General features: G+C 41.2%; 3 protein-coding genes across 12 annotated transcripts; 1 reads left to right on the forward strand and 2 right to left on the reverse strand.

Moving 5' to 3' along the window:
* Positions 1–1,028: 1,028 nt before the first annotated feature.
* Positions 1,029–9,484, reverse strand: DEXI (Dexi homolog). Its single transcript, XM_040079629.1, has 2 exons — positions 8,544–9,484; positions 1,029–1,677 (listed from the first exon to the last, which is right to left on the reverse strand). The coding sequence occupies exon 1, from the start codon at positions 9,064–9,066 to the stop codon at positions 8,785–8,787; it is 282 nt and encodes a 93-aa protein (XP_039935563.1). The 5' UTR covers positions 9,067–9,484; the 3' UTR covers positions 1,029–1,677; positions 8,544–8,784.
* A 1,072-nt stretch (positions 9,485–10,556) lies between these two features.
* Positions 10,557–81,915, forward strand: CLEC16A (C-type lectin domain containing 16A). Of its 10 annotated transcripts, XR_009208336.1 has the most exons (25): positions 10,557–10,691; positions 16,858–16,986; positions 17,646–17,779; positions 18,515–18,663; positions 19,307–19,412; positions 21,270–21,393; positions 22,278–22,452; positions 23,411–23,464; positions 25,786–25,899; positions 30,848–31,076; positions 32,448–32,577; positions 36,675–36,775; positions 37,523–37,645; positions 38,999–39,108; positions 39,581–39,625; positions 40,858–40,908; positions 41,588–41,716; positions 45,255–45,375; positions 49,651–49,802; positions 50,514–50,718; positions 51,412–51,579; positions 56,745–56,891; positions 66,438–67,780; positions 79,714–80,091; positions 81,760–81,915. XR_009208336.1 is itself a non-coding variant. In XM_058422569.1 (24 exons), exons 1-24 carry the CDS (start codon positions 10,612–10,614, stop codon positions 66,776–66,778), a joined length of 3,237 nt encoding a protein of 1,078 aa, XP_058278552.1. In that variant the 5' UTR covers positions 10,557–10,611; the 3' UTR covers positions 66,779–71,526. The 10 variants fall into 10 exon arrangements, 7 of the variants coding, with proteins under 7 accessions (XP_058278552.1, XP_058278548.1, XP_039934824.1 ...); XR_009208338.1 differs by lacking the exon at positions 81,760–81,915 and having other exon boundaries at positions 66,438–67,216; positions 79,714–79,734; XR_009208337.1 differs by lacking the exons at positions 79,714–80,091; positions 81,760–81,915 and having other exon boundaries at positions 66,438–67,216; positions 67,610–71,526.
* A 41,475-nt stretch (positions 81,916–123,390) lies between these two features.
* SOCS1 (suppressor of cytokine signaling 1) lies at positions 123,391–126,530 on the reverse strand. The gene is made up of 2 exons (XM_040079518.2): positions 126,398–126,530; positions 123,391–124,584 (listed from the first exon to the last, which is right to left on the reverse strand). Exon 2 carries the CDS (start codon positions 124,507–124,509, stop codon positions 123,886–123,888), a length of 624 nt encoding a protein of 207 aa, XP_039935452.1. The 5' UTR covers positions 124,510–124,584; positions 126,398–126,530; the 3' UTR covers positions 123,391–123,885.
* Between the last annotated feature and the right edge of the window lie 17,124 nt (positions 126,531–143,654).

A 143,654-nucleotide genomic window follows, 5' to 3' on the forward strand; every position in this document is an offset into this window, starting at 1 on the left:
TGAGAAGCTGAACCATGTTCTTTAAAAGGCATATGTGGGACCCTGAGAAACTAGTGAAGCCATCTCTGTGAAGACTATGAATTAATAATTACAGAGGCAGCAGGAATGCCCCCTGCAGTAGCAAAATTCAGCCTTAACTGTGACAGTAGCAAATGGGCACATGGACACAAGCTTGACAAGTTTTTAAACTTGGTTATTCTTTCTACAGGTACCTGAATGGGGACTTGTCTTCCCTAAATGTATCTTTATGTGTTAGAATATTGTGCCCTAAGTGACTTCACTCCTGAATTGCTGTCCGGGGATTGTGTGGAACAAAACACTTGTCAGTGTTTAAAGGTCCTCAACTACACCTGATGAAACGTATCTTGGAGAAACACTACTTGGTTTGGTGTCAGTGCTTCCCCTCTTGCAGAAGCAGCTGAAAATTGCATTTGGAGCACAGAATTTTGGGAACTGGGAGCTAATTTCTACTGCCTAGGAGCTAAAATGTGCTACTTGAATGCAACACACTGGGAGTATAAGGATACACAAGTTTGTCATTGTTTCATGGGGGGTCTGAACCATCAGCGTCTTGTTCCCTCACACTGGCTGAAAAGAGACTCCTGACACCATCTGTCTGCAGCACGGAGCCCACGCTGGGAGCAGATGGCAGACAGACTGCAGAGGACAGACATCATGCAGAGAGTGTCAGCAGAATTGTTTTCAATTCTGCTTTATCCAAAATGTACTTGATAAATCAGCTCGCTTTAAAAATTGCACAGTTACAAAAATCAGACTTTTCTAAAAAGCATAATGACAATAAAACAAAACCAGTCCCAGGCCTGCCCTAATAACAGGTGGGTTACCCCCCTCCCTGTGCCTGATGTTTCAGTTCAGGTCTGATTTTTTAAGCAGCTGTTCATGAGAAGGATTTCCTTCCTCAGCAATCTGGAACTACTTGAAGGTACCTGTAGGAAAACTGGAATTTCCTTGAAAGCTTATTTCAGATATTTTCTTTTCGAAGTGAAGAACAACTCCAACACAACTGCTTAATTTTTCATGGAAAAGGTCAGTCTTTATTGTATTGCTTTCGCATCTGTACATAGGAACGTGAGCTTAAACAATCTGCAAAGTATCCTGTGTTAAATAATGAATCCACCTTATATAAAATTCACTCTCTGATCTATTTCAAAACTCTCATTTTAAATAAAATATCTTGCTAGCACAGTTCTTGCCATAATACTCCCTGAACAGAACCTCCTTCAGTCACTCCTGCATATTTTCCCCTGAGAAAGCACTGCCTTTGAACTACTGGCTGGTAGAATCTTCCACGTGTGATTGTAAAACTGGCTTAAGCTATATGTAGTGTGTCCATTTGGGTGACATGGTATTCATTCAAAAGTTTATCAAATCTGGGTAACATCTTGATTTTTTGTTATATGGAACATAGTTTATCTTACTTTTTCATATAGTTCATCCCCGAATTACCTATGGAAGCCCGGTATTGTGCATGAATCACTGCAGTAAGTGCACACGCAAGAGGCAAAGACCATGAAGAGAAGTCACAACTGACAAGGTCCAACGACAACTCTTCTTGTTCTCTTGTCCTTATTTTCATCTCTGCATTTCAGAGTAGAGTTTCTTTCCAGGACTTGATCCATTAGCCTGGTCATAATCCATTTCAGGTGTTTAATCAATCTGTTTAAAAAAAAACCACATAAATACAGAATAACCCGTATCTAAAATGAACAGAAAAGTCACTGAGTACGTGACATACAGCACCATGTTGTTGACTTATTAGAAAAAAAAAATTAAAAATCAAACCCTTTTGTGACTATGGGTAATAATTCTTTGAGAAGTAAAGACCTGCACAACCTTTCAGAGAAATCAAAGTCACAGTTTCTGTTAATGTCAGAGCATACCAGTCCCTGGGAATTTTAACAGAGCTGTGAAGGTATCAGTGTGAGGGCTGTTAGAGCGAGCTGTGAACCACAGTGCATCACATCAGTTACTAGGGGATGTTCTTGGGACTAAAAGCAGCGGTGACACACAGTAGGATAACCTATTTGTTCAGATTTGATATCATTAGACCTACTAATTAAAATTGATGTTTGAACTGGCTACATTATCTTGACCAGACATCATTCATTACAGTGTTTTTATTTTTTGGATCGTCATGTTAATTAAGTATTGCCTACATTTGGTGTAGTGTCTGATTTTGGTGACTTTCTCTTCTACTTTAGTAGAAGTTCCAACTATTTTGGATCCCCTGGTAAGTAGTTACAGAGCTAAATAACATTTTGGGGTAACTTCTTGGTCTTACTGCCAATAATAAATTACTGTTATATTGCTTTATCCCAGTTTCATCTAATTTGCCTTGACTGAGTCAAAGTATCCCACAGCTATTAGGAGGTGACTTTTTACAATCATCAGGGGTTAATAAAAGGCTGAGAAGATTCCTTTCAGTAGAACCAGAGCTGTGGATTATGAAAGTGCTGGGCACTAGTGACAGTATTCATCTGGTCTTGTGATTTTACAGATGACTAATTAGTAAAGTGTAGAATGGTGCAGCTCTGAGAGGAGATGACTGTGGATGAGTCTGTGTTGAGGAGGAGCTGAGGTACAGAAGACCACAAGCAGGTCCCCTAGCTGCCTGCAGCTCAGGACATTTCTGTGTGGTGTGCAGTAAGTCTCTGAATGGACAGCTCCTCCCTCCTTCCCCTTTATGGGTCTGAAGGAAGAATGAAATCTGATGGTCAAATATTCTGTATGAGCTTGCACAGACATTAGTGTCATTAACAAAGGTGTTACAGGAAGCCAAAAGCAAACAGGTTGACACAGGACTCGGGGAAAGGCTCTTTTATGGACTGAAAGCAGATTAAAAGATTGAAAGCAAAGAATAAAGCTTGGTAGGAAAGAACTCAGTAGCAGAGTATACCAGGGACCAATTTTTATTCATCACCATTACTGACTGAAAGAAGAGGATGAATAGAGAAATCTGCAAGACTGCAGAAAACAAGCTTTCAAGTATTCAGATCATGTACTGATAGGAAGGAAATCCAGCAGGATTTCATAACACAGAGTGGGCAAAGGGTGGTAGGTTTGGAAAACGTTTGCTAAAGAGCTGGGCAGCAACGTGCCTTCCAACATGCTGCATTCTGCCTTGTGGATCTGGGAAAGCACAGAGAGCAGATTTTGGTCAGGGACATGAGCTCTCCCAGAGGTGAACACAGGGCTGTGAGATCTTGGTCTGACTCATCACAACACTTCCCATGTTCCTGTGTGCCACTTACTGCAGATACCAGGTCAGAAACAAGCAGCACTTTTGTGTCCAGTGAGGCATTTCTGTCGAGTATCTGTCAGCTACACTAACAGGACACATCTGCTCAAAATCCTTTCTCTTAAAATGAGGACAGAAAAAGGGGGGACAGCAGCTCTACCAGGTTACTCATTTCATGTTTATCTGATTGCTTTCCAAGTGGAACTAAAAACTGGTCTACAGCAGACAGTTCAGTGTGGTTGTTAGTATTCTGCACCGTAGATCAGATTCTAGGCTGACTTAAAAATAGCACAGCAAAATGTATTGGGCCTCCAAAGCAAAGTGTAAAGCTGTCTAATGGTAGTTCTAAACTGCCAGGGCTGCTGGTCCAAGACTGTAATTTGTTGTGGCAGATATTAAATGGGGTGTAAATTATACAATTGGCCAGGATATTCAATCCTGCCTTTCTGATTTTCAGATTAGATATATGTCCCTCAAATTTCATGAGAACCTATTTTTTAATAGAAAACTTCAAAAATTTCAGAGAACTGGAAAATGAAGATGTAGAAAATATTTTAAGATATGTTTTAAATCTCAGAACTAGAACTTTCAATAGCCTAGAAGATACCTGCAGGCACTGAACAGTATGGCTGTAGTATGACTCTAGCATTAACAGCTCAGTCACGACATCTTTGTTAATTCTGCCTGTGAAGTTACTGTTCCTCACAATGCAGGCTGGAGCAAAGGACACATGGTGTGACTGTGGTTCACGTCCTGACACTGCTTTCTGTTTCCTCACTTTCTGCAGCAGTGTTTCAGCTCTTGTGGCCTATTTGGGCTTCACTGCCTGAGCAACCCTTGGGTCTTTCTGATCCTACAAAGAATATTCAGCTTTAACTCTGTGAACTGACCTGGAGTTTCCCCAGCAATCCATCACTCAGTGCACATCATCATTTTCCATTATACCCTTATTTCCCGTATATGGCTCCTATTTGTCTTTGCCCTTTTTATCACATATATTAGACACATGCTTGTGTCTTCAGAGAGCATCATTCAAATTATTCAGCTATTTTTTCTTTCCAAATCTGCAGCCAAAGTAATAAAATTCAGCTGCAAAAAGAAAGACAATCTGACAGTTCCCCTGAACGACTGGCAAGATTTAGCAACTTGTGCATATTTAATCCTTTGGGATAGTTGTACTCTTTATAAACTAGGATCATTATGAGGAGACATATGCTAAGAGTTAGAGACTAAATGTCTCTAAACAAATTATTCTTTTCTTCTATTTTAGGATTGATAGTTATTAGCTGAACTATAGTGTCACTTTGTCCCTCCTCAAGAGGAAACAAACATGAAGAATTAAATTGGATTCATTTCTTAATTCCTTTGACAGCTTAAAAGTGGTAACTGGCTATTGCCATCTATTGAATCAAGTTTATTACAGAAAGCTTGATTTTTATAGGAAAGAACCACAAACTTTTTAAAAATACATTCTTTAGAGTTACTTGTGACTAAGGCTTTAAACACTTGCAAAACTAAAGTGTGTCTATTAAAAACTGAATCTCTCTCTAATTTCTGTGCCTCATTTTAATTCACATTATTAACAGCACCATTTGGAAAGCTTTTTGAAAAATCTGCTTACTCTCTTGACTTTATATAAATAAATGCATTTGGTAGAATATCACTTAGAACTGTCCATGGCTGTGGTTAATGAGTCTGTACGGACAGCTGAACATGATTTTGTCTTCCTTCCATCTAGAATGGAATTCCTGTTAAGTACGCGTTTCTTTAAAGCAGAGCTGTCAGGTGAGTTTGAACACTGGACTTCTATTAATTTTAATAACATCTAAAAATGCAAAATACTGTTCTAAAAATATAGCAGTTGCTCTTAGTCCTGTTGCTAGTGTTAACTCATAAACCAGCCAACTGATCTCCATCACGGAGTCAACAAACCACCTTGGCATCTCGACAAAAAGGGAAAAATAATGAAAAATGGCAACATAAACTAAGTTACAAACTACTCTGCTCATTATTTTTAATATTTAAAGTCTGAAAAGAAAGAATGTATGCTGATACATTTAAATGTACCCTGACGGTGCTAGTGACATCATTCTGATCTGTCCTTTGCAGGACATCTCTGCTTCAGAACAGAGGCACAGGGGGTGGCTGTCTCAGACACTGAGCCTGCAGTTCTAATTGGCGCTGTATTGATGAGCTGAGGAGTTAAGCTATTTTTTTTTCTGATTCAGAATTTAGATGCTGGCATTCATTGGAAGTGCTGAGTCACAGGTTTTTGGGTGCTGGATTCTGCTCACTGAAGCTATTCATCATAATTCATCTTATGGAAAAAATACAGGTAAAGCACGTACTGCAAAATTACATCAATTCAGTCTTTCTTATTCAGTTTTCATTATTGATTACTTTTGCCCATTTTCTCTTGATAGGAGTACTTTCTGATGAGTCACATCGGATTTTATTAAAGTATGAGAACAGTGGTATTACCTTGTTTCAGGGGGCTTCAAATACAGTAAATAACCTGGCACCCTCACACAAAAGCAGTAGATGACACTAATGAGCTCAATTCTGTTCAGTTTATACAGATTAATTTCTTCATTTGAATAGGCCAGGAAGCATTTTTCAGCTGCTTACTTATCTGTCTGCCTTTAATCTGTGTCACCAATTATGCTCAGAAACTTGGACATCATTCTGCTCCTGTTGAGTTTATTCAAGCGAGGGGTTTGCTGCCAGAGAGCACAGAGCTGTTCTGATCCACGTGTTCTTTTATTTTTACACCTAAATTAGCCTTTCCACATGCTGCAGAGCAGCCTCCTGGGATTTGCCCCCTCTGTTTTCCTGCCACACGTCACTCACACAGGGTGCGAGGCACCGCTCTCCCAGGCACGGAGGACGCTGCAAGGTTTCAGCTCAGGCTAATCATAGCTCTTTGGTTGTTCTCAGAAATCACTGGTGAGTCACATGAAGAACCCTGCTCTTTAATGCAAAGAGTAGGCCTATCTACTTTTCATCATGCTGGCAAAACAGACCCATTCTTCCTGCAGTGTCTTGTGAATCCTCAACACTTCTGCGTGCAAGGGAACAGGACAGGTGGGAAACCTTCACAGGCCAGGAGAGCAGGGGTTAACACACCAACTCGGGTCACTGCAGGCAAGACACCACAAGAATTTAAATCTTCCCTTTCAGGGCCTTACTGCTGCTCCCAAAGCAGAAAACACAGCTCCAAATTAGGGCTCTCTTCTGCCTGCTTTGCTACTAGAGAACTGGTGAGGAGGAATGGCACAGAACAGTGAAGAAACCTGTAACCAGGACATTAACGCAAATCCCTCGTCACGGTGACAACACTGTGGCTTTGCCTGGTAGCTAAATAATTATGCAGTTTGTGGCCTGGTTGCTACGTCTGTAAGTATAATTAAATATATAAATAGATTAAACACAGTAAATCTTTTGCTGCCTAAGAAGTGATGTAACTTTTAGGATTTATGATTTGATTCTCAGTGGAAACCATCATCTACCATGACAGCTTCCAAATGAAACATCAAGGCCGGAGCTGGTACCTGTGCAGAACTCCATCAGCTCTTGGTGGATACAGACTGAGCCTTACTTCTCAGCTTTGAGGAAACCTCTGCATTTTGATTTCTGCATATGGAGGGTTTCACAGTTAGAATATCAAGAAGTTTCCAGAGCTGCTTATCTTATTAATATGAAGGAAAATCTTAAGAAGCCCATTAATCTACACTGAACAGAACTGTGCTCATATTACATTATATATTTGCATAATAGGAAAAACCCATAGAGGAAAATTGTGCCTGGTGCTCTCCTTAGGTCTTCCTGAAAACTAGACACAACTCATCAAGACAAATTCTAGACAGAAAAAAAGTGATTTTTTGCTCCCTCTACTAAATGGCACTGAAGCACTAAGATTTGGAGTTTGGGGAAAGGTATTTTGGGGAAGAAAATGTACACGGTTTTTAGCACCAAAGATTTTGCTTAAATTACCATTACTTTTTAGGAATTTCTTTCCTGGAATACACAACATGTGTATTATTTGTCCAGCTGAAAAAGAAGGAGACAACCACAAAAGTAGTCAATGGTGTTTTGTGGGGAGGATTGCTATGCTCCACACTTTCTATTCTAGCAGAAGTGATTCTAGTCCAGTTTCTTGGGATGGACCACCCAATGTTGGCATAGACACTTCCATTTGCAGTGCCTATATGCAGTGAGATTTCTTCAGTAGCAACAAAATCTGTTCACTCCCTCGTTAGGCTCCCACGTGCCTTTGGCCAAGCTTTGTTCAGCTGTGTTTCTACAATGCTACTCCAATACCAAAATGTCAAGTTTTTCCTTCTAACTATTGACCAAAACGAGCAAATACTGCTTCACACAGCATCTGACCAGAAATATTCAGGAGATCATTTTAACCTATATGAAGGACAGAACTACAGGAAAGGTTTGTTTGGGTTTGTTGAATTAGAAGACTGTATAAAATAGTTTGATATTAACTGGTATTTGTATAGTGTGGCCACTGAGTTTATACTTGTTACCTTTTAACAGAATTTCCTATTCCCATCATTTCAAACAGAAAAATAAAGATATCCTGAACTGGTTTTCAGATTTGCAGACAATATTTTGCTAAAAAAAAAATCTGCTGGCAGATTTGCTAACACATTTTAATTTAAACTGTGAATGTTTTCATTAACATTCATTTGGCACAGAAAGTCCTAGCTAGAAATAGTGATTTTTCTTCCCAAATGCATTTCAGTGTTTTAAAATGCTAAATCCTTACATTTCCAGTTTTAGAATCACTCAAAACTACAAGAAAAACTGATCAAGCAAAGCCTCGTGCTACAATTAAAATGAGAAGAATGGTGAGCTGGCTAGTTTGTCATTATCCAAGAGAGTGGTTTGAAAGGACAGCAAATTAAGATGTATTTCTGGCTCGAGGAGGGTCTCTGAATTGTAATAAATATTAACCGGGATGCTCGTTTCGATTCAGGGCTGCCTTCAGCAAAGTTGCTGCCCGGCCGTACAGGCAGCCCCCAGTAGCACAGCTGCAGTGGCTCGGAGGACGGGTCCCGAAGGAGAGGGACGCTGTCCCCGCCGCGCAGGGGACAGGGAGCGGGGCCCCGCCAGCCCCGGGGCGCTGCCGGGCGGGGGAAGCGCCGGGGGCGGCCCCGGCCCTTGCCCGCAGCTCTCGCCCGTGTCGGGAGCTGCGGCGGAGCGTGTCCGCGGCGCTGTACCCGCTGCCCCGGGAGCGCTGTGCCCGGCCGGACAGTGAGAAATTACTTACTTCCCTTGCGAGCCCTCTGCGTCTCCGCGGGCCTGCCCGGCGGCAGCGGGTCCCGGCTGCCCCTGTGGCGGCTGGACCGGCGGGGCGGGTGTCATTCGGAAGGGAAGGGAGGAAGGAGCCGCGAGGGAGCGGGGGCACCGCGGGGCCGCGGCGGACCCCGAGCTGCGGCCATGCGGGCACGCCGGGCCCCTGCCCCGAGCCGGGCGGAGGCAGCTCAGGCGCTTCGGGGCGCCCTGGGCCGTCACTCCAAGTACCCGTCAAAGACATCCAGCTCGCTGTCCGTCTCGTAGAGCACGGAGCCAGGGTCGGAGAGCATCCCCAGATCCACCAGAGCCTGGTCCATATCCTCGGGCAGGAAAACGATGCCCACATTGAGGACGATGTACTCCATCAGGAAGGCATAGTACAGGATCAGCACGTTCACAAAGAACAAGCCCACGTAAAACATATAGGGCAGCACCAGCAGTGCATGGAAGGCCCAGGACTCCACCGAATCCAGACGTGCGGAGACCGCGGCGGTCATGCAGCCGTGGGGGCTGCGGGGGCAGCGGGCACCGACCCGCCCGGCCGGCGCGGGGGGCGGACGGCAGCGGCGGAGCTGGGAGCGGGGCAGGACTGCACGCCGCAGCCCCGGTGGCAGCAAAGGGCAGAATTCCTGAGGAGCCGGATCCGGACCCCGGGAAGAGGCGAGCCCCGCAGGAGCGCGGAGCGGCCGGCTCGGTCCCTTCAGTCCCCGGAGGAAGAGGCGCCCCGGCGGGCGGGCGGGCGGCCAGCGCGGGTTCAGCGGCGCTGCCGCAGCCCCGCCGCTGGCAGGAGGCTGATCAGCGACATCTCCAGCCGGGCTACTGCAGTCCCGCCGCGGCTCCCTCCTTCTCCTCCTCCCGCCCGCAAACTTTGCGGAAGGAACCCGCAGGCGCGCTGGGAGGTCGACGCGGAGCACCTGCCAGCGAGGCCGGCCTGCGCGGCGGGACCGTGCTGCCCGCCCGCCCCTCGCTCCCCGCCCCGCGCTTGACCCGCCGCACGCCGCCGTTGTTTGCCAGCGCCGCGCTGCTGCTGGCGCGGGGCGGCCGTGACGGGCGCCGGCGCCTCCGCCGCGTTGCCGGCTTCGGGTCCCGCTGCGGCTGCACGGGGGCTGCAGGGGACACGGGGCGGCTTGCGGTGCGCGACCCTCGGCTGCGCGCTGCTGCCTGCCCGAGCTCTGCCGCTGCCGCAGCCTGCGGAGCGGGGCAGCGCGGGCAGGTCTGGGCTGCGCCTTCGCCCCTGGAAGTTGTTGCACGACCTCTGCTGTGACCGAGGCGCCCCTGGAGCAGCACTGCGGGCCCGGGCCCCTCTCGGCTGCGGTGCTGGTGTTTCTTTGCTGACCAAGGCTTTACGTATAGGAAAATACAACCGAAGGCGGGATGTTAAACTCCTTCCATTTTTGATACTGGCTCTTCAGCTTTTACATAGATTTATTTCTGTGGCTAAAGAAAAAAAAAAAAAAAAAAAAAAAGTCCCAAACTAGGTCAAAGCACTCAAGGATCCCCTTCTCATTGTTCTTCCTTAATTTTTAAGCCGATTCAAAATCCTTATCGGAAAAACCTCAGGAAGGGGAATGTCAGCAGCTGAATTTCTGACGCTGCCGTCTTGCAGCACAGGTCCTGACCCCATACAACAGCTTCGTTTGGGTTATGGAAGACGAACAAGGAATATCAGGGGCCAAATTTTACCTCAACTTACAACGCATTTAGGAGGTACACTCCCACACTTAATCTCTTTTTTGTTTTTCTGATTGGGTTTCCGTTTACTGTTATGCTGTCGTAAGCGAGCCGCCTCCAGAGCGCAGCCGGCGCAAGCCCCGCCCCGCCCGTGTGAGGGCTTGGCCCCGCCCCCTCCGTGCTCCCTGGGACTCGCAGTCCTCGGGCCGGGGGCGGGGCCGGGCCGGCGCTTTCCGGCGTGCCCTGGCTGCGCATGCGCTGTGAGTGCCGGTGCCGCCGCCGAGGCTCCGCGCCCGTCTCCGCCCGCCGCTCGCCCCGCGGGGCTATGAGGCCGTAGGGCCCGCGGGCCGGAGCAGCCTTCCGCCGCCAGCATGTTCGGCCGCTCCCGCAGCTGGGTGGGCGGCGGGCACGGAAAGGGCGCCCGCAGCATCCACTCCTTGGACCACCTCAAGTGAGCGGGGGGCAGCCGCGGGCTCGGGGCGGTGGTGAGGGCGGAGGGTGGTGGGCTGTGAGGGGGCTCGGAGGGGGGCGGTTGCTGTCGGGCTCCGTCCGCGGAGCTGCTCGGGGCAGGTTCCCTCGAAGACGGCGGCGGGGTCGGGAGGGTAGGGGGCGGCTCGGCGGGCGACGCTCCCCAGGGGCTCGCTGCCCTCGGCGGGGCGTTTTGCCGCAGCTCTCCCCAGAGGAAAGCGCCCGGAGCGATCCCCGTTGGCGGAGCCTCTGTGGTCTGGTGTCCGCCTCACGGAAACCGGCCTCTCCGGCCCTGAAGGTCTTCAGGGCAGACGCAGTTCGTCATGTAATGTCACACTCTGGGCTGGGAAACGTGTTTGTTTTGTTTTTAGTAATGCCGCGGAGTCTTCGGTGGAGTAGAGTGTGGGGCGTGATAAATACAAAAAAATACCACATTCCTCGTGAGGGAGAACTTTGTTTGTTTCCGGGTAGTGGCTGAGGCGGGAGGCGAGGGGCTGGTCCTGTGAGCAGTGCAGCTCCAGGGTGTGTGGGGATGTCGATAGGCAGCAGTGAGTCACGGCACTCGGGCCGGGATGTGCCCTGGGCTGCAGGACGCAGCAGCTGCTGCAGGAGGAAAGCTTGGAGCTTGAGAGCTGTAACGAGTGTCTCCGGAGCTCCGCAGCCCTGTGTTACTGCTGGCTGCAGAAGGTGGAATAGTTTTTTTCCTAGCTCTGCCACTGGAGATTTGGAAGGGTGGCAAGGGATAAAAAAATTAATTTCCCTGTTCCATTTTAAATGTTCCGCTGTTGCAAGAAAAATGAGAGCCACCTTGATAGCTTCTTTTTGTACTGAACGAGAAAAGAAGGCCATTAAGAAATGAAGCACTTTCTAAATGAAATCACTGTGAATATGTAGCTCATTGAGAAAAAGTGCCCGGTAGTTTTCAGTCATCTTACAAGGAGGACATGAATGTTCTGACAGTAACGAGCAGGATGCCCTGCACAAGATTTGGATCTTGCAGTTGCTTTATCAAGATGACTTATGGATTCTGGTCCTTGTCTCTAAACATGCAAAAAATGTTCAAAATGAGCAAGACTAACTGAAACGCAATGCTTTTTACCAAAGACACAGAAATCAAGTCTGTGAATACAAAACTAATGAGGCAGTAGCATTGTCGAAGTATTTTTGAAAGCATTTTAGGTCAGACTAGCAAGTCGATGTAGTCTGGTTCTACTGGAAAAAGGGGAAAAGTCACGCTCAGATGTGAACGTAGGAATGTTCTATTGAACATACTAAGAGTAGTTACTGTTTACTACTCAGCATTAGTGGAGCTTTAGCTCTATCTGGCTTTGTTATTTGACTTGAAGATAGAGCAAGAATGCTGATGCATGATGAAATTTGAAGAAACTGAATTTAAGTTTAGGAAAAAAAAAGGCTGGTGAGAGGGAGACTTGAGACTTAATTTCAGGCCGGAAAAATGTGTCCATATGTTCTGTTGAGGCCACAGAGAATAGAAAAATGACACCCTACCTCATTTGTAGCAAAAGGGAATTGGGCTCTAAGTGTTGTGGCTTGTGCTTGACTTGTTATCTGAGTTGAAGTATATAATTATCTACTGAAGTATGAGCTTTGGTCTGTTTGCTTTTTTGCGTGTGATTTCTGTTATTATGAATCTGAAATGGTCATATGTAAAGGACAGATGAGGCCTTTGATCTCTTTAGACTATGTATATTTTAAGGGTTTGTTTATCCAGGCTGTGTGAATTTAAGCTTCTAGCTAGATGCCAAGAGGAAAGATGAAATTTAGGTGTTTTTCAAGTAATGAAGTGGGTAAAGTAACAGAAGGAAAGAGGGACGAGAACCTTTGTTTTGGGGTCATGAAAGAAAGTCTCAGTAAGCTCACTTGATAAGCTGTTTACCTTCTCATCTTCTCAACTCATCAAAGCCCCATTTTGTGTTCCATGGGAAGGAGCTGACTACAACACATCTGCCTTGCTATTACAGGTTAGCTCAGCCTGTAAAAGATATATTGTGCTATGTTACAGGGGTGAAATCAGTCTGGGCTAGCCTTGTGGGTACGTTTTTATTTTTAAACTTGCATAAGGTAGAGTTAGTCTAAATTGTAAACAATACACGTGCTTAGTGATGCCAGCAGCGTTACTGCTTTTTGTCAGTAAATGCTGGATCTTTCCTATCAGCTTTAATGCAGTTTGTTTGGGGCTTGCTTTTGAAATTTTACTATTCAGTCTTCCTGCAAACATGTCAGAGAATGGATTGGCTGAAGGAAAATTGCGAGGCTGTTTGTATGAAGTGTTTTTATACAGCCTCTTGATCTAGTGAAAACAGTTAAAATTTTATCCAACTTCTGAAATATAATCTATAGACATAGTGCTACTCACTGCCTGGGTGGTTCTTAGAGAACTTGATATTTTTGTGTGTCTTTGTTTCTAAGTCTTATTTTTCCCCCTACTTTTCTATGGCATTTTACATAGCTCTGTTGTTACTGTCAAGCACATTTCCCACATTGTTGCTTCTTGGTATTTTAATTGCATTGTGATTGCACAAAAGGTTCCATGCCATTAAGGTTGGGTGCTGAACGTTTCCCATGCCTTGGTCAGATGCAGTGTCCATAAAGGTGTGCTTGAAGTCTTTTCTCATGGGTGATTCATTTCCTGAGGCACTGTCCCTGCTATGCATCAGGTTTCCTCTGTGAGAACAATATGCAATTACCTGATTACAGGCAGCGTGAAGGAGCAAGCCTGTTATGGTCAAGTCTGGGCTTTTAAAATTTGAGTGCTTGACTTCTTAAACTCTTAATGTTAGTGTATTTTTGTAAGTAATAAGTAGGAAAGTCATTAATGTGCACTTAACAGTATTCATGAGTTACTGTGTTACTCCTTTGAGCATGGGTTCTAACCAGAATAATGTTCAGAATTTTGTTTGGTTCGTTAAGTTGCTGGTAATATCTCTGTAATCAGCATTTAGAGACAGACTTTAAGGTTTTATCTAAATACAAAAATACTGGATTTGTGTGATACTTTATGTTCTCATATATGGTATTTCACGTGTCTGTTAAGAGAAACAGGTATGTGTACGCTTTCTTGTTCATTTTCAAACAAATATGATAAATAAAAGATGAAATAAAAAGGAAAAGGTTGAAGGTGAAGTCCAGGTTTCCTCTAAGTGCATCAGTGCCTTAGCAGATTAAGGAATTTTGCAGTAATGCTGCTACTAAGTAAATAATTTTGAAGATAATGTATTCCTAACTATTAAATGCTTCTTGCTTTTTGTGTTTGTAATGTTCTATGCTACACAGGCTCCCAAAATGAGGTAATAGCTTGTTATTCTTCCTACTGCATCCCATACCCAAAATTCTACTGTTGGAGTAAACTTTAATCCCAAGTTTGTATAATGTAACTTATTAAAGAGAAATACATGTTCACAGATGCAGTAACTTCCATTTGACTTCAAATAAATAGGCTAAAATCTGTGAAGTAATATAGTATTAATTACCAACTGTCTCAGGAAGTTGTTCAGATGATTGTGGAATGAACTGATCTAATTGCCATCTCTTCAGATGTTCTCTGCTCCATTAACTGCTGCATCCTCAGAGCAGGGACTGAGTTTGTGCTGTCTTTTGAGTCACAGTCCTGATAATGCACACAGTGCCCTACGGGGAGTTTTTCCAGGGCTGTTTTTGTGTGCTGTTTTAGAAACCCTGGGAATTCTCACAGATGGTCAGCCTTAAGCTCTCACATCTTCCCTGTGAACCATCCTACTGTCAGTCTCCACGGAAGGAATCCTCAACTGTGATCCTCAGATTAGTGGAAGAGGATTTCCAGGAGCTCTCTGACTTGCTATTTAATGACTGTTAGGGGGTACAGCACGTGACCAGGCAGGTATGACTGTAGGGTATAGCTGACAGTCAACTTTTCCTAGAGTGGCTTCAGTGTGATCAGTGACTGCTTTGGATTTGAAAATGAGTGTGGGGGGAGGGGAGAACCATGAAGGAGGAGAGAATTTTTTTTTTTTTTTACTGAAGAGAAGCATTGCAAAAAGCCAATTCCCCCACCACCTATTCCCCTTTTCCTCCTCTTTGCTGTCTGGTGATATATATAATATGATAATGGCTTTGGTAATATGGTGCAGGCTTTGTCACGTTGCTGATTAGGGCCATGAGGGAAGGGAGCATGTGATGTATCTAGTTTGTTAAAGTTGTGAACTTCTGAGGGCTGCTTACCGCTTGTGTCCTTGTACAGTACTCTACACAGCAGAATAGTTGTTTGATGGTTAAGTAATACCAAGCCCAGCAAGCACACAGTGTTTTACCATGACAGCACAGAGCAGTTTGTCAGCTGCTCTGAAATAGCACCTGTTCCCTTGGCTTGTGAGGACAGACTGTGTCCTGCAGCAAGTCCTGTGAGACTCTGCCCAGCTCAGTGGCAGCTCAGTGGTTTAAGAAGACTCCCAAAACCAAATTTGACACATTTTAAGTAAACTGTAAATTGATTGAAGTTCCTGTTTGTTTGGGGGAGGTTCTTTGAGTTCAAGCAAAAGGTTCTGAACTAGGTAATATCATGTCTTTTTAAGTCTGATAAATATTTGGAACAGCCTCACAGGAGTGTTCAGTTAAATGGCATTTTAGTCTCTGGCTGCATGCTTGCCCAGTGCAGTGATTTAGTTTTTCACTGTTGATAAAATTGATGGGAATCCTGTTTCCTGAAATGTGATTTTCAAGTCGGTTTTTTGATTTAAACATCTTCCTTTAAGCCATAAACCAGACACCCCGAAACTTTGTTTTAGAAATGCACTGTGTTTTTTGGAACCTTACAGAAGCTTCGCAAAATTTTACTAAGGAGATTCCTAAAATTTCAATCTGAATCACTGAACAAATTTCATGGAATCCAAAACAATAATAAAGGCTGCCAGGACACAGGCTGTTTTCACAGAATTAGATCCTCAGAGTTTTGATTAACTCCACTATTTATGGCAAGATTGGTAATACGGGAAATCTGTCTTCCTTTCCAAACACTTGTGCATATATTGCACAGAAATCGTGAGTGCTGAGGTGTTACTCCTGGTTTTCAGTACAATCACAGCATAACAATATAGGAGCTGTGTTTAAGAATCTAAACTTGTGCAGTTTTAAAATTACATGAAATTTCCCTCATGTTTTTTATTTATTTTCAAAATTGTACACCTTTCTTGTATTTATCCTTTCTTTTTATTACTTCATAAAAGGAAAAAAAACAAAAACCACACACACACCAAAAAAAAAAAAAAAAAAAAAAAAAAAAAAAAAAAAGCAGAGAAACAGGGATTTTTGTGGTTTTATTAGAATTTGTCTCCACCCTCTTTTTTGGGGGTGGCGGGGGGAGGATAGAAGAAAGTAACAAGACAGAAGTTGGTACTTTGATGTGACAGCTTATTTGGAAAAATAAAGTGCTTCATTGAAGAGTAAAATTCTGAGACTTAAAATCTGAAAGGCTTGTATCCTCTGTAGCTTCCTGTCACCTGTGATACAGACATAGCCTTTGTTAAGCTCCACTGAACAGTCTTAAACTCCTGCCCTTTGTAATGATAAAGCTGGACTTTACCTCCTTTCCAGTCAGTATTTCTGTGCTCAAGAGATCAGAGACCTGATGGTGAAGCTTTGCCAAGGTGAATGAATAGTCCATGAGAGTCCTGTGTTTGATATTAAGCATCAGAATGGATGTGAGTCTGTAAGGGGGCTCTGCAGGCAAGGGAAGGGGTTAAACATCCCTGGTTAGACCTCATGTGCCTCTTTCCCATATCAGCTACTACATGCTTACCTCCTGCTTCTATTTCTATTTTTCTTGCTCATCACTCCTTTGACTTCAACATATTCCAAAGAAATTCATGGAAGAAGCACCTTGGGTGCAGTTGCACAGTTTCTACTTCTATGTTAACGTATGCATAAGCACTCATAACTCACCTGGCTGGAGGGGATTTGTTTCCTTTGTCACTTGGTTTAACAATTACTTTTCTCTCTATCAGTATTAGAAGGAAATTTTAGAGTTTTAAAACTGTACGATGATAGACTTGTGTGTGCAAGTATGTGTGTCTGCATTGGTAAAGTGATGAAAGACAAACATGGTGCATGTGAAAGTGGCAGGTTAGCACATTACTTGTACTTCTTTTGTCTTTTAGGTACATGTATCACATTTTGACTAAAAATACAACAGTAACAGATCACAACCGCAACCTGCTGGTGGAGACCATTCGTTCCATAACAGAGATCCTCATCTGGGGGGATCAGAATGACAGCTCAGTGTTTGAGTGAGTACTCCTGAGCAGTTCTCTCTGAGACTCTGCTTTTGTGTTTGAAGAGTGCTTGGAGTTGTACAGAGTTCTGTACACTATTGCTGTTAACCCCTCCAAGACTGTATTTCATGACTATATGTAAAAAGCTATGTCCTGTAGTAGATGTGTAAGCAGGTCCATGCCATACAGGAATTTGCTGCTTCTAAAAAGTGTTTGGACTCCAGAGCCTCTTTCAAGTATTGCTTTTGTTTGACTCTCCATTCTTTTGGTATAAATACAAAGTCTAACCTATTTTAGGGTCCAGATTTACTCAGTACATCTATTAATATCACATTGCTTCAATTTACCTAAGGTACCACAAATAAATATCTTGTGCTAGCTGTGGTATTTAGAGCTGCTTGATAAATTGAATATATTAAAAATACGGTATGAAAGGCCTTGATTTCTTGATACCTTTTTTCCTGAATAATTTGCATTTTTAAACCCTCCTGTTTAGCATTTGAGGTTTTTGAAAGATAGTGTTTTGTTACACAGGCACAACTTAGCAAAGTAGTTTTTTGTAAAAGCAGAACATGCTCTTTGTCAAAGTTGCCCTGAATCATCCCTGCTCCTAGCCAGATTATGTTACGGTTACTTACAGCATGTGACTTAATGACATCTTTATTTTATTTCAGCTTTTTCTTGGAGAAGAATATGTTTGTGTTCTTCCTGAACATCCTGCGTCAGAAGTCTGGTCGTTATGTGTGTGTGCAGCTGCTGCAGACTCTGAACATCCTTTTTGAAAACATCAGCCACGAAACATCCCTGTGTAAGGACACGCTTCCAAACTGCTTAGGATGCAGTGACTGAGATTTGGTTGGATTCCCTTCCATTCGATGAAATTTAGTCCTAGTACCCCTGCACAGAACTATATGAATTACTAGCAATCTTTTAAATTGAACACTACCGAAAATATGGTGTAAACTGACTCCACAATACCTTTTAATGTAAAATTTCAGTGGTTCAAAAGTAGGTTTTTGGTAGAACAAGCATTTAGCACATTTCAAGGGGTTTTTTAAGTCAAATAAATTGTGATCTGAAATGTTCACTTGATGCCACAGGTCATGTGGTGGAACTCTGGTGTGTAATTTGTACTGTAACTGTTCTGACGTCATTGGGTAGATGATGGGCAGTCAGCCACAGGAGTTTGCTTCAAGGTTTTTTGGCAAAATACATAGAGGATGGAGAATTCATAATTTGAAGTATTCCACAACTGTTATGAAAGTCATCATTAAGCCTTGGAGAGTTGGGAATTTGGGAGGAAAAGAATTGTGTTACTACTGCAGAGCTTACCTGAATTGAGGAAGGGGAAATACGTTCTCAGTTATCTTGGTGTAGGGAGCAAATCCTTTATATTAATGCTCAAAGGCATCACTTGAGCTGTTTGGCTCAAAGTTGTGATCTTCAAGCATCAGGTTGTTGCTTTCTAGCTGGTGCTTTAAATACAGCTTGTTACCACTGTGATTTTTTTGGCTAACCTGTGTAAATACTACTTTTTTTTCAGATTACCTGCTCTCTAATAACTACGTGAATTCTATCATTGTCCACAAATTTGACTTTTCTGATGAGGAGATCATGGCCTATTACATATCATTTTTGAAAACTCTTTCTCTGAAACTCAATAATCATACTGTACATTTCTTTTATAACGAGGTAAGTAAAAGTTGCAGTATAAGGATAAGAGGACATGAATTAGAAATTGATGAGTGTGGCACATATTCTGTTTAGTCTCTTGTCTCATAATGTCTTGCTTTTATTTTTGTAATGGCCATACCAGTCAGTGGTTGTGAATTTGTTTGTGAGGATCTCTGCACAAGCGTGGCTTTGTCCTCTTGCAGCTATAATAAACTAAAAATCTGGAAGTTAGTGTTATATTGGATCATTTCAGTAGTCCTTCAGTTTACTTCCGTGAGAATTCATCTTGTTTGTGCCTTGTTTTCTTACGTTTTCATAAACAGGATCTTTTCTGTTGCATCACTTGGTTCTAAGAGGTTTAGTCAAAGTCCAAAAAGCTGATTCGAAGGGCGAAGTTGAAATGGGTTTTTCCTGTCCACTTTCTGCCAGAAGAGGGCATGAAAGCACTGAGTATGTGCACAGTTATCCTGGGATGCTTAAAGCAATTTATTTTAGTGCAGAGCTACAAATGCAGCTGAATGTGCATTGAAAAATCATTTTGATTACTTAAGTAGAAGGTAAAGATACAGTGTTAATGCACAGAAAACATAATTCCTATGGAATCCCAACTCACATTCTGTACGTGTTTAATGAATAAATATTTTCTTTCCTCTTGTTGCAGCACACTAACGACTTTGCTTTGTACACTGAAGCTATTAAATTTTTTAACCACCCCGAAAGCATGGTCAGGATTGCTGTTAGGACTATAACTTTAAATGTCTACAAAGGTACGCTTTTTATATATTAAAAAAGGCATGTGTGCAAATCTTGTTTCATTGTAGTTTAATTTTAATTAATTTTTTTTTGTGAGGGTTTTCTGTCTGTTTTATGAGATTGAAAAGCTTAGCATGTTGACAAATTTCAGATACACATTTTGACTTTTGTGGCCACTATTCCAAACCTGCACCATGTTCTTATAAATTGTATTATTTTCTCACCAATGAAACTGGTTAAAAAAAAATCCCAGAAGTGTCAGGCATGCACAAAGAATTTTAGCTTCCCTTCCAAGAGAGGTCAGAGTGTGACTGTATTTAAAAAGTAAAGAAAAACCCCCAAACCAGAGTGTTTTAAGAATATAAATTACCATTTACTGATGAAATTGAGCTTTCTAGTGTATGAAACAGTAACCAGCATCACTCCCTTTTGGACTGGAAGTGCATTAAAATGACTGTAGAACTGTTCAGTTCTGCAGTCACTGCAGTCTCAAGAGGAGCTGGACCATTCCCAGAGGTGCTCAGTGAGGACTGGGCGGGCTGCAGTCTCAAACTCCTGTGCTGGGCATTCCAGTAAGGAAAAAACCTAAAGCTTCACTGTGACAGTAGTTCAGCACTGCAGGGGGTTTTCCAGAGAAATGGAGGCATCTGTCTTGTTTGAGGTCTTCAGAAGTCAGCAGGGACCTCAGCAACCTGGTTGAACTTTGAAGTTAGCACTACTTTGAGAATGTCTGCTCTAAACCCAATGTCCCAAAGTCACTTCCCCCTAAATTTTTCTTGGGGTATATAACATTTTTAATAAACTGAAAATAGCAGAGTGTTCTCTGTAAAAAAAATTGCTGTTTATTCTGAGCTTCTACCTCTGAAATCAGCATGCTGTAAGATAATATGTATTATGCAGTATGTTCATACAGGGCTTCTTAAGTCCATTTTAAGTTAAATTACGTGATGTACGTAATTTAAGTGATTACACAACTTTCTGTCAATTAAGAGAAGTGGTTTGACAGTCTTCTTAGAAGAATATGAGGTCTTTTTTAAAACAATGAGTACTTTGCAAATGACTGGATAGCCTGCATAGCAAATAGGGTCTTTACAGTGTTGGATGCAATACTTTTTCTTCTTGTATGTTGAGAAATGGGCACTTGATATTTGCCTTCTACTTCAAGGAACTGTAAGTGCAAATATGAGCTCACAAAAAAGAGCACATTATAGGCTTCATATCCTTTTTGTGATACATTTATGCAACTAGGTATTTTGATGAAAAAAACTTACTTGTCTAGCATTTTCATTGAATGTTGTAGTGATATAATGGTTAGAGTTGAAAAGGCAGAGCCCAGATGTTCAGGTTTGATAATTTTCTGACTACCTGTTTGCATATATTCTGCTGTAATGCCTGCCCTGAATGTTTTAGTTTAGATGCTTTGTGCTTTAGCATTTTAAACCCTTTTAGAGGATGTCACTATCCCAATTCCTAATCCTGTTAACTGTTGTCTGTTTCTTTTGCCCTCCCTTCACTGATGATTCCTGTGTTCCTTAATGCAGTGTCATGTAAGTCTAACTAGCTTGACTCTCAGCATTACTGCTTTATTCTTGCGCTTCTCTCTTCTTTTTAATAAATAATGTGCTAAAAGAACCTTTCTGAATTCCACTAGATTTGTTTATTTTCAGACATCTGTAAATACATCAACATTAGGCTCATTCAAGCCAGCTAAGAACTGATGTGACGTTTTAATAGATTTCCATTTCATGCCTAAGATTGTGTCAGGTGTATACTCGTATGGAAAGCTAGCATGTAAGACATTTTGTTGTATTTCTTAAAAAGCAATAAAAAATACTGGCAACTGATTGTTCTTTTTACTGATTTCTCTTCAGTGGACAACCAGCCCATGCTGCATTACATTCGAGATAAAACTGCAGTTCCTTATTTCTCCAACCTCGTCTGGTTTATTGGCAGCCACGTGATAGAACTGGATAACTGCGTGCAGACTGATGAAGAGTAAGCTTTTATAAATGCTGCCTTTTGAATGGAAATGCTTTGCCCAGATGTCAGTGGTGTCCTTATTTTGTCTGTAGTAGTCCAGTGAAGTTAGTTCCTAGATGTATTCCCTTGTAGACAGTTTAGACTTATCACTCTAAAGTTTTTTAGTGATTCTTCAAGGTAGCAGTGCTGTGTGCCTGATCTGTGCTGATGGCCCTACAAGTAAATTAGTGTTTGAAGCAAGCCTGTTGTTTATCTTTGTTTTGTTCTGCTAAAAATAGATATCCAGAAGATACAACAGGTATTTTGTGCTTCTCAGTCTTATAAACTCTGTCTTTTAACATTATTTTTCTATGTGTCATCTCATAAGAAGGACTTTCTGAGAAGATTCTGGGAAATGGATTTAAACTAGAAAAATGAACTTTAATATGTGAACTGTCAGTCTTGACGTGGCAGTATAATGTTCCATGATCAGCTACAGAAATGCTTTGTTGGTTCAGGTTATTCTTGGTTTGTCTTGCCAGCCCCACCTTAGAGTGGATATGTGTTTCTTGCTTTTGGAAAGTGAAGAGGTAGGTGTTAAATACACCAAATCCTTCTTTCAATTTTGGAAAAAAGATCTCATTTTTGTAGCTGGCTTGTGAAAAGTCTGGCAATGAAAAGCAAAGCTTTGTAAAACCAGGTCACGTGAAAACTTGCGGAAAAACGTGATAGGTGCATCCTAAAGAGAATTCAAGCAACTGTTTAACAGTTGCATTAGTTGACTTCACAGAAATACCTGCTTTGGGCAGTCTATCTGAGCCAGGTGATCTGTGGCAGGGATGAACATTTATTTTTTCCCTAAGTTTTTACGACTTTCACAATTGATCACATATGATTTTTTATTTCTGCTCTCTTTCCAGGCACAGAAATAGGGGCAAACTGAGTGACCTGGTAGCAGAACATCTTGATCATTTGCATTACCTTAATGATATCCTTATCATTAACTGTGAATTTTTAAACGATGTGCTGACAGACCACCTACTTAATAGGCTCTTTCTTCCCCTCTACGTGTATTCATTAGTAAATCAAGACGAGGTAAGCTAATACCTGCAAACAGTTAATTCTCCAAGGTGCTGCTTGTTTTGTGCAAAGTGATTTGGGCAGTAGGTGTACGATACTCTTGGTATCTATGTGTGGTTTACATGACACAGCTTAAGTAAGGTGGGCATAGAGGAGATACCCTGAGATGGAACTCAAGAGCACAGCAAATCAAATTTTATTCACCAGAGAAATGCTGGTTTGAGTGACATGGTGGTTAAAAGCTCACAGTAGGTAAGACCAAGAAGAACTGCAAAATTGGAACAGGGTTTAAATTTCTGCAACATTGGGAGATGTGTGATTTCCTTTTGTGTTAAGGTGACTTGTCTTCTGGCAAAAGCAGAACAGGCAGATTTGCCATGATCTAAAAAAATCTGTCCAGGTAGAAAACACACACTTTTGGGTTTGATCCTTATTTCTTCTATTTGTCGAGCAGCTGGGGTTTAATGCGATGCAGCTGAATTGATTTTTAAAGTGTAGCCTTTATATTAAGTGGAAAACTGTTTGTTTAGTGAAATAGAAACTATTTTTTTAAACCTGCACAGGTTCCTGCATTCCGTTGTCTTGTGGGTAATATTTTATGCTATCTGAATAGCTAATTTTCAGAGCAGTCTTTAATGAATGTTAACTGTGAAGAATTTTTTGAATGAATAGTAGCATAGTGAAAACCAATGTACTTGTCAGATGCTCACCTGGTTAAGTTACTGAAGTCAGTAATTGCAATTACTCATGAGAGTCAGTAATTGCAATTTTTTAACCAAGGAAGAGTGAGGGATATGCTTATTCACAGAGTCTCTATTTCAAATAGTTTACAAGTAGTGAATGTTAAAAGAGCATGATGCTTTCTGAATATTTTGTAGCAAAATGTGGAACAACACAAGTTTTGTTTTAATTAAAATATTAAGCCATATAAATTCTTTGTTTAAATAAGCATTTTTCATAACTTTTTCTGTAGGGTGGAGACCGTCCAAAAATAAGTCTGCAGGTTTCTCTCTATCTTCTTTCTCAAGTAAGTATTTTAAATATTTGTGCTGTTTCAGAAAAATTTTGCAGTGAAATAGTATATTTTCATCATTTTGGCAAAGCCGTAAAAGAAAATCTGTCAAAACAAATTTTTAACCTTTCAGTTTCCATTAAGAAAAAGAAAGTAAAACATTTTTGGCAGACAAAGTAGCTTTTTATTTGAGTGAATGTCATTTTTCTGAGGATCCCATTGCACAGGGTAACCTTTAGAGCATTTCATGTTCATAAAAACACCCTGACAAATAAATTAAAATAGTCATGCAACGTGCTGGGACAGAACTTGGTACAATGGCAGATGAAATTTACCTAGATGCTGTATTGCATTTTGAATCTGCTTAAGCTATGGAAAATTTCAAGTTTGGGTTTTCAGTGAGGAAAATTCTAACCCTCAAAACCACCACCACCAAAATCTCACTTTCTCACAATATGAATTTCATTATGCCTATAGCTTAAATATGTAATTCAGTACTTATTCCTTACTCATTTTATTTCTGGAACTTATTTTCAAATTGAGGATTTTACGGTAGATTTTTTTGTATTGTAGAGAAAATTCTTCTGTTCTCTCTGTAGTCTTCACTATATTGCTATGACACTGGTTTTCTTTAATTACATTATCTGAAAATAGTTTTTACTTCTGTTCATAGAATTTATAATTCTTTTCTTTGAACTTAGAATTTTTGAATACTTATTTTATTATGATCTGGCCCATAATTTCATCTTTCTACCAGAAGTATGGAGTTGGGTTTTTTTTTACTAGAGAAATATGATTTGCTCCTTAATTTAAACCTAAAAAAATTGTGGTTGTGTAAGGATTATTTACCATAGATAAAACTGTGGGAGCAGCAGCTTCTTGTAACCAAAGGGATCTGCATCATACAGTTGTATAAGGTGACCTCTTTTAAAGCCTTTGCTTTCAGTGGAAGTATCAACGAGGTATCACTTCAGAATTTGTATCTGTGTTCTTCATTCTCTTTAAAGAAGAAAATGGAAGTAGTCATAAAGAACTGAGAACATATTTTGTGTATCAGAATGGGATGTGATAGAGAAAATGAAGTGACTGTTTCTGTGACTGGCAGAAAAATATCTTTTCCCACCTCTTTTACCCCGGAGTTTGTCTGTGGTGGGGTGGGATCTGCCAAACGTTGCTGTTTCTGTTCTTGGCACCAGGCACATGCTCTAGGCACTCCTCTTACATTAGAGACAAGTGCTTGAGAGACTTGTGCTGGCACCTGAAAATGCACTGCTGGGACTTCTCAGCCGCTGTTCCAAAGGGAACACGTGCTGCTCTCACACCAGAGCAGGCCTGTGGACAGTCAAGCAACGCTTGCTGAATTGCAGAAGCTCAAGTGACTTGGAGATTGTTCAAAGCACTTTTGAAATGTGTTGTGACTGAAGTTTTATATAGACTGCCACTACATGCTAATAATCACTTCCCTTTTGGAGGTCTGGAATGCTTCTGACTTTAATCAGAAAACCTGTGGAGAGCATTTAGCTAAATATTGTCAAAGCAGTGATTAGATTTAATGACATAGAAATTATTCGGGAATTTTACAGCTAGAACCACTGATAAGGGATTCAGCCTTGGCATTGCTGAGAAGAGAATGGATATAATCTGATAGAAGGCTATTGCAGCTGGACCTGAGCTGATTCAGTCCAGGAGCCAGTTGTTTGCTGACCCAGACTTGTAAGTTGGCTCAAAACAGAGTAGTCAGTGTAACTGAGAACTCTGGTAATGCACCAAAGCACTTGTGCTCAAATGCTTCAATGCTGCAGGCATTATGGTCCTTACTCCTGTGTTCTGTAGCCACTGTGTAGCTGACACTGGTTTGCTGCAATTTCAGAGCCAGAAAAGTGCTTCTGATCCAGCTCAGCCCAGTGCATAGCCTTTAGTCATGAATCACTGCACAGAACTTTCTGGAGTCTGGCCAGTTGTTGGCACACAGGAAGGTCTGGGGATGCTGTGCACCATAATCAGTTTGTTGTTTCTAAAAAAAAAAAAAACCCCACCAAATTTCTGGAATAGTATTAATGAGTTCCCTGCTAGAATATCACATAACTTTCCTTTCAAAGGTGTTGAAGAGAGAGGAAGGAGGAAAGAATATGAAGAATTAGTAAAACTAGGTAGCTTCAAAGGTAAAGAAAGGTCAGATAACCATAGATTTAATGAGCCCTCAGTGTTGCCAGTTGTATTTATATGTAAACTAAAGATAGCACTTAACAAGGTCAAAAGTATGTTCAGCTAGTGAAACTGTGAAACTATGTTTTCTGTAAATATGTCTGATATTTTTTCTGCTCTTTTTTCAATAGGTTTTTCTGATTATACATTATGCTCCTTTGGTGAACTCCTTGGCTGAGGTTATACTCAATGGGGACCTCTCAGTGTTTTCTTCTAAGGTTGAGCAAGATATACAGAAAAACTCAGTAAGTGGCTAACTGTCTCTGAGGGGGTTTTTTTAAGACAAAGAAAATACTTGAAAAATAAAAGCAGGTATCTGGAAACTGGTAAGCCAAGGTGTTTATGTTAGGAGAGGAGAGGAGCAGCAGACTTCATCGTTTGTTGTTGGATCATCATTTTGATGGGACACTTCTGTAATCCAGTCTTGTATTCACGTTTTATCTGCCCTTTGGTAGTGAAATAAAAATTATTTAGTACAGCTTTCCTGTGGAATTTCCCTGTGCAACTTGTACTAGAAATGAGAATCTTAAAAAAAAAAAAAAACAAAAACCTGGCTTGAGATTTTCATCTGGATATTCCCAGTGTTTTAGCAGTAAAACTGATCATCTCTGAAAGTTGTGCATTGGTGAGCACGTGAGATGAGAGACCAGCCACAGAGACAGGGGAACGTGTCACTCTGTCATTGCTTTTTTACCTTTAACCCTGGGCAGATGTTGCTAGATGCTGATGCTGTTGTTACTGGTTTTCTAGGTGTCTTGTTTATAATATTTTCCCTTTTGTTGTGGCTTTCACCATTTGTGTAATACTTACTTGTTGCCTTTTTAAAGGCCTGTTTTGGGGATGGTAACAAGTAGGGGGGCATGACCTTACTGTATCAGGCCTCTGACTGGAGCTCTGTCTAAAAACTGAACATGGCCCCTAATGACTGACTGGCCAGCAGTTGCTGACTGAATGTTTCATTTATAACAAGCAATAGATTTGTGTTCATTCACCTGCTTTCCTAGAAGTGGCTATAGCTTTGGGAGTTTCAAGGGGGGAGTTAGATTTCAATTCCTCCAAGATACATCAGCTTTTCCAGATTTCTTCCTACTGGGCATTGGAAGCTGTGTGGACTGATCATAGCCAGTAAGTTCTGGTGTTTTGTTCTGTTGTCCTTATATTTAGAATCTAACCTTTTTTAGAAAAAACTATGGTAGAATGGTAGAGTTGACTGAATGCTTTAAGATAAAGCAATTTCTTACTTATGTTAGGAAATATCTGATGTTCTGCTAGCTGCATACAGAATGTTGTGTGTTACTGGTGCAGAAGAAGCTTTGTTACTAGGAAATTTGTGGCGAGAGGGTGGAGTACCAGTTGTTACAGAAGTGAGATTTTCTTTTCCTGTCATGGTTACTGTACAGGGTTACAAAATACCTATAGCGTGTGTTTGTGTGTGTGCTTGCACTTGTGGTAGGAATATTAGGGGTTTCCTATAAACTATTCATCTCAAGTTTGTAATACTATTTAGGCTGCTGCTCCTTATTGGCCTTAAAGATGGGTCCTCTTAACATGTAAACCGGGGGTTCTGTTGTACCTGAACAGGTACTAAATAGGAGAAGTATTGGTCTTCTGCATTAGACCCTTGGAGAAGCTGCCAGAGATGGAGCTGTGTTCCAGGGAGTGCAGAGCAGTGGGTAGAGGGAAAAACTTCCATGGGAGAAACCTTAATTTTTAATAACTCCAGCCATATTGTTCAATGAAACCATGGAGGGGAAGGCCTGGGCTGTCAGAGGCGCTCTGGTGGAGGTTGGTTGTGTGAGGAGGAGGGGGCTGCAATCTCCAGCAGAAGAGCTCCGTGCCTGGTTTCCAGGGAGGGGAGCCGTGGAGGGAGCTGCTCTGCAGGGTTGTTGGGAGCAGCTGCTGCAGGCTTGGCTTGGGCTTCCCTGCTGAGACTGCTCAGTGCAGGGAGGCACAAGTCAGCTGTGCAGATGGAGGCAGAGTCAAGTAAAGTGAGGCAGTTTCTTGTTGCTCTGTGGTGGGAATTCATAGAGCATCGTTAGCCAGTCCAGGGGCTGTTCCCTGGACAGTGAAGTGAATCAGAATCATTGCAGAGTTACTGCTGTGGTGATTTGTGTTTCGAAGAAATTGCAAACTTCTGTTGAATACTAAAAGCTACTTCAGAAGTTAGTTCAGAATTGTTAAAGAGAAGTGATGAGCAAATTTTTAAATTTACTTTTAGTCTGAATGTAGAATTGTTTTTTATCTTAAATCAGACACAAATTTATCATTTATTACTCCCTTTCTGTTCTAATTTGTCATAACCATTCTGATACCATCCTAAGCTGCTTGTTTTGGGGATATCTGTGTATTGTGGTGAACTGCAGCTATTTCTAAACCCTCGCTCTGAACCTAACACTGCTTATTTGTTGTAACTGAGATGTCTTGATATGTTTAAGTTGAAATGTAACTGGCAGTTTCTAATTAGCACATAGTTTCTGAACCCAAAAGCAAGTAGAACCTCATCTCTATATTCATCTTTCTATAAGAGAAATTAAAGTGTAATGAGGTACAGGGTAGGGACTGAGATTACTCGTTGCAGAGTCTCATGTTTTCTTGCAGGGACACTGAGCAAAGAACACTTAACAAAAACAAAAGCTGAGAAGGGTCACAGTTGCTGTTTATAAATGCAAAACGCCCTGAGTTATTTAGGGCAAAGAGCAGAGGTAGTTGTCACGATAGGAACAAATTATACTGTTTACTGGAAATCAATTGATGGAAAAAATGACCAGCAGTTGTAACTGCTGATACTTATGAATTGGCAATAACTTACCCATGGAGATCTGAACATCACTGGGCAGCAGTGATTGCCTGAGCTCCAGTGAACAAGTTCTCCACATCATTCCATATTTTTTCCCTGTATTTCTGGGTTTAGGCATCATCAGAATAAATACAAACCTTTATCTCACAATGAGACTTGAACATGTGTAGGCAGCAGAATGTATTTAGACTTGTCAGATACCACACTAAGGTTTACCTTGCTTCCTGTGAGATCTGTTTTCCTGCATCATTCAGATGTGGGCCAATTCTACCTAGTTCATGTTTCTTCTTTAACCTACTTTCTCCTTCCCGTAAAAGGTGTTACTGACATTGCCTTATTTTACCATCACACATTGCACAAGATAAACCATTATTGAAAATGTGGTTGAAAGACATTTTAAAGTAGCTAGTATAAACATTTTATATTAGTTAGTGTAAACTAGCAATACCTCAAGTTGTATACTCGTATAATAAACCAAATGCTATCTAAATTAATTTTAAGTCTGATTTGAGAATGTTTTAATTATATAGTTTTGTTGTCTTTAGCAGAACAGAATATCGGTGTAGGGTTTTTTCCTGCAGTATTCCTTCTTGGAGCAGACCATGGCTCAGTGTTTCTGAGCAGCACATCACTGTCTACTGGTCTCTTGTGTTCCTTTGCTCCTGTGGCTTACAGCATATGAGAAATGCAACAATGTTTAGTACATGCTTTCTCCATAAAGAAGTAGCTACAAGATTCTAGGAAGCAATGCAGAAGTAAGAAGTGAATGCAGAAAGGGGAAAATGCATTATGAAACTTGCATGCTACTTTTCTGTTATTTCCTTAAATAATAGGACTTAAGGTGCTCTTCCCTTTTCTTGTGACTTTTCTAGTCAGAAGCCATCAATAAAGTTAAACTGGTCATTTTATTACCTTCCTGTGTTGCAGTTGGATCACACAAAAAAATGCATCAGAGAGGTTATCGGGGGACATAAGTGTAATAAATTCCATATTGTGGGGATTTTTTGGTATTGTAAAATAGTCTTCCCTCTATGTGGTTTGTTTGAGTGCCAAGTGTAAAGTCACTTAAGCAATATTTCTATAAAATACTTGCAAAATGTCAGAAGATTCAAAGAATCATTTTAGCCCTTTAACTTGTAGACAGCTGCTTCCCTGATCTTTTCCTGATTTCTTGTTTTTATGTATAGATGTTGCTAACTAGGTCAAGGGAAGGATTTTTTCAAACTTTTCCCCCCAAGTGTCTTTGATGCAATCATCTTGAGTGCTAATTGTGCTGAGTCACCTAAGGCAGAGGATGTAGTCAGTTTGGTATTTACTCTAGTCTTAATTCTTTTCTCTTGCTTGCCCTTAAATCTTCTACGCTTTAGGCAGTGTCAGCTAAGTGTGATTGGAGTATTGAGCTCTGAAGGTGATGGGGTTTCTCTAGGTGTCCTGTTTAGTGTAAGCCTGGCAGAAAGCTCCGAACCATGTGTGCCACTTCTCAGTAACAGAGGTTTGGTTGATCAGTGTTTATATTGTACTCTGGTGATCAGCTGGCAGGTCTAGCCAGGGAGAGGGGAGCTCAGGAACAAGCTGCAGAATTGTAAAGTCCAAGTTTGTTGCTACTTCTGTTTACAGAGCTTCTTGTAGCATCTTGGTCACTTTCTGTAAGAATCCATTGCTCTGTGTTAGGATGACATGCTCTTGGAAATACTTCATTTCTTCTGGGAGAAATTTGTCATCTAAATTTATTTTCTTGCTCCATAAATTAGTACTCAGGAAAATGAGGTGTTGGTTTGCAGTCTTACCCTGTGATAACTTGGGATAAAACACAAATAAGTCTAACAAATGAAGTTGTGTTTTCCAGGCTTGGTAAGTCCATGTCTGGAGGCCCAAAAAGGGTTAATGACAGTGCCATTTGTTCCTAGTTGATGCATGAATTAGTTTGATGTTGAGGGAAGCATAAGACTCCAAAAAAAAGCAAACCAACCCAAAATCTCACAGCACAGAGCTTTGGATTTTGTCCTTGCAACTTTTGAAAGGGTGTGTTTCATATTAATGCACAGCTGTCAACACACATGTAGGATTTTGCTGCCTTTATCCTTTTTACAAAAGGTGTCTGAATTTTATGTCTACTGCCTGTTTCACCCCTTCAGTTTAAAACTTAGAGTGATTAAATAGGTCTGCATCATCTTGTCTCAAGAACATCTTCTTAATAATAGGTCTTTGGGGTACGTTACTTTGGAGATAATTGGTTTGTGCTACTGGTGTTTTGGTACTAATTTTTTGTACTTTAAGATGGATTTGAGATTTTTGAATAGTGGACTAATTTACATTTTATATGAACTGAAGTTTCTTTATCAATTACAGTTAAAAATGCCTTGGCTGTAACTCAGTAAAATGCTTCAAATTTACAGGCAAAGTCAAGTATCAGATGTTTCATAAAACCCACAGAAACACTTGAGAGGTCTCTTGAAATTAACAAACAGAAAGGGAAGAAGAGGATGCAGAAAAGACCCAACTATAAAAATGTTGGTGAAGAAGATGAAGATGAGAGAGGATCTGAAGATAACCAAGATGACCTTGATAAAAGTAAAGGCACAGAAACAACTTCAAAGGGCATAAGAACAAACACTGAAAATGAAGGTGAGTATTCCAGCAAGAAGATGCTGCTTGCAATTTAAGCACTTTTATTTACTAATGGATCTAGTTGTGATTTGTGTGACTCATTCTCTTGCTGCACTAGGTAGACATGAGACTGTGACATTTGTTTAAGGCTTTGGCTGGATTTTTTTCTCCTGTTAAATCACGCTGTGAGAACATGTACTTCTAATCTGATTAAAAGCTATGAAAGTGTGTTCATATCTGCCTGTAGGCCTTGGCCCTTATCACAATGCATGCCTTGCACATCAGTGTTAGTGGTCGCGGGCACTTGATAAGCAAGACTGACAACTTCATAGCTTGGCCTTTTGTGGTAAGGCAGAGCTGTAGCTACTTCACCTTTGCAAGATGTCAGCAGTATTTTATGCATTTGTCAATGATAAAATTTAACAGGTGTGGTAGAAGTGACAGTGCATGATAGTTTTGAACTATTTAATATCATCTTTGGAAAATATTTTCGACTCTTAGATTTGTTTTAATTGGACTTTTTAGGATTTTTGATAATAGCACAATGGAAGAATTGCTTTTATAGGATGAGTGGTCTTACAGCAAATTTTAGCTATTTTATAGTTACTTCTTTTTAGAAGGATGTACTTAAGTCCTAGTACTTACATTAAATGTAAATTGAGAAAAATGTGGCAGGATTGCCTGCAAGCAGTTGAAAACAAGAGTGTTATGCTTTGACAGGCCTGTCCAAACATGACTGAGTTTAAATTTAGGTAGACAGTCTGTTTGAGAAGGCTTTCCTGAAGTGATGTCAAATAATTGATGGTGTATTTTCCACCAGGATTTGAAGAAAATCTGAAATAATCTACTGTTTAAGCTGTTGCATTTAGTTGTAATCTTTGTCCAAATTCCTAAGCAAAAGCAAGATTTGTTTGTTCCACTGTTCTCAGTGGATGTGAAGCACTGGGGACCAGGTGTCCTGTTTGCTGCAGTTGTAGAGGCCTGTTTGCACCCTCAGTGCAACTTGATGTCCACTCATGTCCCAGTCTCACCAGCTTTTTCACAAATCTTTTGTTCAGAAAGGGGTTCTATGGCTTTTCTTCCTGTGGTTTGCGTGGGTAGGGAGCTTACTGTGGCTTGTTTATCTGCCAAAATGATATGCGTGTTTTCTTGACATATTTTATTTATATGTTTACATTTCTTAGAGCGTTACATTCCTTAAAGAAATATAAGCCAAGTTCTTTACTGGGGAAAAAATTGCCTACATGTGTTCATTAACCTGTGATAATGGTTATACGTCTTATATATAGATGCACAAGATGCTTTTAATACCAAAGAGAAAATACAGAAGAGCTTATGATAACTTCGTTAAAAATTTCAAATTTTGGTGGTATGTTTTGGTTTTTTTAGAAATAGAAATGGTAATCATGGAGAGATGTAAGCTGTCAGAGCTGTCTATCTCTGCTGTGACTGAGCAGAATACAACAGATGAAGAAAAGAGTGCAGCTGCTTCTGGGAGTGAGATAACAAACTGGAACAGGTATACAGGAACTGTAGAAGATTTTGCTGAATTGCTTCCTTACCTACCCTTCCCTTAAATCTTTTGCTTTTCTTTAATGGATATTTCAAAACCGCTTCAGGTTAAAATTACAGGGGTTTTTTCTGGATCACAATTGAGTGAATCAATACAAAAGTGAGGTGTAGCCTCTTTACTGCTTCGTTTTGGAAATGATCCCCTTTGTTTCTAGTTTGTGCTTTTCTTTATGGCAGTTGCGATGCATTAAGTTGGTAAAGTTAAATTACAGAATATTAACATGACAAAAATAGAATATAAATGTTTCCATCCCATGATTTCCTAAACCTCTACATTAAGATAGAAGTTATATTAATTATATTTATGGTTGCATTTGTCCATTTTGTATGCACCTATAAGGAAAAAACATGGAAAATTCCTCAGTTCAGGGCCGAGTTTGGCAGAATTTAAGTAGCAGTAGTTATGGGCAAACCGTTGTAACCTTTGTACTGTTTCCAGGGTCCATTAGTATGTTTTAGAGTTATTGGAAACTTCTACTGGAAATGGAGTTTATAAGTGTTTCTGGGAGCAGAAATTGCCCTGACTTCAAAATTTAAGCTTGGATATATTGTGAGAAGGTGTCTTAGGGGTACTCTAGGGATTTTGCATTCCTGTTAATAGAATGTTAAGAAACCAAATGTGCCTGACACAAAAGTAATTGCAAATGTGTCCATTGGGGAAACGCACATTTTTGATAGGATTTTAAATTTATTTTTAAACTTGGGAAATGCTGCCTGGTATTCCCAGAATTTCATTCTGTCTCCATTATAGCTTTGTAGTTTAGATTGCGTTCATTAATAAAGATAACATTTAATTTCATTGTAAAACTGAAATTGAACCTTGACTTGAACTGGCTTTAAAACACATTGTCCTAGATTATTGATAATTTGACTAAAATATGTGCCAAATGGCTTTTAGAAAGAAATTGGCAGTGAGTGCATGGAATACTAAAGTGACTGGGATGCTTGGGTCTGAAAAGTGCAGAATGCTTACAAGTGAGCTGCCAGTGCATTTGGCAGATGTCTGCAGGTCAGGCCTCTTTTGATCTGCTGGTGTGGTCTCATTTTTTCTAAAAATAAGGAACATCAAAGCATGTGCAGACCTATGCATGTTAAAATAAGGATATGCCTTGTACAGGGCAATTCTGGCCTTTTATATGTGATTTTTTTTTTTTTTTTAATATCAGAGGATTAGCTGCTATAGCTTGAGATATTGTGTTATGTTATATGCCAAGTATAGTATTTGAAACAGCAGCTAAATTTCTCAAGAGACTCACTCCAGTATGTGTAGCTTCTGTCCTACACTGGTTGGAATCACTGAGCCTTGTGGATAAGGCACCATGTGGGAGTGGAAAATGCAGTGATCTCTGCCGTGCTGGAACTGCTTCCAGACCTGGAATAATCATTAATGGCTGTGGTGACAGTGGTTCCTAGTGCAGTCTTCAATTGTGGGCATACTCCACAAGAATAAGTGACTTGAGGAACACCTGTATGGCATTTGATCTGCTGCTTCTATCAAACCCTTAGTAAAAGACTAGTAAAGGAAGCAATTGCTTATAGAGTTAAGTACATTTGAAAATACTTAGCACATAGCCTTTACTATGAAAAGTGGGGATTTTTCTTTTTTTTAACAGTCCAATAGTTGTTGAAAAATAAATGGAAAACAGCACAGATGGCAGTTAAAAATCTGCAGCTGTAAAAGCTAAATCAAGGTTTTCATTTCCCTTAGCCCTTTTCCTACTGTGAAAAACAAAAGAAAAAGCTGAAGTATTTTAGGTGTAATTTTATTTTGATAGGCCTCACTACTGGAAAGTTTAAGCTTAAAGTCATGTTTTAAATTAGCTTCATTTTATGAAATGCTGCACAGCAAAGTTTTTTTTCCAAAGCATGTCAAATCTTCATGCTATGTTGTGGCTTCTGTTGCTGTTTTCTTAGGCTGAAGTTTTTCTGGGTCTATTGTGTATTCAGTCTAAATGAGGAACACTGGTGAGGGGGATTCTTGGAAGTTGCTTCAGCCTCAGGTTATTGTGGCTGAGACAGATAATGCCAATAGATGCTGCGAAGAAGCATCTGGAATGAAAATGGTATATCTTGCTGCTGTAATGGTTTTTTTTTTTCAACTTTCAGTTCATAATTTCATGAATCTAATTAGTATGTGGAGGAAAACAATGAAAAATGTATTAGACATCACAGAAATAATTTAATACTGTGTAATATTACTGTTAATGGAACAACTACAGATACCCCAGCAGCTTTGACTTGGTAAAACATTGGCTTTAATGAAATTATATTCAGTAGTACTTTTATATTATAGGTTAGGGTTTAGGTTGTTTACTGTCTGCTGTTGGTCTGAAAGCGAACCAAGTGTTATCTTGCATTTAAGTATTTTTATCTTGGTCCTCTCTGTTCTTTAGTCCTTGAGGCTGAGCTCATTTTACGGAGTGAAAAGCCCCCCCGCCCCCATCTGAGGGTGACACGAGGCTTGTAGGGCTTGTTTAATACTTAGGAAGTGTAAACGCTCTTTTGGCTTGTTTTCAACATTGCGAATTCTTTAGGTTGTTTTTCCTTGAGTAGTTACAATCTTTTGAGATCTACAATATGCGGCAATTTGACTTCGGCACATTGAGCGGTGTTAACTTGGGCAAAGAGGGGTCAGCGCCGGCGGCATTTCTGGTAGCGGGGCCGTGTGATGCATGCTCAGAAATGCACAGCCCTGCTGCCGTGACACGAGCTGAGCAGGGAACAGCGTGGGCTGGGGTTCTGGTCACTGCCTGCTTTCAGTAAGAGACAGCACTCTGCTGAAATGTGCCTGGAGCTGCCGGGAAGTTCCCGTGCCTTGTTATGCCTCGGGCGCCGCGGCTTTCCTGGGACGCGCCCGGTGTGACCGTGAGGGCGCCGCGGGTCTGGAGTGGGAGTGAGGTGTGAGTGCGGTGGCGTGTTCTGGGCCCCTCTGGGCCCCGGGAACCACAGCAGGGACGCTGTAGGGCCCGCTCCTCGTCCGCTAGGCCTGAGCACAGCAAAAAGTGTTCGCTTCTGTGACTTTGATGTTATTTTAATGTAGTTTCTTTGAAGGTAATTTAGATAATGTAAGAATATTTTTCCTTTCACTGTTAGAGTATGGTTTAAAAGATAGGAATAAACACTTTCTACTCGTGCTTCCACGCTGTCATCTTCTGATGACTGTGACACTTCTCTGACATATCATTTGTTTATCTGGGCCAGTTGTGAAAATATATTTAGTTTTTGCTTGTGCTCTGAACTTGAACAACTGACTGGATACCAGCTGGCTTAAGACCAGAAGTGAAGCTGCTTTGCCATCAGGCATGTGCTAATATCAGCTGAATCTCAGCCATATCTGATCTGTCTAAATGCCTTCTGCATTACACTGACTTTAGCTGTCTCCAAGGTACAGGTAAAAAGAGGTGAATTTAGCACTGTTGGTAACTTCCTGTATGTGTGTCATAGGTCACACGTGTTTAAACTCCAGAAAACAAAGCTCATCTTCCATCCAAAGCTTTTCTTTCCTCTTCAAATATTCCCTCCTCGTTAATTTCTCTTTCCTGTAACTGTTGGACAGTCAAGTTGTTGTTGAAGGACAGCCTAGCTTCCTCCAAACTTCTGGTAGAAATGCTTACTTGTAATAGTAAGATCTTTATAACTCTGTTTAGCACAAGTTTTAAAGGAGTCTGTTTTATACAACAGTGATACCAGCTCCTTAAATTTACTTATGCACTTAAAACAAGCTCTGCAATGCTTCTGTATATTTACTAAACTGGCTACAAACAACCCAGTAAATGTTTGAACAATCAGTTCTTGGGAAAGTATTGTGTAATAAATCTCATTAAAACTCAGATTTATTGTCAATATGTAAATACAAAGCATGGCTGTAATCTGAGCACCGTGCAAAAAACTCTGTAACAGAATTCTTTTGTTATAATGCCTGAAAATGTGCATTACTGTAAATTTGCCTCTTCCATTTAGCTACATGTACAGTAAGATAGATAAGATAGTTACCCATTTTTCTATAGTTTTTTTTAACAGTTTCTAAATTACTGCTTTCCACAGGCCTTTCCTTGATATGGTCTATAATGCACTGGACTGTCCTGAAGATGATTACTATGCCCTCTTTGTCCTCTGTCTTTTATATGCAATGTCACACAACAAAGGTAAGTTTTGTTGTGTAGAGTTAACTGCAAGGCCGGGGTTGGAAGAAACTCTAAATCTTAATGGAGTCATCATCTGGTTTATGGGGTTGTTTATTCAACCTGTTCTTCAGAATGAGACAAGGAGATCCCCACAATCCATAACTGTGTATTGTTCTACGAGGTCTCCCAGCAAACCAGTCTTTTCTGAGAAATAACTTTGATATTTTAAAGGAGTACATTAAAGAAAGATGGGATTAGTTTCCCTATATAACGAGTCAGTGAAAGTTTTCTTTTTGTTGGGGAGGATATTAAATAAGGCCACTACAAAATAAAATTCCCATTTCTTTTAAATGTATATGAACAGGTTATGTAACTACCAAAGCAGAATTTAAAATCAGACTTTGTTCTTTTCCCCTTTAGCCATTATGCTCTCCAGAGGTATGGCTTGATTTTGATTTGATTTAGATGCAAACAAATAATCAGTGAATTTCAGAAACAGAAAAATCATTTGCATTTCACCAACCACTTTGGGATTTGTGTCTTCACCCAGTAGGCCTCCTTTAAGGCTGAGAATTTTCAGGGGTTCATCCATGTGTTTGGTCTTTGTTCTTCCTCCTTTTCCTTGTAATACGAAGTCAAGGCTATCTTGCCTAGTTTCCTATTGCTAATTGTTCTCTTCTGAGAAAACTGCTGTGGTCTATTAAATGTTTGCCTCGGAGCACACTCCCATTTTCTAATTCGCTTTTTTTTCCTTCACCCTTGTGAAAGGACTTGACTCTGTCAAGCTGGAAAGAATTCAACTTCCAGCTCAACATGCTGAAGAGAGAAATTCATATAATCATGTCCTTGCAGAAAGGCTCATCAGGATAATGAATTATGCTGCACAACCAGGTATTGCTTTTCCAGGGTTTTTTCTCCAAGGTGAAATTTTTGAAGATGGAAAAAAGCCACTTAGCCCCTTGTCTTTAAGGGGAAGGTGACTGTTCAGCATGCTCTTTGAGCAGTGTTTAGGTATGGTTTCTGAAAGGCAACCATCAGCTTTTCCTTGGTTCGTGAGGACCAAAAACTCTGGATTTGTGCTGAGTAGTTGTTATTATACTCAGAACTATACAAGGATCTCTTGTCTTAATTCCCACTTTCTGCACTTTTGAATAAACAAAAATTGAGATTTTTGAGTGGTTTCACCTTAATGGATTTCGTCCTGAAAATATGGTCTGTGGCACCTTTGCTTGTAGGAATTATTCCAGTGGAGAAATAGTCTTGAAAACTGTGGTGTCCTCTGCTCATAGCAGTCCTTTGTCTGTCACCTCTAGGTGGTAGCAGATTTTCCCATACCTTTTTTAAAATTCAGGTTGTATTTTCAGTTCTGAAGTGTTTTGTAGAAAATGTGGGGTGTTTTCTTCCTTTTTTTTTTTTTTTGTGTGTGTGTGAATTAAGGGTTACAGTGTTCCATGACCTATTCCATGAAAGTAAGATTTTTGTTCAATCCACACCTCTCCTCCTTGCACTTCTCCCCTTAAAACTTTAAATGGCTGGAACTGGTTCTCCCGAGAAACTGACACACTATCAAATTTTTGAATGTCTGTAGAATGAAAATCTCATGTTTGTTTGACTTGCAAAACTTACCTACAGCATATTAACTTGGCTGATGTGTCAGAGGTGAAAAATGTGTTTATATATGAAGAGGTTGTACCCTACAGCAGCAGGAAGGAGTGCAAATTTAAATAAAGGCATGTCTGGGGAGAGAAGTGCTGGGCAAAGGTGGAAGTGAGATTTTTTATTCAACTTGCTGCATGCTGTGTAGAACATCTCCTTTTCTCTCTTCAGAGAAAATCTGTGCCTTATTAGTGTGCTACATACAAAGCTTCTATTCACCTTGTAACTTCATCCATCCCAAATATTGGATCCTTTTGTAATTTTAGTGCAATTCAACCTGTGCTGCAGATTGATAAAGGCAGCAAAACCCAATGTTTGGGCTGACTGTTCAATAGTATTCATCTTTGCCTTCTTGTTGAACGGTTCTGCTTTAAATTTTCTTCAACTTTAAATTGCTCTCCCAGTTCTTTTTATTTATAGCCATCAGCATTGTAAGTCATCAGCACTCATCCCTGTCAGGTGGGGGTGTGACAGAGGAGCAAAGTTGGACGTTTGCAGGAAGAGTAGAAATATTTAAGAACATGGGATGATGGGAAGAGCTATAACTAAAATGCTGCTATTTTGTATGTTGAAATTTTATTTTCACAGATGGAAAAATTCGGTTAGCAACTTTAGAACTTGGCTGCCTGTTGCTGAAGCAGCTTGTGTTTTCTAAAAATGGCAGGATCATAAAAAGTGTTCACCTTGATTGTCTTGAGGTATTTTCTTTCACTTTTCCAGTCACTGTATTATTGGTGTCTGAGTCTTGTAGTATAGTTGAATAAATTTGTTTTATTTCTGATTGCAATAAGCCTTAATGTGAAATTTGAGCTTCTAGAACATCTTTGCATTGGTAGCTCTGTGCTGTGAGCATCATAACCTATGTTCTGTTCTCAGCTCTGCTACTTTAAATTGTAACTTCTCAAGCAATTTTTTTTCTTTGTCTCTCTGAAATCTATAAGTTATCCATCTCCATAATGTAAATAAAAGTGCTTTTGAAATAACAAATAATAAACTCACATAAGCTGCATTTTCATGGGTGCAAGAGCTGTATTCTATCAAATTCTGGGATTAAGGCCTTGAGTCAGGATATTATTAGTCTGTTCTGTATGAGTTTTTGGGTGGGTTTTTTAATGTGACTAATAAGCAAGTGGCATATGTATTCCCTGAAACGCATTTTCTCTTTCCTAGGGTGCAAGGGAGGAAAGTGTTCATCTCCTTCGTCGTTTCTATAAGGTAAATAAGCAAAATGCTGTAAGAAAAAAGTCCTTTACATATGGGGAATGACTGCAGCCCAGTCTTTACATAGTGACTAAAGAAGCACCTTTATTGAGATGGGAACTCCAAATTTGTGAGAGTGAAGAAAGTGTTTTCTTGGAGAACTCCTCTCCTTTCCACCCTTCCCATACCGCCTGACATATGTCACAAAGGGCTGTTGGAAGATTCACAGGGTTTGTAGTAGAGATCAGGTTTATCATTGACACTAATATGGAATATGTTTGGTTTTAACATTACTTTTTGTTTGTATCATATCTGAAATTATGATTTAAAGTTTTACTTATTTCTTTTTTCTTACTGGAAACCTTTGCAGCTTTTTATTTTTGTGTGTGTGTTTTAAACAATGAAAGAAATTAAACTTTTTAGCCCTAGGCATTAACTTCTGTATAAGGAGCAGTAAATCTCTGACAGACTTCAAGTGTCTGAAATATCTTCCTGTTTTTCTTTGAGTTCTCTTGAAGGATGTTTGCTCAATGTGGCTTACAAAAAATAAGTAACTTGTGGTGGGTTGACTGTGGCTGGCTGCTAGAGGTCCACTCAGCTGTTCTCTCACTGCCCTTCCTCAACAGGATGGAGGGACAATAGACTGTCTTGTCAAGATAAAGAACAGGGAGGTCACTTGCCAGTTAGTCATGGGCAAAACAAACTCAACTCCACAGAAATGATTTTATTGCCAACAAAGATAATTTTAGATAGTGAGAAATAAAAGACAAATTAAAACACTGCTGTCACCCATGTCTCCCTTTTCCCAGGCTCTGCTTCATTCCGGCTCTTCAACCTTCCCCCCAGGGGCAATGGGAAGTAGGGACTCTCTGTCAGTCCACAACAACTTCTCTCTGTTGCTTCTCCCTCCTCACACTTTCCCCTGCCCCAGTGTGGGTCCCCTCCTGTGTGGGCTGCAGTCCTTCAGGACAGTGGCTTCAGTGTGGGTCCTGCAGACTGCAGCTCCTTCAGAGCACACCTGCCTGCTGTAGTGTTGGTACCTGCTCCACCACGGTCCTCCAGGAGCTGCAGAGGAATCTCTCCCTTTCCTAAGTGTGTTTCCCCAAAGGTGCCAGCAGTGCTGCTGAAGGGCTCAGCAGTGCCCTGCAGCCCTGGCCTCCCTTCACAGACACACTGTACAGACCCAAACCTAGCAGAGCCCCAGGCAGCAAGGCTTCATGGCATGTCCTTATTCTCTCTTTTCAAAGGGAGAAGAAATCTTTCTGGATATGTTTGAAGATGAATACCGGAGTATGACAGTAAGTGAGACCCTTTCTGTCCTGGCAAATCCTCAGAGCCAGATGCAGCACAGAACAAGAAAAAGTACTGAGAGGTGCTGAGGGCACTGGGGTCGTTATTGCTGGGAGTAGGATAACAAAATGCGGGTGGTGTTTTGACTCTGAGAAGTTGTGTCTATACTTAGATAAATTACTTACGTGAAACTTCACAGCTCTTTATTAAATAAAAGTCCGTTACTTTTTAAAATTAAGTATAAAAAATTGCTTCAGCCTACAAAATGGGACACTGGATTTTTTTTTTTTTTTCCTAATCAATATGAAAATCTTCCTGTACCTATCTGAAGCAAGTTTCTCAGCAAGTTTTGAGAAAGTTCTTTTTGGAGGGACAAAGTTATGAGAAACTTCCTTGTGATTGAAGTAAACACAAGTTTAAGTCAAAACTTAAAATCTAACCTGGCAGAATTAGGTTTTTAGTATTTGGGAAATATATTTTCTGTAACCTGGAGTTTTTCCTGTGTTTTATTTCCATGAAAACTTTGGCAGTGTGTCTGGGAACAAAGAGATTGCGTGTAAGGACCTTAAACAAGACGTGGTATTAAAAATTCTCAGAATTTTAGAATACGTAACAAGTTGTATTTGAAACTAAAGGGGCAAATACTTACTGTTCTGTATGGTAACCAGTGCTAAAATCTTTTTATAGATGAAACCTATGAATGTGGAATACTTGATGATGGATGCCTCGATCTTGCTACCCCCAACGGGGACACCACTGACTGGGATTGATTTTGTGAAAAGGTTGCCTTGTGGAGATGTGGAAAGAACACGAAGAGTGCGTAGGACTATTTTTCTTAACGTTTGCTCATGACAAAATGATGCCAAAATCACTGAGCAATTCTAGGAATCCAAATACTTTTCTTTGAAAACTGCTTGATTGAAAGCTTCATCCATAAAGTCATAAAAGCTTGATGAAGACAGATCTGTGTAATGTATATAATGATTTTCTGCTCCAGGGGAGAAACTCCTCTGGTTTCTTGTGTCTAGTCAGTGCTACATGTTCTTGCACTGAGGTTTAAATTTTTCAGACCATGCAGAAAGCTCCATACAAAGACATTTTGATGATACTCAGTATATGATCAGCTTCTTTTGTGTTCTGCTATCTCAGTCTATCACTCAGTTATATTCCTGTGCTAAGAATCTCCATGGAGGACTGACTGGCTTTGTACTGCTTGTATTTCTAGACATGGCAAAAAATTTAATTTGACTTGAGAGTTGATCTTGCCAAGGTAATTTATGATAGAGATTTGAGAATGAGGAGAGAACCAGTGAAGTATCTGTTTTTGTGACTGACACAATCTGTAAAGGTGGTAACTGACCCTGAACAGCAACATGCTTATTTCCATTCTTGGTAATCAGTTCTTGGCCCTTATCTGGCTGTGTCCTGGAAGCCTTGCAGTGTCAGTAAGTCTAAGAGATGTTACTGCACAAAATCATTATTTGGAAAGTGCTGTTCTCTGAGTTTCTTTGCATTTATGTAAGTATATTCAAGTACTCATGAAGGAAAAAAAATGTATTTCCAGGAATATTCTGAAAAGGTTTCTTTTTATTGCTTATAACCCACACAGCTTTTGTTATCACAGCAAGTTGTTTGATAGAATTCAGTGAATTATTTTTAAAAATATTGTTCTTAGAAAGCAGAAATGCTTCCTGGAATTCTCTCTGATGCATTTAACAGAAGGAGCTTAGAAATGCACATTAGTGGGAAATGACTGTTCCAGGATTTTCATGTGCTAAAATAAGGAATAGTTTAACTTCTGTTGGTGGGGGGGAAAAAAAAAAAATCAATAGAAATATTCCCGTGGCTCCTTTGGGATGTAAGGGTCTCTATCATCAGCGAGAATTCCCAGAGTGATTCCTTGTTGGTGCTCCTTCCCCACTCACGCTGCACTCAGGTTTTAGTATCCTGAGTTCCTGTGCTGCTCCCTTCAGCCAGGCTGCCTCACTCGGCTGAATTGCCATGATAAAATGCTGGATTCAGGTGACATTGCTGCTGCCACTCAGCCTGCTCAAGTTCTAATGCTGGTTTCAAATGGAAAAAGAGTTGATTCTGAGCACGCTCCAACGCAGTTCAAAAAAGTTCTCAAGTTTTATTTTCACTAGCAAGTGAACTTTGATTATATTGTGAGTTCTTAACTGTTAGGATCTTACTTCCTTGCTGTAGAAAGTCCCTCTAAGTGGCAGCTCTTCTCTTTGACAACTTTAGGAGAAGCTTTCAAAAACCTCACTTTGTGAGAAGTTTTTGAAGTACTAAGAACACTTTTCCGTGGGAATGTGATAAGATAGTGGTAGGTATCCCTGCAAATTGCTGTTTCTTTGCACATGGAACATGTATATAAATGAGGAAATCAGCAGCATAATGCATAATTCTTTAATGTAGGTGGAAATCCATATTTGTTTCAAGTTCACCAAAAACCAAAAGTCAGCCAAAAAACTTCTAGGCCAAAGAACTTCTCTGCTGCTTTGTTGAGATCTGATAAAATGTGTTAGGTACAATGTATTAATATTGGTAACACACCGAGGGCTGTCCATGTTGTAGGAAGCACAGCAGGGTTCCCATTTCATCTGATGCTGTTCTTTTTTTTTTTTTTTTTTTTTTTTTTTTGCAAAAGGCTGAAGTTCTAATTTTATTTTCTACCCCTGTACTTTGTTCTGCACTAAATGTGATTATATATTTGGAGATGAGTGCCATTAGTTTTATAGGAAATTAATGTGATAAAAATTAATGCAGTCTAGGAGGAAGAGGTTTGAGGGGGAAGATAAGTGAAAGCTTGAGTGATGGTTGCCCTCCAAATTAAAAAAAAAAAAAAAATCACCTTGTTGGATTTAACCTTGGGGTTACCAAAAATGCCAAGATTTTCCTGTTCTTGATGGAATTTGACAAATTTTAAATAGAATACTGTGAATTCTTCTTGAAGCATCTGGTAGGAAAACTGCTTTATAGTAATCCTGTATAATTTCAGTAAATCCACAATATGTTAGAATGCAGTCTGCCTAAATGGGAGATATCATCTTGCATTCTGAAGTGACTCTCTTCTCATGAATTAAATAGTATTATTATCATGTTTTTGTTTGATACCCTTGACGTCCTTTGCTCCACATAATCATATTGTCCTGTTAAATTTCAACAGGGTACCAAAGCCATTGTTTGGGGTCATTTCATGGAAGAACTTGATACCTGGCTTCCCTCTCTTTGTTCTGCCAGAAATTTCTGGAAGCACTGCCAGTAGAGAGCTGGCCAAGCACTCACAGTTCTGCTTCACAGGAGCCACCGTTCTGTTGATTTTAAAAATAGAGGAGTGAAGGGTTTTCCCTTAAAGCACTTTAGATTTGTTTTTCCTAATACTTCCTGCAATCTGGGAGTTTCTGGGCACTGCAGCTGTTCATGAATTCAATGCTGTTACTGTAAGGCAGCAGTTAATTTACTGTATGCCACAGAATTACTGTGTAGGAAACTCTTTAAAAGCAGAACTCCGGAAGTAATAAAAAATGATTTTTTTTTTCCTTGTAGGGAAAGAGGATTATAAATGCTGCCTTTCAAAATGTGGCTAATAAAATGATTGTTCTTTGACACTTTGGGTCTTTGCATACCATATGTCATAAATTTGTAAATCAAAACTAGCATATTCATTTCACAGAGCAGCTGTTGAAAGTTTCTTGGGACTGTTGCAGCTTCCAGAATGCTTTGCCCTGATAAAGACCTCCTGAGAATATGAGTTAGTGCTTCAAGAATGTTGCATTACATGTGGCTAGTTTTGATGAGCACAGCAAATGAAAATGCAGAAATCCCCACTGGTTCTCTTAACTTGCAGGCATCTTAGCTGGACTTAGCCAGAAAAGCTGTTACTGTTTTAAGCTCAAAATGTGAGAGGCTCTGAAGGTGAAGGTTGGTTGTGTAGGTGTCTGTAGCATAAAAGTATTGCAAATACAGTCTTAAAATAATGAATAAAGAAAAATATTCCGAGATTTTTTTTTTTTTAGTTTAAACAGCTTCTGTAATTGTTTTCCTGTCAGTCACAATGTGGAAATGTGCCTGTGAGACAAAAGCTCTGTTGCTTCTACTTCACTGAGAACAAATATCATGTTTCTGCATCTTTCGTGTCTTTTTTTTAACTAGGTTGGAAATTACATTCTACTTTTTTTAATTTAAAATGTATTAAAAATTTATTTTCAATTTTAAATGTATTTGAAAGATTTACCGTAGGACAGCAAACTTGGGATTGTAAAAGCCAGTATATGCTTGTAAGATCCTGGTGAAGTATGTAGTATTGGGTGTAAAAATATTCTAATATTCTTTTCTTTAATTTCTCCAGGCAATCAGAGTTTTCTTTATGCTCCGTTCACTGTCACTGCACTTGCAAGGTGAGCTGGAAACTCAGCTACCACTCACGAGGGAGGGAGATCTGATAAAGGCAGATGATGTTCTGGATTTGAGTAAGTAGTCACTCAATTTCCTAAATAGTCTGACATGAAAAAATTACTGAATTTTTTTTTTTTTCTCTTAAACTGCTTGTTACTGCTCTTACTTAAATACCTGAATTGAAGTAGCGTGGCGTTGAAGTTCTACTGTCTGTTGTAGCATAAAAATGTATTTTCTAGTTTGGGTCTTCGCCCAAACAAGAGAGAGAGGAGAATGTCAGCATTTTGGCATAAAGCACGCAGGATGCACATCATTGCATAGGTGCCATACCTTGGGAGGAGACTTTGCAGTGGGCAAAGCCTGACCCGAAATATTACATTTGTGTGCCTCTTTAGTTACCACTTTGGAGATGTTGCTGATTTAACAAATTTTCCTCAATCTCTGTTAGTACAAGGCTTTTAAAATTCTTGGGAACATTACGATGCCTTCAGTGTTTATGCTGGTTTGTATACAAATATTGTCAAGAGGGGAGTAGAGGTTAACATGACCCAGTAAAAGCTTCAGCTACCGTTTTGATTTGGAAGAATCCCACAAAACTATCAAAATGGCTTATTTTTTCCTTTTGCCTGAATGCAGTCATGGTGTTCTATGTGAGCTTGATGAGGGAAGATTCAAATTTCTTGTAAAGAAGCATTTTTACTATTTTGATGCACGTAGGTTGAATGCAAACCTTTAGGTGTAGTTGCAGGGTTGTCACAATATATATGAAGGTGTGAATAGAGAGTCAGGTAATTCCACAGAAGGTTCATTCCATACTGCTGGATATGCTGTCTCCAGAATTACAACTGCTGTAACTTTGCAGTGTTTTTCTGCTGTAAATAATATTGACGCAATTACATATTGTGTGATAGCTGTCTGCCTTACACTGCCTGTGAGGCTGGAGGTGTTTTCACTCTTACTTAGCAGCTCACTGTGTGAAGCTGGCAGCTCAAATTCACAGCCTCAGTGTTTGGTTTCAGATGGTAACGGGATTCTGTTAGTGGCCATGTTTTAAATGCCATAGCTAAGAGATAAATGAGGAAATATTTAAAGCTGTTATTTCTTTGCTGAAACAGAAAAAAGTAACGACATGGTTAAGTTTCTTTGCTCACTCTGTCAGCCAAGTGTACAGGCTTTAAAAGGCCATCACAGTCAACATTTTTTTAAAAAGATTTGAAAAAAGTTTATGATAGAATAATTGAGGTTGGAAGGAGCTTCAGCAGATCATCTAGTCTAACCCCACTGCTCAAACTGGGGTCAGCTAGAAAAAGGTTCCCAGGACAACTTGTTGTCACGTTTGTGACAAAGAGAGTAACCCAAAATGTGGTGCAGGTGTATGACCAGGGACACATCCTCTAACTTGAGCTAAATGTACTTCATGGGAACAAGGTTCATTCATGACTGGCCTTTTTCTTGGTAAAGTGGAATATCATCCGCTGCCTGCTGTTGGGAAGAGTTCTTCCTGTGAAGTGGGCGGTGCTGCTTTCACTGTCTCTGGCCTAATGCTTGTCTCGGGCTGCCAGCTGTGTGTACAAAGGGCTAAAAGTTTTCTGTAAGAGCTTTTAATGTCTGCAGATGATTTCTGGAATTGGGAGGACTGTAAACTATAAAATCATTAAAGATCAAGCCCCAAAGCAGATTAGGTGCATTTAGACCATCTTAAGTAGCTGTTACATTCATAAAGATTTCTTATAATACAATCTTTTCATAAACACAGGTAACTATTTTCACTTAATTTACATCTTCAGCACTGCAAGCAGCTGAGGTCTAAGAACTCTACTTCCTTGGCTGTATTTCCTAAAACTTGGATTTTTCTTGGAGAAAGTCCTCAGAAATCTTGGATCCATGTAATGGAGATGTAGTGTCCAAACTGGTTACAAACTTCATTTTGCATGAGGAGAAATTAGCCATTACTGTTAATCACAGAAGAGACACTCCAGTTGTTTGTGGCAGTGTCACACCAGGACGCCATTCAGCCTGTGGTTCACTGTAATCCCCAGACCAAATCTGAATAGTAGTTCAAATTTCTGAAGTTTACTGGGCTTGATATTTTTGTCTGAATGTGTGGGGTATCTCTAGCTGTTTCATAGCATAGCTGTAAGTATTCTTAGATCAGTTCACTGAGAATGTGTTTAACCACACTTTCTCTTCTGTTTTTGTCATCAAGGATGACAGTTTATGACTCTTCAGCAGCTGTGAACTAGAAACAGTCATGTTAAATGGACCACATTCAGTCGCATAGACTCAAAGGATTCCTGTAACAGTTACCTAGTAAATGAGTAACTTTCCTTTCTGTTCTTTAAAATACTTTGACAGTAATGCTTTACTTCAAGGTATTGTCAAGTCTAAAACAAAAACTTTCTGTTCTGGAAAGCATTTTGCCCTTTAGAATTCTTGAAGTACTGCATTTTGTAGTTGGGAGTTGAATTTGTGCAGCAAGTATTTTAACCTGCTTGCTGTTGCACTAAGTACTGGTCAAAAACTAGTATTTGAGAACTCCACAACTCTGGTGTTTTGGCCTATTTGTTGAGATTCTCCCAACAGGCTCAAAATTCATCAGCCTGACATACCATGTTTGGGAAGAGTCCTAATCCAAGCACTTCATGTCTTGAGAAGAGTAGGACTGCTCCAGGATTTCAAGTCAGCTGAAATAAATAATGTTGATGGACGAATTTGGTTGAAGAATAAAAGAGGCAAGAATAAAGCACACCAAAATAAGATACCCAGTTCTGCCTGGTATCTCAGCTCCATCTCTAAACAGGAATAAATCCTCCACAGAATTTATGGTAATATTTGCCAATCCTGTATGGATTTTTTGAACCTTCCAGGGCTAGGAGAAGGTAATAGCAATCAATCCTCACGTTAACTGAATCATGTCCTTTATGTATTGTGTTTATTGATTAAACTCGTTTTCTCAAATTTCAAAAGCTCACAGTAGATTCACACTAGTTAGTATTAATTATCCTCTTAATTGTTTTAGGATTCTGTATTTCAGACCTTCATTTCCTACCATCCCATCAATTTTGAATGGATCCTGCTGGTAAAGGGTAATTGGTAGATTCATAGAAATGTTAGTTGGAAAGGACCTCTCACTTGTGTTGCAGGGGTTTTTTTGCAGGGGAAGAGGAAGTTGGTTTGAATTTTGAAGCTTGAAAAACTTCAGTGATGTAAATTCCACAGTATCTCTGGGTAGCCTGCTGCACAAAAGAATTTCTTCCACCTCCTGACCACAGTTTATGGCTGTTGCCTATAGTTGCATGACCTGCCACTGTGAAGAGCTGTACACTTCTACTTGTAGCTTGTCCTGCAAATGTTTCTAGTGTGAAAATGGTGTTAAATGCTTATTTAGATAAGTAAATAAGTTCTACTGTTTTATATAGCTAGCCTCCAGAGTATTTTACTTGCTCTAAGTTGTACTAGATGAGAGAGAGGAAAAGACCTGTGTGTATCAAGAGTATGAATGAAAGTATCAGTATGAGGCAAAGGAAAAAGCAACTCTTACTACTGAGTTAGCAGAGCTCTGCTAGCAGTTGGCAATGCCAGCTTAAGGGCTGCTTGGTAGATTTCAGCTGGTTTAAAGAGGGTGATTTAGTCCCTTTTAATGAATAATAGGTTTGAACTGGAATAGGGCAGTGAGAAAATACTGGAGAATGTATTTTGGGGTTTGTTGAAGGGGTTTCTGGAGTTAAGAGAGTCTGTCCTATATAAGTGAATGAAATATAGGGATAATGGAAAAAAAATATAGCCTCATTTAACAAAGATTGTCAAAATGCTGCTTCAATTTACCTGGAGAGTCCATCTAATCTTGAAATTGAAGGGTGTCCAAGAGCCAGCATTGGTTTTGGATCGGTACAAAAGTAGCTTGTGTCAGGAGCCAAAGTTTGTAACAAGGTAGAATTAATGACCTGCAGAGGTGTTGGGTCTGGCTGTGGTTGTTAACAAGACTTGGGTCTTGCACTTTGTGGGAGAAATCTGCACTGTTGCAATTTCACCCAGGAGATGAAGGGAGCTTTTTTCTGAAAGGTAATGGAGGTGGTAAGAGAAAGCAAGGTACGTATAGTACTTATCTTATATTTAACCTGTAAGATGTCTGAACCACTGTTGTTAAAATCTCTCTTGCCCTTTCTATGTAGCTATTATAGGGAAATTAAAATACCGGTTAAAAATGTGAACAGGAGCTTTAACCATGTGTTGTCAAGGTTATTACATTTTTATATGTTAACATTTTCTGTTATGTGAAATACCCACACCCAAGAATCCTCATCTTCAGTGTTATGTAACCTTTTCCCTTCCTTCTTTCCTTCCTTTAGATAACAGCGATCTGATTGCTTGTACAGTCATAACAAAGGATGGGGGTCAAGTTCAAAGATTCCTGGCTGTGGACATTTACCAGATGAGTTTGGTTGAACCAGATATTGCCAGACTTGGATGGGGAGTAGTTAAGTTTGCAGGCCTTCTGCAGGTAAGGGAAGTTGTAGTTTGGGGGGCCACCTTTTCTGAGCTGAAAATATACATTTTATGTTGGATAAATAGTAATGTTTAGTTAATATTAGTGTAAATATATAAACTGTGTACCATGCTTCCTTATTTCTTTGGTCACTGAGCGTTTTTCTGCTTCCTGCCTTTTAAAACATTTCTGATTTTCTGAAGAGGTTTACGTAGATAGCCAGAGACACAACTGCAGCTCGGGTAACTTCCTTAGCATACGTTGGGCTGTGCTCATTTGAACACTGAAGTCACATCCAGTTAGGACTGTGTTCCAAACACTTTACTCAAGCAGTACATTATTGAACTCACTTAGAGTTCTGATTTTCCTACACAGGTAGAGAAGGTGACAGGTGGTAATTTTGAAATGATCTGTGCTTATCTAAGGAAGTTTTTCCTCATTTGTCTCATTATTGCCTTAACCATTGCTGTTTGTATTTCCTGAAAATTTGCTATGCTCAAATATAGCTCAATCTCTATGAATACTGATTTGTAAAGAGGTAAATCCAAGTCATACAACTTGTGGAGTGTGGTTTGCTTTTATTTTGTTGGGCTTTTTACCATGTAAACTGTCTTTGTAAGAGCTTTAATGGAACATTCACAGGATTTTCTTTCAATGTTAATATTTAACCTATAGTTTAGAAAAGCTTACTTTTTCTTTAACTATTTGCCTTCTGCTTCTCTTTAGGATATGCAGGTGACTGGAGTCGAGGATGACAGCAGAGCCCTGAACATAATAATTCACAAGCCCGCCTCGAGCCCTCATTCGAAGCCCTTCCCCATCCTGCAGGCCACGTTTATTTTTGCGGATCACATTCGCTGCATCATTGCCAAGCAGCGCCTGGCCAAAGGCCGGATCCAGGCTCGGCGCACCAAGATGCAGAGGATAGCAGGTGAATGGCTGTCCTGAGAGGATTCTGGGAGACAAGACTTGGCTGTCACTGCAAGTCACTGTAATATAAGCCCTGAGGCACAATGAGGAGTGGTGAGCCACGGAAAGCTCTCAACAAGGGCTGAGGAATATTTCCAAGGAATAAATCTAGTTTTGTATTTAACTTCGAGTTTATAAAGTGGATATGTCACACTTTTATGGCTTGTTTCATATAAAAAAAACTAAAGCAGGTTTGAGGGAATTACAATCTACTTGATATTTAAAATTTTAGGTTGAATGTAATCCAAAGACATTTATTTGCCATTTTAAAGCAGATTGTCTCTTTAAGTGGCTTTCTGCAGTGTTCAGTTGTAACTAATGAATTACTTTATTTGTGCAGGGGAAAACAAATTGAGGTTTTTATTGTTAATAACTGTGCAAAGGACTTCCTGTAATCCTGGGGTTTTTTTTCTTTTTTCCACTGTATTTTGAGGTTTTCCTAGTGTGAATGTGGTACAATGTAGAAAAGGTTTCCAGAAGCCTTGACTCTTTAGTTTCTCAACATTTGTAACCATAATTAAGAGGCAAATGGACGCAAGTCATGTTAAAATCTGGTTTAATCTTAAGATCCTGAGCAAACTATCAATTTTCTTGTCACCTCGTCTTCCTTTTATGTATTTGAGTAACAAAAACTATCAATTGTGATTAAACATAGCTCTCCTGGATCTTCCTGTTCAGCCTTCGACTGAAGTTATGGGTTTTGGACACAGCTCTGGAGCTGCAGCCCAGCACCTCCCATTTAGATTCTATGACCAATCCCGGCGTGGGAGCAGTGACCCCACAGTGCAGCGCTCTGTCTTTGCCTCCGTTGACAAAGTCCCAGGTAAGATTGGCATTCATTTATAAGCAGTTTTTGCTTTGTGATTTCTATCTGCAGAAACTGTACTGTAATTTGTACAAGCAATGGAAAGCTTATTGTGATGTGTTCCTGAGCACACAACTCCAGGATTAGGCTGATGGAAAAATTTACTCTTGAGAGAAACAAGTAAACCTGGGTGTGTATTCTGGGTATGTCGTGAGCAGTACTTCCATGGCAGTTTTCCCAAATGTCTTAACACCTTGCCTTCCTTACAAATCCAGTTAGTTTAAATCATGCTTTACATACTCAGTATTTATGCAACACATGTCAGTTGTGCATATTTCCTCCTTTAATTTGGTTATGAATATTTTCCTGCTGGATTGTGAAAACAGCCGGGATGCTGTGCACTGCCTCGTTTCCCTCAACTGAGCAAGACAAAAAAGGGCCAAGGCTACTCCTAAAACATTAGCTTGGAACTGGGAATAAAGGAATTATTCTAAATCAATGAGCTCTTTGCTTTTTTGTCTCCTTATTGTGTGTTTCACAAATTGACTTTTCTGCAGAAATTCTTTTCCAGATGATGACATTTTTCCTTTTGGGTTGAGTAATTTTAAAGAGAAATCTCATACTGCTTGAAAGTACTTAACTGTGCTGTATTATACAAAAGATCTCATTACTACTTGCTGCCAGTCATTTCACAGAACTCAGCATTTATCTTTAAATGTGATTCAGAATTCAGATTACTTAGAATGCAGATGTTTTACTGCTTTAGGACTAAATTTGAGCTCAGTTGCCTGAGTCCTGACTGGGCAACAGAAATTATAAAACCATGGATATTGTCGGTCAGGTGTTTCAAAGACAAGTGTATGTTGTGTGAGGGGAGTGTTTTCCTTATTTGACATGACTTCCACAGAAAAGGTGTGGTTGGAAAGATGCCAGTGTTACTGTTTCAGCTTTCTCTAAGGAGAGTGAACTTTTGTTCCTGACAAATGACTTTATCTGCTAATTTAAAGGGGGATATTAGGCATGATGTAGCATAATAGTTTGTTCAAGTAACCACATACTTTATTTGAATCCAGGAGATTTAGATTTCACTTGCAGATCCAGAGGGAAAAGTATTTCGAAGCTTTTATTTGATACAAAGTATGAGAAATGAGGCGCAGAACTTGAAGTTATTTCAAGTGCAACGTCTTTGAAATGCATTTTATGACAGATAGTAATATAATAAATAGATTAATATCCTGTATTTCATCTGATTACAAAGCAAGTGTCAAATGTGGGTTTGTTCTCTTATCTTTGCTGAGGAATTAATAAGGTTTTCTCATTCCTAGGAATCTCTTTGTGTTTATCTCTTAATCAGGCTTGCAGTGGTTTTTACGTCAAGAGGAGAATTTTGTAGCTTTGAAAAAATTACTGAATAAGTTGCAGTTAAATTACTGGCTTCATGTATTCATTACTTACTGCTACAACACCAACTGGTGTTTGAGTTCTGCAAAGCTTACACAGTCACTTAAATTGGTTGTACTTTTAAGAAACAAATTATGCTTTCCCGTGGTGATGATGTGCTTTGTAGATTTAAAAGGAGAGCTGTGTTTTTCTAGCAACATTTTTAGAAGACTGATTACTACTTTTGGTAGGACCATGTTGGCTGTCAGTGCTGTACATCCAGCATGATTTTTAAGAAATTAACAACCATATAAATGTTTTCATTCCTCCTGCAGATTTAAGTCTGTGCAGAACTTCAATGAAGCTCTTGAATCAGTTCCCTAATTCCTACTGTCAGTTTTCAAGAACACTCATTGCAGTTGTCCGGTTCAGTTTCTCTCATAGTGCCTACATAAAGCCCTGCATATGTCACTAGAGAGCCTGCAGTTACCTTCTGTGTTCCCTTATTGTCAAACTGGGCTTCACTTCCCTTCATTGTTCCACAGTCCAAAGTTAAAATCTTGGTGTCTGGGGGGAATTGGGTGAGGATTGTTACAACTTAAAACTGGATTTTGTGCAAGACACGTGAAGGGTGATGAGAATGTCACAGACGATGCTTCAGAGCATCCCCTGAACACAAAGGAAAGTGCAGGGACATGCTGAAATCATCTCCTGCTGGACTGGGCAGTTCTCAGCAGGGAACAACGTAAGCAAAATCCCTCACTCCATCAATTTTATCATCATGAAGTCATGGCTATGAATATACTCCAAAGTCTATTTTAAGTTACTGGCCTTTGCTAGAATGTTAGAGGATTTTAGGGGTAGTGTAGCTGGCTAGACTGTTCACCATCTTATGTATTAGTTATGTATGAACATATTGTACTTCTGAAGCACTCTGTGAAAATAAAGAATCATACTGTTTTCAGAGAAACCAGCAGATTTGATAGGGGCCCTATGAACAAAGGTCTTCTATTGAAAGTAAATAAGTAATGACTTCCTCTTCAAGCAAACTCAAGAATTAGTTTCAAGTATCAGCTCTATTCTGAGATTTATATGCTCAGTGTGTCTTAAGGGAAATGTTAACGATTTCCAGCAAAAGGTACATCTAAATATTTTAACAAGTGTGGTTGCTTACCTACTGAGTAAATTTATTTTGAAGAGCAAAAGTAATCAATAGATTTCTCTTAATATTTTATCTATTTTTAATATCTTAGTAGATGACGGTAGGATTTTGAGGGAAAAAATAGGAAAAAACTTCTTGTTAACGTTAGCATGGCAAGAAAGCTATAGTTATGTTCATTTTAAAGTGTGAAGGAAAAAATCACACATAGCTTTAGAACCCTTTGTGTAGTATGAACTAATATTTGTCATCATCAGACAAACCTTGTAACTGTCATTTTGCTTCCTGTAGGTGTGATTAATTCTGCTCACCTTTTCTTTGCAAGTACTTCCTGAAGGAAATTCCTGATTAGAATATTCTTTTCTTGGTCAGTAGTTTCCCAATTACAGTATTTTGAATAATTTAGGCTTACCTTTTCCTACTACCTAAATTAATTTCCGTTAACACACTTAAAATCCTTCCTTTGCTGTTGTTTTGGGAGAGAAAATACATTGAGGTCGTTTTGAAGGAAATGCTCCCATATAAGGACATGAATCCATGAATGCTTTTCTGCAGAAGCTTTGGGCTGACAATCCTGCTAAATCAGGCCAGCTTTCCCTATGACAGTCATGGGAGACCTTGTTTAATGTTTTCTTCTGTGAGGGTGGAAGATTTCTTCTCCCCTGAAGTGCAAACTGTTTGTGGATAGATATAGATATAGAATACTCTGGATGGGTACAGCTTTTACCAGCACTGTAAGGGAAGCTAAGTATCTTGATGTAAGCTCTTCTACAGCACTGGCTTTAGGAACTGCTCTTAATTTCATTCACATTAACAATGGCTTTGCCTCACTTCTCTGGTCACAGGTCCACTGGTTATTCCTTGTTCCCCCATCCTGACTGGTATTTCAGACTATGAAGTGTGTATGAAAATCTAATGTACATTTTCTCTGATTAAAAACTATAGCACTCAGGGCCTGTGATACATGTGGAAGTCTTTCACGTTTGAGATGGTTCAGTTTGTGGTTAACTTTTTGCAGACTGCCAGGCGTCACTGTATGTAACCTCAGTTTACCTAAATGATTGTAGAAGATCAATCAGTTTGGTTTCTGAAAAAAATACATGGATTTATTTACATTTATGGGATAATTAGCTCCTCACCTATTTTGTTTTTCACTGAAAGAGATGTCTCCTGCCTTGGTGGTGATTTAGTTCTTTCAAGTGGTGTTCATCTTGAACATAATGAATTGTAATTTAACTTGGTAAAAGTGACATTTAGATACCTATCTAAAACTATACTGCAGTGCTACAGAAATTCAGATAGCACTGTGTTTCTGCAGGTGGTTTTGAGTCTAGTTCTTGGGTAAGTGTGGGAGGTAGAAGGTAGGAGGTGGGACTGCAGAAAAAGTCAGATCATTAACAGGACTGGTGTTTGTTAGCTTTCCTCTGTGCTTTCTTCACTGTGTTTTCACTTGTGGCACAACCTCTTGGTGTGTTGCTGCTAACAGCATTTTCCTGAATTGCCGTATCTATGTTTTAAAGCTTTCAGAGCTTCTTGTAACATGTCCATTTAAACTGAGTTTCGAGTGGCTGCTCCCTGTATGGCACCAGCATATTCCCCATTTGGAGATTCTCTGAGTGAATCATCCATCCAGTGCTGTGGGAGATTCCTGTGTAAAAGGATAAAAAAAAACTGTGGTGCATTTTCAGTCTTACCTGATTGTCAGATACTTTCCCTTTTCAGTGTTGACTGTGCAGTGAAGGCAGCAAGTAGAGTTTTGTTAGGTATTTATAGTTCACATTGTGGCTACTTTCAGTAATTCACAGGACTGCCAAAAAAACTTCTCCATTAGTACATTCCCATAGGAGAGGGAGGAGAGCTGTAGAAGCAGAATCCTGACCTGCAGCCCATGGTGAAGACACTTCTTTTGCTGTAAGAATTCCATCAATTTCTGAAAAGCTGCTTGCTATCAAAACCTGAAGAGGTGACTATAGGTATGTAGTTATAGGAGAAAGGAATGAATGCAAGGTGGTTAGGAAAGAAAAGGATGCTAGACTGCAAAGAGTTTGAAGAAGTATTACACTAGAAGCCAGAAGATGGCTCATCTAAGAAGTGCTGTCAGACACTATATAGACATTTCCAGTCTTTAGACTGGAAAAGGTTCCATTTGTGAGAGGCTGGATGAAATTCAATGCCAGCATTAGATGTGATTAAGTAAAATATTCTGAAATTATGTCTAGTAAAAAAATGTAGGTCTTCTATCCAGGAGGGGGTTTTGTTCACTTTTGACTTAATTATTTTCCATCTCCTGTTAAGGGCTGCGACCTGAGAATATATTGACTGTATCAAAAATTGAAGAGTTTTGATATGTTTTGACTGTTTGTGCAATCTCTCAGTTTTAAAATGCTTTGAATCCCTTAACTCTACTTCCTTATTCATTGATCAGCACTTGTAGCCTGTTTTCAGTAAGGCACATTCAGATTTTCTGGTTTTCAGGATGAAGGTGGGAGAGGGCAAATTCTCTGGGTCACTGCCTGAGGTTGGCACCGCCTTGATATAGGATTTGCTTTTTACCTTTTCCCAATTTGCTCAACAGTTTAACTCTTTCAAGATAAGTGTTTAACTAGTAAATTTAACGTGTAAACTTCACTGTCCTGTTTTGCAGGCTTTGCTGTAGCCCAGTGCATAAATCAGCACAATCCATCCCCACTCTCGTCACCATCCCCTTCCAGTGGCAGTGGCAGTACAGGGCGCTGTGATTCAGTGACTGCAAGCTCGACATCCACTCCTTCTGCTGCTCAGAGCCCAGCAGGTATTCACTCACCACCTTCAGCCTAGGCACTGAGGGATGCAGAGCAGTTTACTGTAGAATTAAGTTACTGGTTTATTGCATTGAAAGAGTAGGGCTTCATGATTTTAGATCACATATCATAACAAAGCCAGTTAAAAGTAAATTTTGGTGTAAATTGCAGTGATCTCTGCAGCTTTCTGGAACTCTAAATACTTGGCTTCTTTCAGTAGAGACTTTTAAGTACTGGTGTAATAATGTCCTGCTTGTCTGACTTCTCTCCTAGCACAAAAAGTTTAGACTGTTGTGGGGTTTTTTTGTTGGTGGTTTGTTTTAACTGAAGTATTGCTTTGAATAAATCTGTAATGTAAATTGTTAGCCTTTCACCATGGTGAATAAGTTGATTTCCACATGAAACATCTTTTTTGGAACTAGGTGACATTTGCTTTTTTGTGTTTATCTGATCCTCAAGTTAATTTGTAACAATGGGCCAAATATGAAATATTTGAAAACAGTGATTTAGGATGTTAATATTGTAAAGTTTTGGCAATGACACTCTTGTGGCTGAACACCTCTACATTTTAGGAGGCTATTTCATTGGTGCAGAAGAGTAAATAGACTGACAGTGTAACTCACAAATGTAGGTTGCATGTGTTTGCATTGGTCAGTGTATTTAGTGGGTATGCTTAAACTGGAACTTCTTGTTGCATTTTTCCTTCCTTTTATGTAGTAATTGTAAAGAATCTTGTAATGGTGTCTGTTCTGAATGCAAATTGTGTGAGGCAAAGCCTCAGGCTGGAGGTTAAAACAAGGAAATCCCAAAGGGTACATCCTGAAATGCTTTGATGCTAGAAGTGACCTACTCTACCTCATTTTGGTTATAATACAGTAGAGATAACTTGATTCTCAGGACCTTTTCAAGCAAGCCCTCATTTTAATGGTCACTTCCAATGTTGATCACTCCTTGAGAGGGTTGTTCTGGTTACCCTTTCTAAGATGTGCCATTTTGCCTTTATTTGGAAGGCCCATCTATATCTAAAATTCCTTGCAGTCCTACAGGAAATGATGCAGCCTTTGTTAGGTATTGAGTGGTTTTATGTTTCACTGAACAGTGTCAGCAGATCCATGTGCATTATATGTTTAAAGTGAGTATCCCTGCAACAAATACTGCTGGAAAGGGTAAAGAAAGGCTGCTGATGAAGTTAAGGAACAATAAATATGTAAAACATTCTAGCACCCAGACTCTAGATTAAAAAGCACCTATTACCTTGAGAGGCTAACATATAGTCAAAACAGTCCTGCAATATGTGTTATTTCAGAATAAAATTTGGGATGTTTTTCTATTTACCACCTATTCAAAATTTGATTTTCTCTGTTGACAAGTGATTGCTGTTCCCCATTCTCTTCATGGCCCAGGTAATATGTGATCATTGGACAGAGAAGTGCTGTCATTCATCAGAACTCTCAGGCTGGATTGGCACTACAAGAAAACATGAATTTGATGACATGTTTCTCCTTAGCAGTGTAGAAAAGGTTCATGTACAGTGTCCTTTGCTGTACTTGAATCCTCTATGGTCAGGAAGAGAAATGCAACTACAGGTTCTTGCCAATAGTGACTAAGAGAAAAACATGGGAAAGGGGATGAAAATAAAGAATCTGTATTATTTTTGTAGATATAAGCAATATGCTAGTTCACACAAATATCAAGCAAGACTGTACTTCATTTCAGACTGAGGTCTTTCAAGCACACATAATCTGACTTCTATGAAAAAATGCATAGATCCAGAACACATAATTACTCATCAAGTATAAAATGATAGTGAATTATTGAATTATTACACAGACTGTAGTCAACAAAATTACAGTCTGCTTACACAGTATGTTGGCATTTATGTAACATAAAATTCTGTTTGTTTCTCCTGCATTTTAAAAAGCTTGATGACGGGAGGCTGCTCATTGGTTTCCAAAAAAAAAAGAAAAACAACAATAAACCCCAAACTCCTCCCCTACCCTCCTTACCTCAAAAAATAAAAATAATGAAAAAAGCAGGGGAAAAGTATTTTGAAATGCCTGCTTTCAATATGCGCTTTACCAGTTAAGTTGCTTGAACTGCCCATCTTGACCTTCATTGTGACTTAATCGTAAACTATGTGCAAAATGCCATGCTTCATGCAGGAAAACTTTCCTTGGGTAGCTTTGATTTTTTTTTTTTAATGTGGCGCTTTAGCAAGTGTAGCTGTGAGGATCCACTTCTGTGCCCTGACAATGGGCATCAGCTGCTTCAGTCCCAAATCAGCAGCTTGCAGTAACCTGCTGCAGGGATGACTTTTGAGCTCAGCTCCTGTATTTTGTTCTGCTCAGAGGGCAGTTCCAAAGAGGAAGACACTGGCTGTAGATGCATGAGCAGGTATTGTGTTGCAATAGGGTAATGCACAGTTGGTGCTGAGGTGCATGCATGTGGCTTAGGGATTTGCTGGACCACACTTGCTCTGACCTTTAGGACTAAGAATCCCTGCCACGTATGTGGTTGTTCAAAGGACGAGTGATCAGTTCAGACTAATATACTGCTATTAGTGTTTGAAATGTATTTGGTGCATAGTTGCAGCATATCTTACAGTTTAGTTTCTTTGTAAAAGAATCTCATTAATGCACAGAAACTGTTCCTAAAATCAGACTAAAGCAGTAAGTCTGCCTAATTCTTCAAAGGTGCTGCCCTGGTCTGCTCCAAACTGCTTAGTGTAGTTGCAGGTAATAATGAGCAAATAGTGTTTTCAAGCCTGTGGCTGAGTGTCTGATGATGTCTCAAGATTCTCTTTAGAGACTAGTGAGAATTCTGAAATCCCTGGAGCTAGGTCTTTTGGGAGGCGTTACTGTAGGAAGGGTTTTCCCCAGCCCCTGGAGCTCTGTTGACACTTTTTTGCCAATACTCAGAGTTAGTTCAACAGTGTCATTTATTCCTGGGATCAGTGTCTCTGCATTAAGTGATTGACCAGTTTACTGTGAGTTTGAATATTCTCCCTTTTGTAGTACTTACATGTAATTGTGATCTGTAGTGGCAACTTGCCAGGAACGTGGCATGAAGGTGAGGGTCTGTTTGGCATGTGCAGGTGGCTGTTCTATGGGCTTGTGCACGAGCAGAACTCTGCTGCAGTTGGTGCCAGTGCCATGAGCACAGTCTGTGTTACATCAGGTCAAACTGACCACTCGGCCGGGATATGGAAACAATTGTTGGTATTCACCCACTTCTGTGTAATGCGGTGGTTTCCACTTTGCTTAACCACTTGAGGACAGTTGAAACTGAACTGCCTTACTCTGCTGTGAAGCAGAAGAGGAGACTTGCATGATGTGAAGTGGCTCCTTTGAGGAGGAAGTAGTCAGTTGCTGATGAGCAGCAAGCAGTTACTGAAATTTGTTTTATGTCCCAGAGTAGTGCCTGAATGCTGCTGCAGTCTGTCATGTTTGACTCTGTCTCATTTCCCATTCCATTCTGAATACACACAAACCTGGAGGAGCTCTCTGCCCCTCCTTCCCTGCTCCCCTGTTGATTCTAGCACCTGCTCAAGTTGTTGAGCATGAAGAGCACCCTGGGTTGCTCAGGAACTTCAGGCAAGAAGGCCAGACTAGATAAAGGGGAGATGCCTATCTGGACTTCAAGGAAACTACCTCAACTACCTTCCTTAAGATCAACATCTTAAACCACACAGCTTTTTGTACTGTGAATTGTGATCATAGTATCCTAGGCTACAGTCTGTTTACAAATTTAAACTGGTCAGAGTTTGATGTATTTGAGGTAATACTTGTAAAATTTCACAGAGCTGTTTCAAGAAATAAGATTTGGAACATACACACCAATTTTTATGTAAAACAGTGATAGATGAGAACAAAATAAAGACAAATTGCATGTTAATTAAGAGAAAATGTTACAACATAGAGGGTACAATGATTAAACAGCAAAAGAGCTTTCAGAAATGTGTCAGAGGAAAAACTTACGTTAATTCAATATATTTTAAAAATTTACTTGTTATCACTTGTACATGCATCAGACAGTCACACAGTATTGCATCAACTGCTTTGTCATGAGTGAAATAAACTCCTATGATTCCTGAGTTGATTGGCTATCCTACCTAGTAGTTGTCACACTGCTTTATGGCACAGATATTTTAAAGGCTAGCAAGTCCCCCATTTGCAGTGTTTGGGGATTAAGCTTAGCCATTTACAAGATTACTGTTCTTTAAAATTGAAAAAGCGGACATCATCCCTTAAAGAGAGCAGAATGCTTAGCAAGACAGAAAAATCAGTATCAGGTTCTGCAAGTGCTGCTATCAGGTTGGTTTTTTCTCTGTATTTACATGATGCTTTTTTGAATTATCATGTGCTTTTGAAATGTTGCTGTGCATAAGGTAGAAATGTTCTCTCGTTAGGTAGATTTTAGTTATCAAGTTTCAGAGCTTAGAATACAGTCATGTCTTGGCTACCCTTGCTGGAACTGTGCACTTCTTTAAAGTGCTTATTTTCATATATGCCAAGGATTAGATATAGAAGCTCTCTTACTGTAAGTTAGCATTCTTCCAGAATTATGAATGTGTTAATGTCATCTGTGGTGTATTTTATTACTTTTTAAGCTGTCTTAACTTTTAAAAAGCAGTTGGCTTCAGTACTTAAGGAAATGTTTACATCGGAGCAGTAGATAATGAGGACTTCACAAGGCACTCATCTGTGCCACTTAAGCTGTATTTTATGTTTCTGGCAGGTATTGATGAAAAAAATTTCTAAAATAAGTACTAAGAGCTGTCCCTTGTTGCAGAGAACATATTGGATTCCAGTCTGTAAAATTAAATTTCCATTCCAAGGAGAGGATGATTAATCAAGCACGGAGAGTTTATAAGAGCAGTGCCTGCCTTCCTATTGAAACCATCTCTGTCTCTTCCCTCTATAATTAGTAATGTAAATGTGGTTTGACCTCCTGTTCTATGATGCTCTGTAATTTTCTGACTAGGGGAGGAAGTACTTTTGTTCTTAGAAAGTTTCTTTTCTAGGAACTTTCTATGCACCAAGCATCATCATCTGAACTGCTGTTATCTTTTCAAACCTCATGTTTGGCTTTATCATAAACCAAGTGCTGCTGTTGGGTATGAGAATAGTAGGGGCTGAGTGGTCTGAAGTGTTGTCACCTGCACAGTAGCTCACCACATACAATTCATGGCCAGGGGAAAGGAGAAAAATTCTGTGTCGCCAGAATTTGTGGTAAATAAGGAAGGTAAAAGCTTCTCTCAAAGTTTCTAAAGCAGGTGACTAGATTGTAATGCAAATAAATACCTGCCAGCCCTCCTTGGTGTAGGTGCTGTTGGTATTGCCAGACATAGCTCAAACTTAGGAACATTTTCAGATATGAAGCAAAAAATTGAATTCATATAAACTCATTTATTTCTAAAGAATGAATACTTCCAGCTTCAGAAGTATTTCCCAATAGAAGGCTCTTGGTGTGGTGTCAAACTGTGTTCAAGATACCAGCAGTTACAGGTGTGTCCTTGTCACTTATCTTGTTGCTGCTCTAACATTTATCCTTTGTCTCCATTCCAGTTTCCCTTCCCTGTGTCATTGTTCAAGCCTCTGTATGATTTCTGGCTGTGTTTCCCTCTAGTAAGGTCTGGCAGGAAAGGACGCCGGCGGGTGTTTAGTCTGTCGGAGGCTGACAGTCACGGTGGACACTGGGTTTAGGCCTTCCAGCAGCAGCTGCAGCAGAAACTCCCGCAATACCCACTCAGGCAGGTTCCTCCGTAAGCCTTCACAAGCCCGTAACAATCCATAGAACATAATTGTTTTCCATGCTGACAGCAATGACAGTGAGGTAGGAAACTGAAGAAAGCACCATATGTCTCTACGGTTTGTTTTGGGAGAACTGTGAAGCAATAATGAGCTGTTTCTGAAAGCCTTGTCTGCAGTTTCTCCCATGTCTCTGGGCACTCCTGCCAAAGGTGGAAATTGAGCTATCAAGCCTCCAGCTTCAAAGCAGCCATGTCTTCATTTGCACAGGGCAGCCCTGGCTGTAGTGAAATCTAGTAAGGACAGGCTCCTGAATGGACAGTAATGCAGGTCCTTGGCCAGCAGCAAGAAATCTGTTTATAGCACAGGTCAGATGGACAGGCATTGAGCGTAAGACTGTCCCTGGACTCTGATGGCACAAGCTTAATATTTCTGTGATCATCAGATTCTGGCAGATAACTTTATGGACTGTTTGCCCTCGCCTGAGGAGGTGAGGAAGGGGCGCAGATGCAAAAAAATGTGGAAATATGCTCCAGATGACCTTGGTTATATAATCTGTTTTAACTTGTATCTAATTAATTTCTTTTCTTTTGTTACTATCATGGCATGAAGATACTTTTCTTTGCTAATATTATACAGACACCCTTTTTCCATCTTTATAGATTTAATTTGCAACTTTTTGCTTAATGTCTTGTAATCTGTGTTTTTGTTATCCTTTCATAATATGTTGCTGTACAGCTTAGGACACTTCTATGTGGATGATACTCATTCTTTCTGTTTTCTGTTCTTTTCTAACTTGTTTCACCATAACCCTTCTTAACATAAGCTAATACAACAAGTTGAGTGTTTAAGTTGGGATTTTTTGCTGTGATGGTAATCTTTGCAGCATTAAAGAAGTGCTGAAATACATGTAAGGCTCTTGAAGGTTCTGCATCTAAAGAGAGCTAATAGTACCCCAAAACTTGCTAAATTACACCTTGTTTTCAACAAGTACAGTAAGTTTGAAGGCATGCAGGGCTGTTTGTTAGAGCTCAATGTTAAGATCAGAACCATTTTAAGAAACTAACTTCACTCTCCCTGGTTTTGTTGCAGATCTGGCATATATTTTGTGCCAGAACACTCTTGCTTAAATACATGGAAGCTGGGGAGAGAGAAGTAGAAATGCTGTTTTCTAGTATTAGGTGATAACCTTTCAATATTTAAGAGCAGAGCATATCTCAGTTTTTTTTTATCCAGGGAAAAATTACAATTTTTTTTTTTTTCTTTGTATCCAAAAGTCAAGCTGGAACAAAGTGTTTGGGAGTTCAGGTTTTTTTGAAAGCCAGTTAGTATTTTTATATGTAGTATAAAGGAAAGTTCCAGATAATGAGTAGAGGAATTAATCTGTAAACATGCCAGGTGCATGAAGCTCTTTAGAAGCAAGAGCTTGGTACCTATCTTGGTACCTCTTAAAGACAGACATTCTTGTGAGTTCTAGACAATGTTCAGAGCTCTCCCTCTTCCACCCCTTTTTGTGCTGGGATTTGCTTTCTGGTCATTTTGGCAGCAGTGCCATCCTGGGTTACAGCAATGGGCCACTGTTCCTGAAATTCGGTGCCAGAGTGATGGAAGTGAGGCTGGCACTGACTGAGGACATCCTGAGAGGAGAGAGAATGGCTTCTAGCAGTAGTAAATAAAAGCTGGAGAGAAGCAGAGGAAAGCTCTGATCTTGTATTCTCTACAAATGCTGCCACTGAAATACTGGGCAGTATATTCTGCTTACAGTTTTTCATACTTTTATCTTTCTTCTTAATGTTGTTTGAAACTTCTGTGTAGACAGGTAGGACTTGTTAACTCCAGATACTTTTTTTTTTTAATGAAGGCTTTTTAAATACTTTTTGTTTGTGGTATTAAGAAGGGAGTCACTTTCGCATTAACTTAAAACCTGCCTGGAAGGATTTGGGGACAATCCAGCATAAGAAAAGAATATGTATGCCTTTCATTATTTCAGTAAATGCAAATAGTAAGAAAATACATTGGTATTCTGTTGGGAGAGGAGAAGGAAGGATTTAAGAAATGAAGTGCAGATTCGGAAGTTAAATAGAACTGTAATAGAAATGTGCTGTATACAGCATTCTGAACAGAATGCCATTGATTGATAATACCAGAATGCCTCAGGTTTCTGAATCCTGAATTTGGGTGACATTTTATGCTAAAGTTATAACTAAGATTAAAAAATTACCTTGGCAAAGAACATTTGATGTCCTTTTAAGATTTTATAGATTGAAAAAGCAGAAACTCTGCATATGTTAGTGTTTAGCTTGGAATTCAGAGAAATGAGCCTGTATTTCATTGTTTTAGCAGTTCATTTTCCGTGTGATTCTTGCATCACTTCCTCTGTTATCAGTTGTTACATTCTCACTAAAGCTTCTCGACAGATAAAAATAATCTGTAGGGTTACTTTGAATCTGTCCTTATAGTTCAAAAATAACCTCTGATGTCTCTTTTATTTAGAAGTAGACTTTTTTACCATCTATAAATCTTGTTTTTATCAAAGCAAGAAGCTTTAACCACCAATTCAGCAAAAAATAGATGTGAGTGGTTTCTGAAGTGAGTATACACCATTGTTTGGGTTATCTTACCAGGAAGGCAAAAAAAGTCAATAACTTTAGTGTTATCCATTGGTTCCCATTCCATTCTCTACTTTGTTTTTCTTTTTTTTTTTCTTATTTTTTTTCTTTGTCTTATGTTCATGCTTTCTGTTCTTTTCCAGGACTAATTGGAATCATATTGAAACGGAAATTTTAAGGTCACTGTGTATTAAAACCATAACATAATTCTTAGTTTCTGTATTCACTACATTGCCTTGTAGGCTTTTCTGCAGATGCCTGTACACTTGAACACATGCTGTTTCTTACAAAAGCTTTAAAACTGGTTTGTCTTGAAGCTGGATACCTGTTACTTTAATGGCATCTATTATTGTAGTCTGAAAAGAAAAAAATATTACTTTTCCTGGGCATTCGTGATCATCTAAGGCTGTATCACCTCATCCTCTCCATTCCCTCTCCATCCTGAGCCAAATGAACAGATTGCTCTGCAGTTCACTAGGATTTTTAGGGGGAAAGGACAGTACAAATAGCCATTAATGTGGGAAGGTGCAGTAGCATTTCAGTTTCCTGTAGCATTTATGCTTATTCTCAATTCTATCAGTGTTGGATGCTCCACGATTAGGAGGACAAAGCCCCCATGTCTCACTGTAAAGGCTGTGTAAAGCAGGCACCTTTCACTTGCAGTAAGGACATTATCCTCCTTCCTCTTCTACCATAATTCTGCTTTCTGTGGTTGAGGTGTCACTTCAATGTGAATCTGGAGGATGAATTGAGAGACTGACTTCCAAATTTTTGTAAGAAACAGGCCCCTTTTGGGAAAGCTGGCTGTAGAGTGGTTCTTCAGTTTTTTCTTCTATTTCTGAAGATCTTCCTGATATGGGGTAGCGGTTCATTTTAGTTCATACTAAATACTGGAGAGGTTTTCTTTCCCTCTACTTCCTCTCTCTAAGAATATTTCTACTATTGCTACATATTCTAATACTAAATGTATATAATTGTCTGGTTCCTAATTTGGACAGAATCCTGCCAACATTGTTATGCCTTTATAATATTTTGGTTTCTTTCTAATCACTAAAACGTGGATGTGTAAGCACAGTGCTTCACAGAACTGTATTTTCCACTCAGTTATTCTTGAACACTCAGGAATAGTGGTATATTGTTAGGCTTAATGTGCATACTGACTTGAATATTGATTGTTCTTGGTGTTTTCTTTTCTCAGATGATGCTTCAGCTCCAGAGCAGCCTCTGATGGCCAGTTCCAGTCAGACGATGTTGGCTGATGAAACTCTTTCAGCTGTTTCAAAGTCCAGCAAAAGTGCTGTAAAAACCAATGACATGGAAACAGCCAACCTGTCTCCCAGCCTGATTCCTGCACAGCAGCCCACAATATCCTTAATCACAGACGACAACACGGACACGCTGAGCGTGGAGTCGCTCACGCTGGTGCCACCAGTTGATCCACACAGCATTCGAACATTCAGCTGCATCCCTCAGGCCTCCCTGCAGTCTGAAGATGAAGTGGACAAGGTGAAAGAGGTAGAGGAAGAATGTTCTGACTAAAACCGCCGTGCAGACTGTAATAAACAGTGAAGGAAGTGCAACCAAATTGTGATTTGTTTTTTCCCTGGGAGCGCAGATCCTTCTGGAGGCCTGAGGCCACGGGTCCACAAGAAGGGACCAACTGGTGACAGAGAATGTCAGCAGCTTCTAGAGCCAACATCGGCTACTCGGCATATCTGAACTGGAAAAGAGAGAAAAGAACCCAACTTTGGAATCTGGACTGCTTCTTTCCTACCCGTTTCTGTTATACAAGAACATGAACGTATTTCAGAGGACCTACTGTCTTTCTAACAGAAACTAATTAATTGTAAAAGGTCTACAGTATTATGGCAAAGTGAAGAGATTTTTGGATACCCACAATCATGGTACTGCATTATCACGTCTCTGAAACGAGAGACGTGCCATTGACCAGAAAAAATGATATATTGTAGGACAGAGGTAAAACTTCCATTTGAGTCAGGGTGTGTTTTTTCAGTTTGGTATTTGGTTTGGGTTTTTTTTTTTGTGGAGGAGGGGTTTTGGGCTTTTATTTGGGGGTTTTTAGTTGGTCTTTTTTGTTTTTTAATCCTGATCTTTTTCATCTTTTGGAGGTCTGCACAATACCAGCAGGCTTGGCCACATTCAGTATTATCTTTGTAGGACTCCAGGCTTAAATGTTATGTTTTCCATATGTAATATTTATTGCAAGTTTTGATTCCAAGTTAAAATACAATGCTTGTCCAAATTAGCATAAGGGATTTTTGAGACTACTTTAATCTTTGTTTAGCTGCCTAGAGAGGAATGTAAAATATTTTAAAAGATTGCTATAGCTTGTTTGTTCACTCCTGACAGTCAAATTGCTACACATCTGAGGAATGGTGATATCCCTGCAACTGAAAGACAACTTCAAGAAACAGACAGAAGCAGTTTACTCTTAAGAGGTTTTTCAGATTTTTCATAGTCATGTAGGAAGGAGGTCGCCATATGTAGCTGATAATTCCCTTGCAAGTCTGATCTCGAAAGGTATTGTGTAAATTTTTTTTCTTTTCTGGGATAGTATTCCAGTTAAACAGCATTGCTACATAAAAGTGGTTCTGAGTTAACATTACTTCCTTGATCCTGACACCAAGTTGACAGAAAAGGGAAAGATGTTGATGAAAGTTTGGAACGTTCTTTGCTAATTTGATACGTAATTAACATGAAAGGAATTTAAGATTTTTCATCAATTTCCAAGTAAGTTAATTTAATAGTAAAATGAGCAGATTGTTATTGCTGGTCTGTTCATAACACTGAGTTGGCAGCTCCTCAAAGGAGAACTGCTGTTTACTTGGGATTGATTTCAGTCACCACTGCAATGTTTCCTTATTCTCTCTCTACTGACATTGAGTTCTTAGCAAACAGGTGAATCTGCAAAGTGTTTACCACTTCCCAGTGCTTATTTACCTCTTCCTGGCTGCCACAGGGAATACCTGAAGTGATTTTTCCATGTTTTTTATATATATAAAAGAGATTGACTAATTCACATGGTTATATGAGGTGTCTGCTACTGAATGCCAGTGATTTTTTCCCCTTACTTACTTTTTCATGCAGTTTTGATTTCTAATTTTCTGTGACATCTACTTTCTCTCAGATTGAATTAACTGATACTCTGATCATTCTAGAGTGGCCCAAACTCTAAATGAACTCAGAGTTAGATGTCCTCAGCACTGCAGTGGATTTTGTGTGAAAATCTGGCATTACTGGAATAAGAGCCTACTTTTAGGGTTTTTTGGTCTCATGCTTAAGATGAATTTGCACTCACGCAGTCACTGTTGCAGCTAATGTGCATGTACCTGAACATCAGAAGCAATCTGGGCACAAGGACCACAGGAATTTTTATTAGCCGAACTGATTGCAGTCTAGACTTTCTCTAAAATGTTGCAGCATTACACTGCAGTCTCAGTAATATTCTGAAGAACATTATAAAAAATGCCTCACTTAATTTAAATCTATTTTATGTTCGTAACTAACCTTAAATTCTTGACCTAGATTACACAAAATACCACAGTACAGGCTGAGTTCCCTTAAATAGAATCCATTTTAGACTGGAAAACCTTGATCTGTATTTATCTCATTTCAGTTTCAGTTCTAACAAGATTAGACCCATGCACAAGGAGTCTCTTCAGTGCATATGCATAATCTCACCCCTGAGCTGCGCTGCACAAGAAATGGGGCAAAGGGAAAGGAAGGTGACTTTGTGCTTTTCATTACTTTTGAGTGGCTTTTAAATCTCATGAGCACTTGTCTAGTGAGAGCTTCACAGGAAATGACTGAGATAGATACTATTATTAAGTAAATTAAAGAGCAGGTCTGCTGTTCATCTGCCCAAGCCCCCTCTGGGGGAAAATCCTTTCTGAGATCCATCCTAAACCTACCCGACTCAGGTCCAGCCATTTCCTGATTAAGCAGTAAGGTGTGAGTGACTGTAATTTCCACACTGACTCCAGTTGTCTTGGGGATGATTACTTCAAGCAACCCAGGAATTCAGAAATTGCCCTAGAATTGTCATTTCACTAGCAGTAAAATCAACTTTATGCCTGAAGACACAGTTGAGCTATCAGACAAGCAGGTTAAACTGTGTGTAAGGGTGAAGCCACTTGTAAGAGTAAACACTTGCCTCACGTGGTGCTGTTACTCTGGTGTAATCAGTCACTTCACTGCAGGAGCCAGGGAGCTGCAGAATAGCCTCAGGAGCACTGACCACCAGGGAATTGTAGTCAGAAAACCCCCACCAAGCTCAACATTCTGCTCTTGTCTCCACTAACCAGTTGAAGTTAAACTTGCCTTTAAAAGAGCATTGCCCAGGGAGGCAGCTGCTGTCTGGGAAAATAAATGGTTTAGTCCTGTAGTTGGATCAGAGATCTGTAGAAATATCAGCTGGGGGCAGGGAGATCGAGGCCTTTTGCCTCCAAGGGAATTAGTCTCCTTCTTTCAGACAGCTTAATGTAGCCATCTAAATATATGTTGAAAATTCTCTTCTTAACTGCTGCTGTCCTTCTTCTTGAAAGAGTTTTTTGGTGTGTCCCTGGTTCACCACCACTGCCCTACCCTAGGATATCACTCACCTGGGCACTGCTCTTGTATTACCTAGCCGTCTTTGGAGAAGTTCTCCTGTGCTTGCCTGCTATGTTTCTCTTGACTTTTCCCAACATTTGCAGCATGAACTAGAAACAAATAGAGTAACTCTTCCCATCTCCCACTGGGTTCTGAAAAGCAGAGGGTGATCCGTGCAGGGCTTGCTAGGGTGGGAAGTTTTTAGGGGTTGGGAGGGGAGTAGTGCTTGGGGGTTTTTCTGCTGCTCAGGACTTGAGCAGCAGCCAAGACATAGGAGATGCAGTTCTTACAACTGAGTCTCAAATAGAGGGTTCTTTCATATGGAAGCATATTTTTGTATTACATTTGTACAGAATTTTTCCTATTTTGGTCTCCCAACATTTTTAGATTTGCACGTTGCTCAGATTTGATTTCTTTTGCAAGGTGTTATAAAATATATATATTTTGTGTTTGTTAATGTATTATAAATGTAAAACTAAATTTTGGTTGTCTAATAAATGTGCACTGTGGTGGTATCTGGTTTATTGTTTTGCTGACTTGAATTCATTGGTTCTTATTATGAGAAAGAAAAACTTGTCATTGTTGGGACTTGTCTTGTTAGCATAAATAAATGTGTGGAGTGCATTTATTTTGAAGGTAACTAAAAATGGCTTAAGCAGGTAATGACTAAGAAGACTTGTTATCAAAAGTTAAGGTCCAGACTAGTTCACAGGATTCTTTTAAGATCATAATCTGAAGATTCATGAGCTGTTTTTTTTTTTTTTTTTTTTTTTAATCTTGTTTTCCATTACTTTTGGTTATAGATACTCATACTAAAGTGAGTTTAAGACACAGTAATTGCAGTCTGATCACTTCAGTATGTGTGAGAAGATCTTTGGGTGTATTTAGGGACTAATTGTGGCAGAAGTACTCACAATGAACATGAAGATAATATTTTAAGATTGAGAATAGTTTCAATTGTACAAATTTATAAACTATTGCAATGTCTAGGAGCTTTGTTTTGCCCAGGGACAGCACTGAATATATATTGTCACAACTTCAGTAAACCCGCTGGAAGCACTACAGACTTTGGAAGCTAGCTTTAGGCATCTCCACTTGTGAATAGCTGTGTTGATGTTTTTGTTGCAAACTTTTTCCTTTGTTTTTAGCTGTTTTGTAAATTTGATTGTTTTCAGTGCAAAGAGGAAGAAATGTATTTTTCTAGAAGAATGAATGTACCTGTGATTTAAGCACTACAGAAAGCATTTAATGAATATGGACTTTTCCTCCTATGAAATATATTTCAGTAATGTTGTCTGAAATGTAGTTCATTTGAGAAAAAAAAAAGTCCTGAACATGCACTTACATTTACATGGAAAAAAACTCCAAACATGGTGTGAATTGAATTCTGAAATGTCTTTCTACAGGCAATAAGTATTAATTATTTAATGTAAGTTATGTTAGACATTTGGAGTAAGTGTGATATCTTATGTTAATTTAAAGAACAATGTAACTAAATGTCTGGGAAGGGAGTGGAATTGGAAAATATTGGTGTATGTTTCTGAAATCCAGACTTCTGAGTCTGTATTTGCTGGCATTGATAATTTGTCGTGGCTATTGAAAACCTGGACAAGAACAAGGAGCAGAGCTTCCTTTGTAAATGGAACTTGGCAATAAAAATGGTGTTACTAAGAGAACTTCCTTCCCTTTCATGTTCTGTTGCTGCACTGATGCACAAGGACATCCAAAAGCAGTGAAAGGCAAAATTTGTAGAACCTCACTTTTATTTAGGAGAACGTTGTGCCTATGTGACTGTTGGGCATTTTCATCTTTAGCCAGGGTAATTTGCACTGTGTATGCAGGGAGGACATAGCAGGAGGGGCAGCAGAAACAAGCCTGGAAGGGTGATGGAAAGTAGATGAGACCAAGGGTTAAGAAGGACTGGGCAACATCTAAAATATCTGTGAAGCACTTTGAAAGTGCCTGTCATGTGTGATTTCTCCCCCAAATATATGCTTTCACCCTCTGCCTCTTTCTCTGGTTCATGTTGCCAGTTCAGTATATGGATTAAATCCAACCAAGTTATTAGTTAGGTTCTTGTTAATTAGCCTCTACATCTATTGGAATTCATCTCGGTCAATGTACATTCCATGGGAAATGTTATTTCTCAAAATAGTCATTGCTCCAGAAGCTTTCTTAGGAAGAAATTAAATTACATTGGTACCATCAAATAAGCAAGTTAGGTATCAGAGAAAGGAGACAACACTGTGATTTACTCTAAGATGCAAACATTAAATCATGGTGTATTATGAAAAATGAGCTTAAATCTGCTCCTGGCAGCCAAACTTTCTAAATTTTGCCAGTAATACTGCTTTGAGGATGCCAGTTTGTGACCAGGAGGGTCCCTTCCTTCATGTTTGAAACTTTGTGGTTCTGTATCCTGATGCTTCAGAACTCTTACAGCCTTTTGTCTTGTCATTTTTCCTGTGTCTCTGTACTAAACCTCTCTAGACTCAGACACTTGAGTCAGATTGAGTGACTCTGATCATTAGTAGCTCATAGGAATGAGTTACTAATGGTCAGAGAGGGAATGAAAGCACAGCCTCCAAACCTCTTCTCATGCTGACTGGGTTGAATGTGAGCTAGACAGAAATGCAGTGCTGCATTGGTCCACTCTTAGTCCCCAGAAATATCTAAGTGCAGCAACTTGAAGAGTCCTATAGTGGGTAAATCTACGTCTTTTTCAGCAAGATAATTCCAGCATAGTTATAAAAAGAAGAAAGTGAAACTGTCAATACATATGACTTTTTCAAAGTAACTCTTGTCTAAGATAACAGCATTTGGAGATGAACTCTGTTCTTTGACACTTAACCTTTGTCAAGGAAGGAGTTCTTTGGGACTTCATGGATGCTGCTGTTGGGGCAGAAGAAACTGCATTTCTATTCTGCCTTGTTAGAGCTTGTGTGAAGACAAAAGCTGTCTTGGTACTTTGTGGTAATCTTGAATATGTGCTGCATACAGCTGGGAGTGAGAGATGGCTGTTTATGAGTGTATTTCCTGAAAATTCTACTGAATTTGAAATCATACATTAAATCATATATTTAATCTCTCAAAGAAGGAGTAGAGGAAGTTGCAGCACCTGGAGTTGCAAATGTCCAGTGGCAAAATTGGAAGAAAGGTTTCAGGCAAATGTTCACACACTGTTCAGGCAGATGAGATGATGGGGAGTATGTCAGTCTGCTTGGATGGTGTTCAGTTGTGTGTCTGCTTTTAGCTGAAGGATTTTCCCATCAGCTTATCTGTCTAGGTCTTAAAATCAGTAACTATTTTGGATGCCAGTTCTATAAAATGGATATTATGGGGTGAAGTTTTTGATTATTAAGTGCCTTAGTATTCAGACATGAGATCTTTTGAAATAAGTTGAAAGCTCTTGCCTGTCCTCAAACACTTAATTCTACAAAGCTGGGAAATGTGCTTGTTGATCAGAAAATACTGATCTCAGCATTCCATTCTCACTGTCTTGTCCCCAGATAAAGGTTTATATTTCACATAGGCCACAGTTTAATTTTTGGTGGTTTCTTTTTTTTTTGCCTGTTTGGATGGCTGATAAGGACAGATGAATTCTTGGGCTCTGTTTCTTGGTTCCACAACATTTTTCTCAGCTTTAGTATGGAATAAACATCGTGGCACTGGATGGAAGAACAAGCTGTTACTTTACTACAGCAACAAATTTTGTCTTTTGGTTAATCAAATGAAGACATCTTTGTGTAAATTTGTCCTCATTTATTTGAAGCAAGTTTAAGCAGCTGCTTGAAACGGTATTGTTGATGGACCAGTGCATTGAGAAGGAAGATGAGCAGACTGGGTCACCACTACAAAGGTTCTCAGAGCTGGCTCTGTCTCAGCAGCCAGAACTACCAGAAGTAGAAAAAGGAGTTTCTGAAGGAGGAGAGAGGCAGATAACCATAATGTCTTTGGAAAAAGAATTTCTAGTCTGCAAAGGAGGAAAGTAGTCTCGCTCATCCTAATATCTAATTTGAGGGACAAGAGAAATGTCATTTTACAGTATTTTATATGAATCCTTGACCTCTGTTCAGGATATCAGTTACTTAACTGATATTACAGAAAGTATATCACGTGTAAGAATATCAGGTACAACTGTCCATAGCCACACCTGTGTTTAAGTCTTACTCCTTCTCCACCACATTATCCTATGCAAACCCAGTTGCTGATGTGTGAGGGGCGTAGCTTAATTCCAGAGTTCTTGGGAACAAGATATGAGCAGTTTTGCTTTGCTGCTTCTCCACCGTGCAGTTCACTTGAATTTGCTTATCAGAGTTTATCAGCTTCAAGGCTTTCCTGCGAAAGTGTTGCTGGTAACCACTGTCTGTTAGATAACCTGTAATTCTTACGTAGCTGCCAAAGTGCTTTGGAGGGAGATAGGCTCGCTCAGCTCACTAAATTTTGGTTAAAATAGGTCTTGCAAACCTCTTTGAGAGTTTCTGAACAGATCTTCAGATGAGATGTTTTCTGAGGGAGGGATACTTGTCAGATTTTGTCTAACTACAGATCTCTTTGAAAGACAGTCTTGGAGCTAAGCTCCTTCTGTTTTGTCTGAATCTGCAAAGAGAACCAGACCTGTTATGAGAAATCAGAGGTGCCTTTTCTCTCGCTGTGCTTAGATCAGCTCACGCTGCACAGCGTGTGTTATGCTGCTATCAGCAGGCTTCACCTGTGCTTAGCTTAACAGGACATTGGACAGGTCCTTCCTGCTCCTGAGCTCACCCATTTTAAATAGATTAGTGGTGCATTTGGGAAGCCTAGTTCATGTTTGTAAAGTGCTTTAATGTTGATGTTAAGCATTAATCTTTTTATCGTGTTGTCATAAAGAAATATCATTAAAAGCATCACTCCACTCTTACTGCTTGCACCAGTTTACAGGTATTCAACAGGAACTATGTTATTTTCAAAGCAAATCTTTTTTTGTTTTTTGTTTGCAGCATATCTCTGAGTCATCTGAACAAGTCTTTCTTATAGCTTCTAGGAATGTTTGATTTAAGATTTGGTCATAATTTGCAATGGTTTGCTATTGTCCAGAACGATTAGTTCACAGTCCAGAATGATTAGTTCACAGTTTGTTTGAGAAGAAGTGCAGTTTCTTTTAAATTTTGGGGGAAGAAAAAAAAAAGGAAATAAATCAGTATATTTAAAACCTTTTCAATCTTTCCTGCTTCATAGTAATGATAGTAAGGAAATGATTAATCTTCTTAGAACTCAAATGGCATGTGTGAGTCAGTCTTAGAATGTTGAAAGCATCTGTTTATGCATAGGCTAAAAGAAATGTGAAAGAAATTACTAAAAAAAGGAAGAAACTCTTCAGAGTTTGCCTTCAATTTAGCCATAGCAGTATGGTGCACAGACCACCTCTGTAAAAGTCTCAGGTATTAGTTGCACAATTATTTAGAAAAAAAAAAAAAAAGTAATTGCAAGAATGACATCATTTAAAACATGACAGTAAAATGCCAAGTCACTAAAAAGGAACACTGGAACACTTTTCATGTGCCTCAGTGGCAGGCAGGTGTCTTATCTGGAACTGATAGGAAGTGTAATAAATAATGTGGAGGGGTTGGTGTAGATGAGCAGCTGTTCCCTTTTGCCATCTCTGAGTTGGGACATGACAAATGTTCCTCCTTTGCTCTGTTAGAGGGAAGCCTTGTGTGTTGGTAGTCATGAAGAAATCCTTAACTGCTTGAGAGTTATCAGTTACAGCATTGAAAATAAGCTATCTGTGAGCCTAAGAACCTCCAACAAAGGTCAAATACAATAAAGAACTGTTCATTAGAACTGAACAGTTACACTTGGTCGGTCTCTTGCACAGAGTATCTGTCAAAGATCATAGGGAGCTTGGTTTTGGTACAATTTTTCATATGGAGCCTGTTTGTTAGAAAAAGATTTATCAGGAACTAGCTGAGAACAACTGGAGCGGGAATAGAAAGTCTGTATGCAGAAAGAAACAGAGAATTCCTTCTAAAGCTTTTTTGGATATCCCAAAATGAACCAGAAGTGGCCAGCAGTGTGGGTCCTATAAGGCACTACAACAATGAGACCTAACCAAGAACCACTCATTAAGTATTAAACATTACCTGAGTGAATGAAGGGGATGTATCTGAGGGAAATGAGTCTGTCAATTTCTCAGTATTTTCAAGAAAACAAACATAGAAGTCACTGCATCCTGGTGCTAGAATGTACCCTTGTCTGTTGGCAGGATTTCCTCAGCTCCCTGGTTGATAATGTACCACTCATTCTGGAAACTGAAAATTCTGGGTAGTCCTGTGACTGACCTTGTTAATATGAAACACTGAATGATGTATTCTTTTTTATTTACTTACTGACTCTGAGCTGGGTAACCAGAAGTTGATTCAAGAACTTCTCATTTCCCACCATGATGTCACAGATGTCCCTGCTCACTGAAAACACACTAATGGGCCAGATGTGAGTTGAGTCAAACGCTGTTACAATGAGCTTACAGTGTGTAGGGATGACTTGTGTGTAGGGCAGGTGTGTGACTTGTGCAAGGCAGTGGCACTGTTTCTCTGGTAAAGATAAGGAAAGCTTATCACGGGCTGATGGCTCAGAACTACAGGGAGTCCGTGAATGACTCAAGAGCTGAACACAAAGCAACTGCTTCTACTGATGATGGGCTTGAATTTCCAGTGGCAAGAGAGATTATATGTAATATCTGATCTTAAAATACATCTTCTAGACAAGATCATTTTCCTAGTACGTGTGAGGAAGCTTTTCTATGTAATGCTAGTCCTCAGAACAATATGATGACTAAATAGATGTTTTTTAAAAAGTAATAGGAGAAACCCAGAATGATCGGCTGGTCTGGATGAGAATCATCTGGAATATTGCCTCATCTGTCAACAAGAATTGATAAAAGAGCAGTTTTGCATGATTTGGTTGCATGTGAACTATCTAAACCAACAAATTTTTGGGGACATTAAATGAAAAAACTCTAATTTCAAGCTTTTAGTTAAGAGAAAATGGGAATAAAAAAAAGTACATTTCAGATGATTTTAATGGCAATCTTTAATTCATAAGTGCATTAAGAAATTTCCATGCAAGCCTTCCTTGGCCAGAATCACTAGAAATCTTGCAAGAAATTCTCTCTTCTGCCCAAGCAAGCACAGACACAAGGTGTCTGCCAGAGCTCGTAGGATGCACTTCTCCTCTGAAGAGCTATTTCGGGGGAAAGGCCACAGTGAGATGGCACACAAAGATTTAGTGCTGACTGGGCATTTATCAGTGTTAGCTCTTGTTATTCTGCTTTACCCATGGAGCTGTGATGTTTCTGAATTGCTTCTAGATTAAGGAAACAATAGGAAAGAAAACCGCAGTATTTCTCAACTCTCAGAAATGAAGTTCCGCAAATGGGCAATTTTCAGACGTTGCAGTGCAAATGCTCTGCCTTTGTCCGCGTTTGAGATGTGCCTCCGGCTTGAGTCCTGGGGTAGTTATTAATTTACCATTGTGATGTTTTTCGTTGCTTTGTTTTGGCTTATTTTGTCTCATTATAAGAAAGAGAACTTGAAAACATGATCTGTCCCACCTGAAAGCAGAAAGCTGTGCCATACTTGCACATGTATGAGCTGGCCCTTGTGAAGACACTGCTGTGCGCTGGGGTGGAGATCTGCAGCTGTGTCAGCTTCAGTCCGGAGAAGGAGACTTGCACCTCCTCACTCAGACACTCCTTTGTGAGAGCGAGCCGCTCCTTGGCCCGGGGTGCGGAGGGTTCATGTTGGAGCGATTCCAGATCGGTGCGCAGTAGTGTTTCACTGTAGGATGTTTTATTTTTAGGTGGTAGATCCAGTGCACTCCTGTATACCAGAGGATCTCCAGGAAGTCTAACCTGCTGCTCCTTGTTTTCTTAGCTTTCCTCCTCCATTGCAGGAGGCTTGGGAGGATGGATCCTCAGCTCAGTGTGCAATGCGAAATCCTACTCTGTATATTAAAACAGGCAGCCGAGAAAAAAAATAAAGTAGGAATCTTTGATTCAACCTGCTTGAGCCGAGAGAGCAAACCAAAACCTGGATGTGCAAGGTATAAAATAAGTAAGGGGCCCCCAATGAACTTTGCAGTCTTGGAGCAAAGCAAGCAGCTTGTTGGTCCCTGCTGCGTCCAGAGTCAGTGTGGAACACGTGGCAGTGGGAGGGCGATTGGGAGCTCTGCTCTCTGAACAGTGTGCAGCGGTTTTCTGTAAAATGAGAGGAAATCTCTCCCTGTGCAAGAGTTACCGCAGTGCTGTGCAGCATTGCAGCAAGGAAGAGGAATCCTGAATTGTACTACCTACCGTGCCAGGGAACTCTTTTCTGCCACCTCTTAGGCTTTGATTCTGCAGTTTGCAAGCTCTGTGGCTGACAGATAATCTTGTTTATAGCCTTACTGTTTACAGGACCTAAGTATGTAAAAAAGTACTTTGCTGTCTCTTTTCCTTCACTGAGGATTTGTTGCCTGCCACAGAGCAGCACGTTTGGAGTGGTCCAGGCATACTGGAACTGCAGAACCACATTCCTGCTTCCATGGTTTGCTTACTGACCTCCAATGTAATATCCAGGTGTAAGATTTTTGTGAGAACATTAATTTCAACAGGTTAATTAATAGAGACTATTTATTTGTGTTTATATTCTTGCACTTACTTGAATAGCACTTACATTTTTGCCTGGGGGTTGTTTGGTGCTTGCAGGAAAATCTGCACAGCTCTTCCAGTAAAAATACTGAGTTTTTTAAGCTGTAAGTTAATTAGGATGAGCATCAGTCCATGTGTGCATTTGGACTCAGGATTATTCACTTTGTATCTCTGTCTCCATGTTAATTCAACAAGAGCTAAAGTAGGAAGCCAAGAGAGGAAGTGGAGCATTACCTGGTGCAGGTTTTTGGTACAGAACACCCCTGGCCTGGTTCTGGTTCTCACTGCAGAATGGAGACCTGTGGGACGGATCCAGGAGCCTGCTCTGCCTGCACAGCCTCTCTGGAGTCTCCTTGGTTTCCCTTTTGCTGTTCCAGCTCCTCTAGGATGTGGTTAATTCTCCAATGTTGCAGTGCGGCTACAGGGCAATTACTGTTTGTGTGAAACTGGAGAGAAATGGGTGGTTAAGTCTGCCTCAGATGGTAATTAAGTCTGAAATGTCTCAGTGGTCACATTAGAAACACTAATTTTAAGCTCTCTTATTGGTTTAGACCATAGCCATTTGTTATATGAAGAGGCAAAGGATTTTTATTTTTTTTTCCTTTTGTCCTTCAAATGATTTTCTGTGGGAACATGAAAAAACCAAAGTTCTTCAAAGCATTAAGATGGTAATACCCACTACAGGCTCCTTGGCCTGCCAAAATAAATTAGTTAAGAAACCTCAAACCATTTTTTGAATGGAAAAAATAGCTAATCATCCTTTTTAGTCCATTGGTGAAACAAGCCATATCTGCAAGCCCATCCTATGGGTGATTATTTCACTATCTGTGGTCCAGAGATGGAATTTTAATAGACTGTCAAGTTAGTAATGCAAAAGTTCAAATTGCTTGCTCTCAGGACTGTATCATTCCAGTATATTTTTCCATGCAGAAAATGGTCTAAGAAGTCATTTGCTCCTGCCTTTATCTTGTAAGTTTCTATGTCCCTGTTTATATTGAAGCAATTAATTTTGGGTTGCAAGTGTTGCAACCAGTTTTGATTAAATGTGATGGATTTGAAAGTACAAAACCATAAAATATACTAGATGTGGGGGAATAAAAGGTGGAAATAGCTAATTAAACAACAGAAAATAATTTCGGTTAAGTAGGTGAAACTGTATCCAGAACTAAAATACCATAATTTTTGTGTTTTGAAGGATGATTAGAGCAGGGGGAAGTCTGATTTGTGCATTCCTGGCCTTTGGATACAGTGCTTATGTGTCAGAAGCTTGCTGGTTCCTGGGAATGTTCGTGGAAATGTTTGAAGACTGCTCAGTTTGGAAGCACTCCTTGTACAAGCTGCAGAAAACCTACAAGTAAAGAGACTGTTTCTGAGAAACAGGAACTGAGCTTCTCCCTTCCAGACAGGCACAGCAGAATGAAAAGTGAAACTACCACGGTCCCTTCAGGGATTTCAACAAAGATGGAATAAAGCAGCAGTTTGAGATGTTACCCGGATTGGAACTCAGATTTGACTCAACTTTGACAGCTGGTTATTTCATTCATCCGCCTCTGGCTCCCTGCTAATGCACCAGGTGAGGATCCTGAACACAGGGATTCAACTTTCAGCACAGCAGGTAGTGAAAAGCCTGTGTGCTGACTGGGCTCTTGCATGCCCACCACTGAAACAGGTGTGACATTTCAAAGTTAGCTCAGCAAAGTTGGGGTTTTTCTTAAACCACTTAACAAAATGTATTAAAACATACATTCTTTTTTAAAGTGCTGTTTGAATTCCCTATGAACTAAACAGAGACTTTTCTCTTAGCTAGCTTTGAACCTGGATGGGTTAAACTGATGCAAACTTTGTCTGATGCAATTAAGTAGTCTAATTTCTCCTGCCTTGCAGCTTTTGCATAAGTTACTTTCACTTTTATATGACTCCATATCCTGATGTGGTGATACCAAAATATTCATTTAACACATGTTACGGAAGTAAGCCTAAGTATCATAAACAGAATTGAGTTAATAATAGTCCATCTAAAAGAAAGACAGCCCTACAAAGGTGTCTGTTAAGGCCAGGTATGTAATGGTAGAAATACCTTAAAAAGATTAATCACTCAGGTGGTGGCGGCTTCTCTTTCCCTTCTCTCCTCTGTCAAAATGGAAGGCAGCACTACCCCAAGAGTGAGAGGGCAAGTAAAATGAATTATAAATAAGTAGAAATGTGTGAGGGGCACAATCAATAACAGCAAAAGTCAGGAGCTGTGTTTAGAAAGCTGGCCCTGGAGTTACTAATTGTCCTGCACACCTGTGCCATTGCTTTTCCTGTCGTTCCCCTGTGGATCCCTCACACAGTTCCTCAAACTTCTGACAAGTTTTAGTGACAGAACAGGGTGTGGGGCTTCTTGCTCTGTTTTCTCCTCACCATGTCTTCACAGGGTTAACTTCCTGAATTTGGCACAGCAGAAGCAAAGACTTCATGGAAGACAGTTTAAGGAATGCATGACTTAATTTGGGAACTAGATTGATTGCAAGGAAAATTATTATTTGGGGTTGTTTTTCTGGAGATTTTCCTACAAATGCCTGCCATCAGATGACTGAATGAGCATTCACTCAGCTGATAAGTCAAATTAACATGTCTTCAAGTAACTTCCAGAAGCTGAGAGAAGAGCAATTTTAGCTACTGAGAGAGTTTAGATAACAAATATCAGAGCAATCTAGCAGACAGATATATTAATATTTGTACAGTATCTTCCCCTTTTCCACCAGTACAAAGCTGTTTTGGAAAATGAAACAGCGAAGCAAAGGAAGTCAGCTAAAGTCTGAAGCCAGAAGAACTGTTGAAGCTATTTGGAAAACAACCCTTTGGTATCTCTCACATCCCCGAGTTGTTCTCTGCAGCTTTTTCACTCATCACATCTTACTTTAGCTGCTTGATCTTCTGCGGTCTCATTTCCACCTTCTGCTCAGCTAATGCACTTTGACATGGTTTCACAGAAAGGATTTAATCCTAAAACCAGAAAGTACTCGGAGCACGTGGGCACTGTTGCATGGATACAGAGCTGCTCCTCTTGTGCCCCTTGCCAGGCCCGGGGCTGGTGTGCTGCCTGGGTGGGGCACTGCTGCTCCAGCACCTGCACTGGCCTCTGATGGTTTGGGGCCCTTGGCCTGCTCCAAGAAACAGGGCTCTGAGTGATCAGGTGGGAGGGGTAGGATGGAATTGGAGAAGAATGGAACTTTCATTTCTCTTTGGTTTTTTGCAGGTTTGTAGGTGTGAATTGACAGTGGTCTGGAGCGGGAAAGGGAGAAGACAGTTAAGGAGCTGTGGACTTCAGGGCAAACAAGGGAGGAAGCAGAACAGCAGGATATAAAGGAGACAATGTCTTATTGAGATGAACCAGCCAGGATGTGCAAATTAGTGTTGGAAGCATCCTCCTGTATGATCAGTGTGGCCAGAAGAGAGAGGAACAGGTATTTATGCATGGCCAACATGCTCTCTTTGAGTCAACTTTCTCAGACTGTTTTCTAGTCACTGAAGACAGGTCACAGCATTCTTGGGAGAGTAACGTGCACGACATGCACAACTTTCATCACTGAAGGGAAAGGCTTAATAGCAGTGGGAATAGTTAAACACATTAAATTCTCTTCTAGGAGTAGAGTTCATTCAGCTTCTTACCCAGGAAAAGTTCATTTATGCTGTTTGCTCAGGCAGGAACCCCATGAGTGCAGAGTTTCAGCTGACCCGTGTAACCAATTACATGCCTTTCTCTGACAGCACTTGTTCTTTATCAGTCCATTAAGTGTGGGCTTTCAGCCAGTGAAAACATTGGATATTTGGCAAAGCATTTATAATTAGTAAGTGCTGTGGCAGAATAATGGAATCTCAGGTCTCAGAAATGATCAAGTGTGTCTGTTTCCAGCCAATAATCCCATGGAGACAACAAAATGGAAAGTGAAGAATACCAGATTGAAGGAGGTAGTATGCCGTTTTGGATTTAGTGCAGAGTACCCAGACTCTTTCCAGAGTTTGATAGTCTGAAGACCTTGCAGGGAAGGATGTTCTCTGGCCCTCCCTTGCCTGTGTTTAACAGGCATTGCCAAGCCATCTTGCCTGTACCGTTTGTTCCTTCCCAGTGCAGAACAATTTTGTGTTTTGACAAGAGGTGTGTATAGGGAACACGTTTTCATAGTCTTGGAATGGTTTGATATTGAGGACACAAGTCACATTGCTGGGAAGAGAGGCTGACAGAGGCTTGAAGTACACTTTGTGTAGGTGTGGCTGTGCAGATTTCTACTCAGTCTCACCATCTATAAAGTGGGAATCTCCTTCATTTATTTTGACTCATGATCTAGGATGTCTGTAGCCAGCCATCAGCCACTTTCTGCTCTCAGGCAGGAGCATCAAGACATGGCCACTTTCTGTCAACCATGTTTTTGTTTTCCTCTCTCTTGGCATGCATTTGACAAGCATGATTTCGCATCTCCCATGTCTTGCAGCCTGTTTCCTAAGAACTGGGTTCCAAGCTTTTGACATTTTCTGGCTAGATGTCATCTTCTCATAGCAGAAATTCTTCTCTCCTCACATCACTGTTCATTTGGTATTGAGAGCCAACCTGTACAACTCAGATGAAAAGCTTTTCTGCACTCCAACTGGAGAGTCTGAAGATAAAGTGTTCCAGTGGTTCAGTTTATTAATGCCAAGTGGGTTGGCAGTGTTTGAGATTTTTTTTTTTTTTAAATACTTTTTCTAGAAGGTTGCAAAGAACTGAGGTGAGGACTTTGTGAACTTGTTTACTAGCAAATAGTGCTCCTGTGACTGTGGTGAGGGGAATAATCTGCCTGAACTCTAACTGGAACAAATAAAGTTCCAAAATACTTAATTTCTTCTTTCTTTGCCAGACATTTTTGTTACGGAGCCACATGAGCTTTACTGCTGGCACAAGAGAGAGGTGGAAAGGGAGGGACAGGCACAGGACCACAGCATCCGGTCTGAAATTCACTTAAACTGCCATGAAATCTTACTCAAAGCTCTCAGCATGTCCCAGCTCAAGTGCCAGGAATGTACTTTCTCTGAGCTACAGTCTTTGCTGCTATTGCTCTCTGCTGCCTTCTTATCTCTGCAATAAAGCCTGACATTTGCTTTGTGGCTCCTTCATCTGTGTCCAGTTAAAGGAAGCCCTTCTGAAGTATGATTTAGTCCTTGTCAGGACTTGGTATGTGCAGCAGTACTGTAGGCTGTAGTTTCCTTTTGGTTTTATCTATTATACAAATATTTGCATACAAAGGAACAGGATTAGTTCTGTTCTTAGTCTGAAGTGCTGAGTAGATCTCTGGGATTTGCACTGAGGGATCAAAACTACTTGAAAGCAGTCCTTAATGGCATGATCACAGTATCCTTTCCCTTCAAAACCAGGGCTCAGAACATGTGAAACAGATTTCTTCTAAATGCCTAGAAGGGGGACTGAGAAAAGCAAAACATCTTATTTTTGAATCACTGTATCCAGCTCTGGAGCCATCGGAGTCTATATTCTTCTGCTCTTTTTGTTTTGTTTCCTTCTTTGAAGCATGAGGGATGGTCTGGGGAGGGAAGACACTGGCTCAGTAGATACAGGGTTTGTGGTCCAGGGGCTCAGTTCCAAGTGCAGAAATCATCTCTTAAATACTCGTTTCTGCACTAACATGAGGCATGACCGGGCTGTGCAGCTGTGCATTCAGGCTTTTCCCTCTGCAGGCTGAGTAGAGTCTGCAGTGCACTCGGACACTGAGCAGTGTCTCTGGGTGTGTTGGCCACCGAGTACAGGCCCAGGGCATTTGAAGTGTGCAGAGTTACGAGCACCACTGTGCCATGCTGCTGTGAGCACTGGAGATGTCTGGCAGGTCATAATGAGTATTTTGCAAAACTAAATGCAGGACTGCAGTATGGGCACATCAGTAATGCATGTGATATTGATTAGAGGCCAAGCTTTCACCACTGTGCCCATAAGTCACGCTTAGTCCTCTTTTTGTTCCAAATGGGGTGAAGCTCTTCCCCTGGTGAGTATTTGGCCCAGTCCAGGTGTTAGGGCGACTTCCTACAGAGCAAACTCCTACAGAGGTGTGATCTGTAGTGCTGCTTTGTTTCCAGGACTCGTGGCAGACTGGCATTGGCACATGCAGTGGGAAGGCAGAGTTGGACAAGAAGGAATTGCAGGATTTTTTAGCAGAGTAATTTCAGTATTGGCCCTCGGTACAAACCATATCCATGGAAATTTGCCAGGCTGACTTTGCTGGAGCTGAACTGATCTCAGCGTAGGAGGCTTTTTTGTCCAACCCTCTTTTTCTCCCTCAGCACCAAGCAAAGCTGCTTCTATGCAGAAGTTTTTTCCCAAAACCGATGGGAAGTTTGTTTTTCCAAGTGTTTTCTTCCTTAGCCACTGATTAGTTTAAGGTGGACCTTTGTGCCACCATTGAAGTGTCTTAGAGCAGCTTTGGGATGGGAAACCACGTGAGCTCTTTTGCAGCTATTCAGAGGTGTAACTGTGTTCTAGTAAATGCCTCAGGTTGTGTTAGACCCTGAGATAAGGTAGATCAGTGGAGTCAGATAACGTTTTATGAGACTGTTTCACTTTCAGGTTCTTGGATTTACTGCTTTTCCCCGATGCAGTGAATGCATTGGCGAAATTGTAATATAACATTTTATCTTCAGTTTTGAAACGGAACTAGTAATCTTAAAATTTTCAGTTTAGTTTAAGTAAATAAAAAACTTGCTTTCATGAAATATAAAGATGGACCTCTTCTGAGTTCAGCATGCACCTTGTATTTCTTTTTTTTTCCTTTAAAGTTTAGAAATATCTACTGCAGTGACATTTTCCAACTGGCTCAGAACTTAAACAAACTTTTGTATCCTTTTATTTCCCAATGAAAAATTTCTGAATAAACCTTGCTTTGTCTGAGGCCCATCTCCCACTCTTTCTTTTCCCTGCTGAAAGGTGTAGCCTCATTCAGTCTCCTTGAGGGCGTGGATGGAAATCCTGATGCCTTCATAGTCATGGGAGAAGGCAGATGGAGAACACAGAGAGAGAAGCAGAGACAGCTTCAATAAGAGGAAGCAGTAGATAACCTTTGACATAAATGGTGACACATTACCTGGTAGGATATGGGACAAAGGCTTGTTTGACTAGGGACAACCTTGTGGAAAATGGTTGATGTGGAATGGATCACAGGAGATCAAGTGCTCCAGAGAAACAAATCTGCTGGTGCCTAACTGTGAACACTCTCCCCTGCTACACTGACAGCACTAGCAATAACTCAGAGTTCTGTTATAATCCCAGCCTTAGAACCAGATCCAAAGCCAGCGTGCTGTCTGGAGAGCATTTAAGTCTTTGGTAATAAACCCAAAAGTGATCTCTGGATTTAAGAGAATCTTCAGAGCCCAAAAATTGCCCAGCTGAATCACACATTTGTGAGCACAGTTTTGAATTTAGGAACCCAAAAATTGCCATAATCTTGCTTGATAAACCCATATTTCTTATCCACCTTGCTGGGAGGAGGGTGTTCTTTCATAAATGTCTTACGAAAATGAAAACCTCATTCTATGAAAGAAAAACATGGACATAAATTATGTAAGAATTCTGATTTATCAAGTATGAGCTAGGAAAGAGCTTATATATGTGAATTATATACTGAGATGAAGTAAGATAATATTACTACCCATCTGCATGCTTTTTTCCTTCTCAATTTTAACATCTTTTGGAACAAGATTAAATAAATATCTGTATAACATGCAACTGAAGGACAGCAGGGAAGTAGTTGGAGAACTTAAGCTTATACTGTAATGGACTTTCAACAGCAAGCAGGAAAGGTAATTGTGAATTTCCTGTGTATTCAGGTTTGTTTGTGTTTTTTTCCTCTCCATGAATTTTTTGTTACCACGGTAAAGTGAGGAACTACAAAATGAGGCAGTCTTTTAAAACTGTACAATTCTCCTGACAGTGATGCATTGGTATTTATGTAGGAACTATTTTACCAGAAGTACAGATGATGGGGAGGGAGGCATACATGCTACATTATTCCCTCACAGAAAAGAAAAATCAATCCTTTCTCATAAATAATAGACAAAATTCTGAGGAAGATCTAAATTGAATACACTTAAGATGTCACCAGGGTTCTAAGCCTCACCGGCCAAAGAGTGGCAGGGGAAGAGCTTTATTCAGTTCAATTACTAGCAAAATCTAGGTGGACCTGATCACCCTCACTGTCCATCACAGCCTCTGGAGAGAGGACAGCTCTCTTCCCTGGATAACTGAACAATTGCTGCATTGCATCAGTAAAACATTTGCAAGGGACAGGGGGGCTGCTCCTACCTCCGGGAGAGTAAAGCAGCACAGCCAGGGATGTGGACTCTAGTGGTAGATTTTCTGCCTTCAACTGAAACAATGCCGGACTTGTGTAAATGCAGGAATTGCCTGGTTTAATTCAAGTGTTAATGTTGGCATTTACCTAACCCTAAAACAAGTTTAATGTGCCAGAGCTGTAGTGTTCAAAGTAAAAATGATACCAGGTCTTGTTTACTGGCATTTGGAGTTTTTACCTTGCAAATCTAATGTTAATTTCCTTATTTCATATCTGTCTTTCTATTTTTCCTCTATATTTGCAGAGCAAGATAACTGAGCTACAGATCTTTATGAAAAGGCTGTACTCAATGACTGTATTTGATTGTTTTCTGGAAAACTGGCTAATTAAAAACTTGAGTACATTCAGATGGCAAAATGTTGACATTTTGCTTCTCCTGGATTTCAGTGCCCTTATCAGAAATTTCACTGATTGCTCCATAGCCTTGTTTCTTATGTTTGCTTTTAGTTTGCTTTCTAACATTGTAAAACCTAGGAGTTTAAATCCAGCAATATAGAGTAAGTCAGTACATCATAGGCTTTCCATCACTTGTAGTTAATGTTTCCACTGATTCTGTGACCAATGGCCTATGATGGCAAATGAGGAGCACATGGGCTCCCTGTGTGTCTGTGAGTTCAGGTGTTCCTGAACCTCCTTTTAGCCCTATCTTGTCTGATGGTTTGGTTTTTCACGATTGCTGAACTTTGTTGCTATTGGTGGTTGTCCCTGAGTGGTTAATCTGTTGTTTGTGAGCAGAAGTTGTAACACAGCCAGAGTGATGGGTCATTAACTTTTCAGGCTAATTAAGAAAGAGATGGGGCCCTCTGCCTTTTGGGTGATGAGTGCAGTGGGAGAGCAGCTCACCATTAACAGCAGACCTTACACTACTGCATCTTTCTGTGACTTTGTCCTGCATTTCTGAGCTCCTCCTCAAGTCTTGTATAAATTCCTACACCGATGTTCTTTTAACTCACTTCCTGTCAGTATGTAGTGGCCAAGCCTCCACCTCCTCTTACTTTGCCTGCTCACAGGGCAGGGAGCAGCACATCCTGGGGCTGGGCAAAAGCTAAGGAGCTGCTGGCTCCAAGTAGAAGATGGGTCACCCAGAGAAATCTAAGTGGAGCTGTTTGTACTTTTTCCTCTGAGATTAGATGAGCAGAGAAAACGAAAGTAGTTTCCTCTCTTCTCAACTGTGGATATTCAGAGGGCTGGAGAGAGTGGGGAATTCTGGGTGTTTTAAGGTTTGTGGCAAACTGGATTAGAATCAACCAATCCATTAAAGCCTTCATGGCAGGAATAGGAGGCAGAAGAGTCACATTAACATGAACTCTGTTTTCTCAAAAAATCAAGATGAAAACCCAGTGTGCTTTGAGAAAATTCTGCTATGTGCATCAGCAGCTGCCAAACTTAAAGCAAGGAAGCTATTCCATTGAAATTTCCTGGCTGCCCCATGGAACCACAATTCTGCCTCCACTGAGTATTTCTACTCCAGCTATTTTTCTCTCCTAGGCATTCTTTCTAAAGTAAGCTAACACTTCCCTCCTCAATCCCCTCCCCGCCCCCCAAAAAAAAAAACAAAAACAAAAAAATTCTCCATCATTTTCTAGAAGCAATTACGCTGCAGGTGGTTTAAATACTAAGTGTCCTTCTATTCAGAAATTGAAGCCTTTTCCTTATCTCTGGGCTGACAGATCTTTAACTAATGGACGTTTTTTCCTATAATAGAAAGTTTCTAAAACTATTCAAAGACCTTGGCAAATATTTCTCTGTCAGGCAGTAATTGAATAAAGTCTCAAGATGCTTGATGCTGCCCCTCCCTTTTCTTCTGAGGTTTTGTATGCATTGCTTTTTGCCTCTAAATAACACAGAGATATCTGAAAATGGAAACCTCTTTTGAGAGGAGATATTGTCATCTGGCTGCTACCCAGTAAGGCCCTAGTGGCTGTAAGTCAGTGTGGAGCTTCCCCGCAAAAAGTCTAATGTTAGTTTAGGCAAAAAAACAAACCAACAAAGCAACAAAAAACCCACTCGAAACCTCACAGTATTGTGTTTGCTGTTTAAAGGGAAAGGAGCAGAGAATTGTTTAGCTTCCTGTCTAAGCAGGCATGGGCAGACTTTAATGCTGCAGCCAAAACCACTTCTCAATTCCTTTAATCCACTGTAAAGCTGAGGATGGTCCTTTCTGGCAGGTACCTGAGAGCCAAGCACCAGCAGCTAGAGCACAAAGAGCAGTGCCAGGTTTTGGTCTGTGCAGGGAGCTCCAAGTGCTGGGCCTAAGAACTCTGTGCACCTGCAGAGCCTAAGCCTGCCTCTGCCTTGGCTCAGTGCTTCAGCTGCACACCACACGTAGAATGAGAGAGTTTGGTGATGCTTACCTCTGGGATCTGTCTGTCATGCCATTGTACCCGTGCTCCAAAACAATACAGCAGAAAACTCGTGCGCCTGTGTGCAAACCACAGAACGTAAATGGGTGAGTGTTGATGTCATTGAAAACATAGCTGGTCAGCTCACTGCCACTAGTTATTTTTACTTGCCCATGCCTAGGAACTGAAATTGTGCAACAGTCTGTTCTGGCCAGCTAGGCAACCAAACAACAATGCCTACTTCCCACATCTTGTCCTGTTGATTTCTTACTTGCATCCATGCTATTTTCCTAAAACAGCCAGATCTGGTTAGTATTACTTCATCACATGTTAGGATGTGATATCAGGGTCACAAAAAATGGTGTTTTTAAAGAGTCTTAAGTTCAGAAACTCCAAATTCAACTGAAATGGTCACAATAACTTCATATAAATGGCTTCCTTACACCCTAAAATATTAAAAGATGTAATTATATCTTTATCAGATGGGGTTTTTTCCCTCTTCTCTGTCCAGATATAATTCAATGGTATTAGCATGCAAACAGCCATAGTTTATATGTAAGTTATTGAATTTGTCACCTTCTCTGACCTCTCCTTAATACATAGAAGCTTATCTTAGATTTTCAGTTACATATTACCATGGATATTCAAAGCTGGTTTTTCTGTTGTTATTTTGAAAAATGCGCAAGGAGCAAATCTCCATTTTAGACAGGATTCCAGCCTGAAAATAGCTTTGCTTGGATATAGCCAAAATTTCCTTGTAAGCTTAGATAATTGTTTCTGTGCTTCTGGAAACAAACTTGAAATTAAATGCTAAACAGTAAGTTGATAGTTAGGCTTTAATCAGATTTGGGCATAGTCAAACAGCAGTCCTTGTTAGAACTTTAATCCCTTGTTCTGTTCTCTGCCCCATATTAAACTTCAGAAATCTGAAGCACAAATAACGTGAAGCATGCACATGAAAATCAGGTCATTATATCCATATAATTTATGGCCCAGTACTTTGAAAACCTTAATGCGCTCTGTAAAGCTAATTTCCAGATGCCCCCTCCTGTAGCTATCCAGAGCTGTGTGAGCTGCTGCCTCCTGTCTCCCAGCTGTATCAGCTACCAAAGCCACTCATACTATGCCTGTATCTTGAACACAGCAGGAAGATAGCCCAGGTTCTCTTACAGTGCATTTTCCCAAGGCACTTGTGGTTTGCAGCAGGAGCAGGGGAGAAGGTTCAGAAGTCAGGTGACCTGGAAGACGGAAATAACAGACCATGATTAGTGTGTGGAGAAAGGTAGGCTCATTCTCGTACCCAGAAGATCAATCAATTTTAGGAGATGCCTTGGGCTGTCACTTGGTGAGCCTTCAACATAAAAATACAGATGTTTTCATTATTTCAAAATTGAATCATTGCTGCTGCTTCCTCTTTTCTGGTTAATATCACCAACATTTCCTAGGAAATGTTTGACAAGGAAGGGCTACCTGGTTTCTGTTTCTGCTCATTGTTTTCCTTCAATGGAATAGGCAGTTAATGAATTGCTCAACTGAAGCATTTGGAACCATGGAAGTAATATCTGATTCATCAGAAAGTGAAATTTGCTTTTCTTAATTGCTGTTATGCAATAAAATGTGACTGTTAAGGTCTTTGTAACCAAATCTCACTCCATGATAAGCAAATATGGGAAGGCCAGGGAATTGTTGGAAGTTTAGACTGTCTTTTCCTGGAATGATAAGGAAATAGATTACTTGTTAAAGCTGTACAGCTCAGGGTTTTGTAATGATTCATGATATTGTAAGGACAGTGCTGAGACAAAACCACAGAATGGGTCAGGGTGGCAGGGACCACAGTGGCTCATCTGGTCCCACTTCCCCGCTCAGGCAGGGTCATTCCAGAGCACCAAGCACAGGACTGATTGTGTCCAGACTGTTCTGGAATATCTCCAGTGTGGGAGACTCCAGAGCCTCTCTGGACAATCTGTCCCAGTGCTCGCAGGGAAGAAGTTCTTCCTCATGTCCAGGTGGAACTTCCCAGGGAGCAGAGCCCCTCATCCTCTTTGTCACCCTCTGCTCCAGGAGCTCTGTGTCTCTTGTCCTGAGGAGCCCAGAACTGGACCCAGCACTCGAGCTGTGCCCCAGCAGGGCTGGGCAGAGGGGCAGGGTCACACCCCTGACCTGCTGGCAATGCTCTTCCCAAGGCACCCCAGGATCCCAAGGCTGAGCTCAGTGTAAGCGTTGTGACTAGGGGAGGAGAAGAGTTCATGTTTTTCACAAAACAAATAAAAGTGCTTTGAGTATGTTACAGTCCCCTTCAGGATCCTCCTGGCTCCGATAACCTTCTGTGTTTGTTGTGGGGTGATCTTCCTCCCACTGTTGTGAGCATTCCTTGGGCTCCCACAGCCCTTTAGCAGCCACACAAATGCTCATTAGCTGTAATTGCACTTCCAGAGAATAGAAAGAATGAATTTTGAGGCAGGGACCAATTTTCTTCTGTTTCAGTTGTTGTTTTTTGGTTTGTTTTTTTTTTTTTTTTTTCCCTTGCTTATTTTGGATATCTGAAGAAAGCCAGCAGAAATCACAGAGAATAATGCAAAGGATGTTCCTCAAATTGTTTTTAGAGGAGAAGCTGTGCCAGAAAGACTGCTGGAGAGTAGAGCATATCACATCAGCCTACATGAATAGGAGATCTGCATATGTGTATATTTCTCTCTTTTCAGCAAAGCATTTTAGCAGAAGTAATGATCAGGAGAAACATGTAAAGTTACTGAGAAATTATTTTACAGTCATCAAGGATGGTTTTACTCTCCTTAACCTTCTTTCCACAGTAGATTAATTGAAAAACAGAGTTAACCTACTTCTAACATTCTCTTGAGTAGAAAGTGGTGGATATAAACTAGTAAGCAAAGTCAGTGGGCAGCTTGTTGCAGGCTGTATCTTGTAAACTTGATATTCCATATCATATTGAATTGTTTATCAGGAAGGAGCCTTGAACCTGCCAGCAGTGGTTAAGCTGCTTCTGTTAAAGTCCACAGAAAATTTCTCACCTAGCTCTACTTCCAGTTATGCTGAACACTGTTAAGTGTCTGAAGGAAGTCCTTCCGTGAATTCAACAGGAGTTACTTCCCCTAAGTGGGAGCTTGGGTATCTTGATAAAAGAATCAGTGCAAACCGTGCAATTCACACTAAGCCAAGATAGCTGGAAGTTATCTGTGCTGGCCATGGGGCTTCCCAGCTGAAAGCCCATGCTGTGTTCAGCACCCTGCTCAGTAAATTAGTGCTGCTTCCCTACCACCCAACAGCTCGATGATCCTCAGGCTTTTATCTCTTATGCTACAACTGATCCATTAACTCGCCCCAAAACCATTCAGTCCGCAGCCATAATCTGCAGTTAGTCCTTATTAAGTCATTGACTCAAACCCAGTGTCCAGACAATTCCAAAGAGCCACTGTGCCATTGTTAATAGAGTGCTGATCGTGCAGCACTTCAGTCAGAAGGTGTTCAAGTGGCTGCTGCATCCTTAGCCAGCTGCTGCCTCACACCTTCCTGCTGCCACACAGCAGCTGTAAGGGATTCCTGCATTCCCAATGACCTACTTTTGTTGCAGAGGTGTTTCCCTGATAAAGAAATTAGCAGATGGATAAAATTCCCCTGGAAACTAGTAAAGCGTGTTATCCAAACTTTCATGGATAGCTATACGATTCTCTATGTATGTGTTTTTGGGTCCTCAGCCTTGACAGCATCCGTAAGTATTTTAACTTAGTTCATTCTAAAGGTAATTGCATTCTTTGGCTCTCTAAGCTTTTGTTGAGAGTGCAGCAGTTTTCTGAGAAGCTTGATGGAAACTTTGGCACCACCATACGTAAAATCAGGATATAAAACCGTTTGTGGTGTGATACGGGTGTATGTTAACACACACATGCATCTGCTCTGCTGGAGCTGTGTGTGTGGCATTGCCATCCTGTTCAAATATTCCCCAGATCAGGCTGCTTACAGGTGCTTTCTTTTGCAATTAGCAGGGTTATGTCATATTTACTCTGGTGAGTTGTAGAGCAGGATACGCTCCCAGGCAGCCTGCCATGAGTGCTACAGAACAGAATGGAGAAACACACTGGGCGTGATGCAGATCTTAGGAGCCAAAGCTAAAATTCTGCACCAAGCCAAATCAGGGAGACAAAAAGGCTGTGGGGCAGGTTAAAAAGAAAAAAAAAAAAAAAAAAAGGGAAATCATCATAAGACAGACAAACTGTTGCTTAAAATGACTGTGTGGAACCACCCCCAGAGTGCAGGGCACCCAGAAACGTCACATTGAAAGTGGCAGATGATTCATAGCTACCAAAACAAGTCCAAAACTTTATTGACTGATAACTGTATCACACAAAAATATTTGGGATCTGTCACTGCTGGAAGCATTTGTTGTATGGCAGTTGTCTGGGAAATCAAAGCAGTCCATGATGAATTGGTTTCTTATATTATCTCTGTCTCTGGTAAGAGAGAATTATCCAGAGCATGTCTGGAGGTGTACCACACCCTCAGTACTTTCCATGCGATCCACCTTTGCTGACTTTCTCAGAGTAACTTTTTCTCAGGCAAACTTTTTTTCATTCTTAGCATCTTTCTTACTTCTTTACAGTTCATCATATCACTGAAAAGAGTCCTCATCCTCTGTGGGAGATGAAATTTCACTGTAATTCAGACATCATCATGACATAGTAATGTATAGCAGATTGAGAGGTGTCACATCCCACAACCCCAAGAGACTTCAGCCTGTGTGTTTTGTGTAACATATTGCACTAAAAGTGGTGTGGGACCCCACTCACCACGGTTTTTATGTCTCCTGAGTGCCTGCTGGATGCTGCCATCCTGTTAATTAAATCCTGTTGCCTTCACTGGTTTAGTTCTGCCTTCATCCGCTTCACGATAGAAGTCACACAACACAGTGCCAAAAAGGGTTGTGGTCTATAAAGGAAGCAAAAGGGATTTTTATGCCTTTATCTTCAAATTGAGGAAACGAATATTCAAACTGTTTAGGAACCTTTGGAAATCACAGAACCCTGGCTGGCTTTCCTGCGGGAGGCAGCATTCTTCTCCTCCCAATGCTGCAACAGGAGACAGACCTTGTGTCCTTGGCTTTTCTGCAATAGCAATCAATGCTGCCCTTTGCCTGCCACCTGCATGGCCACATTAGTCTCCTTCACCCTGGTGTCCTCCTGTTCAACTTTGCCCACTGCTTGCTCATGGAATCAGAGAGCATCTGCCTCACTCAAATATTAGTAAGATCGCCAGATTTCTGTTAAAACTCTTGTAGGTTTTTAAGAAGAGTTTGAAAGAACCGTAGAAAATTCTGATTACTCTTTGAAATTAGACTGAATTACAAAAATGCTTTTCATTTACTGGTATGGTTCTGCATCACTGCAGCCACCATAGCCATGCAGGGCTGTAAGGACAGAGCATTGCACAGCCATGGGAACACCTCCTTTTGTTGAGTTGCATCACGCAAAACAAGCATTTTATGAGGCTTCTTGCCGTGGTTTGCTTTATAGCAGCTCAAATGTGAAACCTGAAACATTTCATTTTTCTGAAGTAGGGGTTTAGAAGTCAATGGAGAACTTATTTTAACATCCTACACCCAAAGCCTGGTAAGTTCTCTGCATCTGAATATGGATTTTACAGGAAAGTGTAAAGAAGTCCAGAGAAGCTTGGGATTACTGGAGAAGTGGTACTAAGGGGTTTATTCCAATGCTGAAAAGAGATACATTAGGTCAAAACCTAAAATACTTACTTGGATTTTATTGGTAATTTATGGTACCTTCTCAGTACATTTAGTTCTGTTTCATTGACAAATGGTTTATTGTGATATGTGTAGGATGAGCCATGATGTCTGTGTGTTCGTGTCAAAAGTTGCTGATGGCCAGTGACTGAGCCTTCTGCCTCCAGACACAAGGGATGTGTAACAGCTTAATTGAGAAATTAAACAGAGTAGTAGAAGGGAAATTTTGGAAATAGTGCACAGAAGCTCTGTCCAAAAAGGCTGAACCAAGGACATGTTTTTGTACTGATTCATACAGTAAAGGTTCCTGAGGAACAAAAGTCTGATGATTTAGTCAGTTACTGACTGGCCTGAAGTGTCTTTGGTACCAGTAACTTGGGTTATAGTGAGAACAGTGAGAATTAATCCTTCCCCGCTGCCCTCCTTGCAGCAGAAAGAAGCCAGCAATGTCAGTCGTGGTGAAACACTGCAGAGCACAGGTTAAAGACAGATCGCACAGCAAGTCCTTTGATTCTTGTGCTGCTTCTCTCAAAATATAGCTGCAGAGCAAGGTCAGAGCAAAAGACAACTTCAACTGAAGACAGCAGCTGTGTGAGAGCTGCAGGCCCCCTCCTGTTGTGTGACAGGGCCAACACTGGCTCAGCTCCTCCTCTGGGAGTTGGGGATGTTTGCAAGGAGAAGTGTGAGGAGCCAGTTCTTAGCTTAGCTGCTCCCATCGGGGAACCTCATCCAAACACAAATGTTGGAGCTATATTGGTTTTCCAGGCCAGCACGTTAGATTTATCCCTGCTCTGATATGCATTAGTTTACTGGAGTCATCCAAGGACAAGTCTGACAGCAGCATACCTGGCAGAGCTGAAAATCAGGTTTGAGGATGGGGAAATACAGAGGTGTGGGAAAAAGGGAAGGTTGGAATGGAGCCTTTTTCCTTCATGTTGTGAGGATCAAAGTGACCCCTTCCCCACACACAGTGAATCAAGGGTTTTCAGGATTACTGAGGCTTCCCTTCCTCCACACTTGACAAGTTAGAGTTTTCCTGTAGAGGGGTGTACACATAATGCTATGAATCATTTTTCTTCATCTTACTGTTGTGCTCTTATGGATCTCCCACACTAACAACATATTCTGCTTTTCTCACTGGCTCAAAGCTTTGATCCCTGTTGGCACCTCTTCTGAGCAAGGAAAGCACTGGCCCCGACTGCCCAATTCCTGCCCAATTCCTGCCCAAGTGCAGTGTCTGGGGCAGGGCACAGCATGGTCCTGCCTTCCCTGTGCTTTGGCTGCAGTCTGCAAGGAATGGTTCCTTTGTGGCAGATGCAGAGAAGACCAAAAACTCCTATTCAAATTAAAAACCCAGCTCCACATTTTGTTTTTTTTAATGAATCCAAACCCAACAAATGAAGAATTCTAACCAAGAAGCTGATTATACTCAGTGACCACAAATAACAGTAGGAACAATGCACTAGCGGTCCTCTGTGATACTCAGTCCCAAAAGACTGTGGCCTCTTCCTTATTTTTAATGAGCATATTTATGTGCTCCAAACCTCATCCACAGGAACGAAAACAGCATCAGCTTAAATTCAGGTGGTGTGAGCATGAATGACTTTGTCCAAAATAACAAAAATTTGTTTCGATTTCAAAGCATGTTTTACCAGTTGGCTAAAGAAATCTCTCTTTCAGGGGAGAGAGGAGGCTTCATCATTCCCCAGCCCCCAACAGAGGCACAGATCTCCTGTCGTGTGAAAGAAACAGGCTCTGATGATAGAGATCCCAGCTTTTTCAGGATTTTTCCCTTGTGTGAGAAGGAACTTTCAAAGCAGTTTCATAGCCTTTTGCAAGGATATATTATGTCATGAGCAGGGAGAAAAATTCAGTGTTTGTCCAGGCATAACAATGACTTGGCATGGGCTCAGTTCTGCTCAGCAGCTTCTTGTCTGGGGCCAGCCTATAAACTCAGGAGCAAAATATCTAATCAGCTGGTCCAACTGCTCTAGGGTGGTTTCTTTTTTAAAACTGCCATCATGTTAGAACATGTGATTTATCTTCTAACGAAATAACGTCCCCACCCTTAATTTGTGATTTAAGGATACAGAGACTGTGATGAGCCATTTAAAAATAACATTCATAAAATCGTTTACATGTGTCATAACTGTGTTGGAGGTTGCCAAGGCTTTGCCCTTCTCTGGAGAGAAAAGGCATGAGACAGGGTTAGAGTGTGCATGTGTTGTCACACCATAAGAGTGTTGATTTGTGGTATATTTTTTGGATCCCAATCACCTGAACAGCTGTTGGAACAGCTACAAAGCTCCATCAGATGAGTTCTTGCACAGCACTTTCAAGGGCTGTCTGCGCAGTGCTCTTCTTTTCTCACTTATTTCCTTCCTCAATTAAATTTAAAAAGAAAAAAAAAAGTAGGAATGAAGAGATGACTGACATTGTAAACACTAAATGAGCAATATTGTGAAAGCAGGAGTGTCCTGGGATGCAGAGAGCAGGATACACACAGGAGACAAGCTTGGAAAGGAACAGGAGGTTTACAAAATCCTCTGTCTTGCTGAAGCCTGCCTGTGCACATGATCTGTGAAGGTAATTGTGACTGGGCAGAGACGCCAGCAGTGCTACAGGCCAGGCATTCAGCTGCTTCCAGCTAATTACTGGAGGGCATCCTTTGGCAGTGCCAGCAGCTGGAGGCCCCTCAGTCACTCAGACCGTGTTCTGCTGGCTGTGTTCCAGCAGCATGCGGGGAAGATTTCCTTGCAGAGCTCTGAGAGCTGTGCTGGTGTCTCAGTCGGGCTGTCTGAGCCGGTGTGTCCCACTCAGGGTGGGTTATTTCTAGCCCTGCTCCTGGTGCCCAGCGTCCTCACAGCGGATGCACCACGGAGTCCTCGAGTTTCAGGGAAAGGGAAATGCATTTGGCATTCCAGGCGTCATTTTAAATCCCTGTAGAAAAAAAAAATATATATATATTCTTCCTGCCTTCCTAAAATACGAAGATTAGCGGCTGAGGATCAGTCGAGTTATCATTAAGCCAGGAGCTGATCAGGCTGATCATCCCTTGAAGGGATGTTTGTGAGGTTCAGGTGTACCTGTTAATGGCTTTCCAAGGAAAACAAGGGATCATCAGCGTCTGGAGGGGCCACCTAGGGAGTGGGTCATTGACACATCTTTGCCATGCGCTCAGAAAACTTTTCAGAAGTGAGAACAGTGTTAGTTTCCCTGGAAAGGAAATTGAAATTCCTGTTAATCGCATATTCTAACACAAAAACTGAAGTACACCTCATGCCTTTCCTACCCATGTTTTTCTTCTTCGTTTCAGTCTATTGTTTTCCAGAGGCCAAGTTTTCCTAAGGCTACCTTTTCTTTGCTTTGTTCTTCAATTGGATTGATTCTTTGTTTTCTTCTTGGAAATGGCCTCACTTTTCCTATTCCCATATATCTTTTTTAACCTCTTTCTCTTTTCCTTCTCAAAAAGTGCAGCTGAAAGAGCTGATATCACCACACTTCATGCTTCAGGGATGCAGGACAGAGATGGTATCCCCTCCCTGGCACACGGCATGGATGTGTGTACCCTGAGCTCTCTTTGTGTATCTCTGAGCCTTTTGAGGGCAGAAGTGCTCTGAAGCGTGTTAGATTATGCTTTAGGTTGAGATGAAACACACCTAGATTCTTTAGTGTCCAAATCAATCAGGGACCTGACTACATTTAATTAAATTTATGTTTAACCCCACTCTTTGAGTCAGCTAGTGACATAGTGAATGACTTGGGCAAGTGACCAACCTGTAAATTGAATATTAATGCGATTCTACTGAAGACTGTAACTTGGTTAAGTCTTATTTTGGCAAAAGAAGGATTTGGCTTTGTGCAGTGCTGTTACCCTATATTATTTTGCCTTCTTTTTTTGACCTTTGGACTCTTTTGCAATAGGAAGTTGTGTCATTTCTTTAATTGGCAAGGGCTGGTCCAACATCTGCAGGATCAGAGATCAGAGCTGGAGTTTAAGACCCCTCTCCTACAGGCCAGGGCTCCTTTGCCCAGAGAGCAGCTAACCTCTCTCTTTCCAGAGGGGTGCTGCTGTTTTGGAGAAGAGAGCAACAGAGGATATTGAATGCTGTCCTCTTTGTTAAGGAGCAGTTTCTCTTCCTGGCTACCTGATGGCACTAGAAAGGTTCACTGCATCCAAACAGCCCTCCAGCCTGTGACAGGTGGAGGCAGCAAAAGCCCAGGGTCTGCCCCTCTGTTCTTGTCTCGCAGAGGGAAGGTGGGGATAGCATAGCTGGAAGCATCACTGGGTCACAGATGAACTCAGACAAAGCACAAGGCATGGGTGAAGGGCTGAGCAGAAGGCTCAGCAGAAAATGTGCCTGGTGCAGTGGCTTTGGCAGCATTACCAGCTCTCTTGGTTTCATTATGGATTCATAATATTCAGTGATATAAAATTCTCAGTCTGTTTTCCAAGCAAACAAATTCCCCAAACAAAACCAAGCTTTTGTCAAGGGGAAAAACTGGCAAGTATAAACCATAAAATTCATACCTCCAGGCAAAAAAAAAATGGTTGACCAGCAGGATCCAAAGTTACTTGTGAAGCTGCACGGTTTTATGCAATCCTATCACTTTTTAGGGTGCAATTCACACTCTAAAACAACCCAAGTCTCCTCTATTTTCTGTAGTATTAAGACACATCAAGGTCGCCCAGTGGTATTTTCTGTCTCACTCCCTTCTATATCCAATTTTTAATTGCATCTCAAATCTGAGGTCACAGGATGCAACTGTGCTTGCTTTTGCACAATTATCGAAGTGCACATCAGCACAGTTGAAACCCTTCTGCTATTTTCATTTATGCTTTTTCCCCAACAACATTAATATTCTTCATTTTTATATCCCACAGCTTTACCAAATTCTTTTGCCATGCAGTCCTCTGCTAGGTTTGCTTCTACCATACGTTATTTCCTCACAGGAGCGTCTTGACTTATAAAGGGGAGGACAATCCATCCTTCATCCTTTGCAGGTTGGGTTCACAGGCTCTGTAGGTTGAGGTGCTGGTCGTGCCCTTGAAAACAAACCCCTGCATGTTCAGTTCCATGCATGACAGATGAAAGAACAGGATATCCGGTTATTCGTTTTCTTAAACACTTCTGGCTTTTGGTACAGGATGTACCCAAGGGAACGACCTTGCTCAGTCATCATTATGGTGACAGCTTCCTCCATCTGCCCTCTCTGGACTCCCTGTTCTTTCACTTCTCCCCAAAAGGCAAGGGAGATGTTCATTTTGGTGCCCACAGTCAGTAGGTGCTGTGCTGTTTTAGCAATCTAGCTCTTGTATGTTGGACCACAAGCATGAAAGTGGCCTTCACCTGTCAGAGGATCAGCATTTAAGACAGGATGGTTCTGATGTTGGGCAGTACTGTAGGACAGCACTTCTCAGCTTGTCAGTTAAATGTGCAGAACCTTTGACCCTTGTTACCCTCAATTTTCAAACTGTGCTGCCGGAAAAATCTCATGCTGTGATGGTGTGAAAAAAAATTGCATGAGAAAGAACGGCTTCTCAATGCAAACCCCTTTGGTTACATCTTCTCTCCTTTCACTTCCTCACCAGCTGAGCAAAAGCAAGCAAGAACAGCAAGGACCACAAAAGCAATTGTAACTCTGAGAAACTGCCCATGGTTCTGTTGTTAGCAACTGAGCCCCACACAGCCCCTCGCTCACTCCCACAGTGGGAGGGAGGTAGAAGAGTAAAAGTGAGAAAACCTCTGGGTTGAGATAAAGATACTTTAATAGGAAATGCAAAAGCCCTATGCAGAAACAAAGCAAAATAAGGGATTCATTCACCACTTGCCATGGGTAAGTGTGTCTTCAGCCATGCCAGGAAAGCAGGGCTCTGTCATGTCAGTCACTTGGGAAGAAAATACTTTCATTCTGAACATCCCCCCTTTCTTCTTCTCCAGATTTATTTGCTGAGCATAGCTCCCATATGGTCTGGAATATCCCGTGGGTCAGCTGGGGCCAGGTGCCCTGGCTGTGCCCCCCCCAGGGTTCCTGCACAGCCCCAGCCTCCTGGCTGGTTGGGTGGAGTGAGGAGCAGAAAAGGCCTTGGCTCTGTGCAAGCACTGCTTGGCAATAACAAAAACATCCCTGAATTATGAATACTATTTTCAGCACAAATTGAAAATACCAGCTAACTAGTCAAAACCGGCAAAAGTTCTAGCTCAGCTGACTAGCAGTTCTTCCTATCAGAGCTAAAGGAGAAGCTGATGCTCAGATTTTTGGCTGTTAAAAGCACTAAAAATACATATAAAAGAAGAGGACATAGTCTGAAACCAGCAAGGACTGCCTAAATTTGAGGTAGCAAAGCAAAGTTTCCCATGTATCATTTGGGAGTGGGCATCTGGACAGGCTGTGTCTGTTAGAGCTTTCTCCAGTTAAATTTGAGCTTGTGGGTCCAGTCTAAAACCTCAGTAGTTAGTCTTGCTTGTGTAATTTACTCTGTTAATGCTAATAGATGCCCTTCCTCTTTCCCATTTAATTATGGGGAAACATACCCTAACTATGAATATAAGTTAACTTATACAAGTCTATGCTACTTGAAAAGCTGCAGCTGGCATATGGAGGCAGCCTTGAAATCTATCCTGAATCGACAGCTGTTTTTCCCAGGAAACATTCCTGGAATAGAATACATCAACATTTTCCTGCAAGACATTTGGCTAAATCATTTAGCACACAGTGCATATGGTATCTTTTACCTTATCTGTCCAGAGTGCTCTAATATCTCGTGAGCTGCTGTTGCCTGCACAGAATGTACTCATTTGGTTGAAATTCTTGTTAACATCAGCTGAGCTCTGTGCAGCTTGGGAACAATCTGTGTTTCCTGTAATCAGACCCTGCTTTGTGTGCCTCAAAGGCACTTATGCCCTGCAAGATCTATCCCACTAGGACAGCTGGTGGAAACCCAGTGCTTTTTTAGTTCCTGGATCTCCTTGAAAGAGGATGTATGGAATGCTGTTGTAAACAGATGTGAAAACAGCTTTGAACTGATACCATAAATCATTAAGAGAAAGATCCATTCCACACTGATGCAGATACACAGCCCTGCAGGCAGTGAAGAAAATGTTCTTTGAATGACAGTCCCTGCCACAGTTAGAGGTGGAACACAGGAGTAAGAAGCATTGAGAAGAATCTGGGGTTCAGGTAACCAGTTAAAACAAAGTATTCTCCCAGGGTGGTTGAGTCTGAAGTACATAGAAGGGTCATTAATAACATGCAAAGGATCTTGCAGCTGCCCAGGATGTGGGAAAATAAATGTGTTGTTTTTTTCTGAAGATTGTATCTATCTTTAATTCTGCAAGTATAAAGCCCTTGCTTTGTAGTTTAAACAAATTGGTACCAAAAGTTAAAAGGAAAAAGCTATTCTCAGGCAGAAGCATGTTTGCATAAGAGGAGGTATTTACAAGAAGTATGAAGCTATAACTCCTTTTGGTTTCTACCCCTCCTACTAGAATAGAGACCATTATCCCTCTAAAGGCAGGAGTCCTTGTTCATGATTGTAGGGTTATAATGGAGTCCAGCAGCATCAGATAATTAGAAATGCACTGAGCTGTAGGTGCCTTAAGGTAATTAAGGTAATTGCTGCTGGAGTGGAGAGTGAACTTCATATTGGGGCATATTCTGGTATAACTATTTTGACCAAGTAATGTTAGCAGTGTAAAACTAGGCTTGGTTAGACCAAAAGTTAGTGTGGAAATTCATTAGAAGTGGCAGACCTTTTAGCAGTTTGTGCTTCAACTCGGTTCCTGCACAATTGTCTTTCTGAACTGTCACCTCACAAGGTTCATAAGGCTCAAATTCAAAGACTTGGAAGACAATAACATAATGTATTTTTAATGTAGACAGACTTTTGATATACCTTTATCTTTGAGGCAATTAAGATGGCTTCATGTTTCCTTGCTATTTTTCCCCTCAAGGCACAAGGAGAATTGTGGTCTCTTGCTGTGTTGGGCCCAGATTAAAGCCTGACACAGGTAAGAGATTCAAAGCTGTTAGGAGACAAAGCTGAGAGCAAGAAGATGAAAAGAGTGACCCACATGAATGACAAGTTTGTGCTAAAGTCTTTCTCTTTTGACCCACAACCAAATGTTTGTCCTGCCCTTTGCTAGCTGACAGTCTTGTTATTAAAGGAGCAGTTTGGCTTGAGGGTAAGACTTAAGATCCTGTGATATGTGAACCTTTTCATAACAACTTTGATCTTCACCGTGGGAGGCCTAAAGCCTGCTTTCCATACCCAATATCAACAAAAGAGCATAGGCTTTATAAACAGTAGTATAGCTTTACAATAGCTGCATTCCTGTAAGACACTTCTTCCTTAGGAGTGGACTTTAATTTTTTTCTGCACCTTCTTTCTTATTTCCTTCTTGCCCCTGTTTTGACCATACAGGGTTGATATTTTCTTTCAGCCCCCTCTTTTGCTCTGGGGTTCACTGCAGAGACTCCAATCTCACATCTTCCCTTTTTTCTCTTCAAACATTTCTTTTTCGCTTCTCTGGACCTATGTATTTCTCCTTCTCTTAAAATATTAAAGTGGTGTCCTTTTAGATATAAGTTCACTAAAAGTACTGTACATTCATTTCATTGACTGTGCTCTATAAAAAGCTGTTATAAATATAGCTTTTTCCAAAAGAAATATAAACAGTCTAAGAAATTGAGATCTGTCAGATAGAAGTATAAATATCCACCTACATTAAACAGACTCAGGAAACTGTGAATTGGAGTATTTACCATGTGAGTGTTTTCATTTTGTGATTTACCAAAGCTAGATTTTGCGCAGGTTTTCTACTCAATGTGATCTTGATACTAACTGAAGGTGTGTGTTTTTTGTCAGTAAGAGTGGCACATTGCAACCTAGAGTGAAAATAGAAATTATGTTCAACTCCTCATGGCATAGCAGCAGGATTTCCCCTTCTCTCTAGTATATGCTGCTTTTCTCAATAATTTTAACTACCAAATAAGCACTATTCTGGGATATTTTCTTGAGCTAGTTAAGTTCAGTGATATTAAACTATATTTTCTTTTGGTGATGTTGAATTGTTTGCCAGCTCTTCTGTTGCTCTTTAATATCCCCTCCATGCCGTTCATCCTGATTGTTGGTTGGTGTTTACTGCAGCAGGAGTGTCTGTTCAGGAGGGGAAGGGCTCTGTAGTCAAGGGGAGTTTCAAGCCCCAGCTGGAGGACGCACATCTGAATGGGCACCACCCATGGCACCTCACAAAGTGCTGTGGCTGAATGGCTGCTGGGTGCTGTGGGTACCCACCTGGCTGAAGAACTTGCATGGGGGGCAGGACGTGAGTGCATGAGATAGAATCTGAGTTCATTCATTTCCTGTTCCAGAAGAGGAGAGTGACATGAGTTCTGAGGGGGGCATTTGCAGCAATACATTTCTGAATGTTCCTGGTAACAGAGCTTGCATAAAATGCTCCATCCTCTAACAGTGAATCAATTTCCTTCTTTCCATAATCAACATAAGTATAGTCCACCTCTGAACCTTGTTATTGCCAATAAGATTGTGTGTCTGACTGTGGCCAGTTCCTGTAATTTGTACTGCAGCACTGAAGGAGCCTGTCAGGGGATGACCTGAGAAGAACAATACTATCAATAGTATTGTCTGCTACTTTTCATCACACTGACTCAGTTCCACAGAGGATACAATTTTTCCAGTCTAGCTTTTTTTGGTCATAAAGCATACCCTTGTTTCATTGCTGAGTAATTCTGGTGCCTAAGTCCAGTGTTTCCTTTCTCCAGCTAGGGAAGATATCCAGAAATGGATAAGGGTTAACTGGAAATGGTGATTAGAACAGGGAATCTGAATATAGGAAGAAAGTAAAATGTGAGTCAAAAATGAACTACTTTTTTAACAGCGGTGAGGGTGGCACTTACTCAAAATGCTTATCTGAAATACTGGCATTCGGTGAGGCATGAGTTTTGGATGTGGGCTGAAAACAGTGGACTTAAGCCCTGGTTAAAGGACTTCATCTTAGAATCTATATCTTAAAACTTCCAACAAGCTCTGCCCCTGTCAGACTGGGCTGCAGAACACTGGGATGCAGTTTGTTACTTTCTATGTTACAGTTATCACCAGAAGTAGGGGGGAATTATCAGCATATAAATACTTTGCAATGAGACTGTTGCTTAAAGAAGAGTTTCATGTGTCTGGATATGCTTCAAAATCCACCTGCATTTTGAGGAAGAAGAGTGTAAATGTCAGTGTAAAGATGAATCATTGCTCTCAGTGAACACCAGTTCTGGAAGGCTGCCAGATGAGGTGGCTTTGGAGTCCTGCATTTGGCAGAAATCAACAGAGAGATGCTTGCTTAGTTTGCAGAGCTGTAAAGGAGCTATTTTGGGTCGTGGAACTCCTGCTCATCATCCACACATGTCTGGGCTAAATAATGCTCTCACCAGATTATTTTCAAGTAAGTCACTCTGTCTCAAATGGATTGTGGGCACTGTAGAGTAATTCTGGTTGGAATGAACAGACACCCAACTAAGTGACTTATTGCTACATCTGTCTCTAGCTTTATATGTATTTCTCATATCAGATCATACAATCAGCCTGTGTGTAGGCTAAAGAGAAGTTTGCTGTTCCTTTCTCTTGTTTTCAACCCTGAACCTTCTCCCATCTGCTTGACAAAGATGAGTTGAGGTGTCTGTACTCTCCCTGGACACCCCATCTGGAATTCAGCCTCACTTCTCTAGACTTAGGGAAACAATACTACAATAGCAAAGGCACTTGGGAGTCAGCTTTAGCCTGCAGGACACTTGCTCCTGCTCTGTCATTTCTTCCCATAGAAGACACTGCAAACCCAGTAAGATACCAGGTATTACCTGGGCAGCCAGGCAGCACCATAACAGGGGAGAGAGAGATGCAGGGTTCTTGTGCCTGCCACAGAGAGGATGGGAGGAAGCAGATGCAGTCCATGGAGTGTAGTCATAGCTGCTGCTGCTGGACAGTGCCATCATGATGAGGGTGTCTGCTTGCACAGGAAGGGGCTGTGAGGAGGAGGGAGTTGGGTCAAAGCCAGTTGAAGTTCTCTGGAATGGGGGAAAACCTGTCTGGGGTTGTGTAAAGGAAGAAATCTTAAAATCCAAGCTGAGTGACACAGCTGCTGACTGGTCCTTCATGCGGGCAGAAAGAAGGTTATAAAGAGGTCACGATGCAGTTGCAGCCAAGCTTTCACATACCCTCAGCTGCAGTGCTCCTGTAGATGCAACTGTCTCTAAATGGAAAAGGAAGCCCATTCTCTGACCAAGACTGAAATGTATTTTTCCCTTATTTACCAACCCTACAGAGAGACAGCCATGTCTAAATCTGCAGTCAAGTTCTTACCAGGCCTTGGTTTCATTGAAATTATGTGACATCCTGAAATGCCCCAGTATGGACAAGATTCACTGGGGTTTGGGACCCTCTTTGTAAATAAAGTTGCGTTCAGGACTCTTTACAGTACAAGTTCTTCAATGAGAGCATTCTTTAGCCTGGGAATGATGGTGAAGATTTTGTGGTGACTCTCACAAGGCGGCCTCTTAGCCAAATGGCACACTTGTAAATTTTGATTTGTTTTGCCCTTTGCTTTTCTAGCCCTAGGCTTATAAACCCAAGTTTCCTCTACACAACACCAGAAGACTCTGAGGGAAAAGGAAAATTATAACAATTTCTTCCTAGAAATCTTTGAACTTTAACTAAAAATAGCTTAATCATAAATTATGTTGTGCCAGTGTTGAATTCAGTTATTCTTACTAAAAGAGATGAGTCTCTTAAAGGAAAACTTTGGATCTTTTTTAAGACTAAAACATCTGTCTTTAGCAGCTATTTCTGCTCTTGAGAGTCCACTATGTGATTTCAACAGACGAGGCAAATAAAACTTAAGGAGACAACCTGCACTGGTTGATGGTAGGGGAAAAGAGAAATAATAAGCAGGGTGACTTCTGTCCCATGGACAGGCCAGAGGGACAGTTACGTCCATGTATATCTTACAAGGACAAAGCAGAGGGGCAGCTAGTTGCATTTATATTATGATACCACAGTTCATCACAAAGTCATCTCCATTTGTAGTGTGTGTGTATATATATATATATAAAATATTCCAAAGACAGAAGAGCTAAACTTTCTTTTAAAAAAAGACCCAAGATAAAACAAATTCAAAAACTGCTGCAGTCCTTTGCCCACAACCCTGTCACTGTGTTTCTCAGAATATGCCACTTTCAGCTTTTCCATGTGTCACTTATACTGTGAACTCCTTAGAAGTTTATAGAAGTCAGCTCCTCCCCAGTACTGACATAAACCTGGCTGGTCTCTGAAGTGATCTGGTATTTCAGATAACTTGGATTATGAGAACTGTCAGCTGTAGCACATTCACTTTCGGCGCTCAGCTCTTTCAGTTTGTGCTGTTCCCTTCCACGGAGGGCCCAGGCCACCCATCTGCACAGCTCCGGCAGCACCGGGGAGACTGCCCTGGATCCTCAGTGTGAGAGGCCCTGTCTGCTGGGAAAATTTGGTAAATTATGTCCAGACTTTTGCAATGTCAGCTCTTCCTCACAAACCTCACACTTCTAGAGGAAGAGGGAGGGGGGTTTCCCAAGGCCTTTCATGTATCTGTCATGAGGACGAGTTTCTTAAAAAGAAGTAGGATTACTATAACCCATTTACAATCCTGTTAAAAGCAAAACAGAAACTGAAATTACACATGCAGTTCTGTTAATGAGACATTTGAGGTCATTTTGTTTTAATTCAATGACCATTTGACAGGAAAGAAATCCACTGACTCAGATCTGTGTTTATTTAGTGCCTCTTAGATTAAATACTTTTTAAAAGCTTTCTGAGTTTTCTTAGCCATGCCACTAACATGTCACTTGAATCCCTTGATAAAAACCCAGTGTTGATCTAAACCAATGTTACAAGAGTGAAATGCTAGAAAAAGGCAGCTTCTTTACTGGAAACCCTTCATCCAAGGGCTATTTCTGCCACACAGGCTCCAAGCAGCTGCTGCACGATATGACGTGATTATCTGAAAGGCTGTGCTTTGGAGTAAAAGGAGCACTATTGATTTTCATTTTGAACAGTTACTGAAACCGAGGAGGAAAGGGAGTGAGGGGTTGTTAAGTTCAGGTAAAGTAAAACAGAGATAATGACAGCTGCATGGAAAGCAAGTGGATGGGCAGCCAAAATGTCTGGCTGCCTTTAAAGCTGCATAATTCTGTACCAGCAAACTTCGGGGAAACAGAGAGGTTTGTTTTCCAGGAAGAGATACTAATGTAGAAACCTCTTTCTTGTGGCTTTCTTTAATCACATGGAGGGATGGTGTTAAAAACCAAACGTGTAGAGAGACGCTCCCTTTGAACTACAAAAGCACAAGGTATCCCAGACTTGGTTCACTAAACGGGCACTTTACTGAAAGTTACAGTCACTTCTCGTGTTGAGCTGACCTCCTGTACCTCTTTTAAAACAACTGTTTTAGCAGCCTTTGCTGCTACAGTACTGTCAGGACAATTCAAGTGTGCAGAGAGCACATCACTGGAACCGACATCAATGTGCATGTGCCACGTTGAATGTTTCTCTGCAAACGTGTTGGAGCATATTTGACAAGAGCTGTGCAAATCTGGTTAAAATACTTTTACTAGCTGAGTAATCATTTCTCCAGAACTGTGCCTGGGAACATTTTGTTGATGTACACCATAATATCCTCTTTTGTTTCAGATTTGTAGGTCACCTCTTGCTCCTAGTGCAGATTGAGCGGTCGTTTTTTGCGAATGTGTGGGAACAAATAAATCCCTGTTTTGTATTCCCTCAGTGTTTCCTAGGACAACTGAGTTCTTTGGTGCTGTGCATGCTGCATCTGAAGCACCTTCAGAAAGCACAGGTGTGCCAAGTTCTGCTACAGGCAGCAAGACAGAGAGACACATGATCTTGGCAGGGATCTCTGTGGCACAGAAGCACTTTGCTAGTCAGTGAACAGTGAAAAAGTTAATTTGTCCTGCCCCAGCCCTGCCAAAGGTTGATTCTGTTGCACTGAGTTGAGGTGAGCCCCTGCTGCAGCAGAGCAGTTGGTTTATGGCCCCTTCTGTTCTCCCTCTAGCCCTCATTAAATCCATGCCGTGCTCTTCAGCCAGAAGGAGTAACCCAAGCACAGCAGGCTCAGCGCCCGGCCTTACCCCGCAGTCCTTGCTGCTTCCCTGAGTGGGAAGAACATCCTCCAGGGAGAAACTACTGCCCTGAGGGGTTCCTCTCACAGGGCTACTCTCTTACCTCATGTATGATTCAAATACTGAGAAAGCTAAAGTTTTAAAAAAGTATTCTGCAGCAAGATGAAAGGATGTAACAGCTTGTGCAAGAAAGTAAGTCTGCTGGCTTAAAGCCTGCTCTTTCTTTTCAAGGAATTACCAAGGCAGATTGCAACAATCATTTTCCAAATTATAGTAACCAACCACATTTTATGTGAAAATAATTTTGGATTCCAGTAAGTTAAAAATTACTGTTGTTTTTTCCCCTTCTTTTTTCCTTCCTCTTCCCATTTTTCCAAGAATTCAGTATTGTGTATGCACCAGTTATCTGAAGGAAGCCTTGTGGAAGTCCCTGCATGTGCCTGCTGTTGGCCAAGAGGCTTCGGTTCTTTGTGCACTCAGAAAAGACTCTGCTTTTCTTCCTCTTCCGAGGTCTAGACCTCCACAGATCACTGGAAACGTTCTCTCCACTGCCAATAGCTTTTGGATCAGACACTCGGGCTCTTACTCAGCTGCAGCTCTCCCCTGAGGAGAGCATGGTTTGTGCAAAGTGAACATCTGATGGCCCTACCCATGAAATCACAAATTAAATCCAACCTGATGCAGAAGGTGTAACTACCCAAATAAAACTGGCTTCTTTTCCTCCCGCCCCTCAATTACTTTTTGCACAAAAGGAATTTCTTATGTTTTAGGAACATAAGAAACACAAATTTCTTATCTCAATTTTTTTGAGATTTCTTTGAAAATCAGTTTTGTGGTCACTGTCAACTTTCTGCAGCAAAATCAATGAGAATTTTGCCTAATTTGAAATATTCTTCGATTAGTCAGTGATATGGTTTTTTCTCTTGAGCAGTTTTCCATTTTACTCCATAAGTATTCAGCCTTAATTACAGCTGTTTTGTTTTAATTTGGGATTGTTGGTTGGGGTTTGGGTTGTTTGGGTTTTTTTTCTTAGGAATCTAAATATAGTATTTAAAGTTCTTACCCCTCCTGGAGAATTAAGAGATAGGACATTTGTACTCAACTTTTTCTTCATGATTTTCATATCAGAAAGGCATTTTCTATGACAGAATCAGCAAAGTCAATCACTTTACATGTTTTTTGGATCCTACGTGTCACATTATTAATGTGACTCTGATTTCTCTCAGCAATGGGGTATGTGCTTTCAGTTCAGCATTTTATTTCCAGTGTGATTCTGCCAAACTCAACAGCAGGTTCCTGCAATCCAGTGACTCTGGTGCGGAATGAGAAGTCTGTCTTTTATTGATGTTCTGCATGATGGGTTTGCCAGTTTTCTAAACAAACAGAGCTGGCCCATCCCAGCCACGTGTTCCTGCTCTTCTTTGCACCGGTTCCCACATTTCTTGGACACTTTTTTTTTAAGCTATTTTTTCTCCTTACTGTGACAGTACTGGATTTTTTTCCCCCCTATAATAACAAGTTGTCTTGGCCCTAGAAGAGTCTGGGAGCCACCATAAAAGATCCATCATAGGATTCCATGGCCCTGGAGTGGGGATGGAGAAAGGCCAGGTTGAGGGGGAAGCTGCTGGAGTGTCATCGTCGCAGCTTTCTGTGACACCACACTCTTGAGTTGTTTAAAAAATGCTCTGTCTACATTGTTTCTATCATGCAAAATACACAGTCAGCAGCCTTCTAGTTTCTGGCTCACAAAAAGAAAAGGATAAAAACTATGGAGAAAATTTTCACTTTCAGGAATGCAAAATGTGGATTGGGACTGGTTTTACTTAACCAGACTTGAGCAGTTTTCATTTAGAGCAGCTCAAAGAAAGGTTATACTGCCTGTTGAGGGTCCCAGTTACTTGGACCAAGTCCTTCAGGTTACCTTTAACACTTTTAAAGGTAAAAGTAAGGTAAAGGGTGGAGACAAACAGTATGGATAAATCTGGTTTTTCAGAGCTTTTTTTAACCTGCCTACGAGTTTCAGCTTGGAGGATCAACCACTCAGTTGCAGGAACAGACTGAGGGCACTGCAGTGTTTATGTGGAAAGTGGAAAGAATTATCTGCTACAGCTAGAAAGAGGAGTAGGATCTGCCATGTGAGAATGGGTAAAGGAATTACCTTACAGCTCCTTGGATGAAATGAGAACCTTTTCCACTTTCCATGAGTCAATGCATTTGCCCTACCAAGTAAGGACTTCAAAGTGTAACAAATCACCATTTTAAGGAAAATCATGGAAATTTCACATAGCAACATCATACCTTGTGAACAAGCACCACTTTTCCCGATGGTCACTGTTTCCATCATTACTTTCAAACAGTCCAGCAGTCTCTGCTTTGGTTCTCACTCACCTGAGTACATTCATTGGCCCAACACTTGTCTTTGTGTGCTCACACCACACCCGCCTCCTCTGTTTGGCTTTCCCCCAGCCATTGGCAGCTATCTTTCAGCTGGTACAGGTGCCTGGGACTCCTCCTATCAGCGTGGCACAGAGATTCGAGCTTGCCAAGAAGTAGCTGGACGGCTGTATTTAGACCACTATCAAAATGACTAATGCCTGCTGAGAGCCTGAGTAGGTTGGCTCAGAACCAGCTCCTCCTGTACTACAGAACTACTCGTGCCAGTAGAGACACGGGGTGAGAAAGTCTGCCTGCCTCTGTCCTTTGCTGTCATCCAGCTCCAGCAAGTCTGTGCCTGCCCCGTCCCACTCGGAAGGGACAAGGCAGAAGGCAGATTCCACAACTTGTGTAACAGCAATTTTGGAAATTACTCAGGAGGAGACACACAGGGAAATGCCACAATAGTTTCCTTATAGATTTTTCCAGGGGAAGAGGAGGGAAATCCTGCACATTTACTTCCTGGTGAGGGCATGATCCCCTTCCCCTCGCGCTGTATTTTCCAGCTTTTTGAGGGTGAAGGAGTCAGGACAGCCACACGTGTCACTTTTTCCTACCTCTTCTTTGCTTACTTGCAGCCTGGTTGCCTTGTCAGAGTTTTACAAGGCTTCTGAGGTTTTTTTTAAGAGGCCTCCCATCCCGCAGATGGTCTGTGATTGCAAATACTCCTTAAGTGGCATTGGTTTGAAGAGAAAGCAAATGGTGGAGAAGAGAGAATGAGGTTGTGACATGATTTCCCTGTGTTGCCTCTGTAGAAGGTTCTCTGCAAAGCCCTGTTTATTCATGTAGAGCAACTGAGCCCCTTTCCACTAGAAAACTTTCCACTAACAAGGTATTGATCAAAAATCCAGCTATTACAATTATACTATATTAATGGAAATTAATACACAAATTTTTCTCTGATTCCCAGGCAAATAATTTTTCCAAGAGACTCAATAATCAGACGTGCAAATCTTGACCCAGATATGACTATGGCATTTAGCTATGTCCTTTGGAATTGTCAAAATAAAACAAAGGAAAGAGCAAAATCCTGAAAAGAAATCTCAGATTAAGTGCTAAAAATCAGAACAGAGCCTCTAAGCATCTGAGCACTGGCAAGTTCCTGAAATATAAGAGCCACCACATTCAAGTGTTATCATTGGTGAGATGGCAAATGCAAGACTAATATTCTGATCTGCAAACAGATTCTCTTGAATGAGATCATGCACTTTCTGTCTGTGCAGGAAGAATTGGCAAGGAGGCACTTCTGACTTTGTTGTACTTCTGAATTTTCTGTCAGTACTGACACCCTGTTTCTGTTACTGTCAGAGCTATACAGACATTTCACAGGTAGAACTGACTGGTGCAGGCCAGGTGATGTTATGTGAAGGGTCACACAGTGAGTAAATCTTTGTGCTGAAATCAAGACTCTTGACTAGTCCTAGGAGAGAGAACACCTGTTGCGTCAGCCTGATACGTGTATGATCCAGTTCTGCTTTTGCTGCCTCTACAGTCCAGAACAAAACTTCCCTACTTCAGCAGAGATTTATGGAAGTATTTAGTTCCTGAGAAGTTCTCCTTTTCATATTTTTGGCCTTGGGAAACGGATGTCTTAGGAGTATGGATGAGCTTGGCCTTTCACAGCATTTCCCAATCCAACACGAGAGTCCTGATGCAGTAGTTGTATTTGCCAAGACTTTTCCTTCCCTCAGCAGCCAAACAGATCCCGTGCCAGTACTGCATTTGGTTTGGGTCCTTGTTGTCTCCCTCAGAGGTGAAGGTCCTGCACTCCACAGGTTTCTGTGGCAGAGGGGAAAGCACTGTGGCCTGTGAAGGCTGTGTAACAGTCAGGCATCCCTAGGGTATCTCTGGCTGAGCAGAAGAGAGGAGGTCTGCAAGCTGCCGCTTCAGTTGCTCCCTGTGCCTGAGAAATCCTGTGATTTAGTCACTTTTCCAGAAATATTTCTGGATTTTATTTGTTCACTGTTAAATCCTTATTCCATCTCCTAAGCACACTCCTGTGCAGTTTCCAGATGCTTAATTTATTTTCCTGGACTTACTCCTAGGTTATCAGCTCCATTTCCCAAAGTGGCTGAGACAAAGGTCACAGACTGGAGTATTTCCAAAGCAGGACTAGTGTTTGCTAGTCTGAGCTCCAAGTTGATCATATGAGTATATTTCTTTCATTTAGACTTACTGTAAAATTAGTAAAACTGATTTTGAATATTGACTAGTTCATCCTCCTCAGACCTCTTTGTATTGAACTATATAGAGCAGAAAAGATGAATTGATTCATAAAGCAGAAACTGAGTTCAGTGGAAAGATGGCTGCTCCCCTCCCCCCATCCAATAACATTAGAACGAATTGTTTGATGATGCTCTTTCCCTCCTCAGCCCTTAATTTCCCAGAGAATCATATCTGACCAGCAAATTTAGACAGCTGGGACTGTGAGATATGTTCTTTAACTGTGGTAGTGCTGATGTAGTGGTTTTACAGTAAATGTGTCATTTATTGTACATCCTGCATGGAACAGGGCATGGCACTGTTTGTTTTGTTTAGATTTTCAAACAATATATCTGTTTAAAAATATATTAATAGCAGAAAGGATTACCACATGCAATTTAGCTTTAGGAGTTATGAGGAGGAGATAATATTTATGCCAGCTTTTTCATGGCAGGTCAGTTATTTTGTTAGCAGAGGAAACAGTGTATCTGTATTGTGAAATTCTTCCTAGGAACTGAATTGCACTGGAGAACAGGAAATCATGGGAAGCCGGATGGACTTGAATTGAAAGGAAGAGATTTGTTTTCCTTGTGTTTGAATGCCACTGCCTGCTGCACTAGTGATTTACTGTACAAATTTATTTCTCATTATGCAGCTAACTAAAATAACTGCAGAAAATTAAAGTAAAAGTGAGTGGACCATACCTGTTCTTACTTTGAATTTAATTTCTTTTCTCTTAACCAGTCTTGGTATGGTGCCACATAGTCTCCACAGGTCAAGGCTCTAGATTCTCAACAAATTTTCAAGGTGCTATTTTGAAGAACTTTCTGAGCTACACTTGGCCAGAGCCATCCTAGTACAAATGATCATATAACCCAACAGAGAGGAGTTAAAATTCAGCCACTTCTGTATATTTTAGAACTACTGAGACCAAGCTACTTTCATAATCTGCCTGCTACATAAACACTTTATGACTCAGACTGTGGGAGTTTCATAAATACTTTGCTAATGGTTATTTTAAAAGATGCTGCCTTATGAAGGTGCTTAAAAGGTATCTCTTCCTTTTCCTTTTTTTCCTCTTCAACCAGCACATTATCTTAATTGTACCCTTAATGTGGATTAAGCTTCAATAAAAGGAACTGCATTCACTTCAGCTCAAGCACTAGAGGCTGTTAAAACTGACTTGCAATCAGTTCAAGTTTTAAGAATTTGGACTAACAGTAGTAGAAATTGTATGGAAAATAATTGGCTTCTTCAAGTGCTCAATAAAGGCTCAGGCCTTCACTGTTGTCAGTGGAAGCTGAGCAGTTTTGGACTATGCTGGATTGTATCACAGGCCAGAATCTTAGAGTCAGAAGCTCTGAATTAGGTGTAGAACTGTTCTGCACCTGGGACTCCATTTTTGTAACGGAGATTAGAGCTGGCAAGAGAACTTGTGAGAACCACCTGTATCCCTTGCAGTTGTTATTCCCTGTGCAATTCTTACAAAACCCAGCTCATAGTTTATCTGGCTCTCTCAAATCCTCTACCTCCTTCCAAAGTTTCACAGCCTTCCAGAATGCTTTTCTCTGGCATGCTACAGTCTTCCCATATTTCACACAGATTTTTTCTTTAGAAAGAAAAGATTTTCTTCCGAAGTTACTTTTCAGCTCAGTTCTGTTGATTTCACTAGAGTGAAAAAAGCCCCTTTAATTAGGCCCTGAAGTCCACTGGCCATAAGTTAAACCTGGCACTTGCTTCAAACTGGTCCTGCAGTTATTTTCTGTTGCACCAATGGCCAGCACTCAAGCTACAACATTCATGGGATTACACATGCACTCATAAATTCACTCAAAGCCCATTTATACCAGCTTGGAATGTGTCTGTGGGTTGTATTTAGCATTTATATGCAACTGCCCTTGGGCTTCAGCTGGGCTTACATTCAACATTTACAGATAATAGTTGGTGTGCAGCAGACTGTGTGCAGCAGTCAGCTCTTCCTCACCATGAATCAAGTTCATGTCTGGCAGATAAACTGTAGTATTTAAAACTTCAGGGGGTCAGAAGAGATTGTTCTTCCCCACTAGAAATGTCACTGCCAAAACCTATCTATCTGAGCTTCCAGGCCCAAAGTGTATTTTGGAATGATGTGAAGTATGCTGCATTTTAAAATAACCATCTTCTTAAACCTATATTGAAATTACAAAGGAAATGAGTTATGTAGGAGAGCAAGGAGAAAATAAGATGGCTGAGAAAGTTGGCTAAGCTAGTTCAGTTTCAGTGATTAAAACTGTCATTATGTTCACCTTGGCTGTGAGGTTGATTATGGTCTTGCACATTGTGCATAAATTACACTTACTGGGAAAAGGGTTACCTAGGTGTAATTAGTTCCGAAGCATAATAAAAAGATACACAGTGCAAACAGTGCAGCTCACAAGGATAATGTCTTCCTTGATAGACGTATTTGCTTTAAAGGCAGATATAAAATAATACTTGGATATATGAGAGAATAATCAGCAAGTATTTCTGGATACCTAGCTAGGCCTCTGTACTTCCAGTCCCTAAAGACTCTTCCTAAATACATTTGTGAATTACAGTAAGACTTCCAGGACTAGAGCATGGACTGACAAGGAAGTGAATGCATGGGGAGGTTTATAGTCTCAGGGTTTGTATCAAGAGACTTTTATTCTACTGTCAAAAAGATGTGAAGTTTGCCATTGTTTCAGCAGGGTATCTGTAAAAGGACTAGAAAGAGAATAGTTCTTAATGAACTAAAAAAAAAAAAAAAAAAAAGCCAACCTCTCTTTACTGAGTACTCTGTTACTGAGACACTTGTAGTGCTAAGGGTCCAAAAAAAAAGACATAACACATTCTGTTATGTGCTGTGAAAATCAGTCTAAATTATCCATATAAAAGCTGGGGGGAGATTGCAAGTAAAGTAGGATCATGTATAATTTGCTGGCAGAGTCCAAAATGAAACTCAAACTACATAATGCAAGACTCCAGAATCACAGGGCAAAAGAAAATTTCCTTGTTTGGTGTTCAGAGTCCTAAGCCTCATTTCAGTAGCACTTCAGGTCAAGGGCTGGATTTCTGTTCTTTCCTATTTTCTTTTCCTATCCCAACTACTTGTGTGTCTATCTGGATCATCCTTTGTGCCTTAGAGCTTCAGTAGGCCCTGCTGATTCACATTCCTTCTCACTCTCTGCCTCTAAAAGAAAAGCTGACCTCCTTTATTTGCATTTAGACACCACAGAAAATCCCTCTGACCATTATGTACATGGCTCCTATTCCTAAAATTCAAAGCCACAGTAGGCTGCTCTTTCAATTTTGCATATTAGAACTTACCAAGTGTTTCAGGCGTGTTCTGTACTAAGCTGGAAGTCCTCAAAACTGTGTTGTACCTGGCACAAAGTTGAAGACATTTAAAGTCACCAGTGCTTGAGACCTTTACAACTGCAACACACAAAATAGGTGAGATGTTCTTATTTAATTCCCAAGGACAAATGACACTGCAGCCTGTTGAGAATCTCTTAACAACATCCCTAATGGCAATGTGACCTGGACCATGACAGCTGTGGCCCTAAAGACAAGCAAGGTAGCTGAGGTCACCCACACCACCCCGTGAGGTGCTTACTGTGTCTGGCTTCTCAGGGTTTAGAGGACGATGGAGGAATCACTGTTCCTGTGTGCACATCTCTGAGCATCCTTCTAGACTCCTGTTGCCTCAGTTATCCATTCCACAAAGGAGGGAAGTGCTTTGTTCAGTGAGGTGAGGAGCATATGCACATCCCAGTTGTTGGGAGTGCACCACAGCACTGAGTGCTCCAACACTCTGCATGAGCCTTGGGGTGCTTTAAAGAGCTCTGCCCCTGGGCCAGTAGTGATTTCCCTGTCAGATCAAACATTTCCCTCACTGCAGTCTTTTCTCCTTTTCTTTACAGACCAGAAACTCAGAGTAATCATTCTCAGCATCGCTGAAAAATTAGAACAATATTGGTTGTAATATTGGTTGTAACCTAGACCTTTGTAATTAGCATCCATAGGGAGGAAAACTGTAACAAACTCAGGGTGAACAGCGGGTCAATGGTGTGTTCTGTTATCACAGCTCAGCCTGACACAGCCTCAGCTTGTTCTGTGCAGCAACAGCAATGAGAAAATTTACAGTAACCAGAAACTTGTATGAAAATCAAAATTACATTGCCAAATATATTGGCCTGAGAATACTGGAACTGAAATTTTTTATTTAAGAAAGGCACCATCTGCTTTGCATAGAATTATACAAATATGCTGAACACATACAAGAGGTAACAGGTATGTGATACTTTGCAGAGCTTGGGCTACAAGAGTGTACTTGTTCTCAGAACTACTGTGCTGTTGTAATGTGTTGTCTGTGCAAAGCTTCTGCTGGCTGCCAGTTTTACAGAAATTGACAAGAATTTTCTCCTTTTCCTATAAAAGCATAATATTTTCTGCTCCTTCAAAACAAAAAGACCTGCATTTGCATAAGAGAGTGAGTTATACATAACACATCTAGTCTTAGGCCAGCGATGGATTTACCGTTAATCAGTAATTGTTGACTGACTGTGGGAGATTAGATAAAGAAGATTCTGAACTTGTAAAGGGAAGATCCTATCTCAAGCTGAAAAAGGCTTGAGGTACTGAAATGTAGTTTCAGTTTATTTTAAACAGAAAGCACTTGTATATAACACTCTTAAAGCTTTCACGGCTCACTTCATTTTACTCTGTATAGCTGGCCTTGCTGGGAACTAGGGAGAAATGTGGGGAAGGTTCACACAATGTCTTTCTGGCACCTAGCTGGCAGGTCCTGGCAGTTATGCAACTTTCTAAAAGCTTCTGATTTTCATCTAATTCAGCTGTTTAAATTAGCTGGTGTGAACAACTTACCTGGTGAGAGCAAATGAGAAGGTAATTGTGACAGAAAACAAAATAATTTCTGAAACATTTGTCAAAGCTATTTCTGAACAGATTGTGTATGTAGACTAGATGCCAGAAAAGTCTAGCAAAAAGGTTTATTGTTTTTATCTGGGCAGAGCTAAGAAAATAGCTACTAACCTTACTTGTTGTGTAGCAGATATATCTCCCAAATTCATCCTAATGATAGAGATAATACCTATTCTACTTCAATTTCATGAGTCTCTAGGATGTACCAGTTTCACCTCCAGATCTGTCTAGACTGTCTGAACTGTGATAGTAGGCAGGTCAAGAAATAACCAAATGAGACTATTACACTGAGAATTACAAAATCTGTAAGCCTCAGTCAAGTCTGTGTTGTAACCTTTTGGAGACCATATTTTATGTTCGCTTCTGTTTTCAGTGCTCAGTCTGGGAACCAGAAGCTGCTCAAATCCCAGAGAGGATACCTAAAATCTCAGCCTGAAAGTTCAATCTGACTCAAATTCCAGTAATAATTAGTTTCTGCTGTAGGGAAGTTGATTTGGGGAAAGTTTGCTTTGAAGGGCAGTTTCAGTTTGAAGGGCACAGGGCTGATTTGCAAATACTCTGCAGAGCTGCAAGGAATGGGGGTAGGAAATTGCACACAACCTTGTGTACACGCATCAAAACAGAGAATTCTCAGCCTGTGAGTTTGTTGAGTCTCTATCAAATAAGAAATCTTTGTGATGCAATCATAACTTTGCATTTATTTTTTAAAGATACTTACTGTTATTTAATAAAACTATCTGTAGAAAAGTCAGTCATTCACTGGAAATTGATTTTGGTGGACCTAAAATTTTACTACATATGTTTGGATGGTATCTGGATCTGTCTGGGAGTGACGACCAGATTTACCATTCTTTTACATGGATGGGAGCTACAAAGAATAATTGAAATTAAGAGTAACTGAGATCAAAATGACAACAGAAAGGTGATCCTACTTTGCCTTGCTAAAATCATGAAGAACAGAATGAAAGAAACTGGGCAAATGGGGCTTATGGTGCAGTTAGTAATTTGCTTTATTCTGTGTGGCTGATATTCCACCTTCACAGTGTATCTGCTCCTCTCATAGCTGAAGACTACAGAGAAATTGGTTTGCTATGCACACTCATCTATCATTCTTGTCTTCAATAGCTACATCCAAAGCATATCATTGAGCTGCAGACAGAGGGGAAATACTTCTGGCATGTGGGTAACTCAGCTGTCTGTCAGTCAAGAGTTTCTGACTCTTTGACCTTTGCTGCTTTGCCCTACTTGAGAAGTGGTTTGTGTGGGAGAAGTTGGGCTTCTCCACGCTTTCTGCTGGTCCATGTTTCTGTTATTCCATGGTGACACAAGGAGCAAACTGGACTAGGGGGTTGCAAATTCGGCTGCTGTGCTGGGAAGCAGCTGTACAGATACAGTGACAGGATCCGAGTTACGCAGAAATACGACAAGTTAGAGGCAATGAAAAGTCTTGGCATTTTTGTGGCAATTGGGAGAAACTTCCTGGAAACTTACGGCACGGCCAGTTGTTAACTTACACTTTGCACAGAAAGCCATGGAAGTCCAAATGAAGTCCCCGGTACACTGCCCTTGTCTCAAATCAGCGCAGTCAGTGAATAAACGCATTGCTCACACAGCTGCTGGCACCGTGAATGGAGGGGGCAGGAGAGCCCGGGCCTGAATGCCAGCCCAGCACAGCAGGAAGGGCTGACCCTGGCTGGGAGAAGGTTCAGGATGTGCTGTTCCGCAGAGGATTCCGTTCGAGCCGCGTGAAGAGTATTGATGCCTAGATACGGGCAGCGTGTTGCCCTAGGGGACACTTTTTTTCTTGTCTGTTGAAAATAGCATCGGTGCTGACTGCAGCTGAAGCCTCACTTCTTGTAAATGACTTCAATCATAACAGAATTAGTGTGACCACAGCCTCAGCGCAGCGACGGCCCTGCTTGGGGTTCAACAAGCTCCTCCTCCTGAGCACGCAGTAGCTCTCAGGCTGAAATGAACAGCTTTCTGAACTCCTACAGGTCTGTTAATTGGCTCTGCTCGTTAGCAAGTGCTTTACAGCTGTTGCATAGTGTGTAATTTAACTACTCAGAAGGTGTTTCGGTCTAAAGGGTGAGGAGGCCTCAGTCCTGCGGCCTGTGGGGTGCCAGGAGCAGGGCCGGGTCCCGCAGGGCTCTGCTCTGGGGGACACGGCCACGCCGCAAATGGCGTTGTTTTAAAGCTCTCCCTTCCCCACTGAGTGTAAATATTGCAGCCTCTTCAAAAGCATGGCTTTGCTTAGTTCCTGAGCATGGCTCAAATTCTCCCATACTCCTTTAACAGATTGACTGTTTACTTCACTTTTCAGCCAGTCAAAAGGTCAGAGGAAAGACCTGGGTGAAGGAAAGGAACTGGAATCGCAGCTCTTCATGTACTGTTTAGCAGGAGGGAGTAAAATCTGTTGCATGTTTCTATTGCTTTAGGTGCAGAGTACTGTAAATTCCCTATTTGACCTTGCTGGTGCTTTATTAAAACTGAGGATGAGAGATTTGACCGCTGAAATGACTACAGAAATCTTCAGGAGGTTCCTGCTGTGACCCTTAATGTGACACCACCCTTAAATCAGTGTACACAGGTAAGCAGACATTTTAGAGAGCCCTTCATTTGCTCTTACAGAAGGAAAGTCAGAGTGATATTGTGAATACACATCCTGTGGTTAGGATTTCCTTATTGCATTGGACCATCCCACATATACCTACTAGAAAGAGCATCTGCCTGGCCACTGTATTGTATGCTGCGGGGAGAGAGAGAGAAGGAAAGGAAGGGGAAGAAAAAATAAGGCACATAAAGATAGTGTAATTTAAAAAGTCAGCTTTGTCTCCTCTTAAGAGATGTTTTATACAACTCTGACCTCCTTGTCCTTATTTATAGTTTTGGTTGTGTATTTTTTTCTGAGCTACCCCATATTTGCCTTTCATAATAAAAACAAAGTGAAGGTGTTTAGGCACCTTATGTGGGAGGATATGGCTTATTTCTGCTAGACTTACTCTAAAGCAATAGGAAAAAAAACAGGTTTGTTTCTAATTGGAAGAAAATGAAATTGACTCAATCCTTATGCTTTTTATTCCACACCTCTCCGTGGGAAGCCCCTTATTCTGTATCTAGGTCTAGTTTTGCTTGGTTTTCTCAGAAGTAGCAGAGAACCTAAGTTACATTGGGCTTGTTCTACCAGTAATGCTGTCATGTGGGCACTCTCGTGTATAGCAGGGTGAGAAGCCATTAGTTTGGAGCCTGAAGGGTTAAAAGATACTAGTGTGGGGCTGGGAAAGGGATAACAATCTCTGCCGACAGCAAACCAGTCTGGCAGCCTTCACCCTACAAAGACTTTTTTCCAGTTTAACAATGCTATTCACATTCAGGCAGTAGCTTTGCTCCAGTCTGTATCTGCTGCATAGCACAGCATTCACTACTTCCCAGATTTATATCCTTGCAGCTGCTGTGGGAAAATGCATCATTTGACAACTAATTCCAGCTTTAGAATTAAGCAGAAATGCTATCTGCTGTTTTAGGACTGATCCAAAGAATATTTTTAGGGAAGCAACACACACCAGAAACTCACATGATACTGTCTGTGTGGTTTTTTCCCCATTTTTCATAATGTCCAGTCCACTGAATGATCCTTAGTCATGCCTGAGGAGGAAACCTATTTATTGCAAAGAAACATCAATGAGAGCTGATTTGGTAAATATTAAACAAATGATTCAGTAAGGATCACTATAGAACATATACTCAGTGTCTCCTAAAAGTGGCTTTATCTTTAAAAGGAATGTGAATTACAGTAGGAGGAGAGACCTTTTATCTCCCAAACTCTGAAGATGACTTCATTTACTGCTTGCAGTTCCTGTAAGCACTGTAGATCTGGGCTGATAGAGTACATTTCTGTGAAAGACTCTGTGCCTTCTTTGAAGTGTTTTGGTTCAGCTGGTTTTCTAAGTCAGCTTTTCATGGATTTCAGGAAATGCTTGGGGGAGAGGAGAATCACTTTCTCATAATGCAGGTGACACTTTGCCAAATCGGGAATCTTAAGTCATTCACAGCTGCAGTTTCAGGGGGCACTGTTTTTGTGTTTCATGAGCAGATGGAAACAGAACAGTCTAATGTAGTTTAACTTTCTTTGAATGCAGTTTAGCCACTAGAAATTACAGCTGCAAATGCAGAGGCTTATGCTCTCTGGATCCTCTTATGGAGCTAAGTGATAGATTCTTTTAAGATGTCAGATCTCTGCTCTGTAGATCAGGAGAAATTTCAGATGAGGAACATCTTTTTTAGGTCTAAGGATGTCTGCACCTTTGCCATTTGTGTATGGTTTTTCAAACGGAACGAATTATCTTTTCAGCAATGCACCACGATGATACAGTGTTCACAGACTTTTAAAGTGTGTGAAGAGCATTTCCAGACAGTTTCCTTTTTCCCCAACAAGGTTCTTGGGGTTTGGTTATGTCAGACAGCAACCTCGTCTAGCTAAGGGCTTTGCACCTTTCAACAGAAATAAGGCAAGTCAGTGTTGGTGCAGTTTGCTCAGCCAAGGGTTTGATTTACTCAGTCAAAAACTATGCATCACTGCAGTCTTAATACATTGTCCCTGCTCTCATGGATTTCGGAGAGAGATGGATTCCTGGGCAGATTCACCCTGGGTATATTTTCTACTCGCTTGCCCTTTTTTGTTGTAGGCTTTTGCAGGCAGGAATCCTCTGCCTGCTGCACTAGCACTGACAGACTAATTTGGTAGGGGAAAGAAGCAGGACCATGTGGAGACCTGTCTGCACTTACACACTCAGTTAAGCAGTTGATCTGCCAGCAGGATAGGTGCCGGAGCCTTTAAAACTAAAAACAGAGATGCTATTTTTTTTAAAAACTGTGACAATAAAGTTTATTATGTTAATACCATTAAAAATATTATAAAATAGTAAAATATTCTGCTTGGCAGAAAAATTATGCCAGGGTTTTAAAACCCCAGGTTTGTGCAAACAGTTTTTGTAAACATAAGAAGTCAAGTGTTCAGGTTCCATCGCAAAATACAGTAAATTGCTACAAAAATAAGTTTGCTCACTGTCAAACATATTTAAAAACCCAGGAAGCTGGATTTCATTCCACATATCTAATGCGTCCCTATACAGTTAATGCTGCACTTATATCTGAAATGGGAAGGATTTCAGATAGTCCTTTAAAACAGGATTGAGCGGGATCTGATTTAAGTTCTCTCTTCCAAAACTCTTCACGATGCTTTTCCGGCAGAGCTCCTGCAGTGGCTGCACCCGGACCTTGCGAAGGGGGGTAATCAGTACCTTCCTCGGGGAGCTTAGGTAATGTTCCAGCAGCTTAAAAAGACAGTCAAAAGTCTCTTTGCTGCCATCCAGGCTGAAACGCCCGGTCTGAAAGTTAATCCGGATACTGGTGGGTCCAGTTGCAGTTTTAACACTGATGGCAAAGAAGCAATTCTTTTGTGTGCTGTCCCTGATGAGGAAGGTGCCCTCAGGCTCGGACTTCAGCTTCTCGTGGGCAGCGCTGACAGTCAGAGGCCCCCAGTAGAAGCCACAGGCATCCAGCAGGCTGCTGGCTCGAGTGATGCTACTGAAATCCGCTTGGGAGCGAAAGGTTCGGAAGTGTGTGTTGCCCTGTGCCTGCACAGTGCCGGGCCGGCCGGGGCCCTGGAAGCCTCGTGCCTGTGAGCGATCCCGTGCCGGAGGGTCAAGAAGCCGTCTTGGGTCTGCTCCAAGTGCATTATCTGCTGACACCTTGCTGTGCACTACCATCCTACAGCCGAGAGCAGCGGATGCGGTCTTCCATAGCGTCAGCGGCTACGGCAGGGCGGCCTTCCAGCAGCTACTCTGAAATGCCAAGGAGAGAAACCGTGTGAGATCGATCCCCAGGGCCAGGCGGCTGCAATCGCTGAATGACCAATCCTTCCATTGATACACCTCCCACCCATTATAAAATAATAAAATATTCACTTTCCAGTTTACACCAGGCAAACAACTGCTCTTCTGGACAAGATTAATAGCATATGACTACAGCAAACTCCAAAGCTCCAAAAATATTTAGCAAGGACCATTAACAGCTGCAGAAGATAATACAGTTTTCCTGCTATGAGCCCTTTCAGGGTTTTACAGCTGAATTACCAAATTTTCTGCCTTCCCAACTACGTTGTCAGAACTCAGCACACAGTGTCGTTATTTGGTGCATGTATTGTGTGAAAAAGGGAAAATGGGTGATGGCTGTGTTCCCAAATAATTGGGGAAGAGAGTGAGGTGAGGTGCCATTGTAGGACTGAAGTGTAAATTGGAGGGGCAGCCTGTAACACGGTCAGTTTACACAGTAATCCTAAAACTTCTTTCCTCTCTCCTGTTAACCTGAGGCTCAGCCATAAAAGGCAATTTCCATTCCAAGTTCCCCTTGGGACAGCCGTGCTACAACCTACTAGCTTATACAAATCAACCTCTGTGAACCCTTAAAGCATTACTCCGCAGTCTCTCTCTCTTTTTTGTATCACATGCACTTTAAGTGGCCCAATCTAAATTGCTTCCTATTGATAGATCTTTCAACATAAGGGACTAAATTCATCCCTCGTGTTACTTCAAAGGAATTAGCAGTGCTGCACCAGGAACGAGTTTGGCCTGAAATGTCTGCCTCTGACAGTGTGGTTCAATACATCACCGCTGGCTGCCTTGACCTTACTGGCAAGCATAGATTTTAGGATTTATCCCTATAGTCAGATATAGATCTGCAGCAGCAGCTTGTTGAGAAACCTTGAAGGATTCTCAGAAATGAATCCCTCAGCCGTCTCACAGTTCAGAGTACCATGCTAATGAAGATTTCAAAGAAAGCATACCGCTGGATTCCTGACTGTGCTAATTTAACAAGTTGATGTTCGGTTTAATTTAGGTCCTATTACCTCCTTAAGCACCTACGAGGGTTATAAAATCCTTAAGCTGGCAAGTGACAGGCTGAAAGTAGCATTGGGCTTGCTTTGCACAGCAAAAGGAAACAGATGCCAGTTTTTCCAATTACTGGGCCAGGATTATCGCTCAGTATTTAAGTTTATAATTCAGTTTCAGGACACCCTGGGGAGAAATAAGCAGTAAACCCGAGATTTAAAAATCAAAGGGCTCGCTAGCAGAAGCTGTAGGGAGCCAAGCGAGAGTTAGCAGTGCCTTTCCAAAGTGCACAGAGCAAACAAGGGACACGCCAGTCTTCGGAGCCCGAAAGCCAGGGCAGGGATCTGGGACAAGGGTGCCACGAGTGCGGCGGAGCGGAGCCTTCTGCGGGGCCCGGCTGGTCCCGGCGGCAGCGCGGCCGTGCGGGCACTGCGGGCCCGGGGCTGCCCCGGCTCCCACCGCCGGCGCGGGGCCCTGCAAACCCCGCTGCGTGTTCCCTTTAGTGCTCGTCCCACTGTTTTACACCAGGCTCGACAGGTCTGTCTGAGCACAGGCACTGAGCCAAAAAGGGAGGGAAAAGTGTATTTAAACAAAACAAAACAAAAAAGTGGGGGGTGGGGGGCGAAGACTCCCGAAGCCACCACGCTCTTGCACATCTGGCGGCAGGGCTCCTCCGAAATGTGAGCTCATCTGGCTGCGGCGCCCGAGCCCTCTCGATGCACGTCGCGGTTGGCGCGGACCCCCCGGGGCAGAGACCCTCCCTTACCTCGGGGTGCCGCGGGTGGGGGCCGTCCCCGGAGAGCAGCACACGCTGCCAGTCCCAGTCCTGGTGCTAGTCCTGGTCCTGGCCCCGGCGGCCGGCCGAGCATCCTCCGGCGGGGGCCCTGCCTGGCGCCGCGGCGAGCCGGGGCTGCCGCGGGGCGGGCGGGCGAGCGGCACCTCCAGCGCTCCCGGCCTCTCCAGCGCTCTGCTCTGTGCCCGCGCATCGCTCCCGCTTTCTCTTATACGCGGCGGGGCAGCCCTAAGCTCCTCCCCCGCCTTCTCGGAAAGCATGTGGCTTATTATGTTCACTTTCGCTTTCCCTAAGGCTTGGTGACTCCGCTCCGCCGCTGGGGATGCTATTCAACCCCTCTTCTATCCGACTACGTCTGGATTTACTCTTTTTTTTTTTTTTTTTTTTTTTTTTTTTACGGACAGCCCCGGCGGAGCAGGGGTTGAGAGGTGCTGCGGGGGTAAATCCGAGCACGGGAGCGCTCTGAGGCCCCTGGGACGCCAGGGGACACTTAGTAGTAGGTGATGGATGAGGCTCTGACTGGCAGTTACCTCAAAACGTGGAGGGGGAAACTGCAAGAAAAGCAAGCAAGCAACCACTGCTGGGAGGTTTAATGTGAAAATATCTGCTTTCGTCAGAGCTAACAGGTCAGCATGGACAGAAGAGGTGAGAGGACTTAATGTATAACTTAAATGATCAAGGACAAAACATTAGACCAATAACCTCAAAATGTGAAAAGCATTCAGAGGAGCTTATGATCCTTCCACTGAGAAGACCGTAAAGATGCTATACTGGGGTTTGAGTTCTCAGAGGAGAATTTCCCTGGGGTTTTCTCCAGAGTAATCAGAATTAAAAGGAACTGTTCAAGTCCCAGCTGTATTTATAACCTTGCCAGCAGCCAGTGCAGGAGATGTGGAATGCTCTCCTGCTCACCCAGAAGGAGATTTGAAACCTCAAATACTCCACCAGTGTCTTATGTGCTCCCTTAAGCCGGCCCAGTAAAGTGTGCTTTCTTCCAAAGAGGGTGTTTCTTAAAGTAACAACCACCACGTTTTAAAGGCCAAGAAGTTTCCCTGCAGTTAACACGATGTTTTGTGACAATGAAAAGGATCTCTGTCAAATGATTAAGGGGAGAGGGGCTGGCAATGCCTTGTGAGTTGTTCTTTGGGATGAAGCTGAGGGAATGTATTTCCTGCTTTGAGCTAAATATTCCTTTCAAATTCCACTGTGGTCACAGACTGACTTAACCAGATGGCAATACAGCACCTTACAGTGATATGCAAGCAGTGTACAATAAGTGATTCTGGAAAATTCTGATGGTTTTTAAGCCACCAAAACTTACTGCTTATGTTCTGCCATGCAAGAGCACAGTTGTCATGAATCTGGAGAAGCAGTGTGTCATTAATTTTAAGACCTGGCACAGAGATTCACTTTATGCTCAGACTCAAGTTTTGAGCAACAGTGCTTTAGTCAAGGTTTGGCATAAGCTGCTGGAGGAAGCTCATCTGTTTTTCTCTGTAAAGCAAAAGCATGAAAGAGTGGCGAAACTGAAACTTCCCTTAGAATTCAAACATGCAATACTGCCACTCTTTGCTGTGGCACAGTGTGCTCCATGCAGGAGCAGATTCCATGGCTGGTTTGGATATGGCATGATTGGTGTTCACACAGGCAGTACAGCCAGGCCTTGCCCATAACAGCTTAAAGTCTTCTTAGCCCAGACAAAATTCCCTTCCTCCCCCACAATCCTTCAAAGAAAAGGGGTTTGAAGTGCTTAACTTTGACAAGATAAGGTAAATCAGAACCAAAAGTACAGCTCAGATCTCTTAACTCCTCCCTCAGTGGCACCCAGCGAGCTCCCTCCCTGCTGCTGCAGCCTTGTCCTGCCGTCACTGTGGCTTTAAGGGGCAGAGCCCTTCATGGCTGTAATGCAGCACAGTGGTGTGCATGTTTCTCACAGGAGAAGAAGTTGGCTGAAGGTTGCTGTAGATGTGCCAGGAAAGCTGTTTCACTCTCATGTAATTTTTAATTTTGTAAGATCACAGGGGAAAGAAAGATCCTGCAGGTGCACATGCAGTCTGTCTGCCATGGACTGAGTAGTGCAGCTGACAACCTGCCCGTCCAAAAAGTCGTGTTCATTGAGCAGGAATGTGGTAATAATATTCAGCTGCAAAGCTTCAGAGCTTGGCAAGGCTCGAACGGGTAGGTGAACTCCCAGTTGCAGAGGAGAGTGATGGAGTGAACCTGCCAGCTTGGACACCAGAAGCCAAGTGTGTCAGGCTGCTCCTTCTGGAGTTTGATGCCATCCCTACGTGAATCACAGTGAGGGTGACCCGGGGTGCTCCATGAAGTGCCTTAGAAAGGCTTGCCCAGGAGAAGCAGGCTTCAGCTGTAGTGTGTGAAGGAGATTTGCACAGTGAACAAAGTTTTTGTGATAGGAGTTGAGGATTTAGATGTGAGGGTCCCACAGGGTGAGTTTTCTTGGGAAATCTTCAGTTTTACCCACTCATGTTTCGTTTTTGCAACCCTCCATTCCCATCCTTCCGTTTCTTTTCCTGTATCCTTCCCTCGCCTTAAACCCGGGCAGCGTGTGCCTTGGGAAGAGCTCCGTGCCAGGGGATCCGACAGGGTGCGGTCCCTGCTCCCAGCAGAGGGCACTGCAGAAATGGAACCGGGGCAGAGCTGCTGGACAGAGCACGCGGAGAAGCAGCTCTGCATCGAGGACTGAAGGTGAAAGCACTGCTGCCAGTCCAGGTGATTCTGAGCCGTGTTCTGGCAGCTTAAGGAGCACCTGCTGCTTTTTGCAAGGTGAATTAGGCTCAGTCTGTTTGATAAGTAAAGCCTTCCATGTGAAATGCCTCTTTTTCTCCATGTGGAGAAACAAATCGTGTTCCCTTCCCTGCTGATGGTCTCAGAATAGAAAAGCAAAATCTTGAGAGAAAATTATTGGAGACATTACCCCATTTTCCTTTCTCCCTTGTTTCTAGAGCAGGAAAGTAAATGCTTTTGCTCTGAAGGTTTGTATCAATAAGCCTCCAGGAGCTAGGATAAAGCATAAACTCAGCTTTTGTTAAAAATAAAAGTTCTTAGCCCTATTTTGTAAAAATTGTTTTGAAAAATGACAGAAAATTCAGAGGAATTGATGGTCATTTTTGCAGCAGGAGCATGCCTTACTGGCTGGAAACAGGACAAAGGTGACAGGGAATCTGTTTAGAAAGCACTGGGAATAGGGATGCTAGGTAGGGTCTGCCAGGAGGCAGCAAGAGAGAAAACATGGTTCTGAAGATGGTTTTGAAGGTAGGAGAGTACTGTATCTGTTGGGGATACATGAGACATTTTCCTGTTGGTTAGTTTTCTAAACCCCACACTCTTAGCCCAACTAACAGCAGAATTATGCAGGCAGAGCTTCCTCTATTTGTGCTCCAAGCCTCTCCTCACCCTCTGAAACCACCAGGAGGGAGGAGGTTGTGATACCATGTGTGGTATTCCCCAGTATAAATTCCATTATGGGGCATTCCACACCCTGCTGAATTCGTCCCCACTGCAGGGACAGTCCTCTGGGGAAAAAAATTCAGAAAACCTGAAAGACTTAGGAAATCAGCAGGCACTCCCCATTTTAGCTTTTTCCTAGCTTTTAAGAATAGAAGCAGACGCTGATTCTGTTATGAATCTGGATTAATGGGCAGGCCAATGTGTCTGTGGGACAGCATGTTGTTTAGAGTTTGGTAGTAAGTGGGTGATCAGTGTGAGAATTAATATAGAATTGCTATTTTCTTGCAAAAACAGTTCAGTAAATAAGGTCACATATTAGACGGTTAGTCTTTTGAGGTTAGAGCCTCTCTTGTGCTGATACTGTACATGGTAGCTCTTACATGAATGGGCTCAGTATCTAAACTGATCAAATCACCAACATCATCTTTAGAAAAGGGGAACTGAAGCACCGAGAGATTCAGTGATTTGCTTGAAGTCAGAGAGTGAGATAGTCGGCAGAAGGGCTAGGAATGGAACATAATTCAGATCTTCACAGCCCTATACTAGAAACTTAACCACAATACCATCCTTCCTGTTTTAGTGGGTTTTGTTTTCTTCTCCAGAATCTGAATTTTCATTTAAACGAAACCCTTGAAATCGGAATTCTTTGATTTTGCAAGTAAATTAGACACCACACTGTCTCAGTCTGCTTTCAGATGCAGTGAAACCAGCAGCACTGAGCCAAGTGTGAACCTCTCACCCACTTTGATGAAGTATTTGGGTTAGAGTTTGATACATTTAAACAGGACGTGTCCAAAAGATGCAGCAATTGCAACAAGACATTTCCTCACACATCTCCACTCCCAGTACTATCCAGTCAATCATTTTCTGAGTTAAGAGGTAATAAAGTGGGCCTGATGAATATAGCTCATCTTCTTATCCTTTTAGTCAACTCTTCTAGGTAAAACAGCTACAGATGTGACTCACTTTACACTGGTAGTAGTTATCACACTAGGTATCACTGAAGAACAATGTGTGTTGGGCCAGGCTGTCAGTCACAGCAAATTCATCATTATGCCAAGAGCAAAATACATTTTGAGGATGTCACCAATTTGTTAGCAAGCTCTGATAAGCATTTACCTAGACAAGGGCAAGCCAGTTGGTACAGCAATAATTAATTCTGTCTGAATTGGAATTTGTGCCGTTCTGCAGAGAATGTACAAGTCAGATCCCATCCAGATAGGACGGATGAGAGGAATTAGTGGTTTTGTCTTCTAAAAAGGATGTGCACGTGTGCTGGTGAGAATGGAGAACTGTGGGGTTGAAAAGTTAAGCAAATTAAGCTTAATTGTGGACTAAGGCTGAGTAACAGCTGAGCCTCTCTGTCCCTTAAGTTCCTTTGAATAGTCATCGTTGTCTGAAATATTTCAGTGTAAGAGATATAAACTGCTGTTTTTCAAATAAGCAATATATTAACTCTCTGAGGCTTTGAGGAAAGTTTCTCAGCTGGCTATTCTGGAACTGTTTATTTTAAATGATGTTAATTACTTTCTCAGGGTAGTTAATGCTGGTTTCCTTGAGTCCAGACTAAATGGATCCTGTCTGATGTTCAGTGGAAGTTCCTTGTTGATATTAACTAAGTCAAATCAAGATCTGCATTAGTCTCATGAATTAAAATGCTGAGCACTTAACCACATGAAAATGTGGTTTGGGCTTTCTGCATTTCAGTAGTTTAGACATCCTTCTTTGTTATTAGTTGGGGGGGGGGGGGGGGGGGGGGGGGGGGAAGAGAAAGTCTCAAATTTTTGGTAAAAATACTGTGAAAGGGCAGCCTGCTTTCTGGTGGTTTTTTCATCCGAATGACAAATTTGTCTTGCTGGATTGTGTGTGAGTGTGTCTGTATGTGCATACTCCACAATTGATGAAGGAACTTTGGATCCATAAAAATAATGTTAGTGCTAATTACAGAGGTAGCAGGGTGCTGCTCGGGGGAACTTCAGCAATAAATACTAGGCTGGACATGTTAAAGCAGCAGCATCTGAAGCTAGTTTGGCTTCCAGATACACCTGCTGGACTACAGAGCATTGAGTACAGAGCTCTGCTCCCTTTCCACTGCTTCCCTTGCTCCCCAGCACTCTCTCCCTTGCTTGAAGCCACACTCTGTTTCTCCAGCTCTCAGTTCTCTCGTCTTTCCAGATCCCAAGCCCATGAAAGGAGAGTGATAACTTGGCACAGGAAAATCAGCTGAGGTGTTGAACAGTGCTGTGGGTTTTGGAGCCAGGGTTATTGTTTGTACATGCTGTTGGAGTCCTCAGGCAGATACACATCCATGAAGTATGGGAAGGGGATTCTGATAACTCCTATACCCAACATATAGAAACTACTGAATGTGCACCTTTCGTTCTACTGTACAGATTGACCCAATATAGATTTTATTATTGGCTTATGCTCTTCAAAATATTGAGAAATTATGCAGATTTCTGTTCTTCCTCTGTCCCTGGAGAAAGGATAGGTCCTGATAGGTAGGTCAATAGTTTTGTTCAGAGTATAAATATTAATTCCTCATTTGCCAAGAAAATAAAAGGAAAAAAAAAAAAAAAAAAAACACCATAATTGCTCCTGTGGAAAAAGAATTGGATTTTTTTCTTCAGACATTTTCCCTCTCCAGATTTATTGCAAACCTCAGCCAATTTTACATGTGAACTCAACAAGCTGAGTGCAAAGTGGATTAGCTTTACCATGTTCCAGCTCCAGGAAAATTTCTAGGAATCAGGAGAATAAGCTGACAGTTTCTGAGGAAAGATTAAAAAGTCCTTTAAATGTAGAATTTCTGGCATCTCATGTTAAAGAATCATCATCCAACAATATTAATGAAGCATTTTTAATTTTAGAAATATCTTTATTAGTTTATATGCAGACCTCACCACAGACACTTTTGGATTAATTAAGAAGAAATATAATGTCATGTGAAATTAGTGTAGCTTAGCGTGCAGGCCTTGATGTCCTCTATCAGTAAATTAGATCATTAAGAATATGAAAGTGGGAAGAGTGCCCAGCCTGGAGGATTTCCTGCAGGAGTTCTGGAGAGATCTTACGGAGCTGCTCTTGTAGGGAGGGTTTCTGTCTGTGGTGACTCACTTTTCCAGGGCCACTTTGTCCTCTGAGAGTGCGAGAAATCCTATTGTCACTTGTGTCGAGCTGGAAATGAGTGCTGTGCTGTATTTCAACTGCAGATCTATTTCAGTTCGCAATAACGTCTCAAGAAAATAGAGGCAAAATTTCTGATAATGAGTCTAGAGGAAGCCTTACCCTTAATCACATAAATTGAATTGAGCTTGCTAAGATGACCTTCAAACTCTTACTGGACAAGTGTGTAGTGACCTGTGATGCCTGAAATAACAGGTATTTCTAATACACCTTTACTGACAGAAATTCCTTTTGAAAAGGTAACTGAAGCTGTTCTTATAGGAGAACAATTTAAATTTGTACTTCTCCTCAGTTCTTTGCTCCAGCTGCCTGTACTGGTTCTTTCTTATGCCACTGGAATATGAACTGAGCTACCTTTCAGTTTTTGCAGCAATACCAGAACTGTGTCCATGACCCTCAGGATTTACTTCTAAACAAAATGATCTGTATATTCCTGACACTGCAGCCTCATCCAACATAAATTAATACAGCCTTCAGGGAGTTGCTGATTTAGTCCATATCTCAGATGAAGTTCCATAATTAGATTTCTCCAATCACCAGTTTAAGAATTCAGATTAGCTGTGTGATAACTTGTAAAGAAAAATCAGATATAATTCTTCCCATGCCAAATGTTGGGGCTTTTTTCCTCAAGAGCTTTTATAGGCAAATAAATACAACTAAGCACCTACTACAATACTAGCAAGAAATGCCAATAAACATATGAATGTAAATGTAATGTAAATTTAAATACTGTGCTCTCTCTCATGACTTCCCATATAATAGGTTTATATACTCTCTTCCTGGGTCTGTAAGAAAGGTTCAATTACTAACAGGGAGTACTTTTTGCAGTTAGACCCTCTGTCATCCTCATGCAGTGCTGTCCTTTCCCTTGACAAAGGTGGAGCAGCTACAGACAAGGTCCTGCACATCCTGAGGGGTTTGCTGAGTTTCAGAGGCCAGCCAGACACCCAGAATTTCTGGCTACATTAAAAATGCCCCAGTATCTTCCCAAGTCCATGCTCAGAGTCCGTGTTCTGGTCAGGAGGAAATTTCTCTGAGTTTAGACTTCTTCACTAAAGACTTGACAGGAGTTTCATCTACTGCTAAAAAAAGCCTGTTTTTGAAGAGATTAAGGGCAAAGACATTGAAAACTCTCTTCTAGATATACTTGCATTACAAATTTTGAATTAGATGAAAGGACACTGCCTAACTCCTCCAATTTAATTCTGGCTTTTTATTCCTTGCGTACGTTACCCTTCCTTTCTTAGTGTCCCATTTTCCCCAGGACAGTCATTGATTGACCATTGGGCCAGAGACTAGAGGAGCCCCAGGCAGAGGCTGCCAAGAGATCCCTGCACTGGAAGGTTCCAAGTGTCAGGACTGGAAAAAGCAGCTTGCCTGGATCGAAAAAGTCTTCACTTCTTGCTTGCTCACGGGCCATACTAAAAATAGCTCACCACTGATAAGGGTGCATTGTGGTATTCCAGCAGTAAGTCATAGCATTCCACACTTTTACTCCTCTGTTTCTAAGAAATTCAATAAAAAACTTGGTCCAATACACACACACACACAGACACTCACACACACACGCACAAAAGAATGCATTTACTCTCAGTGGCTGCATTTACCATCAAAGTTGGTATTGTTTCCTGAAATTGGTTTCTGATCCCCTGAAAGGCAGTGGGTTTTTTTTTTTTTTTTTTTTTTTTTCCAGAAGTTAATTTCAGGGAAACTGAACTACATAAATGAAACTCTAAAATATCAACTATCCAGATAAATTGTGGCATCAGGGGTGTAATGTGTGTGTGACCTGCCTCCAGTTCCATGAATTCCAGTGAATTCCCAGTTTCTGCTAGCGGGTGGCAGGCAGATCTGAGTGTGGCTATTTTCTGTTCATTTTGAACCAACACGTGGTTGTGAGGGTGGGGGAAGAGCAGGAGGGCTGTGATCTGAGGGGAGAGGGAAACACTGGACTGGAGCCTGGGGAGGTAAAACCCATTGCCTCTTAGGGAGTTGCACTCATTGAGTTGTTTCAGGTCATGTACAAGTCCATGTGACAGACCTGCTGCACAAAATGCCAGGAGTGGTACAGCCTCCAGGGCTTTGGCAAAGAGATCATCTCTCATGATTCATGCAGCACCCTTCCTCTGCTCTGCCCACAATAATCTCTCAAATGTGACCTTCAAAGGCAGGGCTAAAGCTGAATCTGGCTTCAAAAAATGTCCCACAAGCAGAGTTTTGTGCACCATAAAACCCAGTCCTGAGTGTCTGAAGCTGCCAATGTAGGTTGCCAAAGCAATTCTTGCTGAATGAACTGCGTGTTTGTACTGGTTATTTAGAAACAGCTTTAAGAGATTTTCCTCTCTTAATTTCACTCATACCTTAACTTTGAGACACTGACAGTATCACTGTCAACTTCCCAGAAGTCCGGTAGCTGATTCTAATTTACATAAACTATTCTGCATACTGCTATATGCAGACAGAAATGGGTATGTCTTGGGTTTTATTTCTTCCCTTATCTCCTCCCAGCTCCCTTCTCAGGGCTGGGGAAATATGACAGGTGCCTGTGCAGGCAGAAGCAGATTTGGGAGGGTCTGTGCATTTTTCTCCACTGGGTTTACCACACTGAGGAGCACTCCATGACTGGAGACAAGTACTCATCACTGGGGATTTAGTAGCCATCTACTAAATGGGATTTCAGCGAAGTCATGAGGCTGTGCAGAGACCCCCCTCACTCTTCCAGAGAATCATTACTCCAGTTCCTCTTCTGTTCTCCTAATTAGGAGTTTGCACTTCAGTAGAGCACATACCACAGCCTTCCTGCCATCCTGTACCCTGGTACACACACCGTGCTGGTGGTACGTGGTTACAAAGCCAAGAACTGAAAAAATGGGCAATATCAGATTTATATTTGTATATGCAACCTGAAATCTGCCCACTCACACATGTGTGCACTGACTGACACAGGGGTGCTAGGGAAATGTGTGGTCTCAGCTCTCACAAAACTAGGACAGAATTGGCAGGAAACGCAAGGAAACGCTGTCTCAATTTTAAGGGCTGGAATTTGCAAACAATTAGGTTTTCCTATAGATAATTCTGTGTTCTACAAAGACGAAACTTTGTTAGCATTCCAGAGTAGCTTTTCTAAATACAAACTTACTGTTGTTTTAATTATGTTAATTGCCAAAAAGATCATGTGCTGCACGTGGGAGAGCAGGACTCTCCCAGGTGCTGAATGTGGAAATCACTGAGTTGGGGCAGGATATGCTGGCAGAAGTGAGGTTCCCTCTGTTTTTCTGCATCTTGGAACTCCTCCTTTACTTAAAATTAATCACAAGAAACCAGAAGCGTTCAAATTTTGAAGATAAGTGCTTTTGTGCTACTGCATCTGCCTGTGCTCACAAGGCACACAATGCCAGCATGCTGGTTTCTAAACATGAGCTGAGCAATGCAAAGCATCTGTGCAGGTCAGGGATGACTCAAACAAATCTGAGTCGATGGAGAGAAGGAGGCAGAAGGGGCAGTATTTCTTCCATCTGAAGTGAATGTATTGAAACCTCATGAAAAACCAGTGCTAAACATATGTGGCCTTTTGGAAAGTGTCTCTGTGCAACTGCATCCTCAACATGTAGAATGATAAAATCATCTCCCGAGCTGAGTCGAATGGCAGAGCTGAAGGAGAGCTGTAAATAAAGTGGTAGGTGGTTTCCTGCTAAAACTCCCCTGCATGTCCAAGAACCCACTGTGACTCAGCCATTGCAGTCACTGGGAACTCAGCACAGACACCCTTTTCTAGTTGGGTGGTTTTACTTCTCTTTTTGCACCATACCAAGAGAGGCTCCATTCATCCCTGGAGGAATCGAATTGACAAATATGACCCATTACTTTTTATTGTCTTAAGGTAATGATCTCACAGTAGACCCAACAGGACTATTCAGACTTCTTGTCTGGTTAGCAGTGACCCCACCCACACCTGCAAAATGATGTGTCTGCTTGGATCTTTCATGTGAAAGTTCTTGAGACTTATATTCAAATACTTTTACTGGGCTCTTACATGTATCTCTTGATGGCCTAAAAATCAATTTTTCGTTGCTTTCATTTCATGTGCAAGAATACTCAGAAATTACTTTTTTTTTTTCTTTTTTTTCTTTTTGTTTTTTAAGAGTATATGTATAAATATGCCGAATGGGAAACAATGACTTATTTGTTCATAATACATTTTGTAATGTACCTACTATTCCTTCAAAGAATTAACACCTATGGAAAGATAAACTGAGCTGGAAAAATCCCATATTAAAGTAACAGCAGTAGCAATGTCTAGTAGCTTTTAGATCAGCAGTGCAGTCTCACTTGCACTAGAATAAATGTCTGAAGCAGTCAGATATCATTTTGCTCCTCTGGGCTTAGGGTTTTGGAACATCCTTTGCCATTGAGAGAATGCTTTCCCTGGTCCATTTGGAATTTGTATGGACAGTTGCCCTTCCATGTGAAAAGTTTTGTACACACACAGCTTTAAACTTGGCATTGGGAATTAATAAAGCAGGTTTGGGAGATCTGCAGGTTTCCATCAACTGATCTAGAACAAGCTGTTCTTTTTCCCTCTTTATCCATACAGTATTTATTATGATGCTGCTTTCTTTACTTTTCTGTTTCTACCTTGTCTCTTCTCCTCCACAGTTCTTTTCCTTTTTTTATTTTTTTCATTTATTGTACTCCCTCTGTGCTAGTCCCAGCTAAGTCCTTATTGGTTTCCTGCATAAGTGCTGGAACGTTATCCCATCTGATCTTTCTCTGTATGAACAAATACTATGGCCCAGGTTAAAAATTTACTCCACACTTTTTTTCTTTTTTTTCCAGCCCGATGTTATCTAAGTGACCCTTTAATTTCTGTTTAAAGCCTCTTTTAGTTTCAAAATCCTGTCTGTCTTTTGCTTTCTTTCTCTCTGTTATATTAAGTATACTTTGTACAGGGTTGGTTTTTCTTTTCTTCTGAGAATTGTCTACTTTCTCCAGAGTTTTCAGTTTGGCATCTGAAGGTTATCTGTGGTTCCTTGTTAGTGAACTTCCTTTCTGGGAACTTCAGCCTCCTTGTATTCTGACTCAAGTCATTAACACCGAAGTACATTCTACTTTTTCTTGCAGATTCCTATAACTGCCCACTTTTCTTCTCTTTTTTCTTCCCCAGTCCCCTCCAGTGCCCCCACAGCAGTGCTCTGCAGGGCAAAGCCTTACCAAAGCTGACACTCGGTTGCTTTCCCTCAGCGGGTCCTACTGCCCTCACCGAGGTGAATGGTGGAGGACTTGGTGTGTTTTGCAGCCCTGCCGTCTGAAAAGCAGGAGTCAGGGTTTTCCCAAGTACCTGAGGAGGGGATACCCGAGGAGCTGGTGCCAGGAAGGAACTCAGATTATTGCAGGGGCCAGAGGGAGCTGAGGAGTGGCTGGCACTGGGGACATGGCACTGGAGAAGTGGGGTAGGGGACGCAGAGGACACCAGGTCCAAAGACAGGGAGCTGACATCAGTGGGTGGAAGTGCTGGAGATGTGGCATGGATGAGGGGACTCAAAGGCAGGAGGGGCTGGGGCTCACCATCTGTCAGAGCTGGTGCCATCAGCTGGGATTCTGGCTCGGGGACCGAGGACACACAGTGACCTGCCCCATCCCCCTTCCTCCCAGTGGACTGCCCTGAAGTCCTTTTACTTCTGCCAGAAATAGTGTCAGTACGTAGTACATCTGCTTCCACAGAGGAGGTTTAATAGACAATCTGATCGCTCTGATATCCATGCTAAATGATAATTTTATTTCACCAGATGACCAGACCTCTCCTCCTCCTCCTCTTCCTCCCCCACATACTCTTATTTTAAGTGTATTAGTGCTTAGGGAAAATGATGGGCCTACGTGGGTGGTGCCCCACAAACACAGAGTGGGTGCTGAGATCCTGCCTTCTGAGAAGAGCTCACCAGAATGACCAGTGAGGGCAGTGAGTGGGCAGAGCCCAGTGCTGGGAGTGCTGCACCTCCCAACATCCTGCAAGGTGACTGCTGCCTGTGGCTGTGATAGTTCAGCCCATGCCCACGTCAGGGAGGGAAAGTGCTGCACCCTTACTGGTCATGGTGAGTCATTTGCACCTTCTGCTACATCTGGCATGAATTTCATTTTGAGTTACTCCTGTGCATCATTATTTTCAATATTTCCTTCACCAGAAGCTGGAGCCACAGAGGTGAAATTACTTTTACCAGAATTACTTATTAAAACTGACAGCTAGTTCTTATTAGAAGTAAAAGAATCGGGTTTTGAACAGCACTGAACAGTGCCTTTTTCGAGTAGTCGCATGTGGAGTAAGACTGTTCATCAGAAATAATAACGAGAATGTAATTCCAGTATTTTTGCCTGTACTTTTCCCCTATTAGAGTTGAACTCAAGCAAGGAAACAGCACTTGGAGGACAAATCCAATTAACCATGAAAAAGAGGAATTTACCAGATGACTAGCAAGCCTGTTTTAATTTAAAAGGAAATTGGTGTCACTCTTTTGTCTTTGCAATAACACTGTGTGCAGCTTAACACTAAGCATTAGCTTCAGATGGGCTTTTGTACCACCTTGGATTACATCCACAGTTTTGGCCCCACCCATACTGTGAGGTTGCCAGTGTCTCTTTGGACCATCCAGGTTTATGTCAATTGTTTATGGCCTCAAATAATTGTACTGTAAACTCCTGGACTACTCAGAGGACATGCTCTGCCTTCAAATACACACCTTTGTTGTGGCTTGGAAAACTTTCCACCAGGACTTTACCTTAGTGCCTTCTCTGGTTTTTTTCTTATGTATGTATTGAAGTATTTTACAGGGACAGATTTAGCAGGAACTTGGACTCTGTTTTTCACAGGAATTAGGAGCAAAACCTTCTTTATTTGCATACTGCCTGTCAGGTGTAACTGCAAGGGCTTTCTGCTGAAATAGAAAAGCCACACTGAGAAATAAGGCAAACCAAGATAGCGAGAACAACGCTCAGTGGAATTGCGTCTGTTTATATTTGAATCTCTTGTTTGGAGGAAGTTCTGTTTTCACCTATAATATTACGCAAGTTCCTACAAAAATCAGTTCAATGTTAGTATTACTCAATTTCTGAAGAAATAATCTGGTTTTGTGTTTAGAAAACTTACTGCCAAGCCCCCTCTGCTGGAGGGAAAAACCATGTTTTCATCCCTGCACACTGAAAACATCTAGTAAAAGCTTTCTAGCTTATTACTGTGCAAGTAATTACAGGCTCAGAGTTCATGAGATCTTTACTGCCTTTCTATTATTGTCTATCATTATCTGTCATAAGTTGTGCTTTAGAGAAGAGTCTGGATTATCACTGCAAATTTGTTAATTATTCCATCTGAACGAGTCAGTGTGTTGAAAATTCATCTTCTCAATTGATTCTTTTATCATCCAAGTTAATTTCAGTAGTGTGTCCACCCTCTTCATCCCCCTGCTATACATCTCCTATGTATTATTTACATCCTTTGTCAGCAATCATTACACACTGTTAGAGTGAACTCACATAATACAGCAAACAGGAAAAATCTGACTGCAAGAAGTCCACATGCTTTTCCAAGGGAATTCAGACTGCAAAGGGGTGCTTGTCTTACTGCTCTGCTTGTCTCTAAAGAGTGACAAGAGCAGGTCACTGGGTGAAAGACAAGATGATGTGCTGGTTAAACCACACTCATCATCTGTGTATGACAAACCCTTTTTGCAAGGACCAGATTTACACTTACAGCTCCGGAAACGGGCACAGCAAGGAAAGACAAGCCAATAGCTTCAGCACTGAATGAGGACATGGATTTCAGCAGTGCTCTGAAACACACTGCCTGGTGAACCTGTTCTAGTTAATGAGGCTAAAAGCCAGAAAAGAAGTGTGTCACAACACTGAACATTGCCGAAGAAAAGTTGGAGGTTTCTGAGATGAAGTGCTGGACCTGTTTATGGTTCTCTGTGGTGCACACTGAGAGCGCTGAGTTTCTTTGGAAGGAGATCCAAAGCAGCCAGTGTGCCATGCAAGCAGCCAGTAAGGAACTACTGCCTACAAAGCTGAAGCGTTTCCCCCCTTGAGATTGTTCAAAAATCGGTCTCTGAAGAAAGGCAGCCTTTTAAAAATGGAGTAAGCCAACAGAACATTGCTGGGGCAGCTGGTTAGGACTTAGACCTCCTCAGAATGTGAAAAAGTGAGACTAATGTCCCTGCTTGGTGGAGAGCAGCCAAACTTGAGTTTCTCCCTTTTCTTGCAGTTGCCCTAACAGTACTAGCAGTCTCCTCTCACTGAGAGGGAATGAGGAGTTACTTGTTAAGTATTTGGGAACTTAACATCTAGAGCAGTCACTTGTGGCTGGGAAACACTGGATTCTGGTGACCCCTGTGAGTGTTGTTAACTCACTGCACATGAATCAGTTATTAGATGAGCTATTTAAGTGGTTTTTGAAGCTGAGACAGAAGTAAGTGGCTCACATCTGTTAAATTAAAGCCCCAACCCGCAGGCCTAAAGGCAAGGCCATTCTTTCTTGGTCAATGGCTCTTGAAAGCCTTTCTGTCAACTAAAGCAAGTTCACAGGAAGACCAGAGAATGTTTCCTTCTATGGGTTTGTGGTGTGAGGTCCTGATTTCTAAATAAGCTTGAGAAGCATATCCTTGAGTCCAAGCCAGAGAGGGGTTTGAGCCTGATTCCTCAAATTGAAGCCTGAAGCACACACATTCCCACAAAAGATCTCACTAGTAAACGGCCGGATAAAACTGAGGAGGTTGAAAAGATAATGATACCCCTTTAAGAAAGTGTCTCTAATGAAGTCTCTGAAGGGAAGAGAAGTACTTCAAGCCTCTATTGTTTAATTCAGTTTGAAAAAAATAGTGAAAATTTTTCCATAAACATCAAACTAGCAACACTGAGGAAAGGAAGACCATACTGAATTGATGTTTTATGTTAAAAAATATTCTTTTAAAAATGTAATAGTATTTCAGATGAAAAGATGAATTAATTAAAGTTTCCTAGAATATACTCCAAGTACAGCATGTGAGGTTAAATGAGTATACAGCCTTAGCTGCAGTAGCTAAATAAATGTTAGAGTTAACAACAGTTTTGGACCAGAAAGAACTAGCCCTGAGCTCTAGGGAAATTAGATAACCCAGCCCATCTTGGGAAACTGATGCCCAACAGGGCAGAGGGTTAAAAACAAGTAGTCTCAGTTCTCCTGTATGCAACATTTTGTGACTATGCAACATTTCCTGGCTGATGAAATGCAGCTGCAGTATCTCCCAGGTGTAACTCATCTGTTGCTTTATAATTTCAACGCAATAAAGAGTTCCCTTTCATTCTGACTGAGAAGGTTTTATTGCAGGGTCTGTGCACACTGAGGGAAGAAGAGAGGAAGGGGGGGGTGGGGAAAGGTATTGGGAAATGCTTCAGTTCCAAGCAGTAGGTAACCAGAGTCAGCTCTGCAACACGAGGAGCACCATCCTGCTGAGGCATTTGGACATGCTTAGGTACACCTCAGAGTTTCTAGGTCTGCAATCTAGGAGTCTCAGCCTACCTTCACAGGACTCTTGTGCTTGTATGATCAGAGCTAACCTGCTTCCGGAGGCCGAACTGTGCCCAGCCACGTTGTAGCACTTAGTAAAAGTGCTGGAAAAACAAGCAGAAGTTCCCTCCTGCCACTCTGTGGGATGCAGGCCAGGGACTGACCCAGGACACAACTTACCTCTTTCCAGAGGCCTTTGCAGGCAGAACCTGTTTATTTCCTACCATCTGAAATGTACAATCTGCCCATTTAGGCAGAACTGCAACACTGAGTCGAGGCATTACATATCCAGACCTTCATAGACAATATAAGCCTGAATGAAAAGCAGCAAATGAAAACCATGGCGAAAACTTGTTCTTCAGTATGAGCTTGCAAGAGACAGCTACCAGGAAAGATGAAAGCATTGCTCCTAAGGCATATATCTGTAACTTTGCTGATGAAATAATAATAACAATACACTCCTTCCTACTCACGTACCAGGAATTTAACCAATCTTACTGTAAGATTACAGACCATAAAACTATAATTTGAAGACATTGCAAAACATGAAAAATGCTTGGAATTCAAGGACAGAATTTTTTCCCATAGTTCATGAGTTTAATGGCACTGCTCTTTTATGACTTTACAAGTACTCTTTATGAATGTTATCAGTTTGCAACACTCCACAGCTGTGTGATGGAAATTGCAGAAGTACTGGTGGAGGAAGCTTTACTGCTTTACATCTGGGAAGTGCAGCCATTAGGAAATGCATCTATCTATTGTACAGATCAAAAGATTAATGAGAAAGATCCTCCAGTTACTTTCAGTTCTGTTTCCTCTGGCTGGAATTTTTGTTTTCCCCAGACAATCCTGTCCAGCCAGCAGGCAGGGTAGTACAATGACATTTCTAAGAAACAGAAGGGAAAGTTGCCACAAGCAAAAGGGACATTCACCAAACACCGCCAGTTTTGAGTAAAATGTGGCACTATACAAATGAACACTCCTGTGACTGTAAACTTCAGAGATTTTCTTCATAAGGACTGTTCCTCCCAGCCTTGATTTTGGAAG

The sequence above is a fragment of the Hirundo rustica genome, chromosome 15 (assembly GCF_015227805.2).
Source record: "Hirundo rustica isolate bHirRus1 chromosome 15, bHirRus1.pri.v3, whole genome shotgun sequence".
NCBI classification, from domain to species: Eukaryota; Metazoa; Chordata; class Aves; order Passeriformes; family Hirundinidae; genus Hirundo; species Hirundo rustica.

Coding starts and splice junctions, on each gene's coding strand:
- DEXI (XM_040079629.1), bottom strand. CDS start 9,066: ATGACCGCCGCGGTCTCCGCACGTCTGGATTCGGTGGAGTCCTGGGCC.
- CLEC16A (XM_058422569.1), top strand. CDS start 10,612: ATGTTCGGCCGCTCCCGCAGCTGGGTGGGCGGCGGGCACGGAAAGGGC. Junction 18,664..19,306: donor TACATTTCTTTTATAACGAG/GTAAGTAAAAGT, acceptor CTCTTGTTGCAG/CACACTAACGACTTTGCTTT. Junction 50,719..51,411: donor CAAGATGCAGAGGATAGCAG/GTGAATGGCTGT, acceptor GATTAAACATAG/CTCTCCTGGATCTTCCTGTT.
- SOCS1 (XM_040079518.2), bottom strand. CDS start 124,509: ATGGTAGTGCACAGCAAGGTGTCAGCAGATAATGCACTTGGAGCAGAC.